The sequence below is a fragment of the Chelonia mydas genome, chromosome 7 (assembly GCF_015237465.2).
Source record: "Chelonia mydas isolate rCheMyd1 chromosome 7, rCheMyd1.pri.v2, whole genome shotgun sequence".
Classification (NCBI taxonomy): Eukaryota; Metazoa; Chordata; order Testudines; family Cheloniidae; genus Chelonia; species Chelonia mydas.
In genome coordinates this window covers 50021455-50160822 of record NC_057853.1, presented here as the reverse complement: position 1 = coordinate 50160822, position 139368 = coordinate 50021455, and the positions used below count along the sequence as shown (strand labels likewise).

The window sequence follows — 139368 nt, the reverse complement described above, 5'->3', positions numbered from 1 at the left end:
CTTAACCCTTTACAGGTAAGGAGGGATTTTATGCTACCCTTAGCTGTATATTTATGACAGGGATGCGACCAGGTGACTCTTGGCCCAGGAAGCGAGACAAAGGCCAGAGGAAGAGCAATGGGCAGGGCAGGGACCAGGCAGCTGGAAGCAAGTCAATTTTGGACGGCTTGGGGCACAGGGGGAGGGTCCTCCCAAGATGGATTTGGCTGAAAATCACTGATTTTAGATTCACAGATACTAAGGTCAGAAGGGACCATTATGATCATCTAGTCCGACCTCCTGCACAACGCAAGCCACAGAATCTCACCCACCCACTCCTGCGAAAAACCTCTCACCTATGTCTGAGCTACTGAAGTCTTCAAATCGTGGTTTAAAGACTTCAAGGAGCAGAGAATCCTCCAGCAATTGACTCGTGCCCCATGCTACAGAGGAAGGCGAAAAACCTCCAGGGCCTCTTCCAATCTGCCCAGGAGGAAAATTCCTTCCCGACACCAAATATGGCATTCAGCTAAACCCTGAGCATATGGGCAAGATTCACCAGCCAGATATCCAGGAAAGAATTTTCTGTAGTAACTCAGCTTGTGCTAGCAAGCTCTGTTCTATGCTGCATTCCTGTAGACTAATAAACCTTCTGTTTTACCGGCTGGCTGAGAGTCCCGTCTGACTTTGGAGTTGGGGTGCAGGGCCCTCTGGCTTCCCCAGGAGCCCTGCCTGGGCGGACTCGCTTCAGGAAGCACACAGTGTGAAAGTGGATGCTGAATGCTCCGAGGTCTGACCCAGGAAGGTCAAAGCTGTGTGAGCTTCTTGCTCTGGAGACAGTATGGTCAGAGGAGGCATGCTCCCCCAGAGTCCTGACTGGCTTCGTATGGAGTAGTTCCAGACCATCGCCCAGTGACTCTGTGACACCAGCACTATGTCCCCAGCTTTGGAACAGTCTCTGAGAGGAACTCTTCAGCGTGTCAGACTCCCTAGGGGTCTCACTCTTCCTCCTTGTTAGCCATGCGGCTTCACTGCCTCCTTAAACTGGACCTCTGGGTCTGCAGCCCCTCTGCTTCATCCTCTGAGCTCCAGTCAGCGAGTCCCGCTGAGACAGATCCTGATGGAGACTTGTCCACTCTGCAGGGATTGATGTACTGTGTTGTCCAGTCAGCTTTATTAGTCACTGGACACACAGCATAGGCCAGCCCTCAGTTGGCACAGAGAACTGAAGGGTAAAACACAGTCTAATCTGGGTAACCAGAGCCCAGCCAAGCTGTAGTGAACCCCACTGTGCAAGTTCTGTCTCCCCATCCATCTGACTCCTTGATCAGATGTCAGCTGTGAGCCCTGACTCCAGCTTCAGCCCCCTGTCATGGTGACACGTGCGATGCTCTGGAAAAAACAGTTACTTACCTCTCGTAACTGTTCTTCAAGATGTGTTGCTCATGTCCATTCCAATAGGTGTGTGCGTGCACCATGTGCAAGATCGCCGGAAAGCTTTTCCCCTAACAGTACGCGTCGCGTCGGCTGTGGAGACCCCTGGAGTGGTGCCTTTATGATGGTGTATATAGGTCCCTGCCGACCCACTGCCTGCTCAGTCCCTTCTTGCTGGAGCACTCCGACAGAAGGTACGCAAGTGGGATTTGGAATGGACATCAGCAACACATCTCAAAGAACACCAGTTACGAAAGGTAAGTAACCATTTTTTTGTCTTCGAGTGATTGCTCATGTGCATTCCAATAGGTGACTTCCAAGCAGTTGCCGAGGGGGAGGGGTCAGCGTTCACCTGATTGCTGAGTGCAGGACTGCCCTACCAAAAACAGCATCATCCCTCACCTGCTGGATCATGGCGTAGTGTGAAGTGAAGGTGTGGACTGAAGACTACATTGCTGCCTTGGAGATATCCTAGATAGGGACCTGCGCCAGGAATGCTGCGGACGCCGCCTGCACTCTGGTAGAGTGCGCCATAAGCGGAGGGGCTGGAACTTTAGCCAGGTCATAGCAAGTCCTGATGCAGGACATGATCCATTACGAAATGCGCTGTGATGAGATTGGAAGCCCCCTCATTTTTTCTGCGATAGCAATAAAGAGCTGTGGTGATTTACGAAACGGCTTCGTGCATTCACTGTAAAATGCCAAGGCACATCTAATGTCCAAGGAATGGAACATGCACTCCCTGTTAGTGGCATGGGGTTTAGGAAAGAACACAGGTAAAAATATATCTTGGTTCACATGAAACTGGGATACAACCTTAGGCAGAAATGCAGGGTGAGGGCGTAGCTGCACCTTGTCCTTATAAAATACCATATAAGGAGGTTCGGAGGTCAGTGCTCCGAGCTCAGATACCCTTCTAGTGGAGGTTATAGCCACCAGAAAGGCCATCTTTCAGGAGAGGTAGGAGAGAGGACAGGTAGCCATGGGCTCAAAAGGGGGCCCCACGAGAGAGGACAGGACTAGGTTGAGGTCCCACTGGGGAACAGGCCGACGTATAGGGGGATAAAGTCTGTCCAAGCCCTTAAGAAACTTGCCCACCACGGGGTTACCAAACACTGACCCACCCACCGTTCCCAAGTGAAAGGCTGGAATGGCTGCAAGGTGTACCTTCAGGGATGATATCGCTAACCCTTGGTGCTTGAGATATAAAAGATAGTCCAAAATAAGGGGAATTGGGGCTGATTGTGGCTCAGTTCCCCTTTGTTGAGACCAAATGGAGAAACGCTTCCACTTAGCCAGGTATGTGGCTCGAGTGGAGGGTTTCCTACTTCCTAACAGGACCTCCCTCACTGAGTCCAAGCACTGAAGCTCAAGAGGGTTCAGCCATGTAGCTTCCACGCCATGAGGTGGAGGGACTCCAGGTTGGGGTGTTGCAGATAGCCATGGTCCTGTGTGATTAGGGTCGCACAGACAGGGAGTGCTACTGGTCTGTCCACTGAGAGGTTCAATAACATGGTGAACCAGTGCTGGCGAAGCCATGCTGGCGCTATGAGGCTCAAGGAAGCCCTTTCTCGATGAGTCTTGAGGAGTACTCTGTGTATGAGGGAGAATGGCGGAAACGCATACAGCAGGTGACCCATCCATGACAAGTGAAAGGTGTCCACGGTGGAGCCTGGACTGTGGTTCAGGAAGGAGCAGAACCTCTGGCACTTCCTGTTGCGCTGCATCGTGAACAGGTCCATGTGGGGAGAGCCCCACCTCTGGAAAATTGAGAGTGCGATGTCCGGTCTGAGGGACCATTCGTGACCATGAAACAAGTGACGGAGGCAGTAGGCTAGCTCATTTTGCGTCCTGGAAGGTGTGACACCTGTAGGTGTATAGAGTGGGTGATGTAAAAGTCTCACAGTACGAGGGCTTCCCAACACAGTGGACAGGAGTGAGCACCACCCTGTTTGTTTATATAAACCCTCCACTCGAGCCACGTACCTGGCTAAGTGGAAGCGTTTCTCCATTTGGTCTCGACAAAGGGGAACTGAGCCACAATCAGCCCCAATTCCCCTTATTTCGCTGCAGTATTGTCCGTGAGCACTGATATGCACATGCCCTGAAGGCAGGCCTGGAATGCTTGGCATGCCAGGCGAACCGCCCTCAGCTCCCTTACATTGATATGCAGAGATAGATCTGTATGGGACCAGAGGCCTTGGGTTCTGATATTGCCCAGATGTGCTCCCCAACCAAGCACCGAGGCGTCCGGGACCAGGGAGAGCGTAGGTTGGGGTTTGGTAAAGGGCACTCCCGTACAAACCATCTGTGGTTGCAGCCATCAGTGGAGAGAGTTGAGAATCCAAGGTGGGATGGTCACTATTGAGTTTAATGGGTCCCTGCCCGGTCTGTGCACTTGTGCTAACCATGCCTGGAACGGGCCAAAGGTGCAGCCTGGCATGCTGTACCATGTATGTACAGGCTGCCATGTGCCCCAATAGCTTCATACAATTTCTGGCCGTGGTTGTGGGAAAGCAGTGCAGGGTCTCAATAATGTCCGTGAGCACTTTGAAACGCAGTTCCGGAAGGAACGCCTTTGCCTGCATAGAGTCCAAGAGAGCGCCTATGAACTCTATTCTTTGTGTGGGGGTCAATGTGGACTTGGGCTTGTTCAATATAAGACCCAGCCTGTGAAACATAGCCAGGGCCAGGATACGTGTTCTGCCTCCCGTGCTTGGGACTTGACCTTGATGAGCCAGTCGTCCAGATACGAGAATACCTGCACATGGTGCTTGTGGAGGAAGGCCACCACGACTGCCATCACTTGGTGAACACCCGGGGGGCCATTGAGAGGCCAAATGGGAGCACCCTGAACTGGTAGTGCTGGCCACTGACTACGAATCTGAGGAAGCGTCTGTGGGCTGGGATAATAGAAATGTGGAAGTGCACATCCTTCAATTCGAGGGCAGCGTACTAGTCCCCCGGATTCAGGGAGGGAATGATGGCGGCCAGAGAGACCATGCGAAACTTCACCTTCTTTTATTAATGTGTTGCGGTCTCGTAGGTCCAGGATAGGCCGAAGCCCCCACTTGGTCTTGGGGATGAGGAAATAGAGAGATTAGAACCCCTTGCCCCTGAATTCCTGAGGAACCTCCTCTATTACCCCTAGAGCTAGGAGTGATTGCACCTTCTGCAAAATGAGTTGCTTGTGAGAGGGGTTTCTGAAGAGAGACGGGGAAGGGGGGTGGGAGGGCGGGAGGGAACAGAACTGGATAGTATATCCTGCCCCTACCATGCTGAGGACCCAGAGGTCTGACGTGATCTGAGACCAAACATGGTAGAAGCGGGAGAGTAGATTCACAAAGGGGAGGAAGGATCCAAGATGGCGACTGGTGCGCCATCCTCAGGCACATCTTCAAAAGTTTGGCTTGGGACCGGGGGCTGTTTAGCCGAACCCTGGCCTTGGTCTGAGGAGGATTGCGGTGAACGCCTCCTATTATTCCTGTCCTTTCTCCTTGATGGATCTTGCCTAGGAGGCCCAGGGTAGAAGTGAGATGGGGGCTGAGGCCTAAAGGGCTTTCTCTGAGGTGCCGGGATGTGTAGCCTCAGAGACTTCAGAGTCGCCCACGAGTCCTTCAGGCTATGCAGGCGTGTGTCCGTATTTTGAGCGAACAGGCCCTAGCAGTCAAAGGGGAGGTCCAGTATGGTGTTCTGGACCTCAGGTGGAATCCCCAAAACCTGGAGCCATGCACTGCACCTCCTTGCAATGGCGGTGGCCATGGTTCGAGCCGCAGAGTCCACCATGTCCAATGCTGTCTGGAGTGCATTCCTAGACACTACTCTACCCTCCTCGAGGAGCGCGCCAAACTCCTTGCAAGAGTCGGCCGGGATTATCTCCTGGAACTTAGCCAATGAGCTCCAGGAATTAAAGGCGTAGCAGCTAAACACTGCCTGCTGATTCACTACTCGAAGCTGGAGCCCCCCAGTCAAATAGTCTTTACGGCCGAAGAGATCCAGCTGCTTGGCAACCTGTGACTTAGGTGCGGGACCTGGCTATCCCTGGCGCTCCTTGTGGTTTGCCGCATCAACCACCAGAGTCCCCGGCTGGGGGTGGGTAAAAAGGTGCTCATAGCCCTTTTCAGAGTAGCAGCCGTGTTCGTCTGTATTCGCAAAAAGAAAAGGAGTACTAGTGGCACCAATGAAGTGAGCTGTAGCTCACAAAAGCTCATAGCCCTTTTGTGGCACAAAATAGCGTCTCTCAACCCCTTTAGCTGTTGGCGGTATAGAGGCTGGGGTTTGCCAGAGCACTTTCGTGGTGTTCTGAATTGTCCTTATGAGGGGCAAGGCCACTCTAGAAGGACCCTCGGAACTGAAGATGTCCACCACCAGATCCGAGTCCTCCATAACCTCCTCTGCCTGGAGGTTAAGGTTAATGGCCACCCTCCTAAGCAGGTCCTGGTGGCCTTTGGTGTCCATAGGTGGTAGGGTGGTAGAAGTGCCTGCCACTGCCTCATCCAGTGTGGAGGAGGAAGAGGTTCCCAGGATGGAGGAGGAAGAGGAAGAGGAGGAGGTTCCCAGAGTTTGCCTGGAATCTGTCTGAGAGGAGGTACGCTAAGGGCTGCATTAGGGAGGCTGTGTTGGTGAGTATCTGAGTGTCTGTTGTGGGGACAGTTTGACCATGTGCTTGATTGGTTGTTTGTTTGAAAAGTGTGAATTGGGAGTGCTTTGTTCCAGGTGAGGCTTGAGTGAGCCTGACTGTTATAAAAAGCCAGTCAGCTGCGAACCAAGCTGAGCGGCGAACAGCAGAGAGGCTAATAGAGGGAGTTTGCCTGTGAGTTTGCCCAGGGAGAGCCCACCAAGGCTTACATCTTGCCAGCTTCTCTGAGTAGTTACTACAACTCCTGTGGAAGCTCGTAGAAGGAAGGTAATATGGATGGGGAGCGTTCAGCTGTTGTGATCTGCACTGGATGTCCCATGTTTGTCTTTCTTCCACAGGACAGAAGCGACTTTGTCTGTACATAGTGCAAGCTGGTCTCCATATTGGAAGAGAAGGTCCAAGGTCTGGGGAAACATTATGCGTTGCATAAGAGAAACTGAAGATTTCCTGGACAGACGTCAGGATATGCTTCTACAGGCACAATTTTCTGAAGAATCAGAGCAGGCTGCGCAGCGGGGACAGGAGGACGGTGAAGAAATTTGGCAGCATGTGACCTCCAGAAGAAGAAAGGGGAGCGTCCATGTACCCGCAGTGCAGATACAGGTAAGCAACCATTTTCATGTTCTCTCCACAGGTACTAATGCGGAGAGTGGACTAGATGATACATCTGAGGGACGGGAACAGAAGGAGACTCTGCCGATTGGAAGGCATGAGATGCACTGTCCTAGGAATGGGGGTTCCACGACCACCGGGCCCAAGAGAAGGAGGCAAGTGGTAGTGGTCAGGGACTCTCTTCTCAGGGGGACTGAGTCATCTATCTGCCGCCCCGACCAGGAAAACCGAGAAGTCTGCTGCTTGCCAGGAGCTAGGATTCACGATGTGACAGAGAGACTGCCTAGACTCATCAAGCCCTTGGATCGCTACCCCTTCCTGCTTTTCCACATGGGCACCAATGATATTGCCAAGAATGACCTTGAGCAGATCACTGTGGACTATGTGGCTCTGGGAAGAAGGATAAAGGAGTTTGAGGCGCAAGTGGTGTTCTCGTCCATCCTCCCCGTGGAAGGAAAAGGCCTGGCTAGAGAACGTCGAATCGTGGAAGTTAACGAATGGCTATGCAGGTGGTGTCGGAGAGATGGCTTTGGACTCTTTGACCATGGGATGGTGTTCCAAGAAGGAGGAGTGCTAGGCAAAGACAGGCTCCACCTAACGAAGAGAGGGAAGAGCATCTTTGTGAGCAGGCTGGCTAACCTAGTGAGGAGGGCTCTAAACTAGGTTCACCGGGGGAAGGAGACCAAAGCCCTGAGGTAAGTGGGGACGTGGGATACTGGGAGGAAGCATGAGCAGGAAAGCGCGAGAGGGGAGGGCTCCTGCCTCATACTAAGAAAGCAGGACAAACAGCAAGTTATCTCAAGTGCCTATACACAAATGCAAGAAGCCTGGGAAACAAGCAGAGAGAACTGGAAGTCCTGGCACAGTCAAGGAATTATGTTGTGACTGGAATAACAGAGACTTGGTGGGATAACTCACATGACTGGAGTACAGCCATGGATGGATATAAACTGTTCAGGAAGGACAGGCGGGGGGGGAGTTGCATTGTATGTAAGAGAGCAGTATGACTGCTCAGAGCTCAAGTATGAAACTGCAGAAAAACCTGAGTGTCTCTGGATTAAGGTTAGAAGCATGAGCAACAAGGGTGATGTCGTGGTGGAAGTCTGCTATAGACCACCGGATCAGGGGGATGAGGTGGACGAGGCTTTCTTCCGGCAACTAACGGAAGTTACTAGATCGCAGGCCCTGGTTCTCATGGGAGACTTCAATCACCCTGATATCTGCTGGGAGAGCAATACAGCGGTGCACAGACAATCCAGGAAGCTTTTGGAAAGTGTAGGGGACAATTTCCTGGTGCAAGTGCTGGAGGAACCAACTAGGGGCAGAGCTCTTCTTGACCTGCTGCTCACAAACCGGGAAGAATTAGTAGGGGAAGCAAAAGTGGATGGGAACCTGGGAGGCAGTGACCATGAGATGGTCGAGTTCAGGATCCTGACAAAAGGAAGAAAGGAGAGCAGCAGAATACGAACCCTGGACTTCAGAAAAGCAGACTTTGACAACCTCAGGGATCTGATGGGCAGGATCCCCTGGGAGAATAACATGAAGGGGAAAGGAGTCCAGGAGAGCTGGCTGTATTTTAAAGAATCCTTATTGAAGTTACAGGGACAAACCATCCCGATGAGTAGAAAGAAGAGTTAATATGGCAGGTGACCAGCTTGGCTTAACAGTGAAGACCTTGCTGATCTTAAACACAAAAAAGAAGCTTACAAGAAGAGGAAGATTGGACAAATGACCAGGGAAGAGTATAAAAATATTGCTCGGGCATGCAGGAGTGAAATCAGGAAGCCCAAATCATACCTGGAGCTGCAGCTAGCAAGAGATGTTAAGAGTAACAAGAAGGGTTTCTTCAGGTATATTAGCAACTAGAAGAAAGTCAAGGAAAGGGTGGGCCCCTTTCTGAATGAGGGAGGCAAACTAGTGACAGAGGATGTGGAAAAAGCTAATGTACTCAATGCTTTTTTTGCCTCTGTCTTCACGAACAAGGTCAGCTCCCAGACTGCTGCACTGGGCAGCACAGCATGGGGAGGAGGTGACCAGCCCTCTACGGAGAAAGAAGTGGTTCGGGACTATTTAGAAAATCTGGACGAGCACAAGTCCATGGGGCCGGACGAGTTGCATCCAAGGGTGCTAAAGGAGTTGGCGGATGTGATTGCAGAGCCATTGGCCATTATCTTTGAAAACTCATGGCGATCAGGGGAGGTCCCGGACGACTGGAAAAAGGCTAATGCAGTGCCATCTTTAAAAAAGGGAAGAAGGAGGATCCTGGGAACTACAGGCCAGTCAGCCTCACCTCAGTCCCCGGAAAAATTATGGAGCAGGTCCTCAAGGAATCAATTCTGAGCAGGGTCATTTTAGTGAGTGACCTGGGGAAGTTCAGGCCCCGCTCTCCGGAACAAAGCATCAGCTAAAACATTTGTACTCCCCTTAACATGGACCACCTCCATCTCATAATCCTGGGAGGACAGATTCCACCTCAGGAGCTTGGCATTGGACCCTCTCATCTGGTGCAGCCATGGCAGGGTGAGTGGTCCTTGTACACAGTGAAGCACCGCCCAAATAGATCCAGCTGCAGCCTTGTAAGAGCCCACTCCAGAGCCAGGCATTCCTTCTCTATGGCTTCATAGCCCTGCTCCGAGGGCAGCAGCTTCCTGCTCAGGTACATGATGGGGTGTTTCTCCCCCTTTGCATTGGCCTGCCTCAGCACCGTGCCCAACCCTGTGTCTGGGGCATCGGTGAACACCATTAAGAGCTTGTCAAAGTCTGCATTTCCCAGCACTGGGTCCTTGATCAGATCCTCTTTCAGCGTGCAGAGAGCCCTCTTGCACTGCCCAGTTCAGACCAGCTTGTCTGACTTACCCTTCTTGCATAGCTCAGGGATGGGAGCTGACACAGAGCTAAGGTGGGACACAAACCTCCGGTGGTACCCCGTCACCCGATATATGCCTGAAGGCTGTTTCTTAGTCTGCAGAGCAGGCCAGTCTCTGATTGCCCCTACCTTGGCCAATTCTGGCTTTAGGCAGCCACTCCCCACCTTGCACTTCCCAGCTTTTACAGTCAGTCCCGCATCCTGGAGGCGACTCAACCCCCTCTTCACCTGGGACACCTGGTCCTTCCAGGTCTGGCTAATGGCACAAATATCATCCATGTCTACTAGGGTAAAATTCTCCATCCCCCTCAGTAACTGATCCACCTGGCGCTGGTAGGTGATGGGCACTTCCTTCAGGCCGAAAGGGAGGACCAGGGACTGTACAGCTCTAAAGGGGTGACAAAAGCAGATTTCAATCTGGCATCTGGATCCAAAAGCACCTACCAGTAGCTCTCAGCTCCTCGCAATCCCTGAGAGGAACCCCTTCAGTGCAACAGCCCTTCTCAGAGGTCCACTCTCTCTCGGGGTTAAGCCATAGGCTCCTCTGTCTCCTGGAACCGCGCCTCTCTGAGCCTTCAGCACGCCCCCTTCGTTTTACTGCTCCCCAGTCACTTACTGCAGGATGCTCTATCTATGTGGTGCTGTTTATCCCACCTTTGCCACCAGTTGTCACGGAATCACCAGGGCGATGCTCTGGAACTACTCCATACAAAGCCAGCCAGGACTCCGGGGGAGCATGCCTCCTCTCTCTGAGCATACTGTTTCCAGGGCAAGAAACTTACACAGCTTTGACCTTCCTGAGTCTAACCTCGGAGCATTCAGCATCCCCTTCCACACTGGGCACTTCCCGCAGCGAGTCCACCTGGGTGGGGCTCCTGGGGAAGCCAGAGGGCCCTGCACCCCAACTCCATAGTCAGACGTGACTCTCAGCCAGCCGGTATAACAGAAGGTTTCTTAGTCAACAGGAAGACAGCGTAGAACAGAACTTATTAGCACAGAAATCAGTGACTTTCAGCCAAGTCCATCTTGGGGGGAGGGTAGCCCAGAACCAGGGCTCTGGCCCTCCCCCCGCACCCCAAGCCAGCTGAGACTGACTCGCTTCCAGCTGCCTGGCCCCTGCCCTGCCTTTTACTCCTCTGGCCTTTGTCTCGCTTCTCGGGCCAAGGGTCACCTGGTCGCATCCCCCTCCTGGGTCTCAGTTTACGAAGGGGGGGCCATAGCATCTGTGCAGGCAGCTGGATCAGCTCCCACAAAAGTCACACCCCCTTATTCCGTCTACCCTGACATTGGTGCATTACACAGGGGAACTGAGGCACACACAGCATTCATGCAAAACAGTAAGGCTCACATACAACATAACAAGGGAAGATCTCTTGGGGATCTGTGAAAAGTGATGGCAGGGGTGGGATGATGAACGCACCAGTAGCATTTTGCAATAAGTGACATGTGGCAGTAAAACATGTCGTCAAAGGAAATGGCGTAGAACCATCTCCCAGGAAGGGCATCACAGACCTGTGCAGGGAGAGAGGATTAAGTAGCTGGGAACTCAACAAGGCGCAGCTGATTGCATGACTGGAGAACGATGATTGGTTGAAGGGCAGGAGGGTCCAAGAGCAACAGAGGCTTCAGTCGGGCACCCTCACAGCCTGGCTCCCCTTCAATAGAGCTGAAGCGATGGGAGTTGGAGCCAGGAGTGAAGGATGTAGTGGACCACAAGAGGGCATGACCTGATTGTTAGAAGGAGCAAAATCATGAGAAGAAATAACAGAAAAACCCCAGAAGCAGCAAAAGCATGAACTGGAGCCAGAGGAGCATAGGGGCAAGATGAGCCACCATGAGCCACATGGGGAAAAGCCCCGGGATGCCCATTCCACAGGGAACCGAGATACCAAATTGCTGCCCCAGTTGGCGGGGAGGGGAATACAGATGTGACCTCAGTACCTCTGATGGCCTGTGATTTGACTCTGCGGACCGGACTGGCTGTCACATCCTCTTGCTCGGTCCCATAGAGCCGCACGGCCAGATGGACGGGGTGGCGACTGGGGACTATGAACCATTCAAAGAGGATCCACTGCTAGGAAAAGGCCCCAGTGGTGACCTGCAGATGTGGCAGGTTTGTATAATTTTTGGTGGTGCCCAGAACAGGTCCATGTCCTGCCACCCTGTAATGAAGCGGCCTCTGGTAGGACACAACTGAGAGTATCAATTCAGGACAAATTGCTTAGAGCAGGGCAGTTACAGCCCAAAGCTGGAGTTCCTTTACTATTAAGGCACGCCAAACCAGCCAAACAGAAAGGACTTCAGTTTTATCCCTTTGGCTAACCAGAAGTCATACAAGCAATTCCCTCAGATACTCCAGTTCCCTTGTATCACCACCAGCACAGCTCCTTATGGGGACGAATGGTTATGAAAACCAATACCACAGTACAAGAAAAAAGGTTCTCCCGATCCCAAAGGATGAAGCCCCAGACCCAGGTCAATTTACAAATCAGCTCTTACCCACAAATCACGCTGTTGCCAATCCTTTAGAATCTAAAATCTAAACATTTATTTATAAAAAGAAAGAAATATAGATGAGAGTTAAAATTGGTCAAAGTAATCAATTACATACAGTAATGGCAAAGTTCTTGGTTCAGGCTTGTACCAGTGATAGAATAAACTGCAGGTTCAAATCAAGTCTCTGGAGTACGTCCACAGCTTGGATGGGTCATTCAGTCCTTTGTTTAGAACTTCAGTTTGCAGCAAGGTCCCTCCAGAAGTAAGAAGCAGGATTGAAGACAAAATGGAGATGATGCCGCTGTCTTTTACAGTCCTTTTGCCATGTGGCTTGTGCTTCCTTTGTTCCAAACACAAGCTACCCAGCACATGGCATGGAAAAACCTTAGAGTTCTCTCCGTAGGCATGCCCTTGCATGCCTTGCTGCGTCATAAGGAGTATCTGCCTTCTCTCAATGGGTCAGTTGTATAGCTGATGGTCCTTAATGGGCCACCAAGCAGGCTAGGCAGTGCTGACGCCAAATTGTCTGGGGTGTCACCCAGAAGCATAGCACAAGTTTGAAATACAGACAGTATAGAGCCAGTACTTATAACTTTAAATACAAAAATGATACTTGCATACAGATAGCATAATCATAACCAGCAAATCATAACCTTTTCATGGACACCTTACTTGACCTACTTTGTACAAGATTTGGTGCCACTATAGGACCTTGGTTGCAACAATGATCTATACGGTCACAGTTCATGTAAATAACATCACACACACCCCAAACCTGCCTCATAAGCAGATATATATTTTTAAAATAATGTAAAAATGTGAGAGCTCTGGGGCAAGGGTGGGGATGAGGAGTTTGGGGTGCAGGCAGGCTGCCCCGGGGATGGGGCCAGAGAGAAGGATGGCAGCAGCGAGCTCCGGGGGAAGGGCTCTCTCCTCTGGCAGCACACTCAGCTCGCACCACAGTCACTGCATGTGCTCCTAGGGCCCCTCTCATGTTGAGAAAGCCCCCGCTGTGGTGGGTGCTGGGTGAGGGGCTGCCATCACATGTGCGTCTCCTCCCCCGCTGCTGACCCTCACTGTAGCCTCGCTGGGGGTGGGGGATGTGGCTGCCCCTTGCCCAGTGTGGCACAGGAGTGGTGACTGCGGGCCGGGGGGGGGCCCTCTGCTGGTGGAGGGTCCCCCTGGAAAAGGGAAGGGTCCGAGGTGGAAGGGCAGGGGCTGGGTCAGCCTGCTCTAACACTAGTGGATGGGAGGCACTAGGACTAGGGAGCCAGCAGTGCGGTGGCAGTGCGGAGCTGTAGGGGAGAAGCAGGGAAGCTCCGGGAACCAGGGGAAGCGCACAGGGGCAGCAAGTGGGAGCCAGGGGACACTCGGGGAAGGCAAGTGTGGGAGACAGGCAGGGCCAGGAGAGAGACCTGGCCCCAAACATTGGTGAAGCTGGGACCCCGAGTCCTGAATATTGCTGGAGCCCAGGCCTCCCCTGCCTGTGTGGAAGCCGAAGGGAGAATCTCTCTGCACGGGGGTACGGATGCAGGGCTTATTGTCCTAGAGGATTCGGATAACCTGGCTGAGTCAGAGCAGCTCCAGGAGCATCACGTGTGGCCAAGAACCTAGGGAGCTGTGGGCGCTGGCTAGCTGGCAGAGGAGTTTGTGGACCATAGGTCCGGGTCTGAAGAGGAGCCCAACGGGGACTGGCCTGAGACTGGGCCCTGGGAAAGGGACCCCTGGCGGCACCCCAGGAATGGCATACAGGTAAATTCAAGGCCTGGTCAGTGCCCCAGCCGGTCACCAGGCTCCTGGGGGTGACCCCTGCAGTGAGCCAGGCCCCAGGGCCTCACACTTCCACGGGACAGGCTTGTGGCCTCCAACACCAGGTCTTTGGCACCAGCTCCCTGTCTCTCTCCATCACTCCTATGGGAGGCGCAATACTGCCAGGGTGCACTACAGCCCCGCTGGCAGCCTGTCCCAAACAAGGCACCTGGCCACAGAGTCCGAAAGTCCTTAGCCCAGCACCGAGAGGCAGAGCTCAAGCCAGGGTCCAGCCTGTTCAGACCAGCTAAGCCACAATGGACAGTGCCTCTCTTAGCCCTTCTCCCTGGCACCTGTCCCCTTTCCCCTTGGCGCTCCAGCTCAGCTCATACATCCGCTGGCTGGCTCTTCTGTGATTTGGGTCAGATTCGGCTCAAATGGCTGGTGACACACCCCAAGTGCAGACTGACCCCTGTCGTCATGCATGGGGCAGGGGGAAACCACAGCACACAGAGGAATCACAAACAACTTCCATTCCACCGCAGCAGACCCCACCAGGGATGGCCCAAGCCTGGGGGCGGGGGTGTGGGGGGGGGAGGAGAGGGGAGGGGACATTGGGGAGAACGGGACACAAGCAGGCACAGTGCCCGAGGTGTGAGAAAACCAGGTTTGCCCAGGGCTGAGGGGCTAACTCGGCCTCTGGCCAGCCAGAAAGGCAGCCCGCAGCTCAGGCCGGGGGCGAGCCCATGGCTGAGTGCTTGGAGGGAGCAGTTACACAGCCAGGGCTTGGGGATGGGGGGCTTCTTGGGTGGAAGGAGCAATGGGAGCAGCTGCAGGGTATTGAGAATTAGTTTTTGAAAAGGCGTGCCTGGTGAGACCTCCTGACAGACAGGCCTAATGGTTGGAGCAGCAGGCAATGCCAGATGGAGTTGGGACCAGGCTGAGGGCAGGGAGATGAGATGAGATCAGGGGATGAGATCAGGGGCCCTGGAGATGAGATCAGGGGCCAGGCCAGGGTCAGAACTGAGAACAGAGGCCGGCCAGAACCAGAACAGTAGCCGGAGTGCAGGGGTGGCCAGAGGCTGAAACCGGAGAGTCAGGAGGTGGGGTCAGGGCTGGAAGGGGTCAGTACCAGAGCTGGGCAGAGCCTGACGTGCTGGGGGAGGCTGCAGGAGGCTTCTGGCCAGCAGCTCCAGCGGGGCTGGGGAACACATGTGGGCCTGGGGTCACCTCCCTGGGCTCTGCTCAGAGCTCAGCTGCCCCAGGCCTGGCACAGAGTCCCCGCTGGTACAGTGCCAAGCTGGTGCTGTCATGTGCCCAGCAGGGACTCGCTGCAGCCCGGGTGGAGGGTGAGCTTTGAGCAGCCCTGTCCGGCTGCGGCTGCCCCTCCCTGGGTCCCCAACCCAGCTGCACTGGGGAGAGGGGCCCAGAGAACTGCCCAGACTCCAGGGTGAGCTTAACCTGGCACAGCTTTCGGGGGAGCTCCCCCTGCCTCGGGTGCAGCTCCAGCTGCTGGCTGGCCACTCAGTCAGTGATGCAAAGTGCTGGAGGAGCCAGAGGGAGGCTGCCCAGCACTGAAGGAGAGGCCAGTCCCCAGTGGGGCAGCACCCAGCACCAGAAAAGGAGGGACATGGCTAGTGGCTAGGGACCCAATGGATGGGGGTGCCAGGAACAGAGCGGACAGGGAGAGGCCAGGTCAGAGAGGGAATGGAGGTGGGGGCTCGCCCAGGACGGGGCAGCAAGAGGCACAGCAGGGGTTAGGGAAGCAGAGGGGAGGCTGAAGGAAGTTCCATGAGGACAGTAACTAGCGAGTCTCTGCGGGATCCAAGAAGCCATTCACAGCCCCTCATGAGTGACCCGTGCGGGGGTAAGGCGTGAGTGCAGTGGCAGGAAACAGGCTGCCAGATGGAGGAACAGATGCAGGCTGAAAGGAGGAAGGGAGCTGTCATGTAAAACACCAGGCAGCCGGTTCCGGTCAACAAGGTGAAGTGACAAGAACGGAGCTGCTGCCAAGAGCAAAGACCGGCAGCCAGAAAGGAGCTGGGGGAGAAGCCAACACAAGGCAGCAAGGAGCGGGGGAGAAGCCAACACAAGGCAGCAAGCTGAAACTCAAGCCAGTGAGCAGAGATCGCACAAGGGGCCAACCTGAGCTTGTCACGACCCCCAGTCTCAAAGCTGAGCCTATGGAGCAGCCCTCTCCAGCCTCTCCCTGGCAGCCTGCTGACACCTGCTCTCCTGGGACCCAGGAAGCCCAGCCCTAGCATCCAGAGCAGTGTCCAGACCCACTGGCCCTGCTTAAGCCAGCAGCAGGCCCAAGGAGCTGTCTGAACAACTGGGCTCCGCCCCACTCTGAACCACGGGCCTCCTGCTTCCTGCTCCCATGGCATGATTTCCTGCCACGTGACCTAGCATGACCCCAGCATCCGACTCCTAGTTCTGACCTCCCTGTATCCTGACCCAGCCAAATCCCACTCTGGCTCTAGCTACCGGGGCTCACTGCACATGTGACAGATGTGGCTAAACAGCTGAAGAACTTTTCCTCCACACTTCGGCTGGCAGAGGCTGCGAATAGAGCCACAGGACAGGGAATGGATGGAGGGGCTGGGTTCTATGGCCTTGTGTTTTCTATTCCAGATTCTGCACTTTCAGAAATGTCCATCGTTACCTGCAACGGGAGTATTATTAGGATCCCAGGCCCTGTCAGTGGAGAACAACTAACTCTGATTTACTTGTGATTCCTCCCCACTTCCCTGAATTCTCCTTTGCCCCGACTGATTGAGAGAAAACATAGTTTGGCCTCTAGAGAGCCCCTGCCTCTCCTTGGTGGGGTCATGGAAATGCCCTCCCCCTCCCTCCCCCCCGGTCAGGTGCGTTATGATTCCTGAGGCACTCTCCACTGGTGGGCTTGGCGATGAATTCTGGAGTTCTCCCATGTTTCTCTCCATCCTGTTTCACTCAAACGCAGCCCCTGGGCGCTAACCCTGGCACTTCTCGAGCTGAACGAGGTCTGTTGTAAAAGCCTCCGTAAGCTCTTTGTGCCTTTATCTGATCTGGCCCCTCTTCGTGCCTTGCCACTTGGGAGCTAGGCTCTTTGCAAAGTCCGAACAATAGCTCTGAGCTGCCTTGTGCTGGACAACAGCCAGGAGCTGTTATCAATGCTGATCTGTAGCCCAAAAGAGCAAGGAATGGATCTTCCTGCTGCAGGATTTTCTTGGCTGTCTGTACAGCTCTCACCGCCTCCCCATTCGCTTGTGGGTAATGTGGGCTGCCAGGAAAAGGATCAAAGCCATTTGTCATTTCGAATGAGCTGGGCTCCATAGGCGCCAACTCCGTGGGTGCTCTGGGGCTGGAGCACCCACGGGGAAAAATTGGTGGGTGCTCTGCACCCACCGGCAGCCAAGCTCCCCGCCCCAGCTCACCTCACCTCCGCCTCCGCCTCCTCCCCTGAGCACGCTGCATCCCTGCTTCTCCTCCCAGCGCTTGCTGCCGTGAAACAGCTATTTCACGGAGTAACAAGCTCTGGGAGGGACGGGGGAGGAGCGAAATGTGGCGCGCTCAAGGGAGGAGGCAGGGAAGAGGCAGTGCCAGGGCAGGGATTTGGGGAAGGAGTCCAATACGGGCAGGGAGGGGGCGGAGTTGGGGCGGGCACTTTGGGGAAGGGGTTGGAATGGGGGTGGGGCAGGGACAGGAGGGGGCGGGGCAGGGGTGGAATCGGGGCGGGGCAGGAGTGGAGTCGGGGCGGGGCCGGGGCAGTGGGGGTCAAGCTCCCACTGGCGCCAGAAGTTGACGCCTATGCTGGGCTCCATTGTCCAGCCCAGGTGTAGGGACCCAGCTAGGCCAGGCTGTGCTAACTGGGAGGAGGGGCAGAGGATAAATAATAGAGACCATTGTCAAAGTCCTACTCTTGGTAATAATAACCTCGGGGAGACCAGCTCATAAGGCTTGGGTAGCTTGGCAACCCTGTGCGGCTAGCACCAAGTGCATTGTTATGAACAGCCACAGAAGAGAGTATCTACAATAAGTTGGGTCATTGCAAGAAGAATCAACTTCTCCGTCTTGGCTGGCAGTCTGGCTCCGCTCTCGCTGTCCTGTTCTTTGCCTCCCTTTGGCTTGCCATGCTCCATAGATTCGCTGTTCCTCTTTGCACCGAGCTTAGCCGCAAGCTGGTTTCTTCACCTTGTGGCCCTCCTGTGACGTAGTGGGGATTCTCCCCGGTTATGTTGTATGTAAGCCTATGTGAGTGTTACTGTTTTGCATGAATGCTGTGTGTGCCTCACTTTCCCTGTGTATTGCACCAATGTCTAGGTGGTGGGAATAAGTGTGTGCGACTTTTGCAGGGGATGCTCCAGCTGCCTGCATAGATGCTATGGCCACCCCTTTGTAACCTGAGACCTAGGAGGGGGATACAACCAGGTGACGGGCAGGGCAGGGTCCAGGCAGCTGGACAAGAGTCAGTCTCAGTTGGCTTGGGGCTCAGGGGGAGGACCAGAGCCCTGGCTCTGGGCTCCCTTCCTCACAAGATGAACTTGGCTGAAAGTCACTGATTTCTGTGCTAACAAGTTCTGTCCTATGTTGTGTTCCTGTCAACTAACAAACTTTTTGTTTTACTGGCTGGCTGAAAGTCACGTCTGACTGTGGAGTTGGGGTGCTTCCCTAGGAGCCCCAGCCGGGCGGACTCACTGCGGGAAGCACACGGTGTGGAAGGGGATGCTGAGTGCTCCGAGGTCAGACCCAGGAAAGTCGAAGCTGTGTAAACTTCTTGCCCTGGAGACAGTATGCTCAGAGAAAGGAGGCATGCTCCCCCAAGAGTCCCGGCTGGCTTCAAATGGAGTAGTTCCAGAGCATCGCCCCAGTGACCTCGTGACACCTCACTTGTCGATTGGGCACCTTTTGTTGACCAGTTTTAGGATGGCTGGAGACCCGTCGAGAGATTCATCTCCCTACCCACATCTATCATTGGGGTTTAAGATTGCCCAAAATAAAAACCAACAAGGGAGTTGTGACGACATTGGGGATTTTTGTAGTGTTTTACATGAATAGCGTGTGCGCGCCTCAGTTTCCCTGTGTGCTGCATGTTTAATAAGGTGGTGGGAGAGGGTTGTTGTTGCAGAGGACCAGGTGTGACCTCACCTAGCAGCCAGGACCCTCGGACAATGGCCTGGAGATGGGGAACCCTAACAACTGATGATCTGGAGACTAAGAGGCCCACCTCAGCTTGGCAGTCAGCCGGTTCTGGCCAATGGGAGGACAAAGGGCTGAGGCAAGAGGACCCCAGTGACCTGACCAGCTGATTCCAGCCAGAGGAGACCAAAGGACAGAAGAGAGAGTGCCCCAGTGATCTGTTTACCTGGGATGATCTGTTTACCTGGGCGGAAGACAAAGGACAGGGGAGGAGCTGTTGGGGCTGGTGATATCGGATGCCCAGCTGGAAACTAGTGTCTCTGGACTGCGGGGAGAGAGCAGTCAGAGCCTACCTGGAGGCAGGGGAGACTTAGATATACTGTGCTGAGGGAGGCCAGGCCTGAGGGCCCTGAGAGTTTCCTATGCTGTCTTCAGACACTCAATAAACCCTCCTGTTTTACGCTGGCTGAGAGTTGCTCCGGTCTAGAGAACAGGATTGCACTATTCCCTCTGGGAGTGGAGGCCCCGGGGGTCCAGAGTGAGTGGACTCTCTGAGGGGGCCCACGGTGACAGACAAGCGTGCTAGGGCTCAGAGAGGTGCGGTTCCAGGAGGCGGAGGGGCTTTACCCCTGAGAGAGAGTGGACCCCCAAAAAGGGCTGTCACACTGAAGGGATCCCCCCAGGGACCGTACGGGGCCAAGAGTGGGCACGACCTGGGAGTCCGCAACAGGAGTTCAGGAGTAAAACTTCGGTATGTTTATTAGACTAACAACAGTTCAACAAGGTCAGTAAATAGGATGTGCTATAAAGGACTCCCAACACAGGTAAGCAAAATAAATAGGTAAAGGTGATACTATAACTATACTGACTATGACCAAAAGGGTTTACTCTCTCCCTGAGACGAGTCCCAGGTAAGGGGTATGGAGGACTTAAAAGGTCTCTACCATTTCCTGCAGCTTGTCTGGGGCCTCCTGACCTCATGATGCAGATCGGGTCCAGAATCGACCAGGATACTCAGCAGGGTGAGAAGTGGACCTTAGGCAAAAGGTGGGTGGTAACTCTGCTTAATCCTGGTGATTCTTATTCCTTCTTCCCCGTGGCATCATGGGTGCAAGTAAGATCAGCATGAGAGGGTGGCAGCTAGCAGGTCACCTTTGCGTTAAACCCTCCCACAACCCTAAGGCACGGTGCTCTGGCTTACGCACCTGAATACAGCACTCTGCCACTCAGATGGGCAGCACCATCCCTCGGACGTGCTAGCCCTTATATTCCCTGTTGTTACTGGGCAGATCGCATGTCACATGGTTACCCAGTTTCCTGCCTTTTGGCAAAAAGGGCGGGAAACTACACCTAAGGAGGGCGAAGAAGGGCAGCTGAGATGGATTCCTCGTTGTTGTTGTCAGGAATTCAAGATGGCGTGAACAACCAGAACAGAAATACAGAAATTCTCCCCTGCACTTTGACCTGTGTTCCTTCCATGGATGTCCTCACAGTCACTTGCTCTGGTCAGGGATGTTACCCCTGCCAGGAGCTGTCTGCTTCTCACGCAGCTTTTGGATCCGTTCCCTTTTTCACCAATTCAATTTCCTTTCAGTGTCCCTAGATCCTCACTCTCTCCTTCCCTTCTCTGGTGGCATCTGCTCATGTATCCAGGCCTGTTTTACCTTTCCTTCTTTCCTCCTTCTCACGTCCCAGGGCCCTACTTTGACTCTCCTTTTGTTCTGTTATTGTGTCACTTCCCTCCTGCCTGGGCTCGGATTCACCTGCTAGCTCAGCCTCTCGATTCTTCTCCTTCTTCAACAGCTTTCCCAGCTGCCCCTCCCCAGCTCTCTGCCCAGGCTGGTGCAAGGTGCGAATACAGCAGCTGTTTTGGAATACCAAAATGAGCAAAGGTTTCTCTGCAGCATCACGCTGGGGATGTCGGGTGCATTATTTGGGTGTACCTGGAGGAACAGTCCATGGCCCAAGTCACACGCACTCCTAATCTGCCGCATTGCCACTACTCTGGGCTGAGCCCCTCAGGGGAGCAGCTGGGTGGCTCCTGGTGATCAGGCAGGTCCCAGAGATCGGGGTGTGACCATGGATTGGCCTCCCCTGCCTTTCTGCTCCAGGGCCTGCGGGGAGCTCAGAGACCTGCAAAGGGGCAGGCACTATGGTCCCTCAGGTACCACCAGCAGAGCTGGGCCGGGGCTTGATCCTGGGGCTCATCTGATTGGCTGGGGGTGGCTGTACAGCCATCTGCATCCTGGCTGGGCATGGCTGTCCGTCCGTCTGTCTCCAGGTTGGGCGTGGCTGTCCGTCCATCTGTGCCTGTCTGTCCATTTGTGTCTGTCTGGGCATGGCTGTCCATCCATCTGTGTCCTGGCCGGGGGTGGCTGTCTGTCCATCTATGTACTGACTGGGCATGGCTGTCCATCCATCTGTGACTGGCTGGGCATGACTGTAGATCTCTGTCCTGGCCGGGGATGGTTGTCTGTCCATCTGTGTCTGTGTGGTCGTGACTGTCTGTCCATCTGTGCCTCGCTGGGGGTATCTATCCATCCATCTGCATCCAGCCTGGGCGTGGCTATCCATCCGTCTGTGTCCTGGCTGGAGGTCGCTGTCCATCCGTCCGTGTCTGGCTGGGTGTGGCTGGGCATGGCTGTCCATCCATTTGTGCTGTCTTGGCATGGTTGTATCATCCATCTATGTCTGGCTGGGGGTATCTGTCCGTCTGTCTGCATCCTGGATGGGCATGGCTCTCCGTCCGTCTGTGTCTGTCTCAGGGTGGCTGTCTGTCCATTTGTGTCTGTCTGGGCATGGTTGTCCATCCATCTATGTCCTGGCTGGGCACGGCTGTCTGTCTGTCTGTGTCCTGGCTGGGCGTGGCTGTCCATACCTCTGTGTCTGTCTGGGTGTGGCTGTCCTTCTGTCTGTCTGTCTGCTGTTGGCTGTCCGTCCATCTGTGTCTGTCTGTCCATCCGTGTCTGGCTGACAATCCATCTGTATCTGGCTGACAATCCGTCTGTGTCTGGCTGGGCACCAGGGTCTGGGAGGGAGCGGGGGCTGGGGCCTGGGAGGGAATGGAGGTTGGGGTTCATGTGGCATGTGCTGGCAGGGAGTGGGGGTTGGGGAGTGGGAGGGGTCGAGGGTCAGGAGGAAGTAGGGGTCAGGGACTCTGAGGGGGCGGGGTCAGAATGGAGTGGGACCGGGGCCGGGAGGAAGCTGGGGGCTGGGGGCTGGAAAGGAGTAAGTCTCAGGGGGCCAGGGGCTGAGAGGGAGCAGGGGTCGGGGGGCCAGAGGCTGGGAGGGAGTGTCACGGAGTCACTTGGATGATGCTCTGCGACTACTCCCTACAAAGCTAGTCAGGACTCTGTGGGAGCATGCCTCCTCTCTGATCATACTGTCTCCAGGACAAGAAGCTTACATAGCTTCAACCTTCCTGGGTCTGACCTGGGAGCATTCAGCATCCCCTTCCACACCACCCTGCAAGAGAGACCTGACTGAGGGGTCCTGTTTTCTGTACCTACAAGCTCTGTTTTAGACTGTGTTCCTGTTGTCTAATAAACCTTCTGTTTTACTGGCTGCCTGCGAGTGATGGTGAATTGCAGGAAGTGGGGGGTGCAGGGTCCCCCACACTCCATGACAACTGGTGTACTGCACCCTGTGGATGGCGCTTTCTGCAGTAAGTGACTGGGGAGTAGTAAAACTAAAGGGGATTAATGAGAACCAGGTGTGCTGAAAGCTCAGAGAGAAGAGGTTTCAGGAGGCGGAGGAGCTACACTTAACCCCTAGGAATGTGGGACCAGCGAAAAGGACTGTTGCAGTAACGGGGTTCCCCTGGGGGTTGTGGTGAGTTGTTCCAGGGGTGGAGGAGTCTGCGGCTTGACCCTAGGAGAGAGGTGGTGACATGGAGAAGGGCTAGCACTGTAGGGGTTCTTTCTGGAAACTGTGGGGAGCTAAGAGCACACAGGCCTGTGAGTCCACAACTTGGGAGCAGTGGGGAGATGTGTAACCATCTCCTTAAGAGGGACCTTGTAGAGCTGTGCAAGGAGAGGGGGCTTCACAGAGGGAAGGCCACCAAAACACAGCTCTAGCCTGTGGAGATTGCCCAGCTGGAGGAGGAGGATCACTCGGAGGAGCTGATCCCTGTCCCTGAGGGAAGCAGCCCAGCAGATGCAGCACCAGCACCAGTATCTGTCCCGGCTGGGAATGGTCAGACTGCTGCCGAGGGCACGCCAAGGCTCCTTCTACCTATGGCTAGGGGAGGGGCTAGAAGCAGCCAGGCGAACCCCAGGGACACCGTAACCACCACGGGCAGCAGGGGATCCTCACGGCCAAGCTCCCCGTTGCTGGAGCTGAGGCGGCTGGAATGGGAGAGGGAGATAAAACTGAAAGAGTTGGAGGATCAGGAGAAACAGCAGCAGCATAACATGGAGTTGGCAAAGTTGAGGAGCAGAGGGCCCCCTGCTTCAGTGAGTGAGAGGGGACCCAGGACTACATGGAACTTTGATAAGTGCATCCTGTCCCAATTTAAGGAAGGGGAGGACATGGATGAATTCCTGATGCCCTTTGAGAAGGCCTGCGGGCTGCAGAAGAGTTGGCCCTGCAGACAGGCTCCAGTTTCTCACCCTCTTACTGGACCCCAAAGCCACAGGGATGTACAGCCGAATGGAAGGGGTGGAGGCAGGGAACCATGAACTGTTCAAAAAGACCCTGTTATGCAAGTTTGGGATGACTCCTGAGGCGTACCAGAAAACGTGCTGGAGTCAGCGTAAAACCCCTGAGGACACATATCTGGAACTGATCCTCTGAATGGAGGGATATGTCCACAAATGGGCATATGGGGCCCACACTAAGGAGGACTTAGTTAAACTGGTTGTACTGGAGCACCTGTATGAACATTGCCCATCTGACCTGAGGATATGGTTGGTGGACAAAAAGCCAAAAGACCTGCAGAGTGCAGGACAACTGGATGACGAGTTTGTGGACAGCCAGAGGGTGGAACAGAGGAGTCCCAAAAGAATAAACCCACCACGGTGCAGAGAGGGAGTCACCCTGGGACCCCCAAACGGGGAATGTGGAGAACCCCCTCTCAAGGGGAACAACCAGCACCAGGACCAACTGACCGTCTCGAGGAGACAAACGGAATGTGAATTGTTATTACTGTGGGCAGAGAGGCCACATACGGACCCAATGCCCCAAGCTCAAGTACAGAATGAGCAAATCAAACCCTCACAGTGTTAACTGGGTAGGATCCCAGCTGGAGGAGGGGCAGACCTCCCAGGCAGGAGGGGCTGGCAGCTTACCAACAGCTCAGAAGGGAGGAGTTTCCCAGACCAGCTCCTCTGTGGGGCTTGATGCTCTGGACTCAAGGTTCTCAGTTTACAGGGTGGGCGCAAGGCTGTCCCTGTGGAGCGAATGCCTTGTTTCCCTGGAGGTGGATAGGAGGAAGGTCAATGGATACTGGGACTCGGGCACTGAGGTGACGCTGGCCTGGCCCGAGGTGGTGGCTCCAGATTAGGTGGTACCCAATACCTACCTGACCCTGATGGGCGTGAGTGGGACCCCATTCAAGGTGCCCATGGGAAGGGTACATCTGAAATGGGAGGCCAAGGAGGGCCCCAAGGATGTGGGGGTGCACCATCATTTGTCCACTGAGGTGTTGAGGGGCGGTGACCTAGAGGATTGGCCAGGCAATCCCCAGAATGTCCTAGTCATGACCCGTAGCCAGAGCCAGCAAGGGGCACTACGCCCTGCCATCAGGGAGGGAACCATTCTGGAGGCACAAGACCCTACCCTGGTGGGGAGGGAGTGCCCAAGGACAAGGCTCAGAGGGCCTGCGGCTTCAGACCCAGCCAGCGAGAGGGGTAGGCCCCCATCCCTTTCCCAGACACTGAATTCCAGGCCAAGTTGCAGAAAGATCCCTACTTGCAGGAGCTGAGGGATCTGCCTGTCCTCAGTGCGGCACAGACCATGGGGAAAGGCTGCCAGGAGAGGTTCCTGTGGGAGAAGGGATTCCTATACCGAGAATGGGCTCCTCCAGGAGAAATGGAGTCCTGGGGAATCCAGAGGCAGCTGGTGATCCCCCAGAAGTATTGCCGCAAGCTACTGTACTTGGCCCATGACATCCCTCCCTCAGGACACCAGAGAATCTGGTGTACAAGGCAGAGGCTTCTACAGAACTCTTACTGGCCTGTAGACTTTAATACTGTCCAGCAGTATTGCAAATCCTGTGACCCCTGTCAAAGGGCGGGGAAGGCCCAGGACAAGGGGAAAATGGCTTTGAGACCTTTGCCCATCATAGCCTTTTCAGAAGGTGGCTGTGGACATAGTGAGGCCTCTCAGCAAGACGTCCCAGTCGGGAAAGAATTACATTATGGTGGTAGTAGACTTCACTACCTGTTAACTCAAGGCAGTGGCCTTGTCTTCTATAGAAGCAGACACAGTGGCAGATGCGTTGCTGATCATTTTCAGCCGAGTGGGGTTCCCCAAGGAAGTCTTGACAGACCAGGGATCCAACTTCATGTCAGCCCTGCTCCGGTGCTTGTGGGAGAAATGTGGGTTATGGCACATCTGGGCCTCTGCATATCACCCCCAGTCCAGTGGGCTGGGGGAGAGGTTCAGTGGAACTCTAAAGATGATGCTGAAAACCTTTATGAACCAGCACCCGCAGGATTGGGACAAGTATTTACCCCACCTGCTGTTCGCATACAGGGAATTGCCCCAGGAGTCTACTGGGTTTTTGCCTTTTGAACTGTTATACAGAAGAAGGATAAGGGGGCCCCTGGACCTGATGAGCGATGAATGGAAGGGGAAGGCCAGTCCCGTTGGACAGTCTAAGTGGTGGAGTATGTCTTGACCTTCCAAGAAAACTTGCTGCGCTCATAGTCTTGGCCAAATATAATCTGGCCAGAGCCCAGAGGAAGCGGAAGGTCTGGTATGTCTGCATGGCTCGGGCCCCTGCCTACGCCACAGGGGACCCAGTGATGGTTCTTATCCTCATGAGAAAAAATGAACTACAAGCTGCCTGGGAATCATAGAATCATGGAATCTCAGGGTTGGAAGGGACCTCAGGAGGTCATCTAGTCCAACCCCCTGCTCAAAGCAGGACCAACCCCAGCTAAATCATCCCAGCCACGGCTTTGTCAAGCCTGACCTTAAAAACCTCTAAGGAAAGAGATTCCACCACCTCCCTAGGTAACCCATTCCAGGGCTTCACCACCCTCCTAGTGAAAAGGTTTTTCCTAATATCCAACCTAGACCTCCCCCACTGCAACTTGAGACCATTACTCCCTGTTCTGTCATCTGGTACCACCGAGAACAGTCTAGATCAGGTATCTCAAACATGTGGCCCACGTGGCCGCATGCGGCCGTGGAGTTATTTCCTGTGGCCCACCATAGGTCCCCTCACCCTCCATCCCCCCGCCTCCGTCGCCCTGAATGTGCCACATCCCCACTCCTCCACCTACCTCCCAGTGCTTCCCGCCACCAAACAGTTGTTTGGGGCGCTTAGGACTTTCCAGTAGGGAGCGGGGAGGAGCAGGAACACAGTGCACTCAGGGGAGGAGGCAGAGAAGAGGCAGGGCTGGGGCGGGGATTTGGGGAAGGAGTTGGAATAGGGGTAAGAAGGGGGTAGAGTTGGTACCGGGACTTTGGGGAAGGGGTGGGAATGGGGATGGGGAAGGAGTGGGAAGAGGTGGGGCAGGGGCAGGGCCTCATGGAAGGGGTGGAGTGGGGGTGGGGCCGGGGACACAGAGGGTGGCTTTTGTATCTTTGTATGAAAAGGTGTCAGTGATGTGGCCCTCGGGCCAATGTACTAGGCCTCATGTGGCCCTCGTGGTGATTTGAGTTTGAGATCCCTGTTCTAGATCCATCCTCTTTGGAACCCCCTTTCAGATAGTTGAAAGCAGCTATCAAATCCCCCCTCATTCTTCTCTTCTGCAGACTAAATAATCCCAGTTCCCTCAGCCTCTCCTCATAAATCATGTGCTCCAGTCCCCTAATCATTTTTGTTGCCCTCCTCTGGACTCTTTCCAATTTTCCCACATCCTTCTTGTAGTGTGGGGCCCAAAACTGGACACAGTACTCCAGGTATGGCCTCACCAGTGCCAAATAGAGGGGAATAATCACTTCCCTCGATCTGCTGGCAATGCTCCTACTTATACATCCCAAAATGCGTTAGCCTTCTTGGAAACAAGAGCACACTGTTGACGCACATCCAGCTTCTCATCCACTGTAACCCCTAGGTACTTTTCTGCAGAGCTGCTGCCTAGCCATTCGGGCCCTAGTCTGTAGCCGTGCATGGGATTCTTCCATCCTAAGTGCACGATTCTGCACTTGTCCTTGTTGAATCTCATCAGATTTCTTTTGGCCCAATCGTCCAATTTGTCTAGGTCCCTCAGTATCCTATCCCTACCCTCCAACGCATCAACCACTCCTCCCAATTTAGTGTCATCTGCAAACTTGCTGAGGGTGCAATCCACACCATCCTCCAGATCACTAATGAAGATATTGAACAAAACCAGCCCCAGGACCGACCCTTGGGGCACTTTGCTTGACACCCTAGACATGGAGCCATTGATCACTACCCGTTGAGCCCGATGATCTAGCCAGCTTTCTATCCACCTTATAGTCCATTCATCTAGCCCATACTTCTTTAACTTGAAGGCCCTTTCAAGCTTGTCAAGCAACTAAATGAGGTAAACTATGTGGTGGAACTGTCTAACCAGGCACACCACTGCCTGATGTACCATGTTAACATGATGAAGCCATATTATGAGAGGGGGAATGTGGTGTTGGCCGTGTGTAGGCATTAGGAGGAGCAGAGAGATGACCCTTAAGTAGATCTATTCCCTGAGACAGGAGCTGATTCCTCCCTGGAAACAATTCCCCTCTCTGATCAACTAACACCTGCCCAGCAAGCTGAGATCAGAGGGGTGCTGCATTTGAACCAACAGCTGTGTTCCAACTAGCCTGGACTCACTAATCTGATTGTCCACTGCGTGGAGACAGGATTGCATCCTCCTATAAGATGCTCCCGCTTCCAAGTCACAGGGAAAACTGCTCAGGACCTGGAAAGAGAGGTCAGTTACATGCTGGCTTTGGGCGTGATCCAGCTATCTTCCAGCCCTTGGGCCTCTCCTGTGGTGTTGGTCCACAAAAAGGACGGGTTGATCCGGTTCTGTGTGGATTACTGGAAGCTTAATGCCATCACCGTGTCTGATGCCTACCCATGCCCAGGCCTGACGACCTCCTAGACAAGCTAGGAGGAGATCACTACCTTACCACTATGGATCTTACAAAGGGCAAGTGCCACTGGATGCAGCTGACAGGCTGAAATCTGCCTTTATCACCCTTCTGGGGCTCTATGAGTTCCTGGCTCTGCCTTTCGGTCTCAAGGGCGTGCCTGCTACCTTCCAGAACCTGGTGGATCAGCTACTGAGGGGGTTGGAGAGTTTTGCCGTGGCATACATTGATGACATCTGTGTCATTAGCCAGACCTGGAAGGACCATGTGTGCCAGGTTAAACAAGTGCTGGGCCAACTCCAGAAGGCTGTGCTGACCATAAAAGCTGAGAAGTTCAAGGTGGGGATGGCCGAAGTATCTTACCTGGGCCACTGGGTGGGGAGCGGCTGCCTGAAGCCAGAACCAGCCAAGGTGGAGGCGATCAGAGACTGGCCCGCTCCACAAACCAAAAAGCAGGTCCAGGCCTTTATTGGGATGGCAGGGTATTATCGAAGATTTGTGCCTCACTTTAGTTCCATAGCCCCCCCCATCACTGAGCTATGCAAGAAGGGAAAGCTAGACAAGGTGGTCTGGACCAAGCAGTGCCAGAAGGCTCTCTGTACGCTGAAGAAGGCTCTGGTCAGTGGCCCAGTTCTGGTAAAACCAGACTTTGACAAGCTCTTTATGGTGTTCACTGACGTCTAGACACGGGGCTGGGTGAAGTGTTAATGCGGGTTGATGAAAAGGGGGAGAGACATCCCATTGTGTACTTGAGCAAGAAGTTGTTACCTCTGGAGCAAAACTACGTGGCCATAGAGAAGGAATGCGTGGCTATGGTATTGGCCCTTAAGAAACTAGAGCCATATCTATTTGGACAACATTTCACTGTGTACACTGACCCTCTCCCTGACCTGGCTACACGAGATGAAAGGAGCCAATGCCACGCTCCTGAGGTGGAGCCTGCTCCTCCAGGATTACGATATGGAGGTGGCCCGTGTGAAGGGGAGTGCCAATGTGATAGCTGATGTGTTGTCCTGGAGAGGGGGGCCTGAACTTCCCCAGGTCACTGGTTAGAGTGACCCCACTCAGTTCAGTCACGAAGCGGGGAGAGTTGTGACGGAGTAGGGAGTATTAACATGGTATGTTGCATGGGAGTTTTACTAGTTTACTGCCTTCTGCTAACACCAATACTAGATGGTGATGGGAAATAAGGGTGTGACTTCACTGAGGAATGATGTTTGATGGTCAGCACGTAAACAATGGCGGCTGCCCTTCGTAACCTGAGCCCAGGAGGAGTTGGGGCCAGTTGACACCTTCTGCCGGGGAAACAGGACAAAGGCTGCAGGAGGGGCCGGGGGTGTGGCTGGATGAGGCAGCAGGAAGGGGTGTCAGTTTTGGAGCTGGCTGGGGAGATATTTCTGTGTTCCTGTTGTCTATTAAACCTTCTGTTTTACAGGCTGGCTGAGAGTCATGGTGAACTGGAGGAAGTAGGGGGTATAGGGCCCTGACTCCACCACACTCTGTGACACCCTCCCAATGGGACCTTGCCTCTGACCCCTTCCCTCTGAACCCCCATGGGACCTGCCCTCTGACCCCTTACCTCTGACCCCTCATGGGACCTGCCCTCTGACCCCTTCCCTCTGAACCCCCATGGGACCTGCCCTCTGACCCCTTACTTCTGACCCCTCATGGGACCTGCCCTCTGACTCCGCATGGGAGCTGGCCTCTGCCCCCCTCCCTCTGCCCCCCCCACATGGGACATGCCTTCTGAATCCTTCCTGGAATGGCCGGGATGATTTAGTTGGTGTTGGTCCTGCTTTGGGCAGGGGGTTGGACTAGATGACCTCCTGAGGTCTCTTCCAACCCTAATCTTCTGTGATTCTGCAATTCTGTGGAAGAGACCTTAGGAGGTCATCTAGTCCAACCCCCTGCTCAAAGCAGGACCAATCCCCAACTAAATCATCCCAGCCAGGGCTTTGTAAAGCCGGGCCTTGAAAACCTCTAAGGATGGAGATTGCACCACCTCCCTAGGTAACCCATTCCAGTGCTTCACCACCCTCCTAGGTAGAATAAACAAACGGATTTATTAACTGCAAAGATAAATTTTAAGTGATTATAAGTCAAAGCATAACAAGTCAGATTTGGTCAAATGAAATAAAACCAAAATGCATTCTAAGCTGATCTTAACACTTTCAATTTCCTTATAAACTTAGGTTTCAGAGTAACAGCCGTGTTAGTCTGTATTCGTAAAAAGAAAAGGAGTACTTGTGGCACCTTAGAGACTAACCAGTTTATTGAGCATGAGCTTTCGTGAGCTACAGCTCACTTCATCGGATGCATAGCATATCGTGGAAACTGCAGTTTCTGCAGTTTCCACGATATGCTATGCATCCGATGAAGTGAGCTGTAGCTCACGAAAGCTCATGCTCAAATAAACTGGTTAGTCTCTAAGGTGCCACAAGTACTCCTTTTCTTCTTATAAACTTAGATGCTTCTCACCACAGGGTGGCTGGTTGCTCTTCAGACAGGCTCTCCCCTTTGATCAGTGTGATGCAGCAGGGAGGGGGGAGTGTTGACCTGGGACTGTGGCAGGGGAGTTTCACTGGAGATGGGATACCTGAGAGCCTGTAACCTGAGCCAGAAGGGGGAGGAGGGAGGTAACACCTCTGCCCGGGAAACTGGACAAAGGCTGCAGGAGAGAGCCTGCTGGGGGGGGTTGGTTTCAGTTTTGGGCTGGGTGGTGGAATGCAGGGAACCCCAAGGCTGGGGTCTAAGCTCCCTGCCCCCCAGAAGGACTTGACTGAGGGGTCCTGGTTGTACCCACAAGCTCTGTTTTAGACTGTGTTCCTGTTGTCCAATAAACCTTCTGTTTTACTGGCTGGCTGAGAGTCACGGTGAATCCCAGGAAGAGGGGTGCAGGCCCTGGACTCCCCCACACTCTGTGACAACTGGTGGTAGCAGTGGGATGTACTGCACCCCGTGGATGGCGCTTCCTGAAGTAAGTGACTGGGGAGCAGTAAAATGAAGGGGGATTGACGGGGACCAGGTGTGCTGAAGATTCAGAGAGAGATGGTTTCAGGGGGCGGTTAACCCCTGGGAGTGTGTGACCAGAAAGAAGGACTTTTGCAGTAAGAGGGTCCCCTGGGGGATTGCAGCGAGTGGTCCCAGGGGCGGAGGAGTCTGCAGCTCGACCCTGGCAAAGAGGTGGTGACCTCAAGAAGGACTGGCACCCTAAGGGTTCTTCCTGGAAACAGTGGAAAGCTGCACAGGCCTGTGAGTGGCCAGCAGGGAGATGTATGCTAAACGCCTTACGAGTGACCTGGTGGAGCTGTGCAGGCAGAGGGGGCTGCGCATTGGGAGGTCCACCAAGGAACAGCTGATTGCCCAGTTGAAGGAGAAGGATCGCTTGGATGACCCGATCCCTGTCCCTGAGGGAAGCCGCCTGGTGGACGCAGCGTGGGCCCTGGGGCCTGACCAGGCTGGGAGGGGTCAGACTGCTGCTGAGGACATCCCGAGACTTTTCCTACCTATGCCTAGGGGAGGGGTTAGGGGAAGCCCAGGAAATACCGAGGGCACTCTGACCCGGGCAGCCAGCAGGGGATCCTCCCGGCGGAGCTCCCCATCCCTGGAGCGGAGGTGGCTGGAATGGGATAGGGAGATGAAAATAAGGGAGCTGGAGGATCATGAAAAGCAAAGTCAGCATGAGCGGGACGAGAAGGAGAGGCAACGTCAGCATGAGCTGGAGCTGGCCAGGCTGAGGAGCAGTGGGGCCCCAGCTGCAGTGAGTGAGGGGGGACCCAAGACTGCAAGGAGCTTTGATAAGTGCTTCCTGGCCCAGCGTAAGGAGGGGGAGGACATAGATAGATTCCTGACGGCCTTTGAGAATGCCTGCGAGACGCACAGGGTTGACCCTGCAGACAGGTTCCAGTTTCTCACCCCCTTACTGGACCCCAAAGCCGTGGAGGTGTACAGCCGACTGAAAGGGGCGGAGGCAGGGGACACGAACTGTTCAGAAAGGCCCTGCTCCGTGAGTTTGGGCTGACCCCCGAGATGTACCGTAAAAGGTTCCGGAGTCAGCGTAAAAAGCCTGAGGTCACATACCTACAAGTGGTCAACCGAATGCAGGGATGTGCCCGCAAGTGGACAGCTGGGGCCCAAGCTAAAGAGGACCTGCTTGACCTAATCTTACTGGAGCAACTGTATGAACAGTGCCCTTCCGACCTGAGGCTATGGTTGGTGGACAAAAAGCTAGAGAACCCACAGCATGCAGGGCAGCTGGCTGACGAGATTGTGACCAGTCGGTCGGGGGCAGCAGAGAGGAGTCCCAAAAGAACAGACCCCCCATGATGCAGAGAGAGAGTCACCATGGGACCTCCCAGTGGGGAAATATGGAGAACCCCCTTCAAGGGGAATGCCTGGCGTCAGGACCATTTGACCCGCTCGAGGAGACCAATGTGACATGAGCTGCTATCACTGTGGCCAGAGAGGCCACGTACGGACCCAGTGCCCCAGGCTCAGGGACAGACTGAGCAGACCCAACCTACCCAGGATTAATTGGGTAAGGACCCAGCTGGATGAGATGCAGATGGCCCAGGCAAGGGGGGCTGCCAGCTTACCACATGCTCAGGAGGGAAGAGTACCCCAGGCCAGCTCCTCCGGAGGGCTGGATGCTCTGGACTCAGGGTTCTCAGTTTACAGGGTGGGCGCAGGGCTGTCCCTCCGGAGAGAGTGCCTTGTTCCCCTGGAGGTGGATGGGAGGAAGGTCAATGGATACTGGGATATGGGCATGGAGGTGACGTTGGCCCGGCCCAAGGTGGTGGCCCCAGATTGGGTGGTGCCCAAAACCTACCTGACCCTGACAGGGGTGGGCAGGACCCCATTCAACGTGCCCGTGGCAAGGGTACACCTGAAAAGGGGGGCCAAGGAGGGCCCCAAGGATGTGGGGTGCACCACCATTTGCCAACTGAGGTTTTGATGGGGGGACCTAGAGGACTGGCCAAGCAATCCCCAGAACACCCTGGTTGTGACCCGTAGCCAGAGCCGGCGAGGGGCACTGCGCCCTGACTTCAGGGAGTGTGCCACACCGGAGGCGCAGGACCCTACTCTGGTGGGGAGGGAGCGCCGAGGGGCATGGCTCAGAGAGGCTGTGGCCTCAGACCCAGCCAGCGAGAGGGAGCCGGTCCCCATCCCTTCCCCAGCCGCTGAGTTCCAGGCCGAGTTGAGGGAAGATCCCTCCTTGTGGAAGCTCAGGGACCTGGCCGACCTCAGTGTGGTACGGACCATGAGGAGAGGTTGCCAGGAGAGGTTCCTGTGTGAGAAGGTGTTCCTGTACCGAGAATGGGCTCCCCCAGGGGAAGTGGAGTCCTGTGGGATCAGGAGGCAGCTGGTGATCCCCCACAAGTATCGCCGCAAGCTCCTGTACCTGGCCCATGACATCCCCCTCTCAGGGCAGCAGGAAATCCGGCGCACCAGGGAGAGGCAGCTGCAGAACTTTTACTGGCCTGGGGTCTTTACCACGGTCCGGCAGTATTGCCGATCCTGCAACCCCTGTCAGAGGGTGGGGAAGGCCGGTACAAGGGGAAAGCGGCTTTGAAACCTTTGCCCATCAGAGAGGAACCTTTCCAGAAGGTGGCCATGGACATAGTGGGGCCTCTCAGCAAGACGACCCGGTCAGGGAAGAAATACATTCTGGTGGTGGTAGATTTCGTCACCCACTACCCCGAGGCAGTGCTTCCATTGAAGCAGACACCATGGCAGATGTGCTGCTGACCATTTTCATCTGAGTGCGGTTCCCCAAGGAAGTCTTGACATACCAAGGGTCCAACTTCATGTCGGCCCTGCTCTGGTACTTGTGGGAAAAATGTGTGGTCCGGCACAACTGGGCCTCAGCTTATCACCCCCAGTCCAATGGACTGGTGGAGGGGTTCAATGGGACACTAAAGATGATGCTGAAAACCTTTATGAACCAGCACCCGCAGGATTGGGACAAGTACTTACCTCACCTGCTGTTCGCGTACAGGGAGGTACCCCAGGAGTCTACCGGATTTTCGCCTTGTCAACTGTTATATGGAAGGAGGGTAAGGGGCCCCCGGGATCTGATGAGAGACGAATGGGAGGGGAAGGCCACTCCCGATTCAGAGGTGGAGTATGTCCTGATCTTCTGAGAGAGACTTGCTGAACTCATGGGCCTGGCCAGGGAGAATCTGGCCAGAGCCCAGAAGAAGCAGAAGGTCTGGAATGACCTCACGGTGTGGGCCCGCGCCTACACCACTGGGGATCAGGTGATGGTTCTCATCCCTGTGAGAAAGAACTAACTACAGGCCGCCTGGGAAGGCCCTTTCAAGGTTGTCAAGCAGCTAAATGAGGTAAACTATGTGGTGGAACTGTCGAACCGGGCACACCACCGCCTGGTGTACCATGTGAATATGATGAATCCATTTTATGCCAGGGGGAATGTGGTGTTGGCTCTGTGTGGACATTGGGGGGAGCAGGGAGATGACCCTTTAGTAGATCTATTCCCTGGGACCAGAGCTGGTTCCCCCCTGGAAACAATTCCCCTCTCGGATCAGCTAACCACTGCCCAGCAAGCTGAGATCAGAGGGGTGCTGCATCCGTACCGACAGTTGTTTTCCAATCAGCCTGGACTCACTAATCTGACTATCCACCAGGTGCAGACAGGATTGCACCCACAGATAAGATGCTCCCCCTTCCGAGTCACAGGGAAAACTGCTCAGGACCTGGAAAAAGAGGTCAGGGACATGCTGGCTTTGGGGGTGATCCAGCCATCTGCCAGCCCTTGAGCCTCGCCGGTGGTGCTGGTCCCCAAAAAGGACGGGTCGATCCTGTTCTGTGTGGATTATCGGAGGCTAAGTGCTATCACTGTATCTGATGCCTACCCCATGCCCAGGACTGACGAGCTCCTAGACAAATTGGGAGGAGCTCGATACCTTACCACCATGGATCTTACAAAAGACTACTGGCAAGTGCCGCTGGATGCAGATGCCAGGCTGAAATCGGCCTTTATCACCCCTCTGGGGATCTATGAGTTCCTGACCCTGCCTTTCGGCCTCAAGGGAGAGCCGGCCACCTTCCAGCGCCTGGTGGATCAGCTACTGAGGGGGATGGAGAGTTTTGCCATGGCATATATTGATGACATCTGTGTCTTTAGCCAGAGCTGGGAGGACCATGCATCCCAGGTTAGACAAGTGCTGGACCGACTCCAGGAGGCTGGGCTGACCATAAAAGCTGAGAAGTGCAAGGTGGGGATGGCTGAAGTATCTTACCTGGGCCATCGGGTGGGGAGCGGCCGCCTAAAGTCGGAACCAGCTAAGGTGGAGGTGATCAGAGACTGGCCCGCTCCCCACACCAAAAAGCAGGTCCAAGCCTTTATTGGGTTGGCAGGATACTATCGAAGGTTTGTGCCTCGCTTTAGCGCCATAGTCACCCCCATCACTGGGCTATGCAAGAAGGGGAAGCCAGACAATGTGGTCTGGACTGAGGAGTGCCAGGAGGCTTTCCGGGCGCTGAAGGAGGCTCTGGTCAGTGGCCCAGTTCTGGCAAACCCAGACTTTCACAAGCCATTCATGGTGTTCACCGATGCCTCAGACACGGGACTGTGGGCAGTGTTAATGCAGGATGATTAAAATGGGGAGAGACACCCCCATCGTGTACCTGAGCAAGAAGTTGCTACCCCGGGACCAGAACTACGCAGCCATCAAGAAGGAATGCCTGGCCATGGTGTGGGCCCTTAAGAAACTAGAGCCATATCTCTTTGGGCGACACTTCACTTGGTACACCGACCACTCTCCCCTGACCTGGCTACACCACATGAAAGGAGCCAATGCCAAGTTCCTGAGGTGGAGCCTGCTCCTGCAGGACTATGACATGGACGTGGTCCATGTGAAGGGAAGTGCCAACATGATAGCGGATGCGTTGTCCCGGAGAGGGGGCCCTGAACTTCCCCAGGTCACTGGTCAGAGTGACCCCGCTCAGTTCAGTCTCGAAGGGGGGAGAGATGTGATGCAGCAGAGAGCGGGGAGTGTTGACCTGGGAATGTGGCAGGGGAGTTTCACTGGGTATGGGATACCTGAGAGCCTGTAACCTGAGCCAGAAGGGGGAGGAGGGAGGTAACACCTCTGCCCGGGAAACTGGACAAAGGCTGCAGGAGAGAGCCTGCTGGGGGGGGTTGGTTTCAGTTTTGGGCTGGGTGGTGGAATGCAGGGAACCCCAAGGCTGGGGTCTAAGCTCCCTGCCCCCCAGAAGGACTTGACTGAGGAGTCCTGGTTGTACCCACAAGCTCTGTTTTAGACTGTGTTCCTATTGTCCAATAAACCTTCTGTTTTACTGGCTGGCTGAGAGTCACAGTGAATCCCAGGAAGAGGGGTGCAGGCCCTGGACTCCCGCACACTCCGTGACAATCAGTATTTCAGTTGCTTGGTGTGGTATCTGTAGGAGTAGGTGGAAGAGAGAGGAAGAGCATAGCAAACATCTCTCCCTTTTATCATGTTCTTTCTTCCCTCTTGGCTTTGCCCCCTTCCCCCCCTTCAGAGTCAGGTGAGCATTACCTCATCGCAGTCCCAAACTGACCAAAGGAAGGGGGGTGACTCAATTGAGAGTCTAACAGATCCTTTGTTGCTGCCTAGGCCAGCGTCCTTTGTTCCTGTGAGGCTGGGCTGGGTTTGTCCCATACATGCCTTGATGAGGTGTGAACTGCCCCTGTGCTCTTAGAGAGTTTTTGCCTGGGCTTATTTTAAGCCATGAGGATACATTTTCAGCCTCATAACTATATACATGAAATTATAACCTATAACATTACTGCAACAACAATTACTATAACATCACTATAACAACAATGCTCAGTGCATCATGAGCCTTCCAAAGACACTCACATGACAACCTTTGCAGTGGATACCACAGCATCATTTTACAAGGATGAACATGGGGGTGCTGGGAGTTCCCCTGAAGTACAGAGCATCACACCTCCCCCCTTAGTTTACTGCAAGAGGATTAGTCACTGAGTAGCTCAGGGGTGGGCAAACTACGGCCTGCAGGCTGGATCCAGCCAGCGAGCCATTTTAAGCCAGCCCGCAAGCTCCAGCTGGGGCACCAGGGTGGGAGCTGCACCACGCAGCTCCCAGAAGCAGCCACATGGCCCCGTTCCAAAGGTCAGGGGCCGCCCCACGTGTAGGAACTGGAGAAGGGACGTGCTGCTGCTTCCGGGCACAGGCGCCAACTTTTTTCTGAGCCGGTGGGTGCTCGCCCCCCCTGCCCCAAAGTCCCTGCCCTAACTCCGCCCCTCCCTGCCCCTATTGGACCCCTCCCCAAATCCCCACCCCAGCCCGCCTCCTCCCCCCAGCCCTGATCCCCCTCTAGCTTTCCAAACCCCTTGATCCCAGTCTGAAGCAGCCTCCTGCACCCCAAACCTCTCATCTCCAGCCCCACCAGAGAGCCCTCACCCCCAACCAGAGCTCTCACCCCCTCCCACACCCCAACCCCAATTTTGTGAGCATTCATGGCCCGTCATACAATTTCTACTCCCCAATGTGGCCCTCAAGCCAAAAAGTTTGCCCACCCCGGACTAGCTCAAAGGCAGTTTGTGTTATAGTTCTCTTGGCATCCAGCCATTAAGCCCATGAGGCAGTGTGCCTCAGTTTCCCCATTCACACACAGAAAACTAGGTTTTTTAGGGTTTCTCTGCTGTTATAAGCTTTAAACCTGTTTACAGGAATTAATTGAAAAGTAGCATTATCACAAGGTTTAACATCCGTGTCAAAATTCTTATCCCAAAACTTAACATGAGAACCAAAATTTTTGTCTCAGATGTGCATTTACAAGTATCTTTATGATACCACACCCTCTGTTCAGATATTCTAGTTTGAGGTTAGTTTGTTCATTACCCATGGAGTCCTTTGACTCTCTCTCATGTAATCAGTCACTGGCTTTTCCTTCCCTCCAGCGTTCCGTCTGTGTGGGCTCTTAATTTAATCATGTTTCTGGAATGTTGGTGCCTCAGGGTCTGGCAAGATAGGTGTTCAGGGGGATACTTCACATTGGCTTGCCCTTTGGGGAGTGGTCTCCCAACCTCAGGACTGTACATATGCAGAAAATCCAGCTCCCCTTTTGGGGTTACCCTGTGTTTTCCCCTCCCAGCACTGAGTCCTTCCCTGCCCCCTAGAGGGCTGTGATCTGTGCTCTCTGGGCTAGGTGTGTTTACCCTTTGATCAGATTCACCTTTTCCCAGCAGCTTTCCCATAACCCTTCTCTGTGTTTCACCAGCCTGGGGGAAAACACCCCCTTCTCTGTTAGTTGGGTCATTTGTATTCTGACAAACTACCACCTGGCAATTTCCTGCTCCCACCTCCTCTGTTATCACAGGCATTGGAACTGCATCTTGATTTAAAGAGACACAGTTACGTTCCAAAAACGTATCAGAAATAGCATCCTGAAAAATTGGGACCTGGATTGGGGTTTCCTCTCTAGAGACAAGGGTCACAGTCTACTGAGCCATTTTCATCATAAGCCAGCAAGGGAGGTGAGGAGAAGTTATTCTTCCTTGCACAGTCTCTGTTGTCTCCCAGTCTCAGTGATTAATCAGAGAGCAAAGGGCTCGGGAGCCCGGGTCCACCCTCTACTCCGGGCTCCAGCCCAGGGACCCTAATAGTATCAGCTATGGTAGCTGACCTTTTAGAAACATGACATGTACAGTTCCCTGGGCTACTTCCCCCACAGCAGCCCCCACTTCCTCAAGCTACACTTCACCCTTACCTCATGGCCTCCTTCCTTGTGCCTGATATGGTGTGTACTACTCAGTCTCTCCAACAGCGCAACTTCCTCCCACAGCTCCTGACATGCACACCCATCTGACTAACTGGGAGGCTTTTAACTAGTTTCAGCCAGCCCCTGATTGGCTTCAGGTGTCCCAATCAACCTAGCATTCTCCCTGCCTTCTGGAAAGTTCTTAATTGGCCCCAGGTGTCTTAATTGACCTGGAGCAGCTGCCATTTCACTTATCCTGGTACCAGGGATTTGTTTAGCCTGGAGCTAGTATGTCTATCTCCCACTACTTTTCTATAGCCATCCAGACTTGCCCCGTCACATATCCCCCCCCTCTGCTCAACACCATAGAATTGGGCAACTTGGGACGCCAGGCTCGTGACAGACCGTCAGCGTTGACATGGTGGCATCCAGCCCTGTGCCGTATGCGGAACTGCAATGGCTGGAGGGATAAGAACCACCTGGTGACCCTTGCATTCTTTTCCTTATTCCGCTGCATCCACTGGAGGGGTGCATGGTCCGTCACAAGAGTAAATCACCGGCCTAAGAGGTAATAACACAGTGTCTCTATAGCCCATTTGACAGCAAGGCATTCTCTCTCAACTACTGCATATTTCTGTTCTCTTGGGAGAAGCTCTCTGCTTAGGCAGAGGATCAGGTGTTTCTCTTCTCCCACCATTTGCGACAGAACTGCCCCCAACCCCACCTCGGAAGCGTCTGTTTGTAAAATAAATTCCCTGTTAAAGTCCGGCGCTATGAGTACACGGTCATTACAGAGGGCCGTCTGAAGGTCTGTAAATGCCCCCTCTGCTGCGTTGGTCCACTTTACCATGTCTGGACCTTGGGCCTTCACCAGGTCCGTTAGGGGACTTGCCCTAGTGGCGAAGTGGGGAATAAAACGTCTGTAGTAGCCTACCACGCCCAGGAACGCACGGACCTGCTTCTTTCGGGTTGGCCGGGGCCAGTTTTGAATTGCCTCTAGCTTATTCATTTGGGGCTTCACTATGCCCCTTTCCACAATATATCCCAGGTACCTAGCCTCTGCTAGCCCTATGGAGCATTTAGCAGGATTAGCAGTGAGGCCAGCCCGCCTTAAGGTGCGCAGTACTGCCTCAACTTTCTCAAAGTGGGTTCCCCAGTCTTGCGCATGGATGATGACATCATCTAGGTATGCAGCTGCATAACTAGTATGGGGGCGCAGCAACTTATCCATGAGGCACTGGAATGTGGCTGGGGCCCCATGTAGCTCAAAAGGGAGGACGGTGTACTGGAATAGCCCATCCGGGGTGGAGAATGCTGTCTTTTCTTTAGCTTCTTTGGTCAGAGGAATCTGCCAGTACCCTTTTGTCAGATCCAGTGTAGTAGATCTGTAGTAGAATCAGGCACTACCCAGTCGGTCAACGAGTTCGTCAATGCGTGGTATGGGGTATGCATCAAACTGGGATATTTCATTCAGTCGGCGAAAGTCATTACAGAATCTCATGGTACCATCAGGTTTAGGCACTGGAACAATTGGACTGGACCACTGACTGTAAGATTCTTCAATAACCCCTAATTCTAAAATTTTCTTTACTTCGGCCTTGATTTCTTCTCTTTTGGCTGCTGGGTTTCAGTAGGGTCTCAATGTTACCTTGGCTCTGGGGATCATGCGGATATGGTGATAGGTCTCAGTCGTCCACCCTGGTTTTGTAGAGAACACATCTCGGTTGCGATTAATCATGTCGGCTGCCTCGATCTTTTGGATTGGTGTCAAGTCGGATGATATCCTCACTTGCTCGTGTAAGTTATCCTCCTGGGGAAGGGTCTCCTGCATTACTAAGCATGCCTCTCAATCGTGCGAAGATTTTAGAAGATTGATGTGGTAAATTTGCTCCGATTTCCAGCGGCCTGGCTGCCGCACCTTATAATTCACCTCTCCCATGGTTTCGATTACTTAGTAAGGTCCCTGCCACTGGGCCAACAGTTTACTTTCTGCTGTGGGCACCAGTACCATCACCCGATCCCCTGGTTGGAACCGTCGAAGCTTCGCTTGATGGTTATAATGGGTTCGTTAAGTCTCCTGTGCTCTCTCCAAGTGTTCCTGTACAATGGGCGTAACTCAGGCTATCCGATCTCTCATCTGCAGTACATGCTCAACTATGTTCCTTCCGGGATTTGGCTCCTCTTCCCAGGCTTCTCTGGCTATATCCAATATGCCCCGAGGGTGGCGTCCATATAGTAGTTCGAATGGAGAGAAACCCGTGGAGGCTTGCGGAACCTCCCGGATGGCGAACATGAGGTAAGGCAATAGGGTATCCCAATCTTTCCCATCCCGGCTCACCACTTTTCTGATCATGGCCTTGAGGGTCCTATTGAACCTTTCCACAAGGCCATCTGTTTGCGGGTGGTATACAGAGGTCCGTAGGGCTTGTACATGGAGCAATGAACAGAGATCTTTCATCAGCTTGGACACAAAAGGTGTCCCTTGATCAGTCAATATCTCCTTGGGTAGCCCAACCTGGACAAAGATCTGTGTTAGCTCCTTAGCTATTGTCTTGGAAGCTGTGTTGCGTAGGGGAACAGCTTCTGGGTACCGGGTTGCATACTCCAATACAACAATCACATGTTGGTGTCCCCAAGCTGTCTTCTCTAGGGGCCCTACCAGATCCATGGCTGTCATCCATCTTTCTACCAGTGTGATCATCTTGTCATACGTGGATGGATCGTTCTGGCCTTCCCATTTGCGGAGATCTGGCGGCAGTCCCCACATGTAATGGTCTACGACCAGGGCCTCCAAAAATCTCCTCCGGCCTGCACACCTCGGGCTGTAACCACTTCCGCGCGAGGTGTATGAGGTCGAATAGCTGGGACCTCGGGGGTTTGTTCTGCTGGTATTTCCACTCATGGAACCTCTGGGCCCTTACCGCTGCCGTTACCCCTGATCGTGCTAGGATCTCTGCCTTCAGACGGGTATAGTCAGTGCCATCCGTGGCAGGCAAGTCAAAGTAGGCCTTCTGGGCCTCTCCACACAAAAAAGGGGCGAGAATGCTGGCCCACTGCTCCTGGGGCCATGCCTCATGCTGAACAGCCCTTTTGAATGAGAGGAGATATGCCTCTACGTCATCTCCTGACGTCATCTGTAGCAGACAACCAGTGGCCCTCAGGGTTCGCGTCCCGTCAGACCCCCGGGCCTGGGTGGTGAGGATCTTCAGCTGGTCCACCACCTCTCTCAAGAGGGCACGATCTTGGGTCGCCTGGCTCATCAATAGTTGATTGGTTTCCTGCTGTAGCCGCATAGACTCCTGTTGTTCCATTACCTGAACCTGGGTGGCCTCCTGCTGGGCTGCTGTGGCTTGTACCAGAGGTCTTAGCACCTCCTCCATTGTGCTACAAACCAAGCAAACCAAAACAAAAACAAAAATCCAAAACCCCAGTGCACTTTTTTTTTTAAAACCTCTTTCTTCCGCCACGCTTTGAACAAAATCCCACTCCTAACACCAGTTGTGACAAAGCTCTGTCCTTGCCTCCGTGGGTCCTGCATTTCCTGGAGGATTTCGCTAGCCTCAGAGGCTCACTGTGACCCTCCACGTAACCCTTCTCTCTCTAGAGACAAGGGTCACAGTCTACTGAGCCATTTTCATCATAAGCCAGCAAGGGAGGTGAGGAGAAGTTATACTTCCTTGCACAGTCTCTGTTGTCTTCCAATCTCAGTGATTAATCAGGGGGCAAAGGTGGGGGGGGGAGCCCGGGCCCACCCTCTACTCCGGGCTCCAGCCCAGGGACCCTAATAGTATCAGCTATGGTAGCTGACCTTTTAGAAACATGACATGTACAATTCCCTGGGCTACTTCCCCCACAGCAGCCCTCACTTCCTCAAGCTCCACTTCACCCTTACCTCAGGGCCTCCTTCCTTGTGCCTGATATGGTGTGTACTACTCAGTCTCTCCAACAGCGCAACTTCCTCCCACAGCTCCTGACATGCATACCCATCTGACTAACTGGGAGGCTTTTAACTGGTTTCAGCCAGCCCCTGATTGGCTTCAGGTGTCCCAATCAACCTAGCATTCTCCCTGCCTTCTGGAAAGTTTTTAATTGGCCCCAGGTGTCTTATTTGACCTGGAGCAGCTGCCATTTCACTTATCCTGGTACCAGGGATTTGTTAAGCCTGGAGCTAATATATCTATCTCCCACTACTTTTCTATAGCCATCCAGACTTGCCCCGTCACAGAACACAGAGTAGAACAGAGCTTGTTAGCACAGAAATCAGTGACTTTCAGCTAAGTCCATAGTGAGTGGAGGGGAGCCCAGAGGCAGGGCTCTGTTCCTCCACCTGTGCCCCAAGCCAGCCAAAACTGACTCGCTTCCAGCTGCCTGGCACCTGTCCTCCCTGTTGCTCCTCCTCTGGCCTTTGTCTCGCTTCCTGGGTCAAGAGTCACCTGGTCGCCTCCCCCTCCTGGGTCTCAGGTTACGAAGGGGTGGCTATAGCATCAGTGCAGGCAGCTGGAGCAGCCTCTTCAAAAGTCACACCCCCTTATTCTCACCACCTAGACATTGGTGCTATACACAGGGAAACTGAGGCACACACAGCATTCATGCAAAACAGTAAGACTCACATAGGCTCACATACAACATAACAAGAGAAAATCCCCACTTCATCACAGGCCCCTCCTAAGACACATTTCTCTGTGCTCCCTGGGAAGCATTTTGTCTCTTGTTCATCTGCAAAACTCTGCCAGCTAACAACCGGGACAGTTTCCTTAATCACTCACAATACCTCTCCTGCCCCTATGGCTGAGGGCATTGCCTTCTGCTGAAAAGGAGCTAGTCTCAGCCCCTCCCATACTTGGAAGCACACTGCTTCCCTGTGTTACAGTGTCACAGGAATTCTCACCCACCTCAATGGTTTCTGGAAGCACCCTGTTTCCCCTGCCCCTTCTCTGGGCTCCCCTCTGGGATACATTTCTCTATGCTACCTAGAGCCAGTTTTGCCTCTAGTTCAGCTGTGAACTGCTGGCAGCTAACACCCTGGACAGTTCTCTCCCTGGCAGGCATTACAGCCCCCTCTCTTCCTGATGTGGTGTTGACCCCAGCTGCATTGCAGGTGTTGGTCTCAACCACTCTCTCACCTGGAAGCATGTGGCTTTCCCCTGCTGCAGAAGAATCAAGGAGACTCTTTCCCATTTTCTCAGCAGTTCCTGAGACGTTACCTTGGGGGTCCCAGCATAAAACTCCCTCCTGCTGCAGGCAAATACTTTAATCTGAGCTACATGGAAAAAATCATTACCAAGGAGCAGGTTGACTAGGAGGTGTTCTTACCCCACAGTCAAAACACTTTCCAAACCTTCCCAAACCACATGGATTTTGGCTAGTGGTAGGAGCTTTTGCCAACCCCTACAATCTCTGGCATTTGGCCAGGTAGCATACTGGCCTTTGGGACCCCACTCTGCTTACCCAGAGAGATCTGGGGCCCTGTATCCCTCTGCCCTAAGTACTCCCTGCCATCAATCTGGACAGCCTTAACCTGCTCCATATCTGGTTCTGCAAAGGCTAATCGCACAAAACCAATACGATAGGTTTCAATTGCTTGGGGGGTTTCTGTGTTGAGGACAGCAGAACTAACATGAGCTATTGGTTGCCTGCTTCCTCCTAGCACAGAGCATTTATTCCTCAAGTGATCAGTGGAATTACATTGATAGCACCTTTTGGGCTCTTCTGCTTTTACAGGAGATTTGGGATAGGAGTTACCAGTAGAGCGATGTTTTTTGGGTAAGAGAATGTCTAGGCTCCCAACCCCCTTCTCTCTTCCCAGGGGCAAAATGGGATCCTCCCTTCCCACCGGTTTTAAACCCCTCTTCTGTGGCCTGCTCTCAGTAGACACCTGAGTCTGTTCAAAGGCATCAGCTAAAACAGCCGTCTCATCCACAGACTTTACATCTTTGTCCCATAGACACTGCTTTACATCAGCCTTACACATGCTTAGGAAATGCTCTTAGGCAACAAGATCCAACATTGCCTCAAAACTTGCCATCTCTTTACCCCTCACCCATTTTCCTAACAAATCTTTCATTTTGTTTACATATCCCTCATTACTCATCCCAATATCCCTCTTAAGATTCCTAAATTTAACTCTGTATGTTTCAGAAGTAATCTGAAAACTTCGCAAAATAGTATCTTTAAATTTACAATAATCTAAAGCATCTCCAATCAGTATTCCATTGAATACATTTTGAGCTTTACCAGTTAATTTCGCAATCAGGGTAGGAACTCTCTTATCATCAGGGGTTGCATGTATTACACACAGCCTTTCGAAGGTAGTCAGATATTCAGCAATTTCTTCCTCTTCACTGTATGCAGGACATAAGTGTTCCCATTTGTGGATTTTTGGAGTGATGGGAGTCATTGGGGTCGGGGGGTTCTGGTTCTGCTTTTCTAGCAGGTCCAGTTGGTGTTTTTGCTCTCTCTCTTTTTCTTTTCTCTCTCTCTCTCTTTTTCTTCCATGGCCTTTCTGTGTGCAGCCTCCTCTCTGGCTGCCTCTTTTTCTTTTTCTTTTATCCCCAGTTCTCTCAGTTGCAATAATCTCTGGTGCTCCCTCTTCTTCTCTGCAGACTGTAGCCTAAAAAGCTCCAGCTTCGCAATTGCTTCAGTGATTTAACTCATTTTCCTGTTTTTCTGTTCCTACTTCACTTTCTTGAAATAAGCAAACAGAAAATAACAAAACTGTGACCTCCTCCTGACTGTTTTTAGCCACTGCAATTAAGACTCATTTAAAATCACAAATATCAGTGCTTAAAATGTAAACTTCACTTGGAGTAACCCTGCTCGCTGCGCCACTGTGATGTTCCCCTCTGGTGTTATCTGGACCGGTGATCTGCTAGGCCACTCCAATCCTTGACTCTGGGAGCCAGCCTTACCCTGCTCTGCTCTGAGAACCCCCACTCCTGGGCTGTTCACACACAGCCTCTGGCATGTGAGCTGCTCCTTGGATTGTGCAACCGAATGACACTAGCCAATATCTCCGGTCCCAGACACAACCCTAGGAACCTCCGTCTTGCTGTGTCCAGTTATGTCTGCTGGATGCTGCAAGCTTACATGAGTGCGTCAATTTAACAAAGAAATTGATATGTATCAGACTTGTAATCCCAAGGGGAATCTCTGACACGATTCAAACCAAACACACTGCTTCAGGTAGATAAACAGATTTATTAACTGCAAAGATAAATTTTAAGTGATTATAAGTCAAAGCATAACAAGTCAGATTTGGTCAAAAGAAATAAAAGCAAAACACATTCTAACCTGATCTTAACACTTTCAATGCCCTTATAAACTTAGATGATTCTCACTACAGGGTGGCTGGTTGCTCTTCAGACAGGCTCTCCCCTTTGATCAGCACTTCAGTCGCTTGGTGTGGTATCTGTAGATGGAGGTGGAAGAGAGAGGAAAAGCATGGCAAATGTCTCTCCCTTTTATCATGTTCTTTCTTCCCTTTTTGCTCCCCCCCTTCAGAGTCATGTGAGCATTACCTCATCGCAGTCCCAAACTGATCAAAGGAAGGGGGGCTGACTCACTCGAGAGTCCATCAGATCCTTTTGTTGCTGCCTAGGCCAGCATCCTTTGTTTCTGTGAGGCTGGGCTGGGTTTGTCCCATACATGCCTTGATGAGGTATGAACTGCCCCTCTGCTCTTAGAGACTTTTTGCCTGGGCTTATTTTAAGCCATGAGGATACATTTTCAGCTTCATAACTGTATACATGAAATTATAACCTATAACATCACTATAATAACAATGCTCAGTGCATCATGAGTCTTCCAAAGACACCCAACATGACAAACTTTGCATTGGATACCACATAATCATTTTACAAGGATGAACATGGGGGTGCTGGGTGTTCCCCCGAGGTACAGAGCATCACAGGGGGGGCCAGGGGCTGAGAGGGAACAGGGGTTGGGAGGAAGCAGGGGTTGGGGACCAGGGGCTGGGAGGGAGCAGGAGTTGTGGGCCAGGGGTAAGAGGAAGCAGGGGTTGGGTGCTGGGGGCTGGGAGTGAGCGTGGGTCTGGGGCCACAGGCTGGGAATGAGCAGGGGTCGGGGGCTGGTGGCTGGGAGGGAGTAGGGTCTGGGAGGAGCAGGGGTTGGGTGCCGTGGGCTGGGAGGAATAAGGTCTGAGGAGGAGCAGGGTTTGGGGACCAGGGCCTCCGAGGAAGCAGGGTTCGGGAGCTGGGAAGGAGCAGCAGTCGCGGGCTAGGAGGGAGCAGGGTTTGGGTGCCAGGGGCTGGGAGAGAGCAGGGACTCGGAGGGAGCGGAGGTTGGCATTCGCACACTGCAGGGAGTTGTTGCAGGCAGAAGGCACCTTAGGTCAGAAAGACTGGACGCAGCAAACGCATCAGGAAACTGCCCCGCCCACAACTAAGGCCCCCGCTTTGGCTACCATCCCTGACCTCAGCCCCCAACCATGGCTGGACTCCTGGCTCCCAGCCCCTGGGGGGCAGAGACAGATTACAGTACAACTAAAGCGGGGACAGGGCGTGCAACAAATAAAGTTTGGGGACCACTGTTTTAAATCCTGATGTGTAAACTTCTGTCCAGTGGGGGGTGCCAGAAGCTCAATGGGGCTGCCCCCAGAGCAGCATGGGGCCTGGTCTCTGAGCAGGGGCCTCTGGCTGATGGGTTTTAACACGTGGTGCTGCCATGCCAGGGCACCCCAGGACATATTCACGGTGAGCTCAGGGAGTGGCATGGGGCAGGACAGCCCAGTGTGAGCCTGCAAACAACCCTCAAGGGCAGGGTCAGCCCCAATCAGCCCCACAGCTGTGCCCTGTGGCATCGCCACCTTGCAGATGAAGGTGCCACGTCTACAGGCTAGGCTATGCTGCTTGAACCACTGTTCTGGTCACAAGACCCCCGCTCCCTGCCCAAAGCCAGGGACGGAACCCAGGAGTCCTGGCTCCCAACTACCCCCCACAACCGACTAGAACCCCCCTTCTCTTCCACTCCCCTCCCAGGGCAGGGACAGAACCCAGGAGTCCTGGATCCAACATTCTAGCAAACATTTGTGTTTGCAGAAGGCAGGTTGTGCACTCTCCTGCTCGGCAAACAGGACAACAGTCTACTGCTGCCGCAGGTGTGGGGAGCTCTGAATCATACAATCATAGAATATCAGGGTTGGAAGGGACCTCAGGAGGTCATCTAGTCCAACCCTCTGCTCAAAGCAGGACCAACCCCAGCTAAATCATCCCAGCCAGGGCTTTGTCAAGCCTGACCTTAAAAATATCTAAGGAAGGAGATTCCACCACCTCCCTAGGTAACGCATTCCAGTATTTCACCACCCTCCTAGTGAAAAAGTTTTTCCTAATATCCAACCTAAACCTCCCCCACTGCAACTTGAGACCATTACTCCTTGTTCTGTCATCAGCTAACCCTGAGAACAATCTAGATCCATCCTCTTTGGAACCCCCTTTCAGGTAGTTGAAAGCAGCTATCAAATCCCCCCTCATTCTGCTCTTCTGCAGACTAAACAATCCCAGTTCCCTCAGCCTGTCCCCATAAGTCATGTGTTCCAGTCCCCTAATCTTTTTTGTTGCCCTCCGCTGGACTCTTTCCAATTTTTCCACATCCTTCTTGTAGTATGGGGCCCAAAACTGGACACAGTACTCCAGATGAGGCCTCACCTCATAGAGGGGAATAGAGGGGAACGATCACGTCCCTCGATCTGCTGGCAATGCCCCTACATATACATCCCAAAATGCCATTGGCCTTCTTGGCAAGAAGGGCACACTGTTGACTCATATCCAGCTTCTTGTCCACTGTAACCCCTAGGTCCTTTTCTGCAGAACTGCTGCCGAGCCATTCGGGCCCTAGTCTGTAGCGGTGCATGAGATTCTTCCGTCCTAAGTGCAGGACTCTATACCTGTCCTTGTTGAACCTCATCAGATTTCTTTTGGCCCAATCCTCCAATTTGTCTAGGGCCCTCTGTATCCTATCCCTACCCTCCAGCATATCTACCTCTCCTCCCAGTTTAGTGTCATCTGCAAACTTGCTGAGGGTGCAATCCACACCACCCTCCAGATCATTTATGAAGATATTGAACAAAACCGGCCCCAGGACCAACCCTTGGGGCACTCCACTTGATACCGGCTGCCAACTAGACATGGAGCCATTGATCACTACCCATTGAGCCCGACAATCTAGCCAGCTTTCTGTCCACCTTTTCGTCCATTCATCCAGCCCATACTTCTTTAACTTGCTGGCAAGAATACTGTGGGACACCGTGTCTAAAGCTTTGCTAAAGTCAAGGAACAACACATCCACCGCTTTCCCCTCATCCACACAGCCAGTTATCTCGTCATAGAAGGCAATTAGATTAGTCAGGCATGACTTGCCCTTGGTGAATCCATGCTGACTGTTCCTGATCACCTTCCTCTCCTCTAAGTGCTTCAGAATTGATTCCTTGAGGACCTGCTCCATGATTTTTCCAGGGACTGAGGTGAGGCTGACTGGCCTGTAGTTCCCCGGATCCTCCTTCTTCCCTTTTTTAAAGATGGGCACTACATTAGCCTTTTTCCAGTCGTCCGGGACGTCCCCCAATCACCATGAGTTTTCAAAGATCATGGCCAATGGCTCTGCAATCACATCCGCCAACTCCTTTAGCACTCTCGGATGCTGCACATCCGGCCCCATGGACTTGTGCTCATCCAGATTTTCTAAATAGTCCCGAACCACTTCTTTCTCCACAGAGGGCTGGTCTCCTCCTCCCCATGCTGTGCTGCCGAGTGCAGTAGTCTGGGAGCTGACCTTGTTCGTGAAGACAGAGGCAAAAAAAGCATTGAGTACATTAGCTTTTTCCACATCCTCTGTCACTAGGTTGCCTCCCTCATTCAGTAAGGGGCCCACACTTTTCTTGACTTTCTTCTTGTTGCTAACATACCTGAAGAAACCCTTCTTGTTACTCTTAACATCTCTTGCTAGCTGCAACTCCAGGTGTGATTTGGCCTTCCTGATTTCACTCCTGCATGCCCGAGCAATATTTTTATACTCTTCCCTGGTCATTTGTCCAATCTTCCACTTCGTGTAAGTTTCTTTTTTGTGCTTAAGATCAACAAGGATTTCACTGTTAAGCCAAGCTGGTCGCCTGCCATATTTACTATTCTTTCTACACATCGGGATGGTTTGTCCCTGTAACCTCAATAAGGATTCTTTAAAATCTGCTGGCAGCTGGGTGGCGGGAGGGGCTTGCCAGTGGATGCTTTTTGCCAGAACTAAACCAACAGATTGTAAACGGAGTTTAGGGTTATATACAAATATGCAAATTATTTGCCAAAATGCAAACTAGTTTATTGAGCGATTTGCATACAGAGTACCACCCTTTTCCCCCAAAGGGGGCAGCCTGGTCCTCTTCCAGCAGCTGGCCCTGCAATCTCAGCACGTCCAGCATGGGCACCCTCTGTGGGGACTGCCCAGAGATTCCAGTCGGGCACTGCCTGTGCCCTCCGCATCCACCCCCAGACTCCACAGCCCCCACCCACCCAGAGCTCTGCAACTGCCTGCCCCCCCAAGCCTCCCCCAGGCCCCCACCCACCCACCCACCCAGAGCTCTGCAACTGCCTGTCCTCCACGTGCCCACCCTCCTGCCCCCACTCACCCAGAGCTCTACAACTACCTGTTCCCCTACACACACCCCTGCTCCCACCCCCAGCCTCCACCAACCCAAAGCTCTGCAACTGCATGCCCCCCATGGCCCTCCCGCACCCCCCACCACGCCCATCCCCAGACTCCCCAGCCCCTGCTCACCCAGAGCTCTGCAATTGCCTGTTCACCCTGTGCTCAGTCCCCAGTCCCCCCACACCCAACCCCTGTCCCCCCCAGAGCTCTGCAACTACCTCTCCTCCCCTCATACCCACCCCCCAGCCCCCACCCACACCTCTGCAACTGCCTATCCCCCCCTGCACCTCCCCACACCCACCCAGAACTCTGCAACTGCCTGTGCCCACCGCACCCCTCCTTGTCCACCCACCTACCCACCCAGAGATCTGAAACTTCCTGTCTCCCCCGTGCCCACCCATCCATCCAGAGCTCTGCAACTTCCTATCCCCCCACCGTGCCCACCCCCCAGCCCCCCCATACGGAGAGCTCTGCAATTGCCTGTCCCCCCTCATCCCCCCCGCGCCGATGCCCCAGAACTCCGCAACTGCCTGTTCCCTGCGCCCACCACCCAGCACCCACCCAGAGCTCTGCAACTGGGCTGGGGGGCTGGTGCCTTCGGTGCCCAGGGCTGGGTGGGGCTGGTGTGCCCATGGTGCTCTCTGGCTTGGGAGGGGGGGGTCGATGCCCGTGGTGTCTGGGTTGCCCAGGGCTGGAGGGGCCGGGGCCCGGGCGGCGCCCCTCGCGCCGTCTGGCCCAGGGGATACCCTAGCGGGCTCCAGCCCCCGCCGCCCCGGGAATCACATTACTGAGGCCTCCCATTGGCCCGGCCCGGCCCCCGGGTAGAGGGGAGACCGGGGCTCATTGGCTGCTCCGGGGCGGGGGCCGGGCCTGGGACAGTGAGCGCCTGGGATCCAGCTCGCAGCTCCGGGCCAGCGCCGAGCGCCGGGCTGGCGGGGCGCCCTGGGCTCCCTGCGCGCACCGGGGCTGCCCGCCAAGCCCCCCCGACATGCGGCGCGCCCGCCTGGACGCCTCCCTCGGCCGCCTCCGGGCAGAAGTGGTGAGTGGCCTGGCCGGGCTCGGAGGACAGCGGGTCCGGCCGGGCAGCCCGGCTCCCCTTGGTAGCGGCGGGGCTAGTCCGGGGAAGGGCGCTGGGGATGCAGGGCAGAGGCCAGGGGCGTCCCCGGAGTACCGGGGCTCGGCTTTGCCCGGACCACGCCTGGCACCGCTGGGCTCGGTTGGCTGCCCGTGTTGGGCACATGCCAGCCCTGCCCGCTCCTGTGCCCAGGGCTGCACGCGGGGCCGGGCAGCCTCAGGCTGGGCGTCACCAGAGTCAGGCCACAGTATCGGGCCACGGGCTGTGCTGGCCCAGAGCTACCCTCAGCCCCTGCGATTGGGCCTGCCCGGCTCTGGGATCCCCGAGACCCAAGCAGGGCCCAGACTGCCCCTAGCCCCCCTGCTGCTCCGTTGGCTCCATGCTCAGGGACTCAGCCCGGCTCGAACCCTGCCCTCTCTGCATGAGGCGAGGGAGGGGCTGGCTGCCCCCAGGGAGGTGGGCGCTGGGCTGCCCTGCCATGGGCTGAGGGCGTTGGTGGGGGCAGAGTGTGACCCACTCGCAGTAACTGGCGGCTGGAGGAATCTCCGGCCATAATTTCAAAATGTGACCAGGGACTTGGGGACTGACATGAGAAGCCGCAGGGGGCCTGATCACCCCCCCGGCCGGGCGCAGGGGCCTGATCCCCTGTGTGAACTGGGCACAGTTCCCCCAGCCTCCCACCCACCCTTGGTGGCCTCAGGGGCCTGATTCCCTGTGTGACCTGAGCACTGCCTGCTGCTAGTCTCAGGGCTCCCCAAATTCCTGGGCACTTCTGAAAATCTGGTTTTTGGCCCCAGGATGGGTGGGCAGTGCTGGCGCAGGGCAGGGTCCCCAGGCAGGGCTGTGCACACATACCCACCCACATCTCCGGGCACCCACATGCACCTTTACCCGCACGGGGCAGCAGGCGCATGTGCTCGGTGTCTGGGGTTGGGTGGTCCCTGTGGGCAGGGGAGGAGCAGCAGGATTCCCCCCCTCACAGACAGCTGACACAGGAAGCCATTTTTGTTGTTTTACATCTGATGTCAAGAAAGTGCCGATTGCCGAACAACTGGTTGCTGGGTGACAGGTTAGTGACATCAGAGCTGGGGGAACCAATCTGCCCGAGGGGATAGTGACATCAGAGCTGGGGGAGCCAATCTGCCCAAGCTGGCCCCGGTTCAGCCCTGACTGGTAGTGGCAGAGGTGCTGTTGGGCCCTGTCACTTGGTCCCATGTCTCCCTCCTGTAGGGTCTGCCGTGTCCCCGGGCTGGGGCTGGGGCTGGGGCTGAACGGGCAGATCCTGGGGCTGTTCCGGAGCCCTGGGCATGGCCTCTGCTATGGGAGTGGGCCCCTGGCACTAGCCCTGCTATTTCTGGGCCCGCCTGGGTCTGCACACTCGGCAGGGTGATTTCCCTGGCCCCTGAGAGCATGTGGCCCCGATGCCCACAATCCTCCAGCAGCTCTGGGCAAACCTGGCACCTGTTCAGGTTGAAACTCTGGCGGAGCTGGATGATAGATGGTTTTCATGGCATGTTGGATGCCAGGCTGCTGGGACCAGCTGCCTGAGCCACCCCCTGCAGGGCTCCGCTCGGCTGGGGCCTCAGCTGATGTGGCCTAGAAGAGCTGGGGAGCAAACAAGAAAGGGTCCAGCACTGCCCGCAGGGACCCTAGAGCTGGACATGCCCTGGGTCCATCCAGCCCCCCAAGACCCAGGCCAGTCTGCAGACCCCATGCCTTGCAGCCCAGCTGCCCTCAGTCAGCTAGTGGGAGTCGCCAACTCATTTCTAGGACAAAGGGACTAAGCCCGAGCTGTGGTGCCATCACTCACAGCTGGGGACACGAGGCTGGAGCCGCGGGGCGACTGGGTGAGCAGGCCCTTGTGGTGCAGTAGTGCAGGAGGTTTCCCGGGCTCGGGGCTGCAACAGGCGTTGGGGCTGAATTGCTAGTGTTTCCCTGCGGGAAGTGCAGCGACGCCCTCAGCCGGGACGTGCGGGGGGAGAGGTGTGGTGGCTGGCAGGCACGGTGGGATGTGGGGGTGGCTGGAAGCAGGAGGAGCCCCACCCCAAAGCACAGAGCTGGCAGCACTAGGGAGCCTCTCAGGCTGGGCTCGCCTTTTTAAGGCCCCAAATGCTTCTGCTCTCATGGCCTCACGGCCTGCCCTTGGCGAGGCTCCTGGTACTCCAGCCCCGGCATGTCCCTGCTGGCCACCTACCACACAGCGTGCTGCTCTTTGTACCTGGTGGGGCTGGGAGCCAGGACTCCAGGGTTTGCTTCCCTGCTGTGGGCAGGAGTGGGGGCTAGTGGTTAGAGCCAGGCCAGGGAGTCCGGACTCCTGGGTTCAGTTCCCAGCTCTGGCACACTCGTGTGTGTCCGTGGGGCAACCCCAGCCCTGATGTCTGCCCAACCACCTGGGTGTGACTGCAGGGGTTGGTACAGACAAGGGGACCTGAGCAGGTCCCATCGGAGGTTGCCTGTTGGTGTGGCTGGTGCCCCATGTGTGCCTGGCCCTGGTAAGCAGTTCAGCTCCCTCCTCCCCGGGCCCAATGCCTGCGCTGGCTGTGTGGGACAGCACCAATGGCCCCCAGAGCTCATGTCGCCCTGGGCTGCTGGTGCGGCCCACTGGAGCGTGGCCCCTGGCTGCCCCAGGCCCTGGCTCATGGCCCTTTGCCAGTGGTACATGCCTGCCCCGAGGAATTCTCAGGGGTCGGTGAGAGCCAGGGTCCCTCCACACCACTCCGGGCCAGGCCTACGTGGTGCCCCTTCCCTCTGTCCCCCAGTGCTGGACTCTTCTGGGCACCCAGCGTCTCTGGACAGGCCCAGCTTGTGTAACTCCAGCTGCCGTCTCTATTTGTCATGTCCCAGCGGCTGGGCTGGGGCTGGATCTGTAGCTGCCGACGCGGCAGGGTGGCTGCTTGCTCACCCTGACATGCTGCAGCACGCGGCAGGGATGGGCTAGCTCGGTGCAGGAGCAGCAGGAAAGTGGTGCCCTGGGGCTGGGTGCACGTCCAGGCAGCGGAGCCCTGCATGTGCATCTCCCCCTTGCAGCTCCACACCCAGCCCAGGCAGACGCTGCTGCAACCACAGAGACCATTGCTCGAGTGCCCAGCCTAACCCAGCCGGACCCCGGCATCTCCTAGGGCAGCCCCTGTAGCCACCCAGAGAGGGGACAGGGACTCAGCCCCAGCTCTGGGGGCCCTGGGCCCAGCTGGCCTCGCTGTCTGGGAGTCCAGAGCCTGGTGAGTCCTCTGGGGGCTCTCCTGGGGGCTGAGTGACATGGGGATCCAGGGAGGCTCCTTGCAACCGGTGCTTGGTGAGCACGGGGAACGGGGACGGGGACGACACAGCATGGGGTGTTTGTGGGGCAGGGTGTATAGATGGTGGTGGGGTGTTTATGGGGGGTGTGGAGAAAGGGCAGGGGGTGTATGGGGAAGGACATGGAGAGGGTATACAGAGGAGGGTATATAGTGGGGCACGGTGTATATGAGCTTGTGGTTGCATATGGGGATGGGACAGCGGGTGTGGGGACAGTAAGATGGGTGGATGGGGGGTGTAGGGTGGCAGGGAGTCAATGGGGGGTGAGGATGGAGTGGGACTGGATGCGGGGCTGAGAGTGGATGGGGGCATGGGGACAGGGCGAGGGATGGATGGGGCATGAGGTGGCATAGGGTGGATGGAGAGTGTGGAGACGGGACATGGGGTGGATGGGAGGAGCGGGGTGGATGGGGGCAGGGGGGAGGAGGGGATGGGGCGGGGGGTGAATGGGGGGAGGGGACAGGGCGGGGGGTGGGTGTGGGGTGGCAGAGGGTGTTTGGGGGGCATGAGGAGGGGGCAGGGAGGTGGATGGGGTGAATGGGGATGGGGCAGGAGGTATGTGGGGGGACAGGTGGTGGATGGGGTGGGCACTCTGGTGTCCCATAGCTGGTCACTGGTGTCCCATAGCCAGTCACCCGGGTCACTGCCATGGAATGACCTGGCCCATGGGGCTGGGCCCCGCCCTCGTGCCTGGCCGATAACCCCTGAGTGTCCTTCCCATCCTGGGTCCTGAGGGCCTTGTTGCCATTGGGCCGGTGCAGGGAGAGCGTTGGAGAGGACTGGGACTGCAGACAGGGTGACAGGTGTTGGGATGGGGCAGACAGTGATGGGGCTGCTGGAGGCAGGGGATGGTGACAGGGCTTTTTGAGGGGACAGGGCTGTTGGGGGTGATGGACCTGGCTGATGGAGGCGGTGGACGGTGGGGGTGATGAACAAGGCTGTTGGAGGTGTTGGGACGGGTGATGGGGCTGTTAGGGAGATGGGGCTGTTGGGACGGTGACAGGACTGATGGAGGTGGGGGATGGGGCTGATGGAGGTGGGGGACTGGGCTGTTGGAGGTGTCGGGACGCGTGACAGGAGACAAGGCTGCTGGAGAGATGGGGTTGTTGGAGATGTCAGGACAGATGATGAGTGAAAGGGCTGTTGTGGGGATGGGACTGTTGGAAGTGGGGAATGGGGCTGTAAGGGAGATGGGGTATGGGCCAGCCATGCTACCAGGGTGGCCAGTCCATCAGGGCAGCGATCACATCACCATGTTCCTCTCCCCACAGTTGTGCCTGCAGGCGGCGGGGGACACGCTGCGGGATCAGATGCAGGGCATGATGCGGACTCTCCACGAGCTGAAGCGGGTGCCAGGCCCAGCTCCACGGCTGGGGCCCCCCAAGCCCGCGCCAGCTCCCCCACAGCCCTGCTGGGAGCGGCCTGCGAAGAACCGGGCATCGGGCGTCTCAGAGGCAGACTCAGCCTGCTGCCTGGAGCTGATGGAGGAGGAGTGCGCACCGCCCGCTAGTGAGAGGAGCCTGGAGTTCGACTCGGGCTACTCAGAGGTGTCAGGGGGGACGTGGCGGGAGGAGGAGGGGCTGGTGCTGCGCAGGAACCCCCTGCCCCCCTGCCAAAGGGCACAAAGGCTCTCCACGGGGGGCTTCCTCCGCAGCAGCCCTAGCCAGGCCCCCAGCCGGCAGGTCCGGCCTAAATCCACCTCAGACGCCTGCCTGGAGCAGTGGCGGGTGCTGGAGTCGGCGGACGCGCAGGACTGGACTGTGGCACTGCTCTCACAGAGCCGCAACCGGCAGCCGCTCGTGCTGGGTGATAATTGTTTCGCTGACCTGGTGGAGAACTGGATGGACCTTCCTGAGGAGAGCGCCCTGCCCCACCGGCTGGCCAAGCCCCACGGCTTTCTGCTCAGCCTCTCGGGCAATGTGCGGCGCAAGCTGGCCAGCCTGGCACGCCCCAAGGGCCCTGCCGCCCCCCAGCCCGGCCCCAAGCACCTCCCCGGCCCAGGGGGCCTAGGTGGGCGGGCGCAGGGGCCCCTCTTCCACCAGTCACACGGCGACATTGCCAAGCTCACCACGGACTGCACCCGCTTCGCTGCCCTCTTGAACAGCCGCAGCCGGCAGCCAATCATCTGCAACGACATCATTGGCTACATTTAGCCCCGCCCCCGGCGCATTTCTGTCCCAGCTCTGCATTTGTACCCAGCTCTGTAAATAAATAAACGGCTTTTGTATGGAACGCGTGGCCGGAGCCTGTCGCTTGGGGGAGGGGAGGCAGCGCTGGGCACGGCCGGAGCCCGTCACTGGCCCAGTGTGCTCTTGTCCTCACCAGGGGCTTTGTGCCAGCTTCACCCGGGTGGCTGCAACCTGCACTGGGGCAGAGGAGGGAGCCTGGCTCACCCAGACGGTGCACACGCAGTGCACACACCCACACACACAGAATAATCAATGCACGCACACACGCACCCCCCCACAGTGCACATGCATGCACTGTGTGCTACACAATCATGCTGCACGCACAGGGCGCACCCATTAAAATGCTGGAGCTGCCGGTGGGGGGTGCCAGGCTGTGCTGGCCCTGCCCACCTGAGGCTGCCATGCCCAGCTTCCATGGTTGAGGCAGCACCAGGCTGGGCCTCGATCTGTGGCACAGAGTTGGCACTGGTGCCAGACGATCCCACGTCCAGCCAGGCCCCTCACTGCCCCCGAGGCTGCCCCAGGGAGTGGGGCTATTAAACCTGTTATGCCCCTCCCCATTTCAGCAGGAGAATTACAACAAGTGAGTTAACGGATGGGGGCACTGCCCCCACCCCCTGGAATAAGCGGTCCTCTGGCTCCTACTGACAGGGGCAAGGGTTTATTAGCTGTAGGGGGCCGGGGACAGGCCTTGCTCCCAGTGCGCCCATCTACATCCTGGGCTCTCCACTGCCAGGCTGGTGAGAAGCAGGCCAGTGTCCCGCTGAGCATCTCAGGGGGCCTGTAGCGTACAGCCGAGCCCCCACTGCCCATCTGTGCCCAGGGAGGCACCTGGCAGCAGGCTTCACTCAGCCACAGGGCAGCCGAACATGCACAGGTGGTAAGATGTCGTCGTCCTGTTGGTCCTCGCAGACCAGGTCCAGCACTAGGATGCGGGGGGGCTGCGAGGCTCCTCCAGGGGGGCTGCCCACCAGCTGTGTCAGTCTAGGGAAGGGGAAGGGTGAATAAGCCACGGGGCATCCAGCAGGGGCCAGGCTCAGTGTATGTGCCCAGAGGCTGTGCCAGTTAAACCCCTGGCGAGCCTGCATCAGTGGAAACCTGGCAGTGCCAGTGGGCACAGCCCTGGCTGGAGTCCAAGCACCCGGAGCCAGGTTTGAAGAGCCCCTCTTTGTGGGCGTCCAGCTAGCCTGCCCAGGGCAGCAGCCCAAGCTCAGAGTGGCTCCCCATGCTAGCCTGCCCCTCACCAGGCTCCCTTAGCCCTTCCCTCCTCCCCCCGTGCTGACACTGGCCCCAGTCCTTCTCCTCGCGGAGCCCAGGGGCACTGGCAGGGCTCTCTGGCTGGAGGAGCTGCCATGGCCAGGCCTGAGGGCAATGCCACCTGGCCCTCAGGGCCTCCCTGCAGAGCACAGCCAGCAAGGGGCCGGGCGGGGGGTCCCGGTGCAGGAAGCAGGATGTTTACTGGGTGGTCAGACCAGCTGGGAGCCAGCGATGCAGCTGTCAGAGGAGGGGGGAGCTGGACTCCTGGTGAGCGGGGGGGAGGGGCAGTAGGGAGGGAGAGCTGGAGCCTTGGACCGGGGAGGGGCAGCGGGGAGCTGGAGTCCTGGCGACTGGCAGGGGAGGGACAGTGGGTTACGCAGGGGCTGGTGCTGGCCCCCAGGACCTCACTGGGGATGGGGGTTCATGGGGTGATGCTCCCTGCAGAGGGAGGGCAGCCAGCCCAGGGCCGGAGGGGGGCCGGCTGCCAGCCCAGAGGACCAGGACAGCACCTACCTGCGGGCGAGCTGTGCCTCACGTTTCTGCTTGGCCCAGAAGCTGGCATAGAGAATGGTCACCCCGCACAGCACTGTGCGCACTGGCAGGCCGTGCACTCCCTGTAAGGCAGGAGGGGCGTCAGGGATGGGGCAGGTCAGTGCCAGGCCCAGCACTGGGCGCTCACTTCCCATAAGCTTTTGTGGAATAGGAAAAAAGGTGTAAGTGGAGGGTCTCCCCCAATGCCGGATCTCTCCCAAGCCACAGACGGGGCTGTTCCCCCAGGCGTTGGGAGCACCAGGGTCCAGCCGGTCCCAGCTGGGGGTGGGCATGTCTCCCGGAAGTGGGTTGCGCGTTTCCCCCCAGCATAAGTCCCAGACTGGACGTGCCCGGACTAGGCCAGCATGCAGGGGGCTGTCTGGAGAAAGTGGGCAAGCCAAGACCTTCCCAAGCAGCCATGTCCAGCAGTGGGCACCCCAGAGAGATCTGGGTAGGGGGCAGGTGAGAGCTGGGGAGAGGTGAGTGCCTGCCCCAGGTGGGGGCAGACTCCCCAAGGCCCAGCCAAGGCCCCTAGGCAGTGGGGACAGGGCTCAGGTTACAGAGGGAAAGGGGGGGGGGTCAGCAGGATGTGGTGGTGGGGGCACAGGCCTGTTCCCACAGCCCCCACCCAGCCCAGGTTCTGGTGGGGGGAAGAGAGGGGGAGGGTCACCTGCAGCTGGTCCAGGAGCCCCTGCAGGCTCAGCTCCTCCCCGTGAGCGCCGATCCCAGGCACCTCGACCCGATGCCAGCAGCTCCACGTCTCCTGGCCATACTGGTGGGGACACAAGGGCAGGCTGATGTCAGCATGTCTCCACACCCGGCTAGAGCCACCATGGGGCCAGGGAGCCAGGTCTCCCCATCTGTTTCCTCCCCCTCCCCCTGAGCACCAGCTCTGTGCATGGCCATGTACAGTGGCACTTCCCCTCAACGATGACACACGGATCTCTCCCTGCTCTGCCCATTAATACACGGCTTCAGGTCGTGAGGGGCATCGTCAGAGCTGGCAGGAGCTCAGGGCTGGGCTAGTAGGGGCTGTGGGTCGGGAGTGAGGGGCACTGCCAGAGCTGTAGAGGGAGCCTAAGGCTGGGCTAGCAAGAGCTGCGGGTTGGGGCTGAGGGGCACCACCAGAGCTGGCAGGTGACAGGGCTGGGCTAGCAGGGGCTGCGGGTCGGAGCTGAGGGAAACCAGCCGAGCCAGGGGGGTGGTTTGCCTGGATGGTCCCTTTTGCAATTCCCTCCTTTTCAGAATAATCAAAATCACCCCAGAATGTGAATTAGAAAATCCACATCCTGACAGTGGGGCCCAAAGCCTCCCTGGCCAATCCAGCACTCAGCTCCCTTCCCTGATGCCTGTCTCAGTCCTGGCCTCTGGCTAGTGAGGGCGAGTGCAAACAGGACCCTGCATCCGGGTACGGCAGTGTTAGGACATGGGGGCCATGCCCAGCCCCCCTGGCCCCTCACATGAGGACGGGCAGGATGCAGAGATCATGGTAGGACATACGGGCTGGGGGGGGGCATTGGAGGGGGGGGTAGGGCACAGCCCAGCCCCAGGAAGACTTGGGCGCGAGCTCTGCTCACGCCACAGGGAGCTGGGGCCACTGGCTGGCCAGGCTGGGACAGGGGACAACCCCCCTCCGCCATGGGCTGTGCCCAAGCATATAGCTCCACTGTGAGCATTGCTGAGGTGGGGGTCTGAGCTGCTGAGCTCTGGAGAGGCTGGGCCAGGCAGCCCTGCACAAAGCCCCATTGAGGCAGTGCCCCCCTGCACACACACAATCAGCCACTTCTGCCAAGCCCTGCGCGTCTCTGCCCTGCCCAGGACCCAGCCAGCTGGGGCCGGGGGCGGCTCTGACTGCCAACAAGCCAGGCCTTTCTGGGCAGCCCAGATGTGGGGAGAGCACGCGAGGCACACGAGGCTGCCAAAGGGGAGATGACTGGAGTGCCTGGGGGGGCGGAGGCAGGAGTTCTCATGGGCTTGGCCCTGACATGGCTCATCCCCCCAACCCAGGGCCAACTTTGACCCAGCTGGGCCAACCCCGGGCTGCAGAGATCTAGGAGGCAGGACGGCTGCCCCAGACACCTCCTGCACCACAACTAGTCAGCCCACACCACTTTCCCCAGCCTCACAGCTTTGTGCCCAGGCCTAGTGCTCACGTTGCTCAGCGCCAGCCCCAAGGCAAGCCAGGCCCCTGCCCCTCCCCTGCTGGGCTCTCTGCTCTGCCTTCCAGCAGGGCCCCCACTGTGCCAAGCCCCAGCTCCCTGCCCCTGGCCACTCTGCCACCTCTAAGGCAGTGAGCTCATGGTAGGGAAACTGAGGCACAGAGGCTGCAGGGCCTGGGAAAGCCCTGCAGCAAGCCTGGCATAGCTGAGCATGGCCCCTGGCTAGGCAGCTGAGGCCGCGGTGTGTGTACTGGGAGCGAAACAGCCTGGCCATTTGCTGCAGCTGGCCCTGGTCATTTGCTCTTGCCAAGTGCTGCGGTGGCTCCATGGGGCAGCGGGACCCACCCCTTCTCACCCGGGTGGGACAAGGCATTAGCACCTGGCCGCTCCCCCCCACTCCCTTCGCCACCTGCAGCCTGAGAGCCTGGCAGAGTTAACTCTGTGCTTGCCGTGGCACAGCTCCTCTGCTGGCCCCACCCGGAGCTGGGCGCCCTGCTGGTCCCTGCCCATGTGGGCACTGCCCCACATCCCCTCAGCCCAGCCTGGGAGACGCCTGCTGTGCCCCAGGAGCTCAGAGCACAGGCCTGGGCCCAGGACTCCTGGGGTCACATCCTACCTGATGCTGCCCCGCTGGGTGACCCTGGCGCAGCCCATCTGCTCCCAGCACCTCAGGTCCCCTCTGGGCAAGGGGCTGACGCTCCCACGGATGGCTGTTCCACTCTTGCCAGCCTACATCCCCTTCCTGTCCCCAAGGGCAGCAGGGCACTGACCCAGACGTCTCCGCTCCTCCCCACATTGAGCCAGAGCTCAGCATGCTCAGGGCAGCCAGGCTGCGCAGAGCCCACGGCAGCTGACCTCTGCCTGCTCTCCTGCCAGCCCCTGTGTGCTGGAGCTGTGGTCCCACTGGTCTCCCAGCCAGGGAACGGCTCCCCCAAGGCACCGAGGCCTTAAGAGGGGCTCCGGACCCCCTTGGGCTGCAGCTTTGAGAGCTCAGCAGGGGGCGCTCTTCCCTGGCTGTCAGGGGTTGTGCCAGCATGGGCGGGGAGCTGTGCAGCAGGGTGTGGGGCAGGAGGTTCTCCCTGGCCGACAGGCTGGCCCCCTTGCCCCTGTAGGGGGTGATCTCATTACCCATGCTGGGACCAGCCCTCAACCCCACTGCACCCCAGGCCCAGGAGCTGCGGTCCTGGCCAGGCTGTGGGGTGCCCTGCTCGGGGGGCTGTGGGGTGCACTGCCTGGGGGGGGGAGTGGGCTGCAGGAAGGCAAGTGCAGGCCGGGAGCTAAGCTGGCTGCGTTAGTGGAAATACACTGAGACCCATGCCTGGCGCCTCCTCTTTCCCGGCCGCCCCAGCCAGCCTGGCTCCCCTTCCCCCGCCCCCACAGGCAGCCTGGCTCCCGCCAGCGCTTCCTGTGCAGCAGGAAACTTGCCTCCTCCCACGACACATGGTCCCAATTTAGGGCCCTGCCCCCGGCCCCCTCTGCTGCCCAAGCCAAGTGTCAGGCCTGCAGAGGGGAGCAGAGCGCGGGCGGGTGCCCATCCCAGGCCAGGGGGAGCAGAGCGGGGGAGGGAGTGCCTGCCCCAGGCTGGGGGGAGCCAGGCATTGGCACACAGCAGCTACTCCCACTGCCCTACAGACCCCCTCTGATCCCCGGCGTTCAGCCTGTTTTTCTCGCTACCCTACAGCCCCCAGCTCATCCCCACAGCTCTGCCTGCTCCCAGAAATTCCCCACAGCCCCCCGCAGATCCCCACAGCTCCGCTCACTGCCCCAGAGCCCCACACTGCCCCACAGCTCCACCTTGCTGACCTACAGCCCCCCCACTGATCCCCACAGCTCAGCCTGCTCCCCCTGCTGCTCCACAGCCCCCTTCTTGCCCATATCTCAGCCTGCTCCCCCCACTGCCCCACAGTCCCTGCTGCCCCACAGTTCTGCTGCTCCCCCCACTGCCCTACAGCCCCCTTCTTGCCCATATCTCAGCCTGCTCCCCCCACTGCCCCACAGTCCTTGCTGCCCCACAACTCTGCCTGCTCCCCCTGCTGCCCCACAGCCCCCCACTGCCCCACAGCTCTGATGCTCCCCCCACTGCCCTACAGCCCCCCACTGCTCCCCACAGCTCTGCCTGCTCCCCCCACTGACCTACAACCCCCACCTCCCCCACAGCTCAGCCTGCTCCCACCACTGCCTTACAGCCCCCCAAGCCTCCCCACACTGCTTGCCTGCTCCCCCCTCTGCCCTACAGCCCCCCACTGCCACACAGCTCTGCCTTCCCCCTACTGCCCTACGGCCCCCCACTAATCCCCACAGCTCTGCCTGCGCCCCCCAGTGCCCCACAGCCCCCCAGTGCCCCACAGCTCTGCCTGCTTCCCCTGCTGCCCCACAGCGCTCTCGTGCAGCAAGGCCTGGCCAGGGGCAGGTCAGGGGTAGCTCTGCGTGGCAGAGAGAAAGGCAGCCACAGGGGCTGGGGCTGAAAGCTGCTTGACCATGCCCAGGCAGCTGTTGGCAGAGCCCCGGTCCCTGGGATGCCGGCTCCCAGCATGGTCCAGGCGTCAGGGGCTGGACAGCTCCCCACACCATGCGCACAGGATCTAGGCCCCGCATGCGTGCTGGGCCCTGCACCCAGGCAGAGGGCACAGCATAGGCCAGGCTCAACCATGTGCATGGCGCCCCTGCACTGCCCCGGCTGTGGCTCCCCTTGCTCCAGTGTCACCCAGAGTGGGGGATCCCTAGCTACAGCTGCAGCCCCTCACCCAGAGCCGTGCTCCCCTCCACCACCGAGATGCAGCCCATGCTGGGGAGGAACACGGTGCAGCCAGGCAGCCACCCCAGAACCGATAACAGCACACAGGAGATGGGAGTGTAACAGTGAGCCAGGACCCTGGGCGCACCCTCCCTGTGCCAACCTCCCCACGGCCACAGGCAGGGACCATCCCCACACTGTACCTCCAGGGCACAGGCCCTGTAGGGCCGCGCTGGGTATCGGGCCAGCCCTGACCGCCAGGGGAGACCCCCAGCCCACTCCCTGCAGCACAGCACCTCCTAGCGCTGCACTGGGGCATCGTTCAGCCCTGACTGCCAGAGCGCGGGCACCAGCATCCGGCAGCCCCCCAGCCACTGACTCTGCTGCCCTTGAGGAAGGCCCATCCCCCCTCCCGGTCATTCAGCCCCGAGCGGCCACCCCTGGGTGTGGGGGAGGTCATTGGCAAGGCCAGGCATGGGGTCTCACCTTGTAAGTGGCTGGGGGCATCAGGGGCTGGAAGTGGGCGAGCAGCGGCTCCGCAAGCTGCAGGAAACTGTTGCGGTAGGAGCCGAGGTCCTGATGCCCCCACACCAGCTTGTAGAGCTCCAGGCATGCCAGTCCAGCCACTGCCGCTGTTGTGGTGGCAATGGCGGGCACAATCCTGCCCGCCACCCGCTTGCTCTGCCAGGCAACAGGGAACTGTGTCAGCAGCTGCTGCCAGGGGCGGGCACAGGGCCCCAAACCTCGCAGCTCTCCTGGGGAGGGCCTTTGCCTCACCTCCACCCCTGCCCCCACCCTTCGTCTGTCCCCGGGGAGGCCCATAACCCCAGCCCCGACCCCACCCTGTGACTGTCCCCAGGGGGTCCGTTCCCCCACACCCATCCCGTGTCTGTGCCCAGGGGAACTGTTGACCCACCCCCATCCCACGTCCGTGGCCGGGGAGACTGTCGCCCCACTCCTGCCCCGTGCCTGTGCCCAGGGGGGCCATCACCCCTCCCCACGTCTGTCCCTGGGAGGCGCCTGGCCCCAGCCCCACCCTGCATCTGTCCCCAGGGAGGCCATCGCCTCCCCCCCCGTGTCTGTCCCCGGGGAGGCCATCGCCCCACCCCTGCCCCACATCTGTCCCCAGCGGTGCATGGTCCCGCCCTCACCCCACCCCTCTCCCTGGTCCCCCACACCTTGTGCCAGTCGGCGGGGGCAATGCCGTAGTTCACAGCCCGCAAGTTGGACGCAGCCATGATGAAATCTATATGGCTGTTGCTGTCATCATCCTGCAGGGCCAGCGCAAGAGGGGCATGATGAGAACCGGGGTGGACACCCACCCAGTGCCTGCAGGGGAAGCCCCCCGTAGCCGCCACCGATGGGCAAGGCCTAATCTGGTGAGGGCAGCCTGGCCTCACCCCACAGGACATAGGCAATGCCTGCCTTGCAAAGGGGGCAATGCTCCAGCACGTCTCTGACATTGAAGCCCTGTTCTGAGTGACATGGACAGCCAGCTGTCTGGCCACCCCGGCCACTTCCCGACCCGTGACCCTGCCCGACACTGCCTGGCCACCCCAGCCCTGCTCGACCCCGTATGGCCACCCTGGCCCCTGCCTGACCTGTGACCCCTGCCTGACCCCTGCCCAGGCCCATGCTCAATCCACCTGGCTTCAGTAGCCCTGCCCAACTGCTGCCTGACCCCACATGGCCACGCAGCCCCTGCCTGAGCCTGCATGGCTTCACTGGCTCCTGCCGACCCCACGTGGCAGTAATAGACAGTCCCTGCCCAGACAGCACCCACAGGGCAAAGGCCAGCGCACTGGTGGGGCCGTGTGCTCCACCCTGGCCCCTCATGCTCCCCCAAGGCGTGTTGGAATCTCCCACAGCCCCAGCCCCTGGGCGATGCCAACCAGGCCAGCCAACCAGGCCAGCCATGGCTCACAGCACCATGCCCCCTCCCCCCTGCCTGGGGAGAGTGACCCCAGCCACGCAGCCCCCACTACCTTCTCAAAGTGGATAGGCTCCATGCGGTGGGGTGCTACCGCAACCCCCCTCCAGCAGGGTCCATCTGCGCTCTGCCAGCTCCTGCCTCAGTGCTGCCAGCTGCTCCTCATCTGCAGGGGGCACAGAGAACAGTGGGGCTGCAGCTGGGGGCAGGTCTCCTGGGTCCATCTGTGGCATTCAGGGAACCCCCAAGCCAGGGGCAGGGTGGGGCAGCTCTGGCAGGAAGACCGGGGCTGAGTGCCATCCCAGGGTGAAGCCATGGACAGCAATGTCCCCAGCAGGCACTGCCCCAGGCTGCTCTAGGACGGTGCCAGGAGCCCTTCCAGGCCAGCAGAGCAGGAGCAGGGCCTGCGAGGTGCCCATTGGGGAGTGGGGCCAGTACACATCTCAGAGGGGCCCAGGGGCAGCATGGGACCTGCAGCCGAGCTTCAGGCAAGGAGCGGGCCAGGCTCAAGCCCTGACTGTGCCAAGGCCCTCTGAGCCCCAGCGAGGCGGTGTTGGAGTCAGGGCACCCCTTCCCCCGGAGGGCCAGGCTGGGACAGGATTCCCCTGGCCCAGGTCGGGGGGCACCCACCCGCCCTGGGCAGCAGGTACAAGCAGAAATGCAGGCTGGTGGGCAGGGGCTGCCCAAGGCAGCGCCTGCGAGGGAAATGTCTACTACAGAGGGGTCCGAGCCAGGCCAGCGAGCCTGCAGGTGTCTGCAGAGGGTGACAGGCTGCTCTGCACTGGGTCCTGGGGTGCCTGGCCGCCGACTCCCACAGGACAGAGCAGAGCTCCCCTCCCCCACCCCGGCCAGTGTCAAGCAGAGCTCCCAGCCCGCAGGCACCAGGCAGAGCCCCTCCCCCACAGCTGGCGCCAGGCAGAGCTCCCCGCCCTCGCCAGAGCCCACTTCCCTTCCCCCTGCATAGCCCCTGGCACCGTGACCCAAGCATGGCCCTTACCGACCCCGGCAGGCGCCTCCTCCATCTCCTCCTCCGTGACGGGGATCCGCACCCCCACCTCCGGCTGGAAGGGCGGCACGGCCATGGCCCGTAGCGTCTCCCTGGCAGCCGCCTGGTCGCGGGGCACCTGCAGCCTGTGCGTCTGGGCAAAGAGGCTGGCAGCTGTCATGATGTATTCCATGTGGGTGCTCTGCGAATACAGCCTGGCTCAGCAGGTGGGGAGGGAGGGGGCAGTCCCTGCCCACGCCCACCACTCCCCCTGCTCCCCCGCCCCACACTTCCCTTTCTGACCCCTCCCCCTGTTCTCTCTGTCCCACCACTCCCCCTGCTCTCCCTGTCCCACACCTCCATCTCCCACCTCTCCTGCCCGCCTGTAACCTGCACCATCACCCACCCATGCCCGGCACCATCATCCACCTGCCTGCCTGTCCTCTGAACGGTCACCCGTGCCCGGCACAATTGCCCTGTGCCATCATCCACCCACTTGCCTGTACCCTGCACTCTCACCCACCTGTGCCCAGCGGCCATGCCCACCTGCCCGCTGGTACACTGCCCATGCCTGTGACCAAGCCCTGCGCCATCATCCATCCGCCTGCCTCTACCCTGCACAGTCACCCACCCACACCCAGCAACATCGCCCTACGCCATCATGTACCCACCTGACTGTATCCTGCACCGTCACCAGCCCATGCCAGGCACCCTCGTCCACCTGCCTGCGTGTAATCTGCATCATCACTCACCTGTACCCTACACAGTCCACCCACACCTGGCACCATCGACCACCCACCATCGCCCTGTGCCACTATCTACCCGCCCGCCTGTACCCTGCACCGTCACCCACCCCACCCACCATAGCTCTGTACCATCATCCACCCACCCACCTGTACTGTGTACAGTCACCCACCCACGCCCAGCGCCCTCACCCATACACCTACCTTTACCCTGCACCATCCCACACCCAGCGCCCTTGATCACTCGCCTGCCTGTACCCTGCACCATCACCTGCCCATGCTGGCGCCATCGCCCTGTGCCATCATCCACACACCCGTCTGTACCCTGCACTGTCACCTGCCCACGCCCAGCGCCATCATCTACCCGCCCGCCTGTACCCTGCACCATCACCTGCCCACGCCTGGCGCCATTGATCCGTGCCATCATCCACACATCCGTCTGTGCCCTGCACCCACCCGCTTGTACCCTGCACTGTCACCAGCCCATGCCAGGCGCCCTTGTCCACCTGCCCGCATGTAATCTGCACCATCACCCACCCACGCCTGGCCCCCTCATTCACCCACCCACCTGTACCCTGCACCGTAATCCGCCCACGCCCGGAGCCCTCGCCCACCCACCCGTGCTTACCCTGCAACATCACCCAACCATGCCCAGTGCCCTCGCCCACCTGCCTGTGTGTACTCTACAATGTCACCCAGGCCCTGCACCATCATACACTCGCCCACCTGTACTCTGCACTGTCACCCGCCACCTCGCCATTACCCTGCGCCATCATCCACACGCCCGACTGTACTGTGCACAGTCACCCGCCCACGTCCAGCACCCTCGCCCACCTGCCCGCCTGTACCCTGCACCATTACCTGCCCACACCTAGTGCCATTGCCCTGCACTGTCACCCGCCCCACCCGCCATTGCCCTGTGCCATCATCCACACACCTACCTGTACCCTGCACCATCCCACGCCAAATGCCCTTGCTCACCTGCCCACCTGTACCCTGCTCCGTCACCCGCTCATGCGCAGCACCCTTGCCCACCCATGTGCCTGTACCCTGCACCATCACCTGCCCACACCCAGCACCATTGCCCTGTGCCATCATCCACACACCCATCTATACCGTGCACCCACTCGCCTGTACCCTGCACCGTCACCCACGCCCAGCACCATCATGAACCCGCCTGCCTGTACCCTGCTCTGTCACCCACCATCACCCGTGCCATCATCCACCCACCTACCTGTACCCTGCACCATCACCCACACACATCTGGCACACATGCCCACCCACCCTTACCGTCACCCGTGCCCACCTGCCCATGCCTGGCACCATCACTCACCTGCCCTAACCTACACCGTCACACACCCATGCCCAATGCCCTCGCCACCCATCATCACCCGTCGCTGTCGTCCGCCCACCCGCCTGTACCCTGCACTGTCACGCACACCCACCCGCCCATGCCCGGCACCATCACCCACCCACCCATACTTTGCACCATCACCCGCCCCCGCCCAGCACCCTTGCCCACCTGCCCATCTGTGCTCTGCACTGTCACCCATGCCCAGCACCATCACCCTGTGCCATCATCCATCCGCCTGCCTGTACCCTGCACTGTCACCCGCCTATACCCGGCATACTCTGTGACTGCGTAGGGAGTATTAACTGGGTAATACTGCATGGGAGTTTTACTAGTTTACTGTCTTCTGCTAACACGGGGCGTGCCTCCGTTTCCCTGGGGTACTGCACCAATACTAGAAATAAGGGTGTGACTTCACTGAGGGATGATACTTGAACGCCAGTATGTAGAAGATGGCAGCTGCCCTTTGTAACCTGAGCCCAGGAGGGGGTTGAGGCCAGGTGACACCTTCTGCCTGGGAAACTGGACAAAGGCTGGAGGAGGGACCGAGGGTGTGGCTGGGTGAGGCATCAGGAAGGGGTGTCAGTTTTGGAGCTGGCTGGGGAGATGGCGGGAGGCCCAGAACCTTGGTCTGGGCTCCCCACCCCCGAAGATGGAGCTGACTGAGGGGCCCTGTTTTCTGTACCTACAAGCTCTGTTTTAGACTGTGTTCCTGTCATCTAATAAACCTGCTGTTTTACGGGCTGGCCGAGAGTCACGGTGGATTGCAAGAAGTGGGGGTGAAGGGCCCTGACTCCCCCACGCTCCGTGACACCATCACACGCCCACACCTGGCGTCCTCGTCCACCCGCCCGCACTGTGCACCGTCACATGTGCTGGCACCATTGCCCTGCCCCATCATCCACCACCTACCTGTACCTGCACCCATCGCCCATGCACTGCCTGTCCCTGTACTGTCCCATGCCCGCACCCTCGCCCACCCACCCATACGTGCACTCTCACGCACGCCCGGCACCATCGCCCACGCACTATCGCCCTGCGCCATAATCCACCCCACCACCTGTACCATGCACTGTCACCCGTGCTCACCTGCCCATGCCCGGGGCCATCGCCCACCCATCATCACCCAGTGCCATCATCCACCCACCTGCCTGTACCCTGCACTGTCACCCGTCCACCCCCGGCACCATCGGCCACCCACCATCGCTCTGCGCCACCATCCACCCGCCTGCCTGTACCCTGCAGTCTCACCCCCAACATGAGCCCCGCCCCTAGCACAGGTCCCACCCCATGGGCCTCCGTCACCATAACCCAAACTCTAACACAGGCACCCCCCTACAGGGGCCACACCTCATCCATTAGCCCCAGCACAGAGCTCCCCCCAGCATGGGTCCTGGCTCCACCACTGGCCCCACCCCCCACCCGCAGGCACCCTTGACTGCTCCCCACTTACGTTGTCGCAGTCAAACTCCAGGGGCCGGGGGCATCTCTTGGGCGCTGCCCAGAAGGGGACCCCAGGGCTGGTCTCCTGGGGACAGGGGAAGCCAGGGGTCAGGCCAGGGCCAGGGAGGGGCCCAGCCAATGGAGGCTCCCCTCCCTGTGTGCAACTCCAGGGCAGGTCACAAGGACCAGGGGGCTGAGGCTCCATTGTGGGATGCGCAGCAGGGACTTGCGGGCCCAGGGAGCCCTGCAGAAGGGTGGACTGACGGTGTGGGGGGGCAGGGAGACAAGGGCCAAAGGGTTAGGATGGTGTCAAGAGGTGGATGGACAGAGGCCCGGGGGCAGTGAGAGCCCAGGAGTTCAGGTGGGGACCAGATCCATGAGAAGTGCAGGGGGCAGAGCCTGGTGTACTGAGCCTGGAGGCCCTGGGGGGGTGATTGGTGCCCAGAGGGATCAGAGCCCAGGGTACGAACCGGGGGATTGGAGCCTGGGGGAGATCAGAGCCAGGGGGGATAGGAGCCCGGGGTACCAAGCCGGGGGCTACTGAGGGGTGGGGATCGGAGCCTGGGGTACACAACAAGGGGGATCAGAGACCCAGGGCACTGAGCCAGGGGAGATCGGAGCCAGGGGCATTGATCCGAGGGGATGGGAGTCCGGGGCACTGAGCAAGGGGGGATGGGAGCCTGGGGCAATGAGCCAGTGGTATCAGAGCCTGAGGAATCAGGGCCCGGAGCATTGAACAGGGGGGATCAGAGCACGAGGTACTGAGCCGGGGGGTGTGATGTTATTGACATGAACTGTGACCGTACAGATCATTGCTGCAACCAAAGTCCTAGAGTGGCACCAAATCTTATACAAAGGAGGTCCAGTAAGATGTCTATGGAAAGGTTATGATCTGCTGGTTATGATGATGCTGTCTGTATGTGTGTATCATTTTTGTAGTTTAAGTTATGAATATTGGCTATGTACTTGTATATCAATGTGTTTTGATTCTAAGTGGTCTCAGTGAAGCATTTGGTCAGCTTCTTGAGAAAGGACTATTCTCAGTAAGTGCCCAATTAAGAGGAACAAAGAGGATGAGAGAATTACAGACCAGTCAGCCTCACTTTGCTCCTTGGAGCAAATAAACAAACCAGCCCGTTGTGAGCACACCCAGGATGATCAGGGCTAAGGCATCACCAGCAAGGATTGGTCAAGAACAAATCACGGCAAACCAGCCTTCCTGCTTCGTCGGGGTTCCTGGCCCAGTGGACAAGAGGGGAGCAGTAGAACTGATGTATCTTGACTTTAGTAAGACTTTTGACTCAGTCCCCCAAGACATTCTCATAAGCAAACTAGGAGAATGTGGTCTAGATCAGGGGTGGGAAAACTTTTTGACCCAAGGTCCACATCTGGGCGGGGAAATTGCATGCAGGGCCAAGAATGTAGGGCTGGGGCAGGGGGTTGGGATGCAGGAGGGGTGTGGAAGGGGGCTCAGGACAGGGGGTTGGGGTGCAGGAGGGGTGCAGCAGGGGGTTCAAGGTGGGGGGTTAGAGTGCGGGGTGCAGGAGGGTTCAGGGTGCAGACTCCGGCCCAGCGCCGCTTACCTTGAGCAGCTCGGGGGTGGCAGCGGCGCGCAGAGGGGCTAAGACAGGCTCCCTGCCTGCCCTGGCCCTGTGCTGCTCCTGGAAGCGGCCAGCGCCATGTCCCTGCGGCCCCTGGGGGAGGCAGGGCAGAGGGCTCCGCATGCTGCCCTCGCCTGCGAGCCGGATCCAAAGCCCTGGTGGGCCGGATGCGGCCCGCAGGCTGTAGTTTGCCCACCCTTGGTCTAGATGAAACTACTATAATGTGGGTGCACAATTGGCTGAAAAGCCATTCTCAAAGAGTAAAAAGAAAAGGAGTACTTGTGGCACCTTAGAGACTAACCAAATAAATTGGTTAGTCTCTAAGGTGCCACAAGTACTCCTTTTCTTTTTGCTAATACAGACTAACACGGCTGTTACTCTGAAACCTCTCAAAGAGTAGTTATACTGGGAGGGTGCATCTAGTGGGGTCCTGCAAGGGTCAGTCCTGCAACTAGTACTATTCAATGTTTTCATTAATAACGGATAATGGAGTTGTGACGTTATTAATATGAACTTGGACCGTATAGATCATTGTTGCCACCACTGTTACATATTTGCAGCAAATATTGTACAAAGATTGTCATGTAAGGTGACTATGGAAAGGTTATAATTTGCTGGGTATAATTATGCTATCTGAATGTGTGTATCATTTTTGTAGTTGAATTTATGAATATTGGCTATGTACTTGTATATCAATGTGTTTTGATTCTAAGTAGCCTCAGTGAAGCATTTGGTCAGCTTCTTGAGAAAGGACTATTCCCAGTGAGTGCCCAATCAAGAAACACTTAACTGACACTGGACTTTGGGAGACGCCAATCCACATCTGAGCTTTCCTGGGAACTTTCAAACTAACACGTAACCAATGGCGTTGGCCTGCAAACTGAGTCATGCAAGGACATGTGACTTGCCCATGTGACTCCAGACTCCATCTCGCTACTGTGATTTTCCACAGTCAGAACAAAGGGGTGTCCTTCCATGGGAAGGGACTACAAAAGGAAGCTGCACCTCCTCCATCTTGTCTTTAATCCTGGTTCTGACCTTTGGAGGGACTTCGCTACAAACTGAAGCTCTGAACAAAGGTCTGAATGACCCATCCCAGCTGTGGATGTACTCCAGAGACTTGATTTGAACCTGCAGCTTATTCCATCACTGCTACAAGCCTGAACCAAGAACTTTGCCATTACTGTATGTAATTGATTCCATTTAACCAATTCTAGCTCTCATCTATATCTTTTTCCTTTTATGAATAAACCTTTCGATTTTAGATTCTAAAGGATTGGCAACAGTGTGATTTGTGGGTAAGATCTGATTTATATATTGACCTGGATCTGGGGTTTGGTCCTTTAGGATCGAGAGAACCTTTTTTCTTGTACTGGGGTATTGGTTTTCATAACCATTCGTCCCCATAATGAGTGGCACTGATGGGGATACTGGAAAACTGGAGTGTCTAAGGGAATTGCTTGTATGACTTATGGTTAGCCAGTGGGGTAAAACCAAAGTCCTCTCTGTCTGTCTGGTTTGGTTTGCCTTAGAAGTGGAGAAACCCCAGCTTTGGGCTGTAACTGCCCTGCTCTAAGCAATTTGTCCTCAATTAGCAGCCGTGTTAGTCTGTATTCGCAAAAAGAAAAGGAGTACTTGTGGCACCTTAGAGACTGCATCTGATGAAGTGAGCTGTAGCTCACGAAAGCTTATGCTCAAATAAATTTGTTAGTTTCTAAGGTGCCACAAGTACTCCTTTTCTTTTTGTCCTGAATTGATACTCTCAGAAGTGTCCCACCAAAGGCAGCATCGTTACAGGGGGATGGGAGCCCATGGGCACTGAGCCGGGGGAGGATGGGAACCCGGGGCACTGAGCTCGGGGGATCGGAGCCAGAAATATTTAGCTGGGAGGATTGGAGCCCAAGGCATTGTGCCGTGGGGACGGGAGCCCAGAGTACTGAGGCCGGGGGGATGGGAGCCCGGGGCACCAAGCCAGGGGGATCAGAGACCACGGATACTGAACCAGGGGGATCAGAGCCCGGGGTGTCCGCAGTGCCGCTCACGTGGCTGGGCGGGAAAGCATGCAGCAGGTTTAGGATGGTGTGGCGATAGAGGCTTTCCCAGTGCTGCCTGGCCCAGCACACACAGTCCTGCCAGCTGCGCGGCTTCTCCTGCAGGCTGCTTCGCACCCCCTCCAGATCCTGCGTCGTCCACTGTCCCTCCAGGAAGGCTGGGTCCCTGTGGTACAGGGCAGTGTCAGGCCGAGCCCCCCCCCCCACACACATGGCGCAGCACAGTGCCAGAGCCAGGGCCTGGGGGGGAGGGTCACCCACCCAGAGAGAACCCAAACATCTTGGGCCCTTCCATGTTGGCCCCTGAGCCCTGGTACATGTGAGCTGCTGGGCCATGGAGACCACGGACAGGCCCCAATGTCAGAGCCCCCCTCTGGCCCCCCAAATCCTCAGTGAACCCCTCAACTGCCCAATCCCTGCCCCCCAGAATCCCCCTCCAGTCCCCAACCCCCACACCTCCCCTCAGCCGCCCCACCCCCCAGAGGCACCCTCAGCTGCCCAACCCCTGCCTCCCAGCACCCGCCTCAGCCCCCCAACCCCCACAGCTCCCTTTAGCCACCAAACCCCCATCCCCCAGAGCCACCCTACAGCCGCCTCCAGCCCACACTCACTCCAGGTATTTGTTGACATTCTCTGCAGGCACCTTGAAGAGCCCATCAAACTCATCCCGAGCCCACTGTGGGAGAGGGGGTGAGTTACACACAGGCTGGGGTCGCCCCACTCCCACCCAATCCCATCAGGGTGTGGGCAGGACCCCCATGCTGCCTCCTGGCACGGCCCATGCTGAGGGCCATATGCTCTGGCTGCTGGGCCCTCAGAGCCCCAGCTGTGGGATGGGAGCAGGGGCAGGTGGCCAGGGCAGGGGGTTTCTAGCAGGGGGCCAGGTGACAGCCCCCCAGGCCTAGTGCCAGGCCCCGAGACAGGGAGCTGGGCAGGGCCTGGGTCGTGTGCACAGTGTGTGCAGGGTGCGGGGGCTGCGAGTCCAAGGGGCTGAGTCAGCGTGGAGCAGCATGTAGGTAGGAGGGGCAGTGTGAGGGCTGGGAAGCAGGAAGGTCTGGCTAGCAGACCCCTGACAGCCCCTTCCTCTGCCAAATAAGCAGGCCAGAGGCCCAGCAAGGGGCTGGGAACGGCAGTGCCCTGAGAGCCACCTCGCAGGTCAGAGTGCTCCCCTGTCCCCCAGCCTGGCCCCAGGCACAGTCGCCCCTGCCCTCGCTGGGCCCTGGATGGCTTGGGCCTGCATCGGAGCCCCCAGCCTGGCCACTGGCTCCTGGACTTCGCAATAGGGTGGGCATCTGCTGGGCAGCTGGGGTCCGGGAAGGCACTGGCTGGGGACAGGGCACAGATTGGAGGTGGTTCAGGTCTGGGGCAGGGAGGAAGGGCTGGGCCTAACCTCAGGATGCAGGGAGGGGCCAGGCCCAGGCCAGGGTTGGGGAGAGCCCAATCTCTGGACAGAAGTGGGCCAGGCCGGGGGTGGGGAGGGGCCAGGAAGAGGCTCAGGGTGGAGAGAGCCCAGGTTCCAGATGCGGGGAGGGATGGCCACCTGTAGGGTGTGTTCGATGGTGCTGGGGAAGTGGCGCAGGGTGCACAGGGGCACGGCCGACTCCGTGAGGTCCTCGGAGCTCCCGAATGGCTGTGTCAGATAGGGCACGATGACCTGCACGTGGCCCTTGGTGCCCTCGGTGCCCGAGTCCAGCAGGGGCTTGAGGTAGCGGATGCAGCGGCCGTCCACATAGGCCCCTATGGGAAAAGAGTGGCAGGTCAGGGAGATGCCCCACTTCTGCCCCTCCCCCTGTCCAGGTAGCCTCTGCTGCTAGCCCCCCGGGAGGCACTGCCTTCTGGATGAGATCTCAGGAAGCTCCGCCCAGCAGAGATCCCCAGGAGATGCCCCAGCCAAGGGAGGCAGAGCAGAGACTGAGCCAAAGCTAGAGAAGGAAGCAGCAGCCTCTTCTCAGTGCCTGTCCCAGGCCAGTCTCTGTACCACGCGGGGCCTGTGGTGATGTGGGTGGGTGTGACAGGGGTGTGGGGGCACAGGCATGTGGAATGGCGGGGTGTGGGGCAAGGGCAGTGGCAGTATGTGGCGGGGGGCTTGGCCCCGGGCACTCAGGGCCAGGCTGCCTGTGGCAGTGCCCAGGCACTCACGGGCCTCCATGCTGTCCAGAGCATTGGCCACGCCATCCAGGGCCATGAAGAAGTCGTCCCCGTAGAGTGTCTCCGTGTCGGGCCCCACATGGTGCGGCTGGGCTGTCACCCTGGTCATGGGGTTCATGCGCCGTACAGCCGCCGCCGCCACCTCCGATTTCAGCTTCTGCAAGGGCCATGGGAGCCATGAGCAGAGGGGAGACCAGGGAGCATCACCCCCATCAGTGCTGCACCTCCCAGGGAGACCCCAGCCCAGGTGCTGGGCCAGGCTGGGCTGCTCCCTTGTTCTCTGCCAGCTCCACAGACCCCTTCTGGACCCAGAGCCAGTGGCAGTGAGGATAACGGACCAGGCTGTGGAAAGTCAGTGCCCCTGGCTGGTGCTCGACCCCTCACCAGGGACCCCTTGGGCCCAGGCAGGGGGCAAAGGGCAAGAGTCAGAGCCAGGCAGGAGGCTGCACTCCCACTCCCCTTCCCTCAGACCCACCCATCCTCATCCCCCACGCAGAACCGCCCAGGTAGGGGCTGCGGATCAGGAGTGCGGAGCACTGGCAGAGCTGTGGGAAGCCCAGGGCTGGGGCAGCAGGGGGCTGAAGGTCAGGAGTGTGGGGCACCAGCAGAGAGGGGGGAGCCCAGGGCTGGGGCAGCAGGGGGCTCCAGGTCAGGAGTGAGGGGTGTCAAGGGCTAGGGTTGCCAACCATCCCGGTTTCAAAGGGAGTCTCCTGGAACTGGGCTCAGTCTCCTGGAGGCTACTGAAGCCAAACTGGGAGATTTTAGGTGCTAAAAATCTGGCACCACAGCAGGGCCAAGGCAGGCTCCCTGCCTGCCCTGGCTCCATGCCGTTCCCGGAAGTGGCCGGCATGTCCCTGGGGTGGGGGCAGGGGGTCTTCATGCGCTGCCCCCGCCCCAAGAGCTGACTCTGCAGCTCCCACTGGCTGGAGTTTGCACCCCGCATCCCTTCCTGCCCAGGCTCAGCCCAGAGCCCCCTCCCACACTCCGAACCCCTCAGCCCCAGCCCAGAGCCCACACGCCCCCCTGCACCTCACCCCCCTGTCCCAGCCTGGTGAAAGTGAGTGAGGGTGGGGGACAACGAGCAACAGAGGGTACGGATGGAGTGAGTGGGCCGGGGCTTCGGAGAAGGGGCAGGGCGGGGCCTCAGGGAAAGGAGCGGGGCAGGGCTTTTGGATTTGTGTGATTAGACCATAGTCAAGGCCTTGCCCGGCCCTCGCCCCACTCACACCCACATCCCGCGGGCGGAAGAGCAGCTGCCGGCTGAGGTTGGAGCGCTCGATGGTGTCCATGTCCGTCACAGTGATGCTCCCGCCCTTGCCAGCCGCCAGCCCAATCATTGCAAAGTTCTTCAGCAGCTCACAGCCAATAGCTCCGGCTCCCACCTAGCGGGAGGAGGTGGGGTCAGCATGGTCCTGCTCTGAGCGCCCTGCCTCACCCACCCACTCTGCCCCCTAGCCCTCCGCCCCACCTCCTGGCCCCTCTCCCGACCTGCTCACCACAAAGTACTTCTGCCGGCCCAGCCTCTCCTGGAAGTCAGCCCCGAACACAGCGATCTGCCCATCATAGCGGCTGCCATGCTGTTAGAGCAGAGGGACAGATTGACATCAGCTCCCTCAGAGCACCCCTCCCCCAACCAGCTTCCCACACAGTGCCCCTCCCCCAGCTGGCTTCCCACACTGACCCCGTTCACCAGGGCCCACCCTGCTCCTCCCCCAGCCGGCTCCACGCATAAGGTTGCCAACTTTCTGATTGCAGAAAACCAAATACCCTTGCCCTGCCCCGAGGCCCCACCTCTGCCCTGTACGTTCTCTGAGGCCCTGCCCTCACTCACTCCATCCCCCACTCACTCCATCACTCGCTGTCCCCACCCTTGCTCACTTGCTCATTTTCCCCAGGCTGGGGAAGGGGGTTGTGGTGCAGGAGGGGGTTAGGGCTCCAGCTGTGGGTGTGGGCCCTGAGGTGGGGCCAAGGATGAGGGGCTTGGGGTGCAGGAGGGGGCTCCAGGCTGGGGCCGAGGGATTTGGAGTGTGGGAGGAGGCTCAGGGCTGGTGCAGAGGGTTGGGGTGTGGGAGGGGGGTGCCAAGTGGACTTTTAGTGACCCGCTAGGGTCCCTTTTCGACTGGGCATCCCAGTCAAAAACTGGACACCTAGCAACCCTATCACTGCACAGGGCTGGGTGAGGGGCCCGGCCCCAGAGCCAGTGGCTCTCAGGCTGTGTCCATCAGTGGGCGGCAGTGGGCACGGCACTCACCGGGGCACAGGACTTCTCCGTCAGCAGCGTAGTCCCCTGCTTGGGCAGGCACTCCAGTGCATCGAAGTAAAGCCATTGCTCCAGCGGCAAGAACTTCCCCGAGGCAGCCTGGGCACAGCGAGACGGGCAACATCAGTTCTCCTGGGACCCCAAGTGCCTGGCCAGTGCCCGCCTGTAGCGCAGGGCTAGCTGCTCTGGGTAGCAGAGCGGCTAGCAGCACCATGGGCTGGCTGCCACAGGAGGACCCAGCACACTGTGCCAGGCCCAGCAGTGTCACCAGGTGCCCAGCAGAGCAGAGCTGCCTGGCATGGGAACAGGCACCTGGGCATCCCCAGACCTTCCTACCCCATCCTGCTGCAAGGGACTGCACCCCCAGACCCCTGACCCCACTGCAATGGCACTGTGGCGGGTAATGCCACCTGCTGGCCATTTGTGCAGATGTAGCTCAGAGACAACAGGATCAGGATCCTGGGTCCCACCCAGGCCTGCCACTGGCTCCCTGTGAGCACGCAGGCCAGTCCCCAAGATGCGGGAGTCAGGGATCCTGCCCAGCCGCAGCACTACACACACGTGAGCCCTGCTTGTCACATCCCAGCAACCTACTTTGAAGCAACTAGCTCCTCTTCACTAGGGCACCTGCACTGGGACAGCCAGAGGCTACGGGTCAGGAGTGAGGGGCACTAGCAGAGCTGGGGGGGAACCAAGGGCTGGACTAGCAGGGGCTGCGAGTTGGGAGTGAGGGGCACCGGTAAAGCTGGGGAGGAGCCCAGGGATGGGCGAGCAGGAGGCTGTGGGGCGGGAGTGAGGGGCACCAGCAGAACGGGAGGCCCAGGGCTGGGCTAGCAGGGGCTGCAGGTTGTGAGTGAGGGGCATTGGCAGAGCTGCGGGGAGCCCAGGGCTGGGCTAGCAGGGGGCTGCAGGTCAGCAGTGACGGGCACCAGCAGAGCTGGGCTGATCCCAGAACGGGGCTAGTAGGGGGCTGTGGGGCGGGAGTGTGATGAAGTGGGGATTTTCCCTCGTTATGTTGTATGTGAGTCCTACTGTTGAGCCTATGTCAGCTTTACTGTTTTGCAGGGACTCGCTGCAGGAAGCACACAGTGTGGAAGGGGAGGCTGAATGCTGCGAGGTCAGACCCAGGACGGTCGAAGTTGCGTAAGCTTCTTGCCCTGGAGACAGTACGCTCAGAGAGGAGGCATGCTCCCCTGGAGTCCTGACTGGCTTCGTATGGAGTAGTTCCAGAGCATCGCCCGGTGACTCCGTCAGGGAGTGAGGGGCACGGGCGGATCTGGGAGGAGCCCAGAGCTGGGCTAGCCGGGGCCTGTGGGTCAGGAGTCAGGGGCACCAGCAGAGCTGGGGGGAGCCCACAACTGTGCTAGCAGGAGCTGTGGGGTGGGAGTGAGAGGCACTGGTAGAGCTGAGGGGAGCCCAGTGCTGGGCTAGCAGGGGGCTGTCAGGCGGGAGTGAGGGGCGTTGCAGATATAAGGGGAGTGTTAGCCACTTACCAAAACTGAGTGAGGTGTTTTGGTTGCTAGCTCCCAATACCAAAAGGAAGGGGAAGGGTCGATGGGAAATCAGGACCCTGAGACTGACAGTCCCCAGGGGCAATGGGGAGAAGCCAATGCTCCGGGTTAGCCTGATTGACGGGGCAGGCAGGCTAATGAGGGAGTCAGGAGTGCAGAGGGTCCCATCCTCCAGGTGAACTGGGGATGCCTGAAACAGAGTGGGGCTGAGCTAAGGAGAGAGCCGGGGACCACGCTGAGCTGGGAGCAGAGCCGCGCCAGCCAAAGCCAGAGGGGCCAGAGGAGCAGCCCAGGGGGCTGGAGGCAGAGCAGCAGCAGTGTTGGGGCTGAAGCTGGGGCTGTTCGGAGCAGCATGCAGGGAGAAGCTGGAGAGAGTGAAGGTGGGTGGGACCCTGGGCAGAAGACCCAGTGCAGGGAAGAGCTGGGAGGGGGATCGTAACCCCAACGGGGGGCTGAGGCTGGGAAGAAGGTTCCTGCAACCTAGAGCCTGAGGGCGTGTGGCAACTACCGGAGCAAGTGTCCAACCCACAGCATCCCTGCAACACAGCCAGGGCCTGGGCAGGAGCCCTGGGCCATATGAGGAACAGACTGTGAACTTCCCTTACTCTCCAGAGATGGCTGGTTGTGGTGGCCCCATGCCACAGAGCAGGGTGACAGGTTTTCCTTTCACCTTTCCTGTTTTTTCCCTATTTTTTAATTGATTGCTGTTTATTAAATTGTATTTGCTTTGAACTGTATATAATGATCAGTGGGTCAGGGAAGCATCCAGTGCAGAGAGAGCACCTCAGAGTGGGGACACCCTAGCCCCTACCCGAAGTGACCACAACAAGGTTGGGGGTCGAGTCCCCCAGGAATCCTGGGCCCAGCTTTGTTGAGGTTATGAGGACTCTGCCACACATGAGAGTAGAAGGGGTGTTCTCAAGATCAGGCAGGCCTCTGGGTAAAGGGAGTGGGAGGGAGGACCCATTCCACCGGGATGGTGTATAAGCCAGGAAAGTTCCCCACAATAGCAGGATCAATCCCCTGCTTACACACAGCTGGGGGAGACCAGGACTGGGGTAGAAGGTGGCTGCCAGGGAGCCAGCTCCTCCCAGACATTAGTCCCAGCCTAACCCAGCCTCCTCCTGCCCCAGCTGCACCCCCCGCCCCCCAGGAGACCCACTCTAGGGCACCCCTTGAATTCGCCCACAAAGGTGGGCTGCAGCTTGACAGTTTGGCTTGGATGGGGGCGCCACCTGGTGGCTGTGTCAGGAACCCAGTGATTCTGGTCGACACTGGCATATGATAGCACCCAAGGGCATCAGGCGCAAGGTCTGAGTGGCTGGAAACCCCCCTCTCAACCCTCCCCCACTCCCCAGACACCTGCTGTGGCTCTGCCCCTCCCAAGCCAGCAGCCGGGCCCAGGCTCGCCCTGTCCTCCACCTCCCCCCAGCCTGGCAACGCACCTTCAGCACCTCCTGGGCAGCCAGGCCTCCAAGGAGGGCGGCCATGGGGCTCAGCTCCCCTGCGCTCACGTGGGCAAACGTCCGCACCAGCCCCTCGTCTAGCAGCTCCTGGTCTGCGGTCAGGCCTCGTGCCAGCTCCAGCAACCTCTCAGCATCCGCCTGCAGTGACGGGCACGGGTCAGGCGGGGGCGAGGCAGGACCCAGGCAGGGGCGGGGCACAGGCGCAAGTCGGGCCAAGGCTAGGGCAGGATGCAGGTGGGGGTGGGACACAGGTGCAAGTTGGGCGCAGGCGGGGATGGGGTGCAGGTGGGGGCAGGATGCAGGCAGGGGGCACGAGGCTGGGAGGTGGCTGACCCCCAGGCAAGGACCCTCCTCACCTGGGCTCTGGGCCGGGGCAGCTGTCCCATCTCGGCAGCAAAGGCGTGCAGTGCCCGGAAGGCCAGGTGCAAGCTGCGCCCTCGGTTGTCCATAGCTTTGATCTTCGGCTTGGCCAAGGCTGCGCTCAAAGGCTCCTGCAGGCAGAGATCGGAGTCTGGAGTGGCGCTGCCCAGGCAGCTGGGTACAGGCTGGGATGCACCCCCAACAGAGCAAGGCAGCTGGGCACAGGCAGGGCTAGGCTACTCTGCCCCATGACAGGCTCTTGGCATGGTGCTGCCAGGCTCTGAGAGCCATGCCAGGGCCCGGACACATGCACTGCAGCAGGACACGGTGCCAGGCACACAAATCCATGCCCCAAAGAGCTGCTGGGCTGAGACCTGGCACAGAATGGTCCCCCCACCTCCCTGAGGGACCCCGGGTGCAGATACGGGATGGGCCCGGCTGGGGGCTGTGTTACAAATGACTACCGTTCGAGCTACTGATGGGGGGCTCGTCTGCTGCCTCTGCCCTCTGCCAGGTGTGTGGGTGTGACTGGGCAAGGCCGATATGGCGTCAGAGCGCAGGGCGACCATCCGGCAGAGCTGACAGGTCTCAGTTTGTCTGTGTTTGTCTCTTGCCATCGCAGATTTGATCCTGGCCCATATAACCACTGTTCACTGCTTTGGAGTCATGTGGTGCGCCAGGAAAGGCTGGGGAACGCTAGGCAGGAAACTGGCCTTGGTCCTTACATAGCCCCCCCACCCCGCCCTATCACTGCTGCACAAACTGGTCAAGTTTTCAAATTTGCTCTTCCACCCTTGGGGCCCATGTGCGCCCGCTTGCTGCTGAGCCCGCTCCCCACTGTGCCCACCGAGCCCATTGCCCACTGAGCCTGCTGTGCCTGCTCCCCACTGCACCCACTGAGCCTGCTGTGCCCACTCCCCGCTGCACCCACTGAGCCCACTGCCCACTGCGCCCACTGCCCACTGAGTCCGCTGAGCCAGCTGCCCACTGAGCCTGCTGTGCCCACTCCCCGCTGCACCCACAGAGCCCACTCCCCACTGAGCCAGCTGCCCACTGCACCCACTGAGCCCACTGCGCCTTCTGTGCCCACTCCTCACTGTGCCCACTGAACCCACTGCCCACTGAGCCTGCTCCCCACTGCACCCACTGAGCCGGCTGCCCACTGAGCCTGCTGTGCCCACTCCCCGCTGCACCCACTGAGCCCACTCCCCACTGCGCCCGCTGCCCACTGAGCCTGCTGTGCCCACTGAGCCTGCTGCCCACTGCACCCACTGAGCCCACTGCGCCTTCTGTGCCCACTCCCCACTGTGCCCACGGAGCCTGCTGTGCCTGCTGCCCACTGAGCCTACTGTGCCCACTCCCCGCTGCACCCACTGAGCCTGCTCCCCACTGCGTCCACTGAGCCCATTGCCCACTGAGCCCACTCCCCACTGCGTCCACTGAGCCTGCTACGCCCACTCCCTGCTATGCCCACTCCCTTCTGCACTCACTGAGCCTGCTATGCCCACTCCCTGCTGCACCCGCTGAGCCTGCTGTCCACAGAGACTGCTGTGCCTGCTCCCCGCTGCGCCCACTACCTGCTGAGCCCGCTGCCCAGCGTCTCCTCAGGCCTCATCCTCCCTGGAGTTCTACTGCAGAACAGCCCCCACGCCTCAGTTCCCCATGTTAACACCACAGCAATCCCAGTTTCTAGCCATGGGAAACAGGGCTGATTCTCAGAGGGCCTGGGGCGCTGTCCACTCAGTGTCCCAGCACCCAGCCTTGGGAACACCCCACAGTGCACAGAGCCTGAGTTGGGCACCTAGGCTCTCTGTGCCAAGAATGAGGAGGCTCAGAGTGGGATTTCCAAATGCCAGTAGGTTGGGTGGGGTCTTCCGCACCAGAATGGGGTATGCTAAGCCCCACCCCTCACAGAGTTCAGCGCCTAACTCCCCAGAGCAGGGAGACATTAGGCTCAGCCTGGTGATCCATGAACGGGGAGTCCTCTGGAGTCAGGCGGCTCCATATTCAGCGGTGGGTGAGATCCACCTTGTAGCCCTGGGGTTAGTGCCCTATTCAAACCTTTCTGCTGGGGGGAGGGGGCTGGGGCTGGGATCACCCCCACCCTGGGCCCGTGCTCTAGCCATTGGGCAAGAAGTTACAAGGTGGATGGTGCCCCATCTCCTCTCCTCCAGCCAGTGTCTGGTGGGGCCCTATCTAGTGCACAGCCTCTGAGCACACTGACCGGATCGGGCCCACATGCCCCATGAGCATTGCCTCCATCTGCCTGGTTAGCAAATTGTTTGGGTGTGTTAGTGGGACGCTGAAACCCAGACGCTGGAACATGGCAGCAGTATGCCCATGCTGAGTGGAACCGGGAGCACCATTGGAGCATTGACCTGACAACATGGCGCTGACTGAGCTCAGATGCTTACAGCATTTGGTGGGAGTTTGGAGAACTGCAGCAGAGCCTAAAATTGGAACATCAGCACCAAGTCCTTTGCGAATCCAGCCCTAAGTCTCCATAAAGAGGAACAAAGAGGATGAGAGAATTACAAACCAGTCAGCCTCACTTTGCTCCTTGGAGCAAATGAACAAACCAGCCCGTAGTGAGCACACCCGGGATGATCAGGGCTAAGGCATCACCAGCAAGGATTGGTCAAGAACAAATCATGGCAAACCAGCCTTCCTGCTTCGTCGGGGTTCCTGGCCCAGTGGACAAGAGGGGAGCAGTAGAACTGATGTATCTTGACTTTAGTAAGACTTTTGACCCAGTCCCCCAAGACATTCTCATAAGCGAACTAGGAGAATGTGGTCTAGATCAGGGGTGGGAAAACTTTTTGACCCAAGGTCCACATCTGGGTGGGGAAATTGCATGCAGGGCCAAGAATGTAGGGCTGGGGCAGGGGGTTGGGGTGCAGGAGGGGTGTGGAAGGGGGCTCAGGACAGGGGGTTGGGGTGCAGCAGGGGGTTCAAGGTGGGGGGGTTAGAGTGCGGGGTGCAGGAGGGGTTCAGGGTGCAGACTCCGGCCCAGCGCCGCTTACCTTGAGCAGCTCGGGGGTGGCAGCGGTGCGCAGATGGGCTAAGACAGGCTCCCTGCCTGCCCTGGCCCCGTGCTGCTCCTGGAAGCGGCCAGCGCCATGTCCCTGCGGCCCCTGAGGGAGGCAGGGCAGAGGGCTCCGCATGCTGCCCTCGCCTGCGAGCCGGATCCAAAGCCCTGGTGGGCCGGATGCGGCCCGCAGGCTGTAGTTTGCCCACCCTTGGTCTAGATGAAACTACTATAATGTGGGTGCACAATTGGCTGAAAAGCCATTCTCAAAGAGTAAAAAGAAAAGGAGTACTTGTGGCACCTTAGAGACTAACCAAATAAATTGGTTAGTCTCTAAGGTGCCACAAGTACTCCTTTTCTTTTTGCTAATACAGACTAACACGGCTGTTACTCTGAAACCTCTCAAAGAGTAGTTATACTGGGAGGGTGCATCTAGTGGGGTCCTGCAAGGGTCAGTCCTGCAACTAGTACTATTCAATGTTTTCATTAATAACGGATAATGGAGTTGTGACGTTATTAATATGAACTTGGACCGTATAGATCATTGTTGCCACCACTGTTACATATTTGCAGCAAATATTGTACAAAGATTGTCATGTAAGGTGACTATGGAAAGGTTATAATTTGCTGGGTATAATTATGCTATCTGAATGTGTGTATCATTTTTGTAGTTGAATTTATGAATATTGGCTATGTACTTGTATATCAATGTGTTTTGATTCTAAGTAGCCTCAGTGAAGCATTTGGTCAGCTTCTTGAGAAAGGACTATTCCCAGTGAGTGCCCAATCAAGAAACACTTAACTGACACTGGACTTTGGGAGACGCCAATCCACATCTGAGCTTTCCTGGGAACTTTCAAACTAACACGTAACCAATGGCGTTGGCCTGCAAACTGAGTCATGCAAGGACATGTGACTTGCCCATGTGACTCCAGACTCCATCTCGCTACTGTGATTTTCCACAGTCAGAACAAAGGGGTGTCCTTCCATGGGAAGGGACTACAAAAGGAAGCTGCACCTCCTCCATCTTGTCTTTAATCCTGGTTCTGACCTTTGGAGGGACTTCGCTACAAACTGAAGCTCTGAACAAAGGTCTGAATGACCCATCCCAGCTGTGGATGTACTCCAGAGACTTGATTTGAACCTGCAGCTTATTCCATCACTGCTACAAGCCTGAACCAAGAACTTTGCCATTACTGTATGTAATTGATTCCATTTAACCAATTCTAGCTCTCATCTATATCTTTTTCCTTTTATGAATAAACCTTTCGATTTTAGATTCTAAAGGATTGGCAACAGTGTGATTTGTGGGTAAGATCTGATTTATATATTGACCTGGATCTGGGGTTTGGTCCTTTAGGATCGAGAGAACCTTTTTTCTTGTACTGGGGTATTGGTTTTCATAACCATTCGTCCCCATAATGAGTGGCACTGATGGGGATACTGGAAAACTGGAGTGTCTAAGGGAATTGCTTGTATGACTTATGGTTAGCTAGTGGGGTAAAACCAAAGTCCTCTCTGTCTGTCTGGTTTGGTTTGCCTTAGAAGTGGAGAAACCCCAGCTTTGGGCTGTAACTGCCCTGCTCTAAGCAATTTGTCCTGAGGAGTGGCACTGGGGCAGTGAAAGGGAGCCTGCCAGGGAGGGAGATTGGTGCCTGGAAGGGAAAAGGCCTGTAGTGGCTTGGCCGGAGGCTGAGTCACCAAGAGGCAGCAGCAGCTTGGGTTGCCGCAGACCCGGCAACAGAGACAGAGGGAGGGAGGGCCTGCGACTGCGGGAAGAGGCTCCACCTGGCAAGCTATACCCCAGTGACCAGGGGAGGGGCCAGTCCAGTGAAGCCCCCATCATGGGAACGAGACATTTTACCACGTTCAACTTACTCACAGGCCTGATGATTAACAGTGGGTGGGGATGGACGCCAACCTCCTAGGGCTGCCTGCCTGACACTGGGCACTTCACCCCTGAACAAGAGCATCCACACAGGGGTTCGGGGCAGTGCATCCCCACAGCGTGGCATGGCTTCACACCTTTAGTGTTACACCTTAGAGACATACCCTCAGTCAGTTCCTTTAGTTTCACAGGCTTTCCCTGGGATTCCATGGCATGCCCACAGCAGGCGCCACCCCTGCAGCTCCCATTGGTCACAGTTCCCGGTCAATGGGAGCTGTGGGGGCAGCGCTTGGGGTGGGGGTAGCGTGCGGAGCCCCCTGGCTTCCCCTACATGTAGGAGCTGGATGGGGGACATGCTGCTGCTTCTGGGAGCCACGCGGAGTGGTGCAAGCCCCCGACCCCACTCCCCGGCTGGAGCGCCGGAGTGGGGCAAGCCCCAGACCCTGCTGCCCGGTGGGAGCTCGTGGGCTGAATTAAAAAGTCTGGAGGGCTCGATGCGGCCCCTGGGCCGTTGTTTACCCACCCCGCATTAGCATCTCCCTGTTAAGACCCAGTGCTCTACATGCCCCACTAACAGCTATACGGGTGAAACCAGACAATCTCTATGGAATGAACTCACACAGGAAAAAGACAAAAGGACAAAAACATGCCATCTGCCACCTGTGGGTGAACACGTCTCACACAGCGATCACTCCACGTCTGACCTCTCAGTCCTCGGCCACACAGGAAACCTGCACAACTCCTTCAAAAGATGAGCCTGGGAGCTTATGTTCATAACTTTGCTAGACACTAAAAATTGTGGTCTTAATAAAGACACTGGATTTATAGCTTATTACAACAATCCTCTCTCCCTTTGTGTCCTGTGACTACAGGGGTGTTATTGGGCCACTCTACATTAAATGGTTCCTTACAATATGTGTAACTACTTAACGCTAAAACTATCTGTTCAGTCTTATATGTAGCCAGGACACTCTCAGTAGGTTTCCAGAGCTGAAGAAGAGCTCTGTGTGGCTTGAAAGCTTGTCTCTCTCCCCAGCAGAAGTTGGTCCAATCAAAGCTATTCCCTCACCCACCTCATGTCTCTAATATGCTGGGACTGACACAGCCACTGCAAACATAGTGGAGAGACAGCATTTTAGTTTCTCCAAAAGGCAGCCAATACAAAGGAGTAACAGCATAATTCACCGTAAAAATCCTTGCTTTCAGCAGTAGAGCAGTAAACTTGTCAGAATGATACTGAAATGTATCATAACACAATATGTAGCATATATAAATAGCTATTAAATTACAGGTTTCAGAGTAACAGCCGTGTTAGTCTGTATTCACAAAAAGGAAAGGAGTACTTGTGGCACCTTAGAGACTAACCAATTTATTTGAGCATGAGCTTTTGTGAGCTACAGCTCACTTCATCGGATGTGCATCGATAGTGTAAACAATTCAGCAGAAAAATCAACATTTAGGTATGCAGTAAAATGAAATAACAAGAGTAAAGTGTTAGTGTGCATGCCAGTGTCTGCAGGACGGGGGTACTACTTATAGAAATAAGGATTTTAGTTTTCAGTGAGGACGGGAAAGGGAACATATGTTCCTGGAAGTCCCAAATGGAATTGGATGTTATAGGAATTTACGCCCTTTTTTGGTCTATGGTGTCTTTGCAAGAGGGAACAGAGAAAGTACAAAGTTAGTGCAACCGAAAGGCTCAAGAACAAAAAGGTAAAATACAAGCCCCCCAAACCGATGTATTTAGTTCATTTAATTCCATGACTTTCAGGTGTAAAACTTGTGATTTTTGAACACTCGTGGCTGCCGATCGCATACCTCTCTCCAGTAACAATGGCAGTAGCAATTTGCCTTTTCAGAAGGGCTTCATACATGATAGTGTAATGCCCTTTGAGACAAATTTTTAAAAGGTAGGTAGGCAGCCAGTGGGATTTTCAAAAGCACCAAGATGCTCTTACCCTTTAAAGATCTGGCCTGGGGTGAATATTTGGGAGCCGAGTGCTACACACCCGCAGAGATGTGAAGAAGCCCCAGGGGGGTGGCTAGAGAAGCAAAGGAACAGTTGACAAGGCAATCCCCATTGGTGGATCAAAGGAAAGGGAAGAGGTTTGACACCCAAGCAGGAAGTCACCCAGCCTTGATGTCCTGAGCCCAAAGAATTAACGTGTGGATTAAAACAAAGGAGAAAAGGATGAAATTTAAAATTAAAACCTAATGTCGCCATACAGACAGGAAGTGCTGTCCCAGAAACACCATGAGCTGTAACTGCTGAAGGTTAACAGCTTGGCTTAACAGTGAAATCCTTGCTGATCTTAAACACAAAAAAGAAGCTTACAAGAAGTGGAAGATTGGACAAATGACCAGGGAGGAGTATAAAAATATCGCTCAGGCATGCAGGAGTGATATCAGGAAGGCCAAATCACACTTGGAGCTGCAGCTAGCAAGAGATGCTAAGAGTAACAAGAAGGGTTTCTTCAGGTTTGTTAGCAACAAGAAGAAAGTCAAGGAAAGGGTGGGCCCCTTACTGAATGAGGGAGGCAAATAGTGACAGAGGATGTGGAAAAAGCTAATGTACTCAATGCTTTTTTCGTCTCTGTCTTCACGAACAAGGTCAGCTCCCAGACTACTGCACTCGGCAGCACAGCATGGGGAGGAGGTGACCAGCCCTCTGTGGAGAAAGAAGTGGTTCGGGACTATTTAGAAAAGCTGGACGTGCACAAGTCCATGGGGCCAGATGCGTTGCATCTGAGAGTGCTAAAGGAGTTGGCGGATGTGATTGCAGAGCCATTGGCCATGATCTTTGAAAACTCATGGCGATCGGGGGAGGTCCCGGACTACTGGAAAAAGGCTAATGTAGTGCCCATCTTTAAAAAAGGGAAGAAGGAGGATCCTGGGAACTACAGGCCAGTCAGCCTCACCTCAGTCCCTGGAAAAATCATGGAGCAGGTCCTCAAGGAATCAATTCTGAAGCACTTAGAGGAGAGGAAAGTGATCAGGAACAGTCAGCATGGATTCACCAAGGGCAAGTCATGCCTGACTAATCTAATTGCCTTCTATAACGAGATAACTGGTTCTGTGGATGAAGGGAAAGCAGTAGATGTGTTGTTCCTTGACTTTTGCAAAGCTTTTGACATGGTCTCCCACAGTATTCTTGCCAGCAAGTTAAAGAAGTATGGGCTGGATGAATGGACTATAAGGTGGATAGAAAGCTGGCTAGATCGTCGGGCTCAATGGGTAGTGATCAATGGCTCCATGTCTAGGGGCACTCCACTTGATACCAGCTGCCAACAAAGGTCAGTCCTGGGGCCGGTTTTGTTCAATATCTTCATAAATGATCTGGAGGATGGTGTGGATTGCACCCTCAGCAAGTTTGCAGATGACACTAAACTGGGAAGAGAGATAGATACGCTGGAGGGTAGGGATAGGCTACAGAGTGACCTAGACAAATTGGAGGATTGGGCCAAAAGAAATCTGATGAGGTTCAACGAGGACAAGTGCAGAGTCCTGCACTTAGGACAGAAGAATCCCATGCACCGCTATAGACTAGGGACCGAATGGCTCGGCAGCAGTTCTGCAGAAAAGGACCTAGGGGTTACAGTGGACGAGAAGCTGGATATGAGTCAACAGTGTGCCCTTGTTGCCAAGAAGGCCAAAGGCATTTTGGGATGTATATGTAGGGGCATTGCCAGCAGATCGAGGGATGTGATCGTTCCCCTCTATTCGACATTAGAGAGGCCTCATCTGGAGTACTGTGTCCAGTTTTGGGCCCCACACTACAAGAAGGACGTGGAAAAATTGGAGAGAGTCCAGCGAAGGGCAACAAAAATGATTAGGGGACTGGAACACATGACTTATGAGGAGAGGCTGAGGGAACTGGGATTGTTTAGTCTGCAGAAGAGAAGAATGAGGGGGGATTTGATAGCTGCTTTCAACTACCTGAAAGGGGGTTCCAAAGAGGATGGATCTAGAGTATTCTCAGTGGTAGAAGAGGACAGGACAAGGAGTAATGGTCTCAAGTTGCAGGGGGGAGATTTAGGTTGAATATTAGGAAAAACTTTTTCACTAGGAGGGTGGTGAAACACTGGAATCCGTTACCTAGGGAGGTGGTGGAATCTCCTTCCTTAGAAGTTTTTAAGGTCAGGCTTGACAAAGCCCTGGCTGGGATGATTTAGTTGGGGATCGGTCCTGCTTTGAGCAGGTGGTTGGACTAGATGACCTCCTGAGGTCCCTTCCAACCCTGATATTCTATGATTCTAAGGTACTAGCGACATATAGTGCATGGCTACACTGGAAACTTCAAAGTGCTATCGCGGGAATGCTCTCATGGCAGCGCTTTGAAGTGCGAGTCTGGTACTTCACCTCCATGAGGGGATTAGCTCTGAGCCCTGGGAGAGCGGCTCCAGCGCTCAGAGCCTGTCTACACTAGCGCTCAGGGGGGTGATTTTTCATACCCCTAAGCCAGCAAGTTGGAGTGCTATAAAATGTAAGTGTAGACAAGCCCATAGTCAGTGATTTGCTCTCAAGTGGCAGTGCCACCTGCCAGCCCCCCAGTAAGGATGACCCACAATGAAGTGCCAAGGGAAATCAGGGCAACATTTTCAAATAAAGAATGGCCAGGAGTGATACTAGCCTAGCAGTGGCAGGCGCCAGAGCAGGAACGAGAACAGCAGCCAAGGCAAATTTGCGATGGACGTTCTGCAGAAAGGGAAGCTGAGCCGGAATTCCCGTATGCACTAAACCATGGCTGACAACTGTCACTTTTGTGGGGCAAAATACAGCACTGAACGGAGTCTCCCTCAGCCACCCAGCACATCCCAGAGGCTGGGACAGAGCTGCCTTGGCTAGGCAGCACTGCCCTGGGAGACAGGTGCTGAGCTGCACTGTCCTGGCAGAGGAAACAAAAAGCCCCTCTGCCCCCCTGTGATACATGAAGGGGGGGAAAGAGGTAGCTCCCTTTGATGGACATCCAGCCAGCCAGTTAGCTGTAAAATCCCTCTTGGTCTGTTCTCTGCTTGCTTTACCTGTAAAGGGTTAACAAGCCCACAGGTAAAAGAAAAGAAGTGGGCACCTGACCAAAAGAGCCAATGGGAAGGCTAGAACTTTTTAAAATTGGGAAAGAAACTTTCCCTTTGTCTGTTGTTCTCTGGGCTGCAGGGATGGAGCAGCAATGCTGTAAGAAGCTTAAGCCAGGTATGATTATAGATTATCAATTCATACCTCGAACCTACTTATCTGAAGCCTCAGATGTGTAAGTAAAATTAAGGAATGTTGAAAAAGAAGAGATTAGGGTTATTTCGTTTATTTCTTATTGGCTTGTAGACTCCTCTGTGCTAACCCCAGATGCTTTTGTTTGCTTGTAACCTTTAAGATGAATGCCCCAAGAAAGCTATTTTGGGTGCTTAATTTTTGGAATTGCTCTTTTAAAATCTAGCAAAAGCCTAAGTTCCAGATGTATTTTCTTTCTTTTTGTTTTTAATAAAATGTACCTTTTTTAAGAACAGGATTGGATTTTTGGTGTCCTAAGAGATTTGTGCATATGTTGTTTGACTAGCTGGTGGCAACAGCTAATTTCCTTTGTTTCCTTTCTCAGCTCTTCCCTGGAGGCAGTGGGTGGGTGAAGGGGCTTGAGAGTACCCCACAGGGAAGAATTCCCAAGAGCTTCCTTCCTGGGTCCAAGGGGGTTTTTTGCATTTGGGTGGTGGCAGCATTTACCAAGCCAAGGTCAGAGAAAAGCAGTAACCTTGGGAGTTTAATACAAGCGTGGAGTGGCAAGTATTAAATTTTAGAATCCTTGCGGGCCCCGCACTTTCTGCACTCGGAGTGATAGCATGGGGATTCAGCCTTGACACCTCCACACTGCAAACGCCCCCCTCCCCTGGGGTAATTGTTACCCCTTCTGCCCCAAGCTAGCAGTACCCCAGCTCCTACCCCCAGCCCTGATTTGGCCCCTGTTCCACCTCTGCCTCTGGCAGTTTGCCCCTCCTGTGCAGTCAGTTTGGCCGCAGCCTGGCCCTCTCCCCCCCCTCAATTTTCCCCCTCCAGCCCTAGGGAACAGGAGGTCCCGTAGGGGGGCAGCACGAGGCCAGTGGCTCCAGCAGACGTTACTGAGCATCCACAAGGACATGTTTGGTCCAAGCAAAGCAGCAAATTCTGATGGGCAGCAGTTTGTAACACTGCACCAGTTTGTGGGGTGGGGGCCCAGACAGTCGTGGGAGCAGAGTGGGGGGCCCAGCCAGTCACAGGGGAGGAAACTGCGGGGGGGTGAGCAGGGAGCCTGGCCAGCTGTGGGGGCCTAGGGGGAGGGATGCAGAGTAGTGGGGCTCAGCCAACTGCAGAGGGGCCCTGATGGGGGGGTGGGGGCAGTCGGTTGGGGACATACTCACGTAGGAATGCAGCTGTGGCACCTTCACCTGGGTGATGACTCCGCCGCGCTGGTACGGGGCAAAGAAGGCCGTGTCCCCAATCTCCAGCATGAACTCATCTGGGGAAGGCAGTGCCTGGGTGAGGGAGGCCCTGAGTCCCCACACCTCCTCCCCAGTTGTGTAAGCCTGTGGCAGCTGGGCACGGCCTGTGGGTAAAGGGCGTCTCTGCCATCTCGGCCTGGCCCAGGGACCCTCACCATGACCCGACCCAGAGCCAGGAGCCCAAGGCCAGCCTAGCCCTGGCACAGGCCCTGGCCGCAGGGGACTCACAAGGGCCCAGGTGGGCACACGGTGGGTTGGACGGAGCCCAGCAGCCCCCACCTGGGGCTGGGCTGAAAGCAGGGAGCCAGCGGGGAAGCCCTCATCCCTCTCTGCCCCCATCGGAGAGGTGGGGCTCAGTGACTTTCAGTGAAAAACTACATTCCAGCCCCCATTGCAGCAGCCTCCCCACAGAGCAGGGTCCCCAAAATGCTGCCCTGCCCTTTGCCCCCAGAGTGGGGTCCCTCCCAATGCTCTCCTGCCCCCAGGCCCTCAGAACAGGATCCCCCAATGCTCCCCGGCCCTGGGATCCCCACCCCTATGCTCTCCTGGCCCCAGCCAGTGGGGGCTCACCCAGAACATGGATGGCACGGGGCTTGCAGCCATTCAGCTGGCTCATGCCCTCCACATCCGAGAATGTCACAAAGTCGCCATCTGCAAAGCCATGGCCGTAGCCCTGCCCGTCCCTGCAGGTCACCACCCCAGGCGTGCCCTGGGGAGAGAGAAGGGGTCAGCAACCCCACTTGGGCCACATGGCAAGCGGGTTACAGGAGGAAGGGTACCTTGGGGCATCCCAAGTAGTGGGAGGGGGTGAGAAGGTGGGAATTTTTGTAATATTTTTACGAAGCCCATGTGTGCCTCAGTTTCCCCATATGTTGCATTGTTCCCCAGGGTGGAAAAGGCTTGTATGCTCTCAGGGGTGGAGGTGGGCCATGGATGTGTGGACGTTGCCTAGAGGGGACACATGGACATGTGGGCATCACCAGGGAGTCTCACGGGTGTGTGGGCATCACCCAGTGGTCTAAGCCAGGGGGCGGCAGTCACTGAGGACTGGCCGAGGCCGACTTGTACAATGGAGACACCGAGGAAACAGTGGCAGAACCAGTCACTAGGACAGGGACCCACAGTGCCCCACAGCCCAGAGGGAGCGTGATTCCACAGCTCCGAAGGGATGCTGGGCACAGAGCTCGTCTGAGAGCGAAGGCCTGGGGGGTTGCCCTGGCAGAAGCCGGGGCTCTCACCTGAAAGCAGCTGAGCATGGGCCCATCACAGCTTGGTCAGCTTGTCATGGCACTGGCTTGGCCAGGATGGGCAAGGGATGAACTCCTGCCTCTCGGGGATCACTCTGTGGTGCCCGGGTGACTCCTGGCTGGGGGCCCGGGCTCTGAGGGGGGAGACCAAGCTTCCCCAGGTGCCCGGCGGAGGCCCCAGCAAAGGCGCTTGGCCTGGCTGTACCTGCGAGATGTGCTGGACATAGGCACAGACGGGCTCAGCCTCCGAGGGTTCGTAGACCACGAAGTCCTCCCCGAAGTCACAGAACAGCTGCCTAGAGGCAGGAATGGGCTGGGTCATCACCCCTGACCAGTGCACCTCCCTCCCCACAGCATCCCCTGCTGGGAGAGGCTGGGGACTGGAGTAGCTGAGGGCTCCTCACATAGCCACTGTCCCTACCCACCCCCCGCACAGCAGCCCCTGCTGGGAGAGGCTGGGGCTGAAGTAGCCGGAGGCTCCCCCTACAGCCAGGGCTCCTGCCCTACCCCACAGCACCCCCTGCTGCAGAGCATCTGGCGTGCGCGTGTCACAGCAGTGCAGGTAGCATCTTACGCTTACCCGGCCAGCCCCTTGGTGTCGGCTAGGATGAAGCGGATGCTGCGGGCATGGCAGATGTCGCTGACGCGGAGCTGTTCCTCCAGGGGTGAGTTGCTCAGAACCACAACCTGAGCCAAGACCCAGAGTTAGTGCAAGCGGGATCTGGCTTGGGGGTGGCTGTGCCCCTGGGAAGCCTGGGATGAGGCCCCCAAATCCAGTGCCACGCCCCCTGGGCTGGCATGTTTCCCTTATGCTGCTTCACAGCCACTCAACTGGCTTTGGCATTAGCTAGATGGGAACTTCACTCCCCCTCCCAGCCAGCTGGGTCAGTCCCAGCCAGCTGGGTCAGTGTGCTGCAGGCCCACAAGGGGGCGATCACACGGTGGTTTGTGTAGGCTCTATGTAAACACCTGGATTGTTCTTTGCCGGGAGAAGCAGTTCCAAAATTGCTTGTTTAGGAACTCAGAAAGCTACAGCCAGCCCTCAGCTGGGACCCCCCACAAGACTCCCTGCCACCCCGGCCTCAGATGGGATCACTCCCCAGACTCCCCACCCCCTCAGGCTCAGCTTAGGGTTGCCAACATTTGAATCACACAAAACCAAACACCCTTGCCCCACTCGCTGCCCACCCCTTCCCTGAAGCCCTGCTCCTGCCCCACCTCTCCTCTGACACCCCACCTCCTGCTCACTCCATCCCCCCTCCCTCTATTGCTCGCTTTCCCCACCCCTCACTTACTTTTACTGGGCTGTGGCAGGGGGTTGGGGTGTGGGAGGAGGTGAGGGCTCCGGCTCGGGGGTGCCAGCTTGGAGGTGGGGCTGGTGATGAGGGGTTTGGGGTGCAGGAAGGCACTGAGACCTGGGGCAGGGGGTTGGGACACAGGAGAGGGTTCAGGGTGCAGGCTCCAGGCAGCGTGGACCTCAGGCAGCTCCCGGAAACGGTTGGCATGTCCCTCAGCTCCTAGGTGCTGGGGAAGCCACAGCGTACTGACTCCACCCACAGGCACTGCCCCATGGTTCCTGGCCAATGGGAGCTACAGAGCCAGCACTCGGGGTGGGGGCAGAGTGCGGAGCCCCCATGGCCACCCCTGTGCCTAGTTGCTGAACATGCCAGCCACTTTCAGGAGCCATGCAGAGCCAGGTAGGGAGCCTGCCAGCCCCGCGCCAACCGCACTTTTAATGATCCGATCAGTGGTGCCAACCAGAATCACCAGGGTCTCTTTTCAACCGGACCTTCCAGTCAAAAAACGGATGCTTGGCAACCCTAGCTCAGCTGGGACCCCACCCCAGACTGCCCTCAAACCCCGCCCCCCCGCCTGGGCTCCCACCACCCTCGGACTCTGCTGCAGATCCCAAACCCCCACCCCGGACTTGGGCTGGTTATGCTGGCTGTTTCCAGAAGCTGAGTGACACCTGCCAAGCCTCAGCTCCCAGCTGCCCCACACCGGCAGCCTGGACCCAGCTCCTGCCTGCTTGAGGCCCCTGCAAGCCCTTAGGTGTTGGTGCCCGAGCCACGGCCCCTCCTCACCTGGAAGGCTGCCAGGAAGCTCTCAGACAGCTCCCTGGTGTATGCTGTCACAGGCACGTAGCTGTTGAGCTCTGCCAGGTGCTGCTGGGAGGCCACAGCTCGGTTCCGGCCCACATCGCTCTCAGACAGGAAGAACTGCAGAGACAGCCCTACATGAGGGGTGCCCCTGGCCTCCTTACCAATGGGCTGAGCTTTGGCCACATGGCACACAGCCCCCTCGTGCCTCCCCAGTCGCAGTGCTTGCCTGGGCACCACCAGGGCACCCACCCATTGCTTCAGGGGACATTAGCAGCCAGCCTTGAGAATCAGAGCTGCCCAGGCTGCCCATGGCACTGCAGCCTCGGCTCCCCACACCTTCAGCAAGCACTCTGGAGAGCGGGGCTGGTGCAGGGGGAGTCCTTACAGAGAAGAGGCCAGGAGATTTAGGGAGAGGGCTCCCCACAACCAGATCTCTCCTTTGCACAGCACCAGCCCTCCCCCAGCCCAGGCTGTTTGAAAAGCCAGAGAAATCCCCAGGCAGAAACTGACCCTGAGCTGCACAGTGCTACGGCCGAGCGCCCCAAGCAGGGACTGAAGGGAAAACCCAGCCTTGCTGCTGCGAGGATCCCCAAACTAAGCACTTGAACCTGATCATGAGGTTAAACTGAACGATACCCAAGGGCTGGGTCTGAGCCAGCCTGCACCCACCCCGACCAGGAGAGAGAGTAATAATCACATGGGTAATTAAAAATCCCTTTCTTCGGGCCTGCCCCACCCCAGCCAGGTCAAAGCGGGCTGGCAGCGCAGAGCCAGGAGGGAATGGGGCAAACTGCGGCCCCACACCTATGCAGGGCTGGATCTTCTTGGCTTTCCACTGTACATGGGAGAACCAGGCGCTGCGGATGGGACTGATGGAAGCACTAGGCTTAATGCGGCTTCTGTCAGGTTTGGGGGACAGCTGCAGGGAGTCAGCAGGTGAGGCTATCACTGAGCACTCCGGTAATTACTGCTGCCAATTGCAGAGCAGGGCAGAGCTACTATGGAGAAATGCCTGTCACTAGTTGTGGTGCAATTCTCGTCAGAAGCTGAGTCCCAGAGCAGTTCCTGAGAGGCAGCTGCTGCCGATAGGTTGGCACCATGCAAGTAGATGGGCATGCTTGGGCCCTGGCAGCATCCCAGCCCCAGAATGCAGGGTGAAAACAGACCAGTCAAGGCTGGGAGGTACATGCCCCCAGGGAGGAAGGACCCCAAGCCCTGCCCCCGACCACCTCAGGTACCTGCGAGGAGAGGTCACTCCATTGGGTGTTGCCCAGGTCGTGCACAGTGACGGATTTCACCCCAGCCAGGATGATGTTCTTGGCAATCTCCACACCCAGACCCTTCATCCCTGACACCAGCACAGTGGTTTTTGCCAGCCTCTGCATGGCTTCATGACCCAGCACGTAGCTATGGGGCAAGCACAGTAGGCGTGTGGGGGAGAGAACATGCAGCTGGCACAGCCCCTACTCCACCATGTCCCCGCCACACCACTGCCCCTGGCCCCGCCCCCACCACAGCCCTGTCGCGCTGGCCCTGACCCCTCCCCCTGTCACGCCCACACTGGGGCACTGCACCTGGCATGCTCCTTGGCTGACCCCAGGTGCCCCCTGCCATGCTGACTGATCTCCAGGCCCAGCACTCACAGCTGCCGCGAGTACAGGCCCTCGTCGATCTCGCCCAGGCTGTTGGAGCGCCTCATGCTGCTTCTGCCCAGTGCAGACATGGGTGAGGTGGGTACAGCTGTGCCCAGCCCTGCGTGAGAAAAGAACCAGGCTGGGAGCCAGGACTCATGGGCCCTGCTCCTGGTCCTCCACTGGAGCTAGTGGCTCCATACCAGCTCCATTCCTGGCTGCAAAGGGCAGCGGGATGCTCCACGCAGCCAGCCAGGCTGCCCTGGGCCCCCTAGGGCCGTCCAGCTCCGGCCCAGCCTAGCCCCCAGCTGTGGGTGGGCAGCTCCTCTCTCTGGGTCCCAGAGCTGGCAGCTAACATAGGGCTGTGGGCAGAGGAGCCTGGCCAGAGGGATTGGGGGAGATTGGCAGGGCCTGGAAGGAGGTTGGCACCCAAGCTGGGCTACAGCCATGGTGCAGAGCACCCAAGGGGTATCACAGATGTCACCCAGGGCTGTAGCCAGAAGGGGCCAGCCCAGTGGCCACATACCAGGGCAGCGATGGGAGCAGCGGGCGCTCAGGATGCTTGAACACCCATGAGGCGGTGGATGCCCCCTGCTGCAGGTTGGCAGGCTCAGGGGCTCCAACCCCATCTCCAGCATCTCCAGGCAGAGGCCTGGCTCCATGAGGTTTAACGCTGCTAGGGGCTTGGCCACGAGGAGGGAAAGGCAGCTCTATCCCCAGCAGACCCAGCCCTGTGACTGTCAGGAAAATGAAAGTGAAAGGCCGGGAATGGGAGCGGGGAGGAGAGCTGCTGCTAAGGGCTGGAAGTGGGCTGCATTCCCTGAGCTCCCCAACCCCTGGGCAGCAGCCTCAGACGGCTCTGCTAGACAGGTCCCTATGCCACGCCCCATGCCATGCAGGAAGCCCACCTGCCACACAGGGACGGATGGGAGCAAAGACTGCCTTAGTGGCTGAGGGAACGGAGCTAGGGAACCCCGGAGTCCAGGAACCAGGCCAATCCCCTCCTAGCCCCTAAGGCTAGCTTGGCAGCACCCTCATCCCAGCACCTTGCTGCAGCCTGATGGAGCTATGGGCACAGCGCTGCCTGCTGTGGGGCAGCAAAGACCAACCCACCCCTGCAGAAGTTGGGCACATGGCACAAGAAGCTGCTGGCATGAAGGTCACTGGAGCAGGCAGTAACCTCCCTCAGACCAGCTGGTACCCTGCTGCCCAGGGACAGGCAGGGCACACCTGCTGGGTCCGGTGGGGCTGTGCACCATGCAGCAGGAAGGGGGCTCCTCTAGACACCTGCCCGGCATGGGACGGGGTCTGCCACACACCCCACTGCACATCACCTCCCGGGTGCCGCAGGGCACAGAGCTAGCCAGAGCACAGCACAGCAGCAAGGCCCTGGGGGCACCAGGGCAGGGGTCCTGCAGAGTGATGCCAGTAGGAGGAGGGGGCAGACGCCAGGAGCCCACACATATGGGGGCAGAAACATCCCCACCCCTTGCCTGGGTCTTGTCCTCAGGGGAGAGGGCAAGCAAGGGCCAGGCACAACCAGGCCATGCTCAGCCCCTCTAGGGCCCGGGGCAGAATCTGCCTCCCAGCCCTCTGCTCCAGCCACCGGACACCGCTTCCAGCCCAGAACCAGCCCTGAGGTGGGGATAACACGGCTGCTGGGGTTCATGCCCAGAAGAAGAGGCTGGCAAACCTGCCTGGCCCAGCGGGGTGCGGGGGCAGCACTTACCCAGCCAGCCGGTGCCCACACAAGCGCCAGAGAAGCAGCACAAGGAGGAGAGCAGGAAACGGCAAGTCGAGAAACAGCTGCCGCCCCTCAGCCTCTTAAAGGCACAGACACGCCTGAGCCACAGGCAGTGGGGTCACCCTCACCAGAGCTCCGCTTGGGGGCAGGCGGGTACGCGGACAGCGGGGATACCGGAGCTCTGCCAGGGCGTAGGTGGGCAGCGGGGACGCCAGAGCGCCGCCAGGGCAGGGGCTGGTGCAGGAGCAGCAGGGACGCTGGATTGTGTAGGTAGGGCATTGTCTGGATACAGCCAGGACTTTCCCCTCAGCAAAGACACATGCCATCCCCTCCCCACCCTGTCCGAATGCCAGGCCCAGGACCTGGCGCAATGCGCTAGAGGCTGTGTACAGCTGAAGGGGAAGTCTGGTACCCGCAACGGGGGCACCCATGGACTGTGTCCAGGCAGAGGGGACCACCTGGCATCATGCAGCTCCCACTGTCCCTCCCCCACTGTAATATCTGGTGCTGATGGTGCCAGTGTGTGGGTGTGATGCTTCTCAGAGCACCCAGGGCTGTCAGCACCTTATAGCCAGCACTAGAGAGTCTTGCCTGCACCAGTCGGGTGGCAGCTTCCCAACCCCACCAGCCTGTCAGCCACTCACTCCTCCAGGCCGTGCCAGCGCTGCCTGTGCCCTGCAGGTCAACAATGGACCCCCAAGTGCCTTGAACATGATCCCCACCGAAATCACAGACCCTCTGGTCCCAGAGGAGCAGCTGCCTCAGTTTACCAGCTGTCTTTAGCCCAGCAGTCTGGTGCCCTCCAGGACGGAGTGCAGTTATAGTGAGACAGGAGATTGCGTTAACAAAGGCCAGAGACTCCCTGAGATGTGGAGTGGGGCGACCGATGGAAACCACTGGTTACACACCCCACAGTGCCCCGAAGGCAGCCCAGGGCTGCCCGGTATTAGCTTCTCTCTCAGATCAGGGTCAGGGTCAGGGCCAGTGCCAAGGGGCCCCTGGCAGCACTGTGCCCCAGACCCCTCCCCTACCGTACCACCCAGTCCCATGGCAGCACAGGGCCCCAGACTCCTTGTGACATTATTAATATAACCTGTGACCATATGGATCATTGTTGCAATCACTGTTATATATTTGCAGCAAATATTGTATAAAGGCTGTTGTGTAAGGTGTCTATGGAAAGGTTATGATTTGCTAATTATGATATCTGTGTTTGTGTATCAGTTTGGTAGTTGAAGCTATAAATATTGGCTATGTACTTGTATCTCATAGAATATCAGGGTTAGAAGGGACCTAAGGAGGTCATCTAGTCCAACCCCCTGCTCAAAGCAGGACCAATCCCCAATTTTTGCCCCAGATCCCTAAATGGCCCCCTCAAGGATGGAACTCACAACCCTGGGTTTAGCAGGCCAATGCTCAAACCACTGAGCTATCCCTCCCCCAAATGTGTTTTGATTCTGAAGTAGCCTTAGTAAAGCATTTGATCAGCTTCTTGAGAGATCCGATGAAGTGAGCTGTCGCTCACGAAAGCTTATGCTCAAATAAATTTGTTAGTCTCTAAGGTGTCACAAGTACTCCTTTTCTTTTTGCAAATACAGACTAACACTATTCTGAAGCCTGTCTTGAGAGAAGAATGCGCAAATTAAGTGCCCAATCAAGAAACACTTAACTGATAATGGATCTTGGAAGACTCCAATCCACATAAGAAGTCTTCCTGGGGACATTCAAGATAGCATGTAAGCAATGGCTGCCACCTGAAAAGAACTAAGTCATGCATGGATATGTGGCTTACCCATGTGACTCCAGGTTCCATCTTGCTGCAGTGATCTTCCACAGGGCAGAGGATATAAAAGGCCCTGAAAACTCCTCCACCTTGTCTTCAGTCCTGCTTCTTGCTTCTGGAGGGACTTTGCTACAAACTGAAGTTTTGAACAAAGGTCTGAATGACCCATCCCAGCTGTGGACGTACTCCAGAGACTTGATTTGAGCCCGCAGTTTATTTCACCACTGCTACAAGCCTGAACCAAGAACTTTGCCATTACTGTATGTAATTGATTCCATTTAACCAATTCTAGCTCTCATCTATATCTTTTTCCTTTTATGAATAAACCTTTTGATTTTAGATTCTAAAGGATTGGTAACAGTGTAATTTGTGGGTAAGATCTGATTTATATATTGACTTGGATCTGGGGCTTGGTCCTTTGGGATTGAGAGAACCCTTTTTCTTGTACTGTGGTATTGGTTTTCATAACCATTCATCCCCATAATGAGTGGCTCTGGTGGTGATACTGGGAAACTGGAGTGCCTAAGGAAATTGCTTGTGTGACTTGTGGTTAGCCAGTGGGGTAAAACCAAAGTCTTCTCTGTTGGGCTGGTTTGGTGTGCTTAAATACGCCCCTCTGGCCGACACCCTGAGAGTGAAGGGCTACGAGGTGCAGCTGGACGCCCTGATCGTCGGAGCCCTGGGCGCTTGGGACCCCTGCAACGAGCGTGTGCTGCGGACCTGTGGGATCGGTAAACGCTACGCACGGCTCATGCGGCGCCTCATGGTCTCAGACACCATCCGATGGTCCAGGGACATCTACATCGAGCACATCACCGGCCACCGACAGTACCAGGAGGAGTGAGCCGGTACGACCTTGTGCACACACTGTGGGAAAGAGACTGAGAGGCCTTCCCCACCGGACCATATGAACTGGAAACGTAATCCCACTGAACATTAAACCCCACCAATGAGGGTAGACCCATCCCCACCCCCATATTCACTCACTGTACCCAGCATACTGAACATAGCCGTTGTGTGGATAACTTACCCCATATCTCGATGTCTGTACTCTGACCGGTTAAACTTTCCCCCCAGTCGGGGAGATTGCAGATTATTATGTGATCCTTGTTCCACCAGCTCCTAAATCGCATTTTGTACCCCTTGATAATCTGTACCTTATCCCCTGACAACCAGAAACTTCTATGCTTGAACTCTGTACCGTTGCTTATTTCAACATTATCTTAATAAAAGGAACTCCAACCTTGGGCTGTGACTGCCTTGCTCTAAGCAATTTGTCCTGAATTGGCACTCTGTTGGGTCCCGCCAGAACCAGCATCATTACGCTCTTCCCCTCCCGCCCACTCCCATAGCAGCACCGGGCCCTGGATTCCTCTCAGCCCCTCAGCAGAGGGTCCTATGTGACCCACGACTCCTCCACCATCCACCCACATGGCAGTGTCAGATCACCAGCCTCCAGCGCGTGCTTTCATATGGCTGACAGAGGTCGTGCCAGGAACACAGGGTGAGGGCAGCAAACACCAGGGCAGGCCTGTAGAGCTCAGTGACCCTTTGCCACAAGCACCAGTGGGCTCTGGGCACGGGGGGAGGCCCCCATGGAGCTGTGGGGGTGATGGTACAGTCCAGGGGTGTGGTCAGTGTGGAGGTGGAGCCAGACTGTAGAGGGGAGGGAGGAGCGGGGTCAGAGCAGAAAGCAGGGGGTAGGGCTGGGCCGGGCTGTGAGGGGAGAGGAAGGGTCAATGGGGGTGGGGCAGAACCGGGCTGTGGGAGGAGGGGCACGGGCAGGGCCAGTGCCGGGGGGGGGGGGGGGGGGGGGGGGGGGGGGGGGGGCAACCTATGAGAGGAGGGGTGGGAGTCAGTGGGCACGGGGCAGGTTGGAGGAAGAGGTGGGGGACCAGTGCAGGTGGGGTCCGAGCTGTGGGAGGAGGGGTCGGGCCAGTGGGCAGGGGCAGGCTGGGCTGTGAGAGCAGGGGCAGGGTAGGCTGTAAAGGGAGGGGAGGCTCAGTGGGGGGGGGGGGGGGGCAACAGGGCTGTTCTTAGGATTTATGGGGCCCTCTGCATAGGGTTACCAGATACCAAATGTGAAAAAACAGGACAGGGGTGGGGGGTAATAGGCCCCTATATAAGAAAAAGTCCCCCAAAATGGGACTGTCCCTTTAAAAATGGACGTCTGGTCAGCCTACCTATGCAGTATTATTAAACTGGTGCCCCTATGGCAGCCCAGGCTCGCAGCCCGCAGGGGGAGGGACGAGGCAGCAAAGGATACAGAGAAGCCCTGCCCACCTCACTGGGGCAGAGAGTCAGAGTTCCCCGCAGAGACACCCCCCCTCCCCGTACCCTCTCCCTCACACAGAATGTGCGGCGCAGGCGCATTTGGCTCTGTGAATATTGCCCCTGCCTAAGGACACTGCAGCCCAAGCTGGGTGTGCGGGAGCCAACCCGCTCTTACCTACTGTCATGGGCAGTGTGTGAAGCTGCCACTTGGGGAGGCTAGCTCCCCAGCTCACCTCTTCTGCGTGTGGCCCCACCCATACTCCACTCCTGCTCCACCCCAGGCCTTGCCCGCTCCCCACTGTCTCCCTCCTCTCTTCCCTCCCCCTCCCTGCTCACCCCCTTCCAACCAAATCCCTGAACACAAATGAAGCAAATGACATTTGAAAAAAACACTTTTCTGCAATTTCTTTCTAAAGAAAATGAAGCATATTTTCCACCGCATGCCCGATGGGGAAGACTGGACATGCAGAAGGCACCTAATTAAAAGCACTAAATTTGGGAATAAAAAATGTCAGTCACAGGTTTTTTGATATGCCCTTGTTGCCGTCACCCAGTGCCGAGAGGCAAAACAACAGCAGGGGTTGGTTCGCTACCCAGTGTGCTTCACCCAATAATCACAACGGGGTGGAGAAGCAGAAAAGTTTATTTGAAGCTTCAAAAAGGTACAGGGAGAATAGAATCTCAAATCCTGCACACAGAGCAAGAAGTTACACAGGCTTTTATACATCCTTTCTTCAGCATACTTATCCAATAGCAAGCTGCCCTAAGTATCCATATAGCCAGCCAATCCAGTTACCAGCTAGTTCCCTTGTTCTCTGTATCATTTGTTAAAGTATACATAAAGCTGCTTTATTCAGCATTTTTCTTCCATATCTGCCCTGTTTGGCCTTGTTTAGTTTCAGGCAGTCTGACTCTGCAACATATTGTTGCAGATCCTCAGCATAACTGCTGTGAGCGCCTCCAGGCGGGGGGGCCAAGGATACTTGGGCCTAGTACGCAGAGCTACTGCGAGTGCCTCCAGGCGGGGGGGGGGCAAGGACACTTGGGCCTAGTGCGAGGGGGCTTCATCGACACTCGTGGTCTTCCATCCCCTCGAGTTACCTAGTGGCCATGCCCGGGTATCCCCAACACCCTGAAGTTTGTCAGAGATTTATTTGCAAAAATTTTGTAGCAAGGGCAAGTCAACTGTCTTGCTAAATACAACATTAAATATTATGGAATACATGATGCAGCTCTTCTGTTTTATATTTTCTTAATCAGTATTTATAAGCTAATTTTATATTTTAAATGTACTCTTAAGCCTTCATAAAGTAATCATTCCAGATTACTACATATTTAACTCACTGAAACAGACATTATTTTAAATTAATCAATCACAGAGGTTTAATGTGTTCATAACAATGTTCATTGCTTTTAGAAAAAGGGAACACTAATTTACGTTGTGCGATCTTCATAACAATAGACATGTTTATGAAATTTCACCAACTTTAAAAATATGTTTCCAAAGATTTTAGCCATAACAAAGGATTTTATATCTATCTTGGTACTGATTTTGCTGGAAGGTTCTCTTAAAACTAGTTCATCAGATAGTCAGAAGTAAAGAAGGGAAACTTTGCCCAGTTATCTCAGGGATGGGCAAACTTTTTGGCCCTCGGGTCACATTGGATACAGAAATTGTATGGAGGGCTGGGTAGGAAAAGCTGGGGGAGGCTATGCCTCCCCAGACAGTGAGGCGTGGCCTGGCCCCCACTCCCTATCCAGCACCCTGGAATCCCCACCCCCATCCAACACCGCCCCTCCCCCCCCCGACTAGGCCCCTGGACTCCCGCATCCTATCCAACCTCTGCTGCTCCCCACCCCGACCACCCCTCTATCCAACCCTCCCTGCTCTCCCCGCCCCATGTTACCTGTGAGGTGGGGGAAAAGGGGGGCTCAGTCCTTTCCCTGTGTGTTTTCCCTGCTCGGTTGGCTGCTCTCCCTGGCAGGCAGGCAGAGCTCGCTCACTGTCTGGCCTTGGCTGCTGGGGACAGGGGCCAAGCATGCTGGGGTGGAGGGGGGCCCTGGCTTGCTCTGCCCCTGTCCCCGGCAGCAGGGTCCAGGCCCCTTGACTGCCCCACTGCTTCTCGCCTCCCACCCCTGCAACTCCCCCTACTCCCTGACCGCAACGCCCTGGAGCCCCAGGTCTGGCAGCAATATAGCCCTGCCACCCAGACGGAGCTGCAGCCACGCTGCTCAGGCGCTGGGGGAACTGTGACTGCAAGGGAGGGGAGCAAAAGGGGAGGGGCCAGGGGTTAGCCTCCGTCCCGCTCACCACACTGCCCAAGGAATTGGGCTGGCTCCTCCGCAAGCCTGTCCTGACCCCGCTCCCTGCAGGAGCTCAGGGGCCAGAGGGAAGGGTCCTGCGGGCCAGATGCGGCCCGGCAGGTCGTTGTTTGCCCCCCTCTGAGCTGTCTGGAAGGAAAGGGGTGTTTGTCCCTTTAAGTGAGCCGTAGGTCATGAAAGCTTATGCTCAAATAAATTGGTTAGTCTCTAAGGTGCCACAAGTACTCCTTTTCTTTTTGCGAATACAGACTAACACGGCTGCTACTCTGAAACCTGTCCCTTTAAGGGCTCTTTTCAAGGGACAGGGGAGTGGGGAGTGGAAGGGAGAAAGGGATGGACAAAAAGGACAGGAAGACTTTGGAAGCAAGTTGTTTTTTACTATAGTAATTAAAATGTGTATTTTAGATAAGGGTGGTCTTTTGAAGGATTTATTTTAAAAACTATATGTCTGAAGAGCCAAGCATTTAAAGCTAAAGATGATTTTGCATCTAAAAATCTGTGATTTTATAATCTTCACCAACAAAATATTTTTAAAGCAAATTTTAAACTAAGGTCCTGTAGACTAACATGTTCTGAGTAAATATTACAGTAATGAACAACTGTTTTTGTTAGTAAATTCAGAAACTGACAGTATATACCTGGGGGTTGGCAAATGCCTGTTAAATGGCTTAATTACCCCTTGAATGGCTTTTTAACAGTTTCAGTGTTGTGCTAATAGGTCTGCAGCAACCAGCTGCAGCAACCAGCTGTGGGAGCCTCCAGGAAGGGTCAGAACAGTGACAGGAAGAGGTGAAAGGATGGATACTAAGACCCAGTGGTGCCCCAAATTTTCAGGTGCCTTACGCAGCCCCGTATTCCTAAGGATGGCCCTGGGGATCAGGGCCAGGCTGTTGGAGGAGTGGCAGGGCCAGTGTTGGGGGGCCGGCTGGGCTGTGGGAGACGGGTGGGTCCAGTGCTGGGCACAGACTATGAGTGGGGAATGACAGGCGGGGCCCGTGAGCTAGGGGCAGGGCTGTGGGGAGGCCAAACTGTGAGGGGAGGGGCCAGTGCGGTGGAGGGTGAGTTGTGGGACGAGGTGCAAGGTCGCTGCAGATGGGGGCCAGGTTATGAGAGGAGGGGCGGAACCACACTCTGGAGCGGGGGAACGCGGCCTGTGTGGGAAGGGGAGGGGATCAGGCAGGCAGGCAGGCGGTCGGGCTGCTGGAGGAGGAGCCGGGCTGCAGCGTCACCGCTCACTGTCTCAGGTTCACGGGGTGCTCCCCTTCAAGAGAGGAGGGAAGCGATACTACTGCTCTCGGCGCCTGCGCAGTGCAGTGCTCTTTCGGCGCCTGCGCAAGGTGATGGCTGCACCGTGGCTGAGCTGGGAGGCGCCGGGCCGGGCGCTGCGGGGCCTCGCCTGGCTGGGGCAGGAGTTCGCGGACGACTGGGCGGCTCAGGACCTGCGGGCCGCGCTCTTCCAGCTGCTGTTGCTCTGGCTGGGCCTCAGCCTGCTGGGCATCCACCTAGCCTGGCGGCTCCACGGGGCCCGCGTCAGCCGCCTCTGCTGCCGCCCAGGTACGGGCCGAACCGAGTCCCCGAGAACCTCCCCCGGGCTGGTCTGTACTGCTGCCCGGGTACGGGCCCCCTTCTCCCGGGATGAACCGAGTTCCCGGCCTGAGCCCCGAACCCGCCCCGGGCTAGGCTGTGCTGCCGCCCAGGTGCCGACCAAACCGGGCTGAATCAACCCCCCTGGCCGGGGCAAACCGAACACCTGGGCTGGGCTGCCAGACAGGTACCGACCCGAAACCCCTGGGCCGAGCTCTGCTGCTGCCCTGGTACCGAACCGGACCCCTGGGCTGCGCCGCCGAACAGGTACCGACCTGAACCAAACCCTTGGCTGGACACCGAACCCTGGGCCAAGCTGCCGTCCAGGTGCTGACCCGAACTGACTCCCCCGCTGGGCCGGGCTGCTGGCCAAGTATCAACCGAACTGAACCTCCTGCTGCAGGCAGGGCTGACGCTCAGGTACTGACTGAGCTGTGCTATAGGGAATGTGGTGGGACCCGGCCCCCAGTAAGGGGCCAGCTCCAAATGCGGGAGTCCTGGAGGATGGCCCGTTGCCCAAAGTGCCGTGCCCCTGGCGCTCCTGCCTTACCTGGGCAGTCCCAAGTACTGTCTCTGGCACCCAGATCCCAGCAGCATACCTGGGCAGAGCAGCCTAGGCACCTTGTGCCAGGCCCTGCCCCAGCAGCTGCCCGCCCCACAGGTTGAGTGGGCCTGGCTCCAGCTGTCAGGGAGAACTGGGGCTCCAAACGATGTAAGGCATAGGGCAGGGGGTTGCTGCTGGGCCTGGCCCTGGGAGACCGGCTGTGGGTGAATTATAGCACTCCTCTCAGGCTCTCCTGAGCTTGTTTGGGCAGGTAGCCTGTTCCGATTGGCTTCCCGACCTCTCCCAGTGGCCTGTTGTGCACAGGTTTGTCCCATAGCACCACCGCTTCAGAGCCATTCTTTGTGGAATCTGGGCAGGGGACACTGCGCCCATGTCTGTGTGCCTTGCCCTGGTGCCCATAGGGCTGAGTGACCCTGGAGAGCGGGTGAGACTGCCAGGGGCAGGGAACGGTGCTCTTCTTCACACTATCTCACCTACAGGCTGGAGGGGGGCAGTGAGGACTAGGGCACACACCCCTGCATGTCCCTGGCTGCTTGTGGGCCCCCGCCCGCGCAGAGGAGAATCCAGGAGCGCTGCACCATTGTCCAGGCAGCACGGAAGGGGCTGGCTTGTGTCCAGCAGCTCCCTGATACGAAGGGGGGGAAACCAGGTGCTGGCCTGGCTGTGGCATGTGGAGCAGCTGCTAGGCATTGTCTGAGTATCCTTCAGCAAAGTGCCTGTTGCCTGCCCCCTGCTGAGCCCTGTCTGGCCCCGCCCTGACTGCTCCTTTGCCTTGTTTCCAGGCAGAGGCAGCCAGAACGGAGGGACCCCCGCTGGTGCCTCATATTTCCCCACCTGGTGAGTGCTTCCCGCTGCTCAGTCCTGTGTGCTCAGCAGGGGGCTTACAGGCATGGAGCCTGGCCCTGCCCCACCTCACCAGTTCATAAGGCTCCTTCTCCAAGGGCAGCTCAGGCCTCAGAAACAGCTGGTCCTGGCCCATGCACTGCCAGAATGCGGGGCTCTGAGATGAGCGGAAGCCCAGCTCTGGCAGCTGCTTCCCTGCCAGCAGGGGGAGCCTTGCCATGCCTGCCCTGGGTGGGGGTCACCCCAGTGGTGGCTCTCGTGCCCAGGCACTGCAGTGGGATGTATGGGTTGGCATGCCCTACTGGCAGTGCCCATCCCCACAGAATCTGTGTGCATATGTGGAGTCTGCCAGAGGACTCCACCCATCCTTTCCCACTCTGACCCTGGGCTGCCCACTGCTCTCCAGTCCTCTGAGCTGCAGGAGCCGAGCCTCAGGTGTCTGGGGCTTGCCCCAAAGCTCTGTCTATGGCGCCTGCTCTCTTCTCACCCTCCTGTAGGGACAGCTCAAGCAATGAGGCCATGAAGATGCACCGAGAATGAGGCATGGACGGATACGCTGGTGGGCAGGGGCGTACCTGGGACAGCTCCACCCATGGACCCAGTGCTGCCAGCCAGAGAAACTGGCTTTGCACCTTCGCTCCATTGGAGACCGCAGCCATGTCACCTGTGGCCTAGCCCCTGGCTAGCAGGGAGCTGTGCAGCCAGCTGGCCTGTGCCCATCCCAGCTGAACTCTGCATAGCCTCTCAGGCAGGGCAAGCTGTGATATCACCCCTGTGGTCACTTCTGGGGGCATCTGCACTGCCCCAAGCACATCAGCCCTTCCCCCCACCTGCCCCAAACAAAACAGACCCCTGCAGTGACCACAGGCCTGTGTCCCTGGTGTACATGGGGGTGGTGGTGTATAGTCTGTGCCTCAGTGGTCCTCGTGCCCAGCTTAAATCCTCCCTGAGCACATGCCCCTGAGCCCTGCTCCAAGCCCCTTCCCCCAACTCTTGTCCACTGCTGCCCCCACCACTGATGAGCCGAAAGCCTTCTCATGCCCCAGCCCCTTCCAGGGAAAATTGCCCCAATCCCCCCTTTCCTGCTGCCAAGTCCCCTCCTTTGCCCTCAGGGACTGTGTGCCTCATACACCTGTACCACTTCCTGCCCCAGCGGCCACGGTGGGAGGTCCTACTCCCTGCTGCTAGAACTCCTTTGCTCCCTGCGACCCAGGCCCCTGAGGCAACTGCAGCTGCTCCTCAGAGGGGCAGGATTCTGCTCCTGGGCACAGGGGATCTGCGGGCCAGGATGGCAGTGCCTGTCGCCGTCCCACGGGTTACATGGCGTGGGAGCAGAGAGCTGAGCTGCCCACCTCCCTGGGGTTTGATGGTGTGGGGGGCCTTGGGGCAGCACCTGGCTGCTCTTGCCCTGTTCAGTGTCTCATAGCAGTGTTGGAGTGATAGCCCACTGGCACCTGGGCAGCAACACTACCAGCTTCCACACAACACCCCCCATGCCATCTGCCTGGGCCAGGTGAGGCCTTCCTAGGCCAGTGCCCTCTGCCAAGGTGCCAGCCCTTGGGATCAGAGCGGGAACAGCATGCCCATGGCAAACCCAGCCTAGGGGCCAGGGTGCCTCTCAGGGCAGTAGGAATAGCTGGCCCCAGGTACTTTCAGCCCCACCTGCAGTGAGCAAGGGTCTCTCCAAGCTCAGGAGGGGGCAGGGCTCAGAGGCAGCACCTGGCTAATGGCCTGGCAGGCACATGGTGGCACAACTGGGTTTGGAGCCTGGTACCTGTATCCCAGGCTAGGCTCTTAGCCCCAGGGCCACCTGCTGTCCCTCTGCACCCTGCCAGGCCCTGGCTAAGGGTGCTGGCCTGGCTCCTGTGGCCTTGCTGGTACCTGCTTGCTGGATTAAATCCCTCTGCTGTGATCATGCTGCCATTCCATTACTCGGGGGGACTGCGTCCATCCTGGCTCTCTGTGATCCTGTCCCTGGAGGAGGGGACCCCTGCTCCTCAGGGAGATGCTGTCCTAGCTGGCGGATGCTGTTGCTCTTCAGGCATTTGGAGCAACTGCCTTGAACCACTTGCCCTCTTCCAGCAAGGGATGGGGGCTCCCTGGTCTCACCCCCTGCTGGGGCCAAGGGCAGGAGCATGAAGCAGACGCATGCCATGCTGGGGGGAGGGGTTGGGGGGGCATAACCCCCATGGCTGCTTTTGAAAAGGCCTGTGTTTGGGCCCTGCTGGCACAGGGCTGGCCTTAGGCACCCTAGTTTACCCACAGCCCCAGTGTGCCCAGTCTCTTTCCCCCTTTCTCATGGGGGCGAGGTGTGCTGGCCCCTCCACCTGCAAGGCCAGGTGGCATGTACCACCCCAGTGCAAGGGCTAACTCTCCAGGGGGCCAAGCGGTTCTCCCCAGCTCTGCCACTGCCCCTGGCAGGCCCCATTGGGGATTATGGGCTCCAGGCCAGTGAGGGACCCAGAATACTCAGAAGCCACGTGTGAGCAGTGGCGGCTGAAGGCTGTTCTCCAGCCTGTGCCCTCTGGGTGCTGCACACCGCCAGCCTAGCATGGGTAAAGACGAGTGGCAGAGCAGGAATGGAGTCAGGGGGTCTTTAATGGAGAATCACAGCCCAATTACAGAGAAAGAGGACGCCCAGGCAGCAGAGGGGCTCTCACCTTGCCAGCCCATTGCCCGTCAGCATTTGGCATACAAGCGGCAGGCCAGAGCATGTCTGGACAAAGGTCACAGCTGAGAGGCTGCCCCCCCCTCAGACGACCAACAGACTGGCCTGGTTTGACATCGGCCTCAGATGGGGCTGGAAGCCACATGCCCTTGGCATTGGCTGGGCAGCGCATGGCTGGACATTGGCTCTGTGCCCCTGGCGAGGCCCAGCCTTGCTTGGACAGGTGGCACTGTAGGGCCAGGCTGTCCTCTGGGGAGTCCTGATTGGGGATGTGGCCTTTCATGTAGGGCAGAGAGGTGCATGCTGATTGGTTGGGGTGGGTGGGAGGCGTGGCTTGCCAGCAGTGCCTCACTTGAGCATGTGGTAGCGGGTGGGCACAAAGGGCATCTTGGTGACCAGGGCAGGGCAGCTCTTCTTCCGCACCTCCACGGCCAGCACCGTGCCCACCCGGCTCTGCTCACCTTCCACATAGCCCATGGCCACGTTCTTCTTCAAGCAGGGAGAGGGGCAGCCACTGGTCACTTCGCCTGGGCACAGGAAGCACAAGTGGTAGGTTAGTGTGGGAACAGCCATGCCAGCCCCCCACCACTGCCAGCAGACCCCACACATACAGCTGTACCATCCTCCTTGATGTGGGGCCCAGCTTGTGAGCTTTGCAGGTCGGAGCCTGTCACACAGGGAGACGGACATGCCAAGCGTGCCAGGGTCAGGGTCCTGCCCCCTGGGCTGCAGCACAGTGAGGGGAAGGGAGGCCCATGCAAGTGGACTAATGAAGGGCTAGCCAGGCCCAAGCACCCCCACAAGGGCCGCATTCCTGCCTGCCCCACCTACCGATGGGCCTGCCCTCCAGGCTCAGGATGGGCATGTGTGGACGGATGGGAGGGCCCGTGGAAATCAGCCCCACGCGCTTGCGCTTCACCTTCCCTTTGATCTGGGGAACAATGACCGTGGCACCGGGGAAATCCATGGCCACCCGGCGCCGCTTCCCTGCAGACAGCAAGACAGGCCAAGTTAGGAGGTTGGGCACCCTCACCCACACCACCAGCACTCCAAACCCTGTCCCACCCCCATCCACTGGCCCTCTAGGTGTCTGGCCGGCCCCCCATGCCCTGGCAGTCTGGGGGCCCGGCCAAGCCCCCCATGCACCAAGTGCCCCACAACCTATTCCCCCCCAACCACAAGGGCTCTCACTGTCCCTGTGTCTCCATTCCCCAAGGCAGCTAGCACCCTTGTACCAGCCTCCAGTCCCCATACCAGGCTCACCAACCCCCCAAGGTGCTCCTCACAGCTGTTAAGGTGCCCAGGCCCTGCCATGCCTGCCCTGCTCCTTGCCCCTTCCTACCCAGGGTCCACACCAGAGCCGCCTCCACAGGTGTGGTCGTCTCGTCAATGTCGTTGCCATAGAGACAGAGCCCCGCCTCCAGGCGCAGGCTGTCCCTGGCCGCCAGCCCTGCCAGCTGCACTTGTGGGTCCCTGAGCAGCAGCTCCACCAGCTCCACCACGCGCCCCGCGGGCACCGAGATCTGAGCCAAGCAATGGCAGGCATGGTAAGTTCCAGCTTCCTCCCACCAGGCAGTGCCTGAGCCAGCACCATGCCACCCACGGGACACCTCGCCTCCTCCCTGCCCCACCAGGGCCGCTTCTGCTTTGGTACCTCCGCCCTCCCCTCCCCTGGGCCCGGCAGCACGGTACCTCGACGCCATCCTCTCCGGTGTAGCCGCAGCGTGTCACCCTACAGCCTGGCACGCCAAACACGACCATCGCCACACTACTCATGAAGGGCAGCTTGGCCAGGTCATCCGACACGCCTGTCTGCAGCACCCGCACTGCCGAGGGACCTGGGCACAGAGAGCACAGGAGGAGCTCAGTGTGAGCCTCAGCATCCCGGGGATAGCACCCACCCTGGCAGGGCACGAAGGACTTGGGGCAGAGCCGGCAGGGGAAGTTTCAGTATGTCTGAGACACAACAAATGGGCATTTCCTGCTAGCCCCCCGCTGCTCTCTCAACGCTGCCCCACACAGCCATTCTGCCAGGGCCTGCCTGCCTGGCAGGCTGCCACGCACTGGGCCCCAGAGCTGCCCGACCCCCACCAGGCAGGTTTTGTTCCAAGTTTCACCAGTCCTGTAAGAGATTGAGTGAGTCAGCATTTCTAACCCACCCCCACCTCTGGGACAGCTCTGCCCAGGAATGATGGGCCTTGACCCTCGCCTGGCAACCCCCAGTACCAGGGCAGTGGTGCCTGTGTTTGCCAACTCCCCCCTGCACTGGTGGGGGATGGGGGGGGAGCACAGCAAGGCCGAGGGGTCTGTGCCATCAGATTCTCTCCAAGGGCATGGGAATGGGGCAGGATGTCCTGTAGAGTCCCACCTTGGCTTGGCCAGCCTGGCAGTAGAGCCAGCACCATCAGCTCCGGGCCTGGCAGGAACTCCGAACCAGGGTGACCCCAATGGGGAAGGGGCTGTCAGTGCAGGGCCCTGATGCAGGGATATGCTGACAGCCCAGGGTGGGCAGCCTGTTACCTTGCAGAGCCAGCAGCGCGTTCTCAGAGACCTCCAGGTGCACATCGCCGCCTGCAGCCCGCAGCTCTTCTGCTCGGCCCTGGAACGGAGACAAGCACAGGTGAGAACAGGGCACGCAGAGCAGGGACAGAGCCCAGCTCCTGAAGGCCAGGTCAGCAGCCAGACCCTGGACCAGCATCGGACCTGCCTCCAGCCCTGCACGGGGGATGGATTCTTCCGCCTCTGCCATTCAGGGAGCCCCCTGGCAGCCAGGGCTGCAGCTCCATGGGGAAGGGCACCAGCAGGGCAGCACCAGCACAGCAGGGAGAGAGCAGGCGCCCAGCAATGATCCCATTCTCAGGGTCACTGCAGGGTCCAGGCAGGGGGTGCCCAGCCGCACACATACCTGCATCAGGACCCAGTCCTTGTCCCTGCAGCCTGCGTTGGACACCACATAGAGGTGCTGCTCCGAGGTGCTGGTCACGATCAGGTCGTCGAGGATGCCTCCCTCCTCGTTAGTGAAGAGAGACAGGGTGCCCTGCGAGCGAGGCCATGCTGAGCTTGAGCAGCCACAAGTCACAGAGCAGACCCGTCCCTGCCCGCCCCCCACCTTTGAAACTCCAGGCAAGGCCACAGATCACCAGCATGCCATGCAGTGTCTCCTAATGGCCCTTCAGTGAAAGATCCCTGCAAGCCCAGCCCTGGGCTCCCCCCATGTGCTGGTGCCCCTCACTCCCGACCACACCCCTGCGAGCCCAGCCCTGGGCTTCCCCCAGCTTTGCTGGTGCCCCTCACTCCTGACTGCAGCCCCCTGGTAGCCCAGCCTCGGGTCTCTCTCTTAACTGAACAGAGGATGGGGTTGGTTTCATGATGGATTTGTGCTATGGGACCCCCCCCCCCGCCAGCTCTCTGACCCCATGGCCAGAGCAGGTGAGGTGGCCACGTCTCCTGTGATGAATGGGCAATTTTCTGCGCTTGTTATGAACCATCTGACTCGGGACCTACCCATGTGGCGTCACTACCCCAGAGGGGAGAAGCGATTTGCTCCCTGGGACATGGAAGGTGTTGGAGTCACAGAGTCACCAGGGCTGCCCGGGCCCAGATCAACATATTGGCTCCTAGGTGAGCTCCTTGCCCCACTCAGCAGAGAGCTGAGTGCCCCACCGGGCATATGGCAGGAGCTGCCAGGCTGCTGCTGCACACAGAGCAGGGGCAGAGGGGGTCTAGGGCTAGGGCTCCCCACAACGGTAGCTCTGCCCATGCCCAGGCTGCCCTAAGACCCACTGCTGTTTTCTCCAGGGCACTACAAAGACTCCTGGCCATGGGGATGGGGGAGGGCATCTCACACCCACCGTACCTGGTCCGGCTTCAGCTCTGCGATGTCCCCAACCACCAGGCTCTCCATGAACTTCACCCGGTCCCGGCCAAACACCTTGGTCTGGGAAGGAGACATTGCTGAGGGTCTTGTCTCCGCTGGCTGGCCAGGCAGCTGGCTTGGGCTGCAGGGCCGTTTCATTGCCGTGTAGATGTTCTGGCTCCAGCTGTAGCCCAGCTTTGGGGCCCTCCCACCTCGCAGGATCCTAGATCCTGGCTCCAGTCTAAAGCTGGACTTCTACACGGCAATTTAACAGCCCCTCGTGCCAGTCCCATGACCCGCATCAGATGGCATGGGCCAGCTGTGGGCATCTCCAGCATGGGCACAGCTTGAGCCCAGCTTACCAGCCCTGCCCCATAGCCATTAAGACATGCCCAGCCCCCATCGCAGAGAGCCCCGTGACGGCTCTGCTCCCCCACCCCCATCGCAGAGAGCCCCCTGCTGGCCTCACCCCCCAACTCCATCGCAGAAAGCTGTGCACCGGCCCAGGCCCCCACCCCCCTCAGGAAGAGCCTCGTACCAGCCGTGCCCTCTCCACCCCCATCGCAGGGAGCCCTCCACTGGCCCTGTCCCCTCCGCCCCCATCGCACGGAGCCCTGCACCAGCCCTTCCCCCACATAGCAGGGTGCCCCGTGCCAGCCCTGAATCCTCCACTCCTATTGCAGAGAGCCCTGCACCAGCCCAGCCCCCCGTGCCAACCCTGCCCCCTCCATCGTAGGGAGCCCCACGCCGGCCCTGTCCCCTCCACCCCCATTGCAGGGAGCCCCACGCCGGCCCTTCCCACTCATCACAGTGAGCCCTGCACTGGCCCAACCCCCCGCATCTCAGAGAGCCAGGCTTGCCCCCTCCACCTCCATCACAGGGAGCCCAGCGGCGGCCCAGCCCCTCGCATTGCAGAGAGTCCCCCCCACTCCACTCCCCAGCCCCACCGCATTGCAGAGAGCCTGGCGTCGACCCTGGCCCTCCCCCATCAGAAAGAGCTCCATGCCGGCCCTGCCTACCCCCTCTCCGGCATCACAGAGAGCCCCATGCCAGCCCTGCCCCCCTCTCCTCCGCCATTGCAGAGAGCCCTGTGCCAGTCCAGCCGTTGCAGAGAGCCCTTCGCCGGTCCAGCCCCGCCCCCACCATTGCAGAGAGTCCTGCCCTGCCCCTGCTGGCATGGCTGGGTACTTGTGTATTAAGATATTTTTAAGGTGCCCAATGCAAGCGGGGGAGGGCGAGTGAGCTAGGACTCCTGGGTTCCATTCTCTGCTTTGCCCTAATTTGCTGTGCAGCCTGGCTGAGTCCCTGCCCTCTGTCAGGAGGGCCACAGCTCTAGTCACACCCCTAAGATCTGACTCTGGGCAGTGCTGGCTGGCCCTGCCTGGGCCTCAGTTTCCTCATCTCAGTTTCCTCATCAGTTTCCTCATTCTTCAGGCTCGTCTACAAGGTGAGCGGATGCACAGCGAATGGGGTGTACAGCTTCCTGGCCTGCATGCGGCCAGGCTGTGAGCACAGGGGACCCTTGGCGGGGAGCGGCTGGGGCGGGCGATGCTACCTGCAGCATGTGGGAGACGTCAAAGAGGGAACAGTGCCGGCGTGTGTGCAGGTGGGACTCCAGGTGGCTCAGTGCATACTGCACGGGCATGCTCCAGCCAGCGAAGTTCACCATCCTGCCGCCCTGCTGCTGGTGGAAGGCGTGGAGGGGCGTCTGCTTCAGGCTGTCCTGCAGGGCGAGAGGGGGCCGGATCAGGTCGGCCCTGGCACTAGAACCCCCCAGCAAGAGGGGCTGGGCTTGGCACCTGGCACAGAGCCACATGTCCAGGACACAGCATGGCTCCCTGCCAGGAAGGGTCGATGGGCACTGCCCCAGGGCAATGTTCCTGTCACGGGGCAGATTACCACCTGAGGACCGCACTGGCAGTCAGAGCTCGGGCACCCTCCTGTGAGACAGGGCTGAACCTGCAGCTGACCCCCAGTAATGCCCCTGTGGGCAGGATGGAGAGAGGATGGCACAGACCAGCTGGTACCTCAGCCACACTTGCGAAGCGGCAGCCCCTCCCTGAACAGCTTGGGGTTAGCTCGCAGGGTCTCCCTGCGCTGCCCCCAGGCTGGGAGCATGCCCAGGCTGTAGGCTCTGTCCCCCCACCACCCCCGCTGCTCTTCCCTGCCCAATGCCAGCCTCAGTTTGCAGGGCTGTGCCCCAGACCAAGGGATGCCAGCTGGCACCATGGTGGGGCACTGGCAGCCCTGCCCCACTGTAACCGCAGTGCCAGGCATGTCTGGGACCAGGGATGCAGGCTCCAGGGGAGATCACCTCGGTCTTGCTGGGGAACCCCCAGGCTTCCCCCTTTAGTCTCAGTGCATGGCTACAGCCCGGTCAGTGCGAGCCCCTCCCCCCGGACCTGCTCCAGATGGGGAAGGTCTGGGGGGCACTCTGCTCCCGGCTCTGGGCTCCCATTCCAGAAGTTTTAGCAGCACGTGTCTATGCCAGCTGAGGCCTCAGGCTGCAGCGCTGGCCCCAGACACTCATCTTGAGGCACAGGAGGGGCTCCCCAAGAGGCCCCAGAATGGAGAGGAGCCCCCAGGCTGGCTGCCAGGGCCCCGGCTCAGAACCAGGCTGCATTTCTGAGCCCATGTGGGTTTTCCAAGAAGCCCAAGAAGGGGAACCTGCCCCAGTGCCAGAGCCAGAGACTGGACTAATGGGAACGTTCAGCCGCCAGGTTTCTGGCTCCTCCCACCCCTCCCTGTAGTGCTGTACCCCAGACTGTAGGGGCCAGGACCCCCAGGATTCGGCCATGCTCCCCAGGCTGGCACAGAACAGGCAGCAGGGGACACAGCACCCCCTGCCACCCCCACCGTGGCCATGCCCAGCAAGAGAGAGATGGCTTTGAGGGGGAGCTGCAGTGCCAGCCTGGCAGCACCGTGCTGCAGCAGCATCCCCTTCCCTACATGCCAAGAGCTGCCAACACCCAGCACAAAGCTGGACTCCCCTTTATGGCCGCGTCGGCTCCCCGGGGCGTGACGGACACAGCCCCCGCAACCCACCGAGAAAGCCAGAACCCCAGGCTGGGGTCCTCCCTGGTGGATGGAGGGGAGCGGGGCATCCTTGCCCGGGGGGGACACGATGAGGGCTGTATTTACTGATGGCAGAGCCCAGGGCTGTGTGCACTGATCAAGGGGAGCTCCTGCCCTTTGCCCAGCACGTGCCCTTCATTATCGGTAATTGGCATATCCAAGGTCACTGCGGGGGAGGTGTCCTGCTGCCCTATCTCTTGCTTCGCTCCCCCCTCCACCAGGTCTCTCTGGCCCCTGCTCTTTGCCAGTCTCCGACCCCTACCTTGCCTGCAGAGAGATCAGTAGGAAGAGTCCACATTCATCATTAGGGTTCAGAGTTGGCACCAACACAGGCTCATCCCAATCCCCGGGGCAGGCTCTCTGCACACTCAGGCAGCCACCACCAAAGCAGGGGCACAGAGGTGCAGAGGGCAGCTGGAGGGGCAAAAGGAGAGCAGCTGGGAGGTGTAGTCTGAGGGGACGGGGCATTCGGGAGTATGGGGGGGGCACACCAGTCAGGGGGAACAGGGGGTACAAAGAACAGTCAGGAGACATATGGGAGGCGGACACAGGGGGCATAGTCCTGAAGGCTAGTGGGGGCAGTAGGGGGACACTGGGAAGGCCAGTTGGAGGCACACATAGGAGGGGGCAGTTGGGTGGGGCCGTGTAGGGGGTAGGTTAGGGAGGGGGCAAGGGGATTCTCTACAGCAGCCCCAGCTACAAATTAAATTTGTTTTTATCCCAAAGCCAGGATGTAGGGAGGAAGTGCAAAGTCAGGGGCCTGGAGCGGGTGTTCACCAGCAGTCAGGGGGGTGGCAGTTGGGGGGGGGTTGTGTATTGGGGTGGTGGGGGGTGGTAGTGGGCAGTGGGGGGTCAGGGGTGGGATCTGGGGGGCAGCAGAGGAGCAGGGGGAGCTTCGGGGGAAATTAGGGGGTTGGAGTTTGGGGGTGTTGGGTATCGGAGCCAGGGAGTAGGGGTTGGGAATCAGGGGAAGGGGTGGGGAATTGGGGGTGGGTGTCAGGGAGTACCAGGGCAGCAGGGGGGTCGGAGTTGGGAGTGGTGGGAGGGTCGGGGCAGAAGTTGGGGGCTGTGGAGGGGCAGTCAGGGGGTGTCAGGTATCAGGGGCAGCAGGTATTGGGGGGCAGCATGGGGTCTGGCTTGGGAGTGGGGGGGAGGATTCAGGGGTGGGGGCTGGGACTCAGGGGGCAGGAATTGGGGGTGGGAATCAGGGAGTATCAGGGGGTGGAGGTGGAAATTGGGGGCCATGGAAGAGCAATCAGGGGGTGTCGGGTATCGGGGGCATGGGGGGCAAGGGGAGGGTCGGGGCGGAAGTTGGTGGCGGTGGAAGAGGCAGTCGGGAGTTGCGGCAGTGGGGACCGGAGCCCGGGACAGTCCCTGCGCAGGACACAGGCCGGACTATGGGGGTCGCACCCGGACGCCGGGGTCCCCCCGCCCCCGCTCACCGGCCCGGAGCTGCAGCAGCGCCGCCGCCCGCCCGCCCCGGGCTCCAGGCCCCGGGGCCCGACCCGCAGCGCAGTCCGGCCGCCCGCCCGCAGCATCCCGCAGCCTCTGATCCCAGGCCTGCCCCTGGCACTGCAGGTTGGGAAATGGGGCCGCCGGGGGAAGAGGGGTTTAACGCCGGGGGAGGGGATAACTGGGGGGAGCTGCGGGGGGAGGGGTTTAATGCGTGGGGGGAGCTGCGAGAAAGGGGATTAGCAGCGGGGGGAGGGGTTTAACGCACCGAGGGAACTGCGGGGGGAGGGAATTAACTTGGGGGAGGAGATTAATGCGGGAGAGGAGAGCTGCGGGGGGAAGGGTTTAACGCGGTGTGGGGAGGAGCAGCGGGGGGGGGGACACCTGCCTCATATGATCTTTGTGCCACCCGGGCCCCTCAGGGGGGTGGGGCGCTTTGAGTGCTTTGCTCCCGGCACCCCCCACCCCCAGCTGGGGCACCAGGGAGAGCCCAGCCTGCATGGGACCTGGGGGCTCCTGGTGTGGCAAGGGTGTGTGGGCCCTGGGCCCACCTCCCCCATTCTACCCCGGGCCCCCAGCCAGACACATGTGGGTCTGTCTGAACTCCGGGACTGCTAGGTGCCCCAATCCCAGTAGAGGCCCCGGTGCTGCTCACACAGGTGTGAACTGCAGGGTGCCATTGGGCTGCATACTGGGATGTGCCCATTGCAGGGACAGCCCCTGCCATGCCCATGGCAGCGTGGCTGCGGCGCCTGCCCAGCTCCCCAGGATTTCGGACTGTGGAGCATGGCTCCAAGTGTAGGGTGTTCACAGCCTGGGGCTCCGATCCCCTGTGGCAGCATCCCTGGGCCATATGTCCACCTGTGCACACACCTCATCTTTGGGGGGCCAGCCTTTGGCTTGTCATGGAGCCCCAGGAGCGTCACTACAACCCACCCTTGGAGGGTCCCCTCAGTGTGCCAGAGCCCAGGGCAGGACACCTCTGAGGCTGAGCCCCTGGCTAGGCTTGCCTGCTTCATCCAGTCTCTCTGCCCAGTGAGTCCTGTTTAGGCCTGGTCTACATTGCAAAGCAAGGTCTGGGCGAGTCCACGTGTGCATGTGTCTATGCTCGCACCTTTCTCCCGCCGCCCAGGACAGCAACGCTGTAACACCACTGCAAGTGAGCCATTACAGGACTTGTGACCCTACCAGTTCTCCTGCACCCATCCCACAGTGCCCCTGTCCCCATGACAGCACCAGTCCTGGTTCTGACCTGCACTGCCCAGAGGGCACAGAAACTGGAATGCAGTTTCCCAGCATGCAGCCCAATGGCACCCTGCAGTTCACACCTTCCCTCACCTTTTAACTTCCTGCGTGGTTCTGAAATGCCTTTTACTGATTGCCCATCTTGCTGAGCACAGCTGGCAGCTCTCCCTCATTGTGTGCACCTGCCCAACCACCCAGGCCAGCTCCATGCACCAAGAACTGCTTAGACATGCTCCTGCCTGGAGCTACTGGAGTTCCTGGGCCGGCAGGGAGAAGAGGCTTTGCAGGCCCAGCTACGGACCATCGCGGTGCACATTGCAGAGGGGCTGCAGGAGAAGGGGCATGCAGTGCTGTGCAAAGGAGGGCAACTAGATATTTGGTAGTGCCTCACAGACCTGCTGCTTGTACGAGGTGCATGCCCACCCGCACCCCGCAGACCACTGTGGACACCTTGGAGGAGACCCCAGTTGTGAACAGCGAGGCAGGAGAGGAGGAGGAGGAGGAGGAGGGAGATGTGGCAGTGGGCCAGGCACTGATTGAAACTCCGCAAAATTTAGCCAGTCTTGCCAGGCTTGCATGGATGAGGCTGCTGATCACGGGAATGGGAGCGGGGGGAAGTATCTACATACATTTGTGATTAAATGGGATTTTTTAAAATGTTTTGTATGAATAATGTGTGTGCCTCAGTTTCCCCTATGTGTTGCACAAGTATCTAGGTGGTGGGACAAGGGTGTGTGATCTGTGATCAAGCAGAGGCCGCTAGAGCAATGGCTCTCAGTCAGGGGTACAACTACCCTTGGGGGTACTCAGAGGTCTTCCACGGGGTACATCAACTCATCTAGATATTTGTCTAGTTTTACCACAGGCTACATAAAAAACTAGCGAAATCAGTACAAACTAAAATTTCATACAGACAAAATGAGAACATCAGCAGTGTTCTAGTAATAAGGTGGCTGTTGACACTTTGGTATTTTTATGTCTGATTTTATAAGCAAGTGGTTTCTAAGTGAGGTGAAACCTGGGGTACGCAAGACAAATCAGACTCCTGAAAGGGGGACAACAGTCTGGAAAGGTTGAGAGCCACTGGACTAGCGGGCAGGTGTGACTGCTGACTGGCTGCCTTGGCACAGACAATGGCCGACACTCTGGCAACTGATCCTCTGCGGGAGCCAGCCAGAGGTGTTGGAGAACAAAGCGAGAGGTGGAGGCCAGGGGACCGGTTTGCTCGGAAAAGAATCAAAGGCTGACGAGGGGGCACTGGGTGTGACTGAGTGGAGGCTGCTGGAAGCGAGTCAGTCTCCTGGTTTGGGACTTTGGGGTGGGGATCCCCCAATATGGACTTTGCTGTAACTTCCTGCTTTCGGTGGTAACAAGCTCTGTTCTACACTGTGTTCCACACAACTAATAAACCTTCTGTTTTACACATGCTGCGAATCACCGCTGACTGTGGAGTGGGGTGCATGGCCCCTCTGGGGGCAGGGTGAAGCTTCCCCAGGTGGCCCATCCAGGGAGACTCATTGCAGGGAGATCATGGTGAGAACAGGGGGCTGAATGCTCCGAGGTCAGACCCATGATGTGCTGAAGGCGAGCAGGCTGCTCTAGTGAGAGTGGGCCTGAGGGGAGACACGCTGCCCCAGAGTCCTGCCTGGCTTCATTCAGAGCAGTTCCAGAGCCCCCAGTCTGGGACCCCGTGACATTATTCCTTCTTTTTCTCCTGTTTTTTGCTTTCCTTGAACCTCCCCCACCCACCGTCCCCTACCAGCCTTTGTTCCCCATTTAAAACCAGCACGCAGCCCATTCATGGGTTCAGGCAGGTGTCACCTTCGCATGGCTCCACTGGGCCAATGGGAGAGAGGGACGGTCAGGGAACACAATCTAACCATGTGTCCTGGCCATCCAATCCCACAGGCCACAGCAGGCCAGTGTCCAGGGTTTGGGCAGAGGTAGAACAAACAGAAAGAATCGGCATCGGCTTCTCATGTCTTTGGCTTGTTGGGCGGTGGGGCCATGCAGAGTTCTCCGGTATCAGAATGGGGATGTCGCTTTTCTCCCCATGAGAGACCTCAGGGAGACTTCCATGCAGATGCTGTGCAATCCTCTCCCCAAGGTTTCTAGGGAGGTCAGCCTTGGTTCTGCCTCCACCCAGGACACTCTCCGCACCACTCTATGGCCAGTTCTCTAGCACCATTGCAGTAGACAGGCTAGAAGCCTACTGGCCCGGGCCATGTTGGGCTGCCATTAACAGCTGCCTTTATGACCCGCAGGAGTGAGATACCAGGCAAAGTAACTGCCTATGAAAATAGTGCCAGTATATTCACTGCCATTGCTCTATACCCATACCCAGGGAGGAACCAAGCTATAGAGCTACATTGCAATGGAGCATGCCCTCCGCCCAGCCTGGCTGTGCTTCCCAGGGTTTGCACTGGAGAGCAGTGCAGGCGATGCACTCCAAAGCCACAGTGTCAGTAAGCATTTCTTATTACAGAGATGTGTGAGAATAACATCAGGGAGCTTTGAGATGTCTCTTTCCCTTTCTGCGCTCCCCCATGTGGAACCGCTCTGTGAAGAGCAGCAACCAGGTACTGACTTTTGCTGAGTCCATCAGCATCCAGTTATTGTGCCCAAACATCTCTGCATCATCCTCCTTGCAGCCCTGATGGGAGCAGAGCTGCCTCAGACTGTGCAAATGCTAGAGAACTGTGCAGCCTGTATTAGCAACAGACAAGAGAACTGTATGGAGCTCTGCAGGCTTCTGGACAAGAGCTGGCAGACACCGAATAGCACCAGGCAGGAAAGAGAAAGACGTGAAAATCCTGGGATGTGGACAGTGGCATGGTGGGATTTTGACCTCCTTGGTTCCAGAAAGCCCTGTGAGACTCCCAGTTAGCCCTCCAAGCACTGACAATGTCCCCAAAGGTATTGTGCCCCACGGTGGGGTGGACATGCTGGAATACCACCTGGGGATGCCCTGTGTTACATCAGCGCACCCCGGCGTAACGTTTGTCAATTTAGTCATGTTGCCATGGCCTGAGATAGACTCCTAGTCAGAGCCTTTCCTCCTCTTCAGGGCTCAGTGAACCTCAGCCAGTGTTTGCAATGACACCTGGCAGCCTTTTGCAAACAGAGTCAACTGGGACACAGGGTTGGGAAGTCCTTCGGTTAGTATCCAGGAGCAAAGGGTAAGGCTGAGGCCATGTCTACACTGTGGGTGATACAGTGGTACAGCTCCGGCATGGCAGCTGTGCTGCTGGAGAGGTTTTTTGGCTTCTGAGCAGTGGTAGCTAGGTTGACAGAAGCATTCATCCATTGACCCAGCCACATCTACACTGGGGCTTAGGTTGACTTAACTACAGCACTTGGGAGGTGGGGGAGGGGGGCTTTCACATCTCTGAGTGCCGTAGCTATGTCCTCCTAATTTAAGTGTAGACCAGGCCCGCCTAGTCCCTCCTGGCCAACACCAGGCCTCCTGGTGCCATGCTTCTGTAGCAACTTCTTTCTTCTAGGCTTGTCTACTCTTATAACCCCACAGCTGCCCACTTCAGTGTAGACACATCCTACACCAACAGGGCTTCTCCCACCAGTGTACGCAACCCACCTCCCCGAGAGGCGGTACCTAGGCTGCCAGAATTCTTCTGTCCACCTAGAATCATAGAATCAAAGAAGATTAGGGTTGGAAGAGACCGTAACTCCCTTGTTAGCCAAAGCATACCCAATAATAAAGCATACCCAATACCAATCCCTGACAAAGTTGCCTTGATCTATTAAGCTGTTTTGGATTTATTAAGTTAGTACTAATTTGTCTTATGAATTAAAATAGTAAATGATTGGATTTGTTTCAAAATCATGATGTTCTGCTACAAGTCTGCTTGTAAGAAAATTGTTTTATAGTCCCTGTGCTGTTTCCTCTAATTGCTTAGTAGATGGATGTATAGTTGTTCTTTATATGAGTGAGCTATGCAAGGATGTGAGGAGATAAGAAGAGACACCAGCTGAGCAGATGGGCCTAATCACAAGAAGAAGGAAGTGAGAAAATAAGGCCTTGGCTACACGAACAGATGTACAGCGCTGTGTGTTAAACCTGCCTTCGTACAGGTGAGTAGGGAAAGCGCTGCAGTCTGTCCACACTGACAGCTGTCAGCGCACTGTCCTGGCCACATTTGCACTGCATTGGGAGCGGTGCTTTGTGGGCAGCTATCCCAGCATTCAAGTGGCTGCAACCTACTTTTCAAATGGGGGGTGGGGTGGAGTGTGACAGGGAGCGTGTGGGGGGGGAGAGCGTGGGGTTTTGGGGGGGCTGAGAGTGTGTCAGCGAGCTGTCTTGTAAGTACAGATCCCCTCCCTCCCCCGCCTCTCTCTCACTCACTGAAAGCAAACGGCAGCTGTTTCTTTTTTTCTCATAGACGAGATAAGCGCCGCCTCTCTCTTCAAGCAAACATTAGCTGTCGGCACTCCCAACGGAGCCCCCCGCCTGCCTCTCACTCATTCAAAGCAAACAGTAGCTGTGTTTGTTTTTTTGATAAGCAGCCCCCGAAACGGAGCTTTGAAACGACACTTCCGCCTCTGGAGTTCACAACAAAAAAAGAGAGGACGCCTCAGTTAAAAGGATTATGGGGAGTTTCCGGAGTTCAATCAGTGCGTAATAACGTTACTCCCCGTTTACACTGGGGTGTCTCAGCCAATGCGCGACAGCTGTTAATCCTCTCAGGGAGGTGGAGTACCAGGAGCGCTCCAGCCAGGGAGTCAGAGCGCTCTACGTTCCTTGCCAGTGTGGACGGGGAGTAAGGCAGAGCAGTCTGCGAGGCATTATTACGGTATAACGTGCAAGTGTAGCCAAAGCCTAAGGGTATGTCTTCACTACCAAAGTTAAAGAGTTTAACGTGGCTTTGTAGAGCTCTCCCAGTGCTGTAAAAAACCCACCCCCACGAGGGGAGTAGCTACCAGTGCTGGGAGCGCGGCTTCCAGTGCTGGTGCACTGTCTACACTGCCACTTTACAGCATTGAAACTTGCAACGCTCAGGGGTGTGTTTTTTCAGCGTAGACAAAGCCTAAGACACTAGTGTCATCGTGTCCTGATGGCTGAAGAGGTGCAAATTAATGACCCTGAAGTGCAAGCATCTGCCCCAAACTAAGAACAAAGTATAAGATAAGGAGCAGCTGTGTAAACACCTAGCACCCAGTTTGTGATTGAGGATTCAGACATCACTGATGAAAGATGACTGTGAGAAGGGCAGATTTGTAATTAATGGATCCCAGCTGACAAAGCAAAATCCATAGACTGACATGAAAGATGACAACTATACAGGTGGGAGGCCAGGAGGCTTTGGGTCATTCTGCAACAATGGAGCATCAGACACCTCTGACGGAGGCCTAGCTCCCCCTACTCGTGTTCAGTGTAGCTGGCCACTAGGCTGACTCGAGCAACAATAAGGACGGGGTAACTATAAACACCAGCTCCAGAACCTATGTGTGTGTGCTAGTTTGAATATATGCATATATTTGCTGGTTTTAATATCTGTTGACATTATAAATAAACATGGCTTATTGCTTTGTCCCCTGAAAAAGATTCCGTGAGTTTTTATAAGCATAACATTTTTGGTGGAGAATTGCGGAATGGGGAACGTGGCCGTACACCACACTTATTGTAAAGTTGAAAGATTGATTGTTTATGCAAAATGGATTGCTTATTTTAAAATTCGTGTGCGCACCCTTTGTCGTAGAGAGCTGAGCAGTCGGAGGAGAACTTAAGAGTGTCTGTTTTGGCATCGGAACAAACTCTTGAGGAGTTTTAGGTGGTATTTTCTGTGTAAGACCCAACTCTGAAGGATATAGGAGTTTGGGCAAATAGTATTTGTGGGTTAAAAGAATCTGAGTAGCATTGCATGATTTTATATCTCTGGGAAAAATGTTTAAGAAACAACAATCTAAAGATGCCCCTCAGGAGAGTTACCTTTTGTTCAAGAAGTCACCCCTTTTAAACAAATTTTATCAAGGTTTGGGCACAACCCGCGGGCTGAACACCTATTGGCAGATGTGCAGGCCATTTTGGATTGAGAAGATAGGCTGGCACAATATATACTCCTGTGCAAACTTTCCACCCCAACAAAGAGAGATTCGGCAGCAATTTATTTACTATCGGAAGCGTGCAATGAGTCATTCGCTCACCTGGCAGCTTGCCGGCAGGAGAGTGTCTCTCTGCACAAGAAACTTTCCCAGGCAGAAAAAGAAGCAGAGAAGTGAAAGGTATTGGCAACAGGAATACAAAGCCAGTTAGATCCCCTTCGGGAAGCACTCAGAGAAGGGAAACAAAAGGAGAGAATATTAGAGGAACAAGCTGGGGAAAAGGATAAAATAGAGAAAGAAAATCAGGAGTTACAAGGAATGATTAAAAAATTAACTCTAGAGCAAGGCAGAGCCCCTGCCAGTTATAACCATTGCGAATCCCTCATTAAACACCTCAGGCAAAAGCTCGGGTTCGCAACATGTCAAATAGCAGCGGTAACAGCAGGAGAATGGGATAATGCCCCTGCTTGGGGAAATGCACTCTAGGATCCCAGTGAAGCGAATATTTGGAATGATCCCAAGAGTTGGGGACCTCTTGATCAGTATCCAGTTGCAGTCATAACCCAAATTGCGACAACCACGAGAGAAGACAATGGAAATAGTACCACTACCACTACAGAGCCCATATCCACCTCTGATCTCCAAGCCATAGCGAAATGACTTGGACCCCTTAATCGTGAAAATTTCTCTAAATGGAAGCTGCGTGCTTTTCAATTAATAGCTAGGGAAGGGTTAACACTCCCTGAGATACAGCATCTACTAACTGAAATCCAGGGAGTCATTGACAGGGTGGGGCAGGACAATCCTACAAATATCCTGGCTACGTTTACAACACTAGGAGAAATGGTGGGCCGCCAACACTTAATGGCACAAGCAGCTAATATGTCACAAAAAGAAAAGGAGTACTTGTGGCACCTTAGAGACTAACAAATTTATTTGAGCATAAGCTTTCATGAGCTACAGCTCTCTTCATCAGATGCATGCAGTAGAAAATACAGTGAGGAGATTTTATATACACAGAGAACATGAAACAATGAGTGTTACCATACACACTGTAATGAGAGTGATCAGGTAAGGTGAGCTATTACCAGGCGGGGAGAGAGGGGAGAAGAAAAAAAACCACTTTTTGTAGTGATAATCAAGGTGGGCCATCTCTAGCAATTGACAAGAACGTGTGAGGAGCGGGCGGGGGGGGGGATAAACATGGGGAAATAGTTTTACTTTGTGTAATAACACAACCACTCCCAGTCTTTATACAAGCCTAAGTTAATTGTGTCCAGTTTGCAAATTAATTCCAATTCAGCAGTCTCTCATTGGAGTCTGTTCTTGAAGTTTTTTTGTTGAAGAATTGCCATTTTTAGGTCTGTAATCGAGTGACCAAAGAGATTGAAGTGTTCTCCGACTGGTTTTTGAACGTTATAATTCTTGACATCTGATTTGTGTCCATTTATTCTTTTACGTAGAGACTGTCCAGTTTGGCCAATGTACATGGCAGAGGGGCATTGCTGGCACATGATGGCAAATATCACATTGGTAGATGTGCAGGTGAACGAGCCTCTGATAGTGTGGCTGATGTGATTAGGCCCTATGATGGTGTTCCCTGAATAGATATGTGGACACAGTTGGCAACGGGCTTTGTTGCAAGGATAGGCATTAGGTTATTTTTATAACAGAAGGGGGCAGGAGGCCCATCACCACACTCTCAGCCGAGCAGGCTGAGGTGTGGCGTTTATTTCCCCACCATATGGACTCATAAGAAAACAGACTGCGGTAAAATTAACACCTGCATTAAAATTGTTGGCGAGCTAGTATCTCCTCAGAAACAATATCCCTACCCAAAGGAGGCAGACGCCCAACTGGTGCAAATTATTCAGCCAGCCCCTACGGATGTGCACTATTTACGAGTTTTGTTGGGCGGATTTAATTTCATGCAGCCACATATCTATAAGGATGCTGAAATCACCCTTCCTTTATGGAAGTTGTTAAAAAAAAAAAGACTCAATGGGCATGAGGACCGGAACAGGATTCTGCCCTGAGCACCTGAAAACAAAAAGCGGCAGCAGTCCCAGCTTTATGCTTTCCCGATGAGTCAAGGCCATTTCATCTGCTTGGCTCCTACTTATACAGCCCAAAATGCCATTACCCTTCTTGGCAACAAGAGCACGCTGTTGACTCATATCCAGCTTCTCGTCCACTGTAATCAGTAGGTCCTTTTCTGCAGAGCTGCTGCCTAGCCACTCGGTCCCTAGTCTGTAGCAGTGCATGGGATTCTTCCGTCCTAAGTGCAGGACTCTGCACTTGTCCTTGTTGAACCTCATCAGATTTCTTTTGGCCCAATCCTCTAATTTGTCTAGGTCCCTCCGTATCCTATCCCTACCCTCCAGCGTATATACCACTCCTCCCAGTTTAGTGTCATCTGCAAACTTGCTGAGGGCACAATCCACGCCATCCTCCAGATCATTAATGAAGATATTGAACAAAATCGGCCCCAGAACTGACCTTTGGGGCACTCCATTTGATACTGGCTGCCAACTAGACATGGAGCCATTGATCACTACCAGTTGAGCCCGATGATCTAGCCAGCTTTCTATCCACCTTATAGTCCATTCATCCATCCCATACTTCTTTAACTTGCTGGCAAGAATACTGTGGGAGACCGTACCAAAAGCTTTGCTAAAGTCTAGGAATAACACATCCACTGCTTTCCCCTCATCCACAGAGCCAGTTATCTTGTCATAGAAGACAATTAGGTTAGTCAGGCATGATTTGCCCTTGGTGAATCCATACTGGCTGTTCCTGATCACTTTTCTCTCCTCTAAATGCTTCAGAATTGATTCCTTGAGGACCTGCTCCATGATTTTTCCAGGGACTGAGGTGAGGCTGACTGGCCTGTAGTTCCCTGGATCCTTCTTCTTCCCTTTTTTAAAGATGGGCACTACATTAGCCTTTTTCTAGTTATCTGGGACCTCCCCCGATCACCATGAGTTTTCAAAGATAATGGCCAATGGCTCTGCAATCACATCAGCCAACTCCTTTAGCACCCTCGGATGCAGTGCATCTGGCCGCATGGACTTGTGCTCGTCCAGCTTTTCTAAATAGTCCTGAACCACTTCTTTCTTCACAGAGGGCTGGTCACCTCCTCCCCATACTGTGCTGCCCAGTGCAGCAGTCTGGGAACTGACCTTATTAGTGAAGACAGAGGCAAAAAAAGCATTGAGTACATTAGCTTTTTCCACATCCTCTGTCAATAGGTTTCCTTCCCCATTTAGTAAGGGGCGCACTTTCCCTGACCTTCTTCTTGTTGCTAACATACCTGTAGAAACCCTTCTTGTTACTCTTAACATCCCTAGCTAACTGCCACTCCAATTGTGATTTGGCTTTCCTGATTTCACTCCTGCATGCCTGAGCAGTATTTTTCTACTCCTCCCTGGTCATTTGTCCAAGCTTCCACTTCTTGTAAGCTTCCTTTTTGTGTTTAAGATCAGCAAGCATTTCACTGTTAAGCCAAGGTGGTCGCCTGCCATATTTACTATTCTTTCTACACATCAGGATGGTTTGTTCCTGCAACCTCAATAAGGATTCCTTAAAATACAGCCAGCTCTCCTGGACTCCTTTCCCCCTCATGTTATTCTCCCAGAGGATCCTGCCCATCAGTTCCCTGAGGGAGTCAAAGTCTGCTTTTCTGAAATCCAGGGCCGTATTCTGCTGCTCTCCTTTCTTCCTTTTGTCAAGATCTTGAACTTGACCATCTCATGGTCACTGCCTCCCAGGTTCCCATCCACTTTTGCTTCCCCTACTAATTCTTCCCTGTTTGTGAGCAGCAGGTCAAGAAGAGCTCCGCCCCTAGTTGGTTCCTCCAGCACTTGCACCAGGAAATTGTCCCCATGCTCTGGGAATCAAGCAAAAGTTTTACATCTTATACTGACCCCAATCCTCAGGTGAAGTACAGAGGATGAATCGCACCATTAAGGAAGCGCTGTGAAAAGTGGTAGACCATACTGGCAAGAACTGGCCTGAAAAGCTACCCTTAATTTTATTTGCAATCTGCAGCAGTGACAGACTGAAAACAAAGATCCAGCCATACCAAATTCTTTTTGGGCAGCCATTGCGATTGATAATTAATCTTGAATTCATCACTAAGAATTCTGAGGAACACCCTACAGCAACACAACATGATTATTTTCAGTGGCTCAAACAATTACAAGAAGACAAGACAACGCTACAGTATAGAGTAAACCAAGCCATTGAACAAATTGTCAAAATGCATCAGCAAAAAGCCACCGAATCGATGCTATGGGAAACTGGTGACCAAGGAATGTATGTAAAATTAGGGAAAAGGTATCATGCTCTAGATTCTAAATGGATAGGCCCTTATCCATAGTTGACCGACTCAGCCCACTGGTGTATCACATTGAAAAGGACGGGAAATGTAATGGGTCCATGTTTCACAGATAAAACTGTTTTCCTAAACTGTTTGTGCTTAATTATTTCAGCTGGAGTACGTTATACTCACCACTCAAGGACTGTGGACACTGTGTAAATCTTTACCCTGAAGAGCACCCATTAACACCAAATTGTTTGATATCTCACTGCGCAAGCATTTTTTATACAGGGGAACACCTCTGGAAATCTGTCAAGTGGGAGAACAAAGACTTAAGTACACAATGTTAATACTTTTGGGAATTAATTAATTAAAGCAGTTAATACTGCTTATGGGAATGTGTGGTCTAAGGATATCAGACACACTTTGGGGAATACAATGGTTCAATTTTTCCAACTGGAATAAAGTCAAAAAGGTACCAGTGCTTAACAATACTCTGTATGGGCCCTTCTCTATAGTTCCTTTACAAGCTTGGGTAAACCTTACCACCGGCTATCATATGTGTGTACCACCCACGGTAACCACCCCACTGGTACAATGATAGATTCTAACCCCTCTTGTAAACCCAGTAAACCTGGTTACCACACTTTTCCACCCTTTACTCCAGTGCCATTGGAAATTCGTACAATAACAGTATGGGTGAACAGGACAGTTTTTGTAGACAATGCAATAGTGTTACTCTTAAATGGCCCTCCAATTAAGGAAATTCCTTACCCACATCTGCTTAAAAGACAACCACCCGTTAAGGCAGCCTGCGGGCCACCCAAGAACCTCCCCATTGCAGCCCGCGGAGGAGAGATGCATGCAGCCACGCTGCAGGCAATATCTGTTGCAGGTGCCGCCCCCTACAGATCCTATTGGCTGGGGAATCACTAGTCGCTGGCAGAGTCAGTCATGGAGGCAGCATCACTTTTTTCCACAATGAATATAAACAAGCCTGAATCCCGAACACAACTATCTGATGCACACCTTGCTGCAATCCTGAAGGTTTCAACTGTTCAGTCACTGAGGCCAAACATCAACAAACTGACAGAACTGAAGCATTGTCAGGTGTCTGGCTGTCATAAATATAAAGGGAAGGGTAAACCCCTTTAAAATCCCTCCTGGCCAGAGGAAAAATCCTCTCACCTATAAAGGGTTAAGAAGCTAAAGGTAACCTCACTGGCACCTGACCAAAATGACCAATGAGGAGACAAGATACTTTCAAAAGCTGGGAGGAGGGAGAAAAACAAAGGGTCTGGGTCTGTCTGTATGCTGCTTTTGTCGGGGACAGAACAGGAATGGAGTCTTAGAACTTTTAGTAAGTAGTCTAGCTAGGTATGTGTTAGATTATGATTTCTTTAAATGGCTGAGAAAAGAGCTGTGCTGAATAGAATGACTATTCCTGTCTGTGTGTCTTTTTTGTAACTTAAGGTTTTGCCTAGAGGGATTCTCTATGTTTTGAATCTAATTACCCTGTAAGGTGTCTACCATCCTGATTTTACAGAGGTGATTCCTTTACTTCTATTAAAGGTCTTCTTGTAAGAAAACTGAATGCTTTTTCATTGTTCTCAGATCCAAGGGTTTGGGTCTGTGGTCACCTATGCAAATTGGTGAGGATTTTTACCAAACCTTCCCCAGGAAGTGGGGTGCAAGGGTTGGGAGGATTTTGGGGGGAAAGACGTGTCCAAACTACGTTTCCCAGTAAACCCAGATAAAGTTTGTGTGGTGGCAGTGGAAATCCAAGGGCAAAGGGTAAAATTAATTTGTACCTTGGGGAAGTTTTAACCTAAGCTGGTAAAAGTAAGCTTAGGAGGTTTTCATGCAGGTCCCCACATCTGTACCCTAGAGTTCAGAGTGGGGAAGGAACCTTGACACTGGCAAACACTTAAAACTCTCTGGCAGGCAAAGTTGTATGACAGTTTTATTATTTCTAAGAAATTCGAAATAAAAAATACAATATAAACGTTTTCTTTTCTGAACACTATCTTCAGTAACATTATTGGCCCGCTGGGAGGATTTGAGGACTGGCACTGGCCCTAAGGTAAATTGAGTTTGAGACCCCTGCATTAAGGGATATATGGCGCGAATTATAACAGCCTTACACATTACAGTTAATTGGACTAAAAATAATCTAACCATCACATGGCCTGAATGTGCACAATACAGCACTCCCTTATTCAATACCTGGTATGAATCCCTGCAACAAAGATACTCCCATCCTCGTAAACGGTGGGCTCTAGCCAGCACCATATTGGGAGGCATCAGAGTAGGGACAGGGATATTAAATTCTGTGGATCTGGAAGCATTAAAGGCTAAGGCCAGTGTGGTGGAAGCTCTGCACCATACAATTGTGCAAGGACAGGAGCACCAAATTTCTGAATTGGTACAAACGGGAGTGGACACACTGTATTTACAATGGCATACCTGGAACCATGTGAATCATACATTTTGGTTACAATATGTTACCATGCGGGACATAGCCAATAAAACAGCTGAGGTTTTGCGGTGCTCAGAGCAGCAACTGTTGGTCATTGTTTTAACAGAAAGAAATGGATTGAATACAAGCCAAAGATATGGCAGTCCTAACTCCCCTTTTAACTGAACATAAGGATAATCTTTTTCTCCCTTATGTCCCACGATTGTTCAAACCTATGGAATCATATGTACAGGCAACCTCCCTAATGGGGCGTGTTACAATATAGGTAATACGAGCCCAGCTACACAGATACCAAAGCACTGTGTGGGCCTTCCTAGCACTTCCAACACTTCAGGGCAGACATATTTGGGTTCCATGACTGGCTGGGTCATATTTAAACGAGAAAGAGGAAATTATAGACCACCGAGGATGTGAGGAATGGACTGCCCAGCAGTGGACGTACCCCACACTGCAAATATTAGAGGAACCCTATTCGCTACAAAACAAAGGTCTGGCTACATGCTATTGGGATGAATTAGATAACAGCACCAGCAACATGTATTATGATGGGAAAGGTTGTGTTTGTGTCACTGGATTAGAGAAAATCGTGTGGCAAGAAAGGTATGCTGTCAAACCTCCTGTGCGGCCATGTATGTGTAATGTGACTATGTTACAAACCTCTACTTAATGTATTACTTTCCAATCCATAAGGATAAAAGTTTTAGCCCAATGGACGCAAGTAATGCTGTACATTTCACTTTTTCCTTGGGAGTCAATTGGACGGTTTTGTACAAGTGGCTGCTAGAGAACAAACAAATTAGCCATTTGACTGCGGTCACACGAGAGCAGATAGAGACCCACAGTCTGGCCATTTTACATCAGGGGTCAGAAATTTTAAAATATCCTCACAAGCTGAACAAATGATGGTGTATCATTGGTATATTTTTAAAGGATCGTCACCTCCATGGACATCAGTCCTTAACATCATGTTTCACCCTATAATTGTCTTCTTTGTTAATCGGAATATTGTTCATCATAATGTGTTGGTTGTGCTGTTGGATGAGAAGAATGTATTTTAAGTTGAAACCGCAAGCACAAATTGTTTCCCAATATATTGCTTTAAAACAATTACATAAGGTTAAAAATGTGACCCATTCAGTATTGTTATTGAAGGTCAAAAGCGGGACAATGTTAGCCAAAGTATACCCAGTACCAAAGCATACCCAATACAAATGTATACCCACTACCAATCCCTGGCAAAATTGCCTTGATCTATTAAGCTGTTTTGGATTTATTAAGTTAGTAGTAAAATGAGGTGGATTTGTTTCAAAATTGTGATGTTCTGCTACAAGTCTGCTTCTGAGAAAATTGTTTTACAGCCCCTGTGCTATTCCCTTTTGTTGCTTAGTTAAAGAATGTATAGCTGTGAAATTGTTCAACAGTCCCTGTGCTGTTTCCTCTAATTCAGGGGTGGCCAACCTGTGGCTCTGAAGCCACATGCAGCTCTTCAAAAGTTAATATGTGGCTCCTTGTATGGGCACCGACTCCGGGGCTGGAGCTACAGGCACCAACTTTCCAATGTGCTGGGGGCTGCTCACTCCTCAACCCCTGGCTCTGCCACAGGCCCAGCCCCCACTCCACCCCTTCCCGCCCCCTCCCCTGAGCCTGCCTTGACCTCGCTCCGCCCCCCTTCCCCCCAGCCTCCTGCAGCCACGAAAAAGCTGATCGGGAGGTGCGGGGAGGGAAGGGGAGACACTGATTGGCAGGGCTGCTGGTGGGTGGGAAGCGCTGGGAGCTGATGGGGGGCTGCTGACGTATTACTGTGGCTCTTTGGCAATGTACATTGGTAAATTCTGGCTCCTTCTCAGGCTCAGGTTGGCCACCCCTGGTCAAGAGGGTTGTTTTCTCTCCCTCCCTGTTCTGTGCTCCCTAAGCCTCCCCCACAGCATCTCCTGGGCTTCTCTGCTCCCTGGTGCTGGCCAGACTCCTCTATCTGCATCTCCCTGGGGCCTGCGGACTTCCTCTTCTCCCAGCACTGCATAAGCTCCCTGTTCTGGGCCCAGCAGCATGTCCCAGCCTCCTGATCAAACTGCTCTGCGGGTGTTTGGCAGAGCGTCCCCCTGGGAATTTCAAACAAATCCGGCTGCCAGTGGGATCTGGGGTGTCAATAGCCCTGCATTGGGTGAAGCTCAAGGGATGTGCTGCGCTCGGGGAACAGAGTTATTGCCCTGAATGCTGCACCAGAGCCCTCCAAGCTTGGGGCTGCCTGGGGCTCAGCGTGGGGCTGATGTGCTGCAGGCATGGAAGTTGTGGGACAGGGGAGGGACTGTGACATTCCCTGTTTGATTGCTATTGCCTGTGGGCACAGGTGGCATCCATGTGGCTGTGCTGTGGGAGGTGCTACCCAAAAGCCACAGGGGTACTTTGGCAGTGTTTGTCTGTTCTTCCTGTTCTGGGAGGGTGTAAGGGGTACAGGGCTGGGGCCCTGCCACCTTCCCTCCATGGAAGTGGGGTTGCAGGAGCATGGCAAGGGGGGAGGAAGGACTGTTGGGTGGAGCCTTCCTGACTGTGGATTTTAACAAGGTTGCAGGGCTCAGAGCCTGGGATGGGGAGAGCTGTCTGCCAGCTCTTGGGAGCCTCAGCACCAATGGCAATCAAAGCATGCTTCCCCAGAACCCAGTCCAGACACCCACATCGCTCCTGACCCAGGATTGAGTGTGGGATCCCCAGATGTCTCCCAGCCCCAATTGGTTCCTGATCCATAAACATGCACACTCTGTGGAGATGGGCAGCTTGTCACCCAGCCCCTCTGATGACCCCAGGGTGCTCCGAGATGCTCACTTCCACTCATGGAGCAAATAGCAGCCACACAGAAGAGGTTTGAGCTCTTCGTCTCCTGGATCCCAGCCTGGTGTGCGATCCCCCGGGCCACTGGATCCCGGCCTGGAGCACCTTCCTCCACCACCAGGTACTGCTCTCTCTTCTGCACTGCTGCTGTTCTGGGCAAAACTCCCAGCAGGCCCATGCTCTGCTCCCGAGCACCCAGTCCCTTCGTAACGCTGGGGTGTGGGCTAGTTCGAGGGCTCACCGGGCTGGTCAAAAAAGCAGGGGATGGGGTGTGTCTTGGGAACCCCTGCAGCAACTGAGCCCCACTTTGTGCCATTAACTCTCCCCGGAGGTGCAGTGGACAGTGCTGGCACCAGACATGGGGCAATGGCATGACTGCCACTTTCCCTGGTATTCAGGGCAGTGCGCACCTCTCCCTCATCAGCGAGCCAGGCCTGAGCAGTGGCAGGAGGTGAACAGCCTGGCCTCTCCCCATGTTCTCTCCAAGGGGGCTGGAGTAGCTGAGCACCTTCCAGCCTCCTCTGCATGTAACCTCGCGCCCACCCTGGGAGCAGCTGGCCCCAGCATCCAGCTGGGAACCGAGGTCCAGAGAGACTTACCCTGGGTCACGTAAGGAGTTTTTAGTAAAGCTGGGACATGAGCCCTGCTCTCCTGAATGCCAGCCTAGTGCCATCCCCCTGGGTCAATCCTTCCTGACTACGTGCTTGCTTGGCTGCACGTGACTGGGCTGGACTGAGTAGGACGTAGGTCTTGGGCTACAGCCAGCCATGCTGTTCCTTCCAACAGTCACTGTGCCCTTCATGGAATCATAGAATATCAGGGTTGGAAGGGACCTCAGGAGGTCATCTAGTCCAACCCTCTGCTCAAAGCAGGACCAACCCCAGCTAAATCATCCCAGCCAGGGCTTTGTCAAGCCTGACCTTAAAAATATCTAAGGAAGGAGATTCCACCACCTCCCTAGGTAACGCATTCCAGTATTTCACCACCCTCCTAGTGAAAAAGTTTTTCCTAATATCCAACCTAAACCTCCCCCACTGCAACTTGAGACCATTACTCCTTGTTCTGTCATCAGCTAACCCTGAGAACAATCTAGATCCATCCTCTTTGGAACCCCCTTTCAGGTAGTTGAAAGCAGCTATCAAATCCCCCCTCATTCTGCTCTTCTGCAGACTAAACAATCCCAGTTCCCTCAGCCTGTCCCCATAAGTCATGTGTTCCAGTCCCCTAATCTTTTTTGTTGCCCTCCGCTGGACTCTTTCCAATTTTTCCACATCCTTCTTGTAGTGTGGGGCCCAAAACTGGACACAGTACTCCAGATGAGGCCTCACCAATGGGGATCTGACCTTTGTTCTGCCGTCCCCGCAGGGGCATGCATCGTGCATTTGCTAGATCTGCACCCAGCTGCTGTAATAAACAACCCCCAAAGTTGAGCTGTGCTAGTGGTTTCTCCTGAGTGGAGCCCGGCTGACACATGCCATCCTTTCTGCCAGGCATGGGCATCATCACTTCCCTATGGCCCAGCTTGGGGGCTGCCTGTGCCCAACCCAGCCTTCCCTCAGCTCTTAGAAGAGGGGAGCTGGGGCTGAAGGGCCAGTGTCCATAGAGGGGACAAGGCCAGGTTTCAGGAGAGCTGGGGACGGGGGAGGGTGCACAAGGGCTCACCGAGCCCCAGGCTCATGGGGGTGAAAGTGGGGAAGGCAGTGTTACCCACACAATCTACAGCACCCGGCCTATACCCTACGGAGGGCTCAAGGCATCAACCAGTCAATTTACGCACTCCCACCCTTTTCCTTCCAAGGGCTCAGGGTGTAAGGCACCAATCCTTATGTGACCCAGAGTGCCAGGGCAGCCCTCACTGAAAATGTCAAGGGCAGGGCAGGCTGCAAACCGGGGAGCAGATACTCCCAAAACTGATGGTTAACACTGAAGTTAAACTCTGCAACCAGTCACAAACTGTGATTCTGGTCCCCCACACTGGTTATTGAGAGCAAAAAAAAAAAAAAAAGAAGAAATCACACAGCCCCCTTTATTGCATTCCGGTTCTCTGGCCCCCAGTCAGCACCTAGGTCCAGTACAGTGAGAAGTTGTTTAAAAGGGCTGCTCTCATATACAAAATGTTCTGACCCCAAAGGGCCAATCATGTTACCAGGTCAATACTAGTTTGGAATTTACCCAAAATACCATGCTGCCAGCCAATCCATTCGTGTCTAAAACTAAAGATTATTATAAAGAAAAAAGAAAGAACAAGAAGAGAATTGTTAAATGGTGAAGCAGTCAAAGTCCATATATCTGGTTCTTAGTAGTATTGGAGAT

At 56.5% G+C, this 139368-nt stretch overlaps 4 protein-coding genes and 1 long non-coding RNA gene across 10 annotated transcripts; 3 read left to right on the top strand and 2 right to left on the bottom strand.

Moving 5' to 3' along the window:
* Window positions 1–51277: 51277 nt before the first annotated feature.
* On the top strand, window positions 51278–57111 carry INKA1 (inka box actin regulator 1). 3 transcript variants are annotated; one of them, XM_037905533.2, is made up of 2 exons: window positions 51278–51549; window positions 56151–57111. In XM_037905533.2, the coding sequence occupies exons 1-2, from the start codon at window positions 51499–51501 to the stop codon at window positions 57030–57032; spliced, it is 933 nt and encodes a 310-aa protein (XP_037761461.1). In that variant the 5' UTR covers window positions 51278–51498; the 3' UTR covers window positions 57033–57111. The 3 variants fall into 3 exon arrangements, with proteins under 3 accessions (XP_037761461.1, XP_037761463.1, XP_037761462.1); XM_037905535.2 differs by lacking the exon at window positions 51278–51549 and adding an exon at window positions 52141–52654; XM_037905534.2 differs by lacking the exon at window positions 51278–51549 and adding an exon at window positions 54202–54803.
* A 602-nt stretch (window positions 57112–57713) lies between these two features.
* On the bottom strand, window positions 57714–99789 carry UBA7 (ubiquitin like modifier activating enzyme 7). Its single transcript, XM_043551114.1, is given in 26 exon segments — window positions 57714–58052; window positions 58839–58939; window positions 59527–59628; window positions 64236–64430; window positions 64928–65020; window positions 65735–65764; window positions 65766–65845; window positions 66677–66866; window positions 70212–70286; window positions 73845–74019; window positions 74465–74529; window positions 75394–75590; window positions 75993–76158; window positions 77228–77383; window positions 77498–77578; window positions 78253–78360; window positions 81218–81376; window positions 81595–81729; window positions 92898–92995; window positions 93549–93687; window positions 94431–94521; window positions 94806–94912; window positions 96310–96444; window positions 97566–97734; window positions 97971–98079; window positions 99688–99789. Coding segments are annotated over 25 exon segments (3063 nt in total). The 5' UTR covers window positions 98051–98079; window positions 99688–99789; the 3' UTR covers window positions 57714–57916.
* A 7365-nt stretch (window positions 99790–107154) lies between these two features.
* TCTA (T cell leukemia translocation altered) lies at window positions 107155–110985 on the top strand. 2 transcript variants are annotated; one of them, XM_007068290.4, is made up of 3 exons: window positions 107155–107635; window positions 109013–109067; window positions 109571–110985. In XM_007068290.4, exons 1-3 carry the CDS (start codon window positions 107188–107190, stop codon window positions 109611–109613), a joined length of 546 nt encoding a protein of 181 aa, XP_007068352.4. In that variant the 5' UTR covers window positions 107155–107187; the 3' UTR covers window positions 109614–110985. The 2 variants fall into 2 exon arrangements, with proteins under 2 accessions (XP_007068352.4, XP_043407048.1); XM_043551113.1 differs by lacking the exon at window positions 109013–109067 and having other exon boundaries at window positions 107164–107635.
* Window positions 110986–111653: 668 nt separating this feature from the next.
* On the bottom strand, window positions 111654–120325 carry AMT (aminomethyltransferase). 3 transcript variants are annotated; one of them, XM_037905416.2, is made up of 10 exons: window positions 120115–120258; window positions 118935–119086; window positions 117153–117320; window positions 115598–115678; window positions 114647–114778; window positions 114262–114340; window positions 113434–113579; window positions 113084–113264; window positions 112573–112728; window positions 111654–112268 (listed from the first exon to the last, which is right to left on the bottom strand). In XM_037905416.2, the coding sequence occupies exons 2-10, from the start codon at window positions 118968–118970 to the stop codon at window positions 112090–112092; spliced, it is 1158 nt and encodes a 385-aa protein (XP_037761344.1). In that variant the 5' UTR covers window positions 118971–119086; window positions 120115–120258; the 3' UTR covers window positions 111654–112089. The 3 variants fall into 3 exon arrangements, with proteins under 3 accessions (XP_037761344.1, XP_037761342.1, XP_037761345.1); XM_037905414.2 differs by lacking the exon at window positions 118935–119086 and having other exon boundaries at window positions 120115–120323; XM_037905417.2 differs by lacking the exons at window positions 114647–114778; window positions 118935–119086 and having other exon boundaries at window positions 120115–120325.
* Window positions 120326–130498: 10173 nt separating this feature from the next.
* LOC122466556 lies at window positions 130499–137669 on the top strand. Its single transcript, XR_006292172.1, has 3 exons — window positions 130499–130509; window positions 133641–133646; window positions 137255–137669. It is a non-coding gene; the product is annotated as an uncharacterized LOC122466556 (long non-coding RNA).
* The last annotated feature ends 1699 nt before the right edge of the window (window positions 137670–139368 follow it).

Coding starts and splice junctions, on each gene's coding strand:
- INKA1 (XM_037905533.2), top strand. CDS start 51,499: ATGCGGCGCGCCCGCCTGGACGCCTCCCTCGGCCGCCTCCGGGCAGAA. Junction 51,550..56,150: donor GCCGCCTCCGGGCAGAAGTG/GTGAGTGGCCTG, acceptor CTCTCCCCACAG/TTGTGCCTGCAGGCGGCGGG.
- TCTA (XM_007068290.4), top strand. CDS start 107,188: ATGAGAGGAGGGGCGGAACCACACTCTGGAGCGGGGGAACGCGGCCTG. Junction 107,636..109,012: donor CCGCCTCTGCTGCCGCCCAG/GTACGGGCCGAA, acceptor CCTTGTTTCCAG/GCAGAGGCAGCCAGAACGGA. Junction 109,068..109,570: donor GCCTCATATTTCCCCACCTG/GTGAGTGCTTCC, acceptor ACCCTCCTGTAG/GGACAGCTCAAGCAATGAGG.
- AMT (XM_037905414.2), bottom strand. CDS start 120,210: ATGCTGCGGGCGGGCGGCCGGACTGCGCTGCGGGTCGGGCCCCGGGGC. Junction 114,779..115,597: donor CAGAGCTGAAGCCGGACCAG/GTACGGTGGGTG, acceptor CCTCGCTCGCAG/GGCACCCTGTCTCTCTTCAC. Junction 113,580..114,261: donor CGCGCTGCTGGCTCTGCAAG/GTAACAGGCTGC, acceptor CTCTGTGCCCAG/GTCCCTCGGCAGTGCGGGTG.